The sequence below is a fragment of the Anomaloglossus baeobatrachus genome, chromosome 10 (genome assembly GCF_048569485.1).
Source record: "Anomaloglossus baeobatrachus isolate aAnoBae1 chromosome 10, aAnoBae1.hap1, whole genome shotgun sequence".
NCBI lineage: Eukaryota > Metazoa > Chordata > Amphibia > Anura > Aromobatidae > Anomaloglossus > Anomaloglossus baeobatrachus.
The window spans coordinates 38,073,489-38,194,081 of record NC_134362.1 but is presented as its reverse complement, the minus strand read 5'-3'; the positions used below and the strand labels follow the sequence as shown (position 1 = coordinate 38,194,081).

General features: G+C 48.8%; 1 protein-coding gene across 5 annotated transcripts; it reads left to right on the top strand.

The window, feature by feature from the left end:
* Positions 1-22,215: 22,215 nt before the first annotated feature.
* Positions 22,216-110,645, top strand: MEN1 (menin 1). 5 transcript variants are annotated; one of them, XM_075326175.1, is made up of 12 exons: positions 22,894-23,081; positions 25,022-25,111; positions 29,812-29,876; positions 39,647-40,430; positions 50,507-50,715; positions 87,908-88,036; positions 90,620-90,660; positions 98,773-98,860; positions 99,911-100,047; positions 100,878-100,983; positions 101,066-101,218; positions 110,000-110,645. In XM_075326175.1, the coding sequence occupies exons 3-12, from the start codon at positions 29,814-29,816 to the stop codon at positions 110,354-110,356; spliced, it is 2,067 nt and encodes a 688-aa protein (XP_075182290.1). In that variant the 5' UTR covers positions 22,894-23,081; positions 25,022-25,111; positions 29,812-29,813; the 3' UTR covers positions 110,357-110,645. The 5 variants fall into 5 exon arrangements, with proteins under 5 accessions (XP_075182293.1, XP_075182289.1, XP_075182291.1 ...); XM_075326178.1 differs by lacking the exons at positions 22,894-23,081; positions 25,022-25,111; positions 29,812-29,876 and adding exons at positions 22,216-22,248; positions 22,518-22,803; XM_075326176.1 differs by lacking the exons at positions 22,894-23,081; positions 25,022-25,111 and adding an exon at positions 22,720-22,803.
* Positions 110,646-120,593: the final 9,948 nt, after the last annotated feature.

The window sequence follows — 120,593 nt, the reverse complement described above, 5'->3', positions numbered from 1 at the left end:
ATTTTTTTCCTGGACTTTTATATATTGTTTACTGTAATTAATAATATTTTTATGGTGAGTTTTCTCTCTGTATATGGTCGTTTTGGGAGTTAACTTGCAGTTAAATATGTAATTTCTTTATACAGCTGGTGCTATCTGGCTTCACTCATTGTTTTAAGTAAAGGTTTACTAAATTATTATTTCTATGCTTGTTTTTTTTAATTTTCTCAGTAACCATTTTTATTTTTAATTAATGTAACACAATTAAAGGGGTTGTCCAGGAGGATGTATCATCTGACAGGTCATAAATTTAAGATCAGCGGTTCTCATCTTTGGCAAGTGTTTTGATATAAACAGTAAATGGACCCAAAACGCACAGCTCAGTTCACAGGGTAGTTGCTGTTGATGAGACTCTCGACAATGGCCATTATTTCCAACTGTGTTGTTAAAGCTCTGTTCACTTTATACATCCGTCTGCCAGCAGAGCTTAAAACAGCTGATAAGTGACGGTGCTCGGTGTAGGACACCACCAATGTGAGATTGATGACCTATGATAAGCCTAGTCAACCCCTTTAAATAATACTAAAATATTTGCTATAGATAACAATGATAAAAATATTGTTAATGATTTTAAGTGAGAAGAAAGTGTTCCTTTTAATCTTTGGGCATTCAAATAAAAACATCATTTTATATTGTCATGTTTCTTTATGCTCCAAATTGTTTTCTGCAGAGATTATATACTGGTATATAATATACTGTATATACATATACCTATACATACACACACACTTTGGCACCTCTCATTCATTCTCCATTATGAATGCTATATAATGTGTTTTGTTTCACTATTATAGTAGCCTGGTCATGAATAAATTGATCACCCATTCTGTGATCCACTATAAGAAAACCCTTTTAAAGATAGATGAACGTGTGTATGATCATTGTGTTCCTTTTCCTCATTCATGAACCCCCAAAATGGGAAAGTGTCTGAATGTGGTGCTGGTTCAGTATATGCCCTGACCCATTACTTAATGTCTATGGGGCATCAGAGCCTTTACCACTGATTTTAAAGAACCACTCCAGCATTTTTCTGTTTCACCGCTGGAGTTGTACTTCTAATTTATATTCCCTATCTTTACTCTCATACTTACCTGCTGTCGTCACCATCTTTTATCAACGCCGCTCTGGTCAGTCCCCGACAGACTGTTATCTGCTGGCTGCTCCAGTGTTTCATTGTGCGAGCTTTAAGGTCCAGTCACACTAAGCAACTTACCAGCGATCCCAACAACGATAGGGATCCCTGGTAAGTTGCTAGGAGGTTGCTGGTGAGATGTCACACTGCGACGCTCCAGCGATCCCACCAGCAACCTGACCTGGCAGGGATCGCTGGAGCGTCGCTACACAAGTTGCTGGTGAGCTCACCAGCAACCAGTGACCAGCCCCCAGCGCCGCGTGGAAGATGCTGCGCTTGGTAACTAAGGTAAATATCGGGTAACCAACCCGATATTTACCTTGGTTACCACCGCACGGAGCTACACGTGCAGAGAGCAGGGAGCAGCGCACACTGAGCGCTGGCTCCCTGCTCTCCTAGTTACAGCACACATCGGGTTAATTACCCGATGTGTGCTGCAGCTAAATGTGCACAGAGCAGGTAGCAGCGCACACTGAGCGCTGGCTCCTTGCTCTCCTAGTTACAGCACACATCGGGTTAATTACCCGATGTGTGCTGCAGCTACATGTGCACAGAGCAGGAGCCGGGACTGACAGTGAGAGCGGCGGAGGCTGGTAACAAAGGTAAATATCGGGTAACCAAGGACAGGGCTTCTTGGTTACCCGATGTTTACATTGGTTACCAGCCTCCGCAGAAGCCGGCTCCTGCTGCCTGCACATTTAGTTGTTGCTCTGTCGCTGTCACACACAGCGATCTGTGCTTCACAGCGGGACAGCAACAACTAAAAAATGGCCCAGGACATTCAGCAACAACCAACGACCTCACAGCAGGGGCCAGGTTGTTGCTGGATGTCACACACAGCAACATCGCTAGCAACGTCACAAAAGTTGTTCGTTAGCAGCGATGTTGCTAGCGATGTTGCTTAGTGTGACGGGGCCTTTAGGTCACTCTTCAATTCAAGTCTAAAGCAGGCTTTACACGCAACGACATCGCTAACGAGATGTCGTTGGGGTCACGGAATTCGTGACGCACATCTGGCCTCATTAGCGACGTCGTTGTGTGTGAAACGTACGTACGAACGACCACTAACGATCAAAATTACTCACCTCTCACCTAATCGTTGATCGTTGACACGACGTTCTAATCGCAAATATCGTTGCTGTTGCAGGACGCAGGTTGTTCGTCGTTCCTGCGGCAGCACACATCGCTACGTGTGACACCCAAGGAACGAGGAACAACAGCTTACCTGCGTCCTCCGGCAACGAGGTGGGCGTCACTTTCTTTCGGCTGCTCTCCGCCCCTCCGCTTCTATTGGACGGCTGCCGTGTGACGTCGCTGTGACGCCGCACGAACCGCCCCCTTAGAAAGGAGGTGGTTCACCGGCCACAGCGACATCGCTAGGCAGGTAAGTACGTGTGACGGGTCCTAGCGATGTTGTGCGCCATGGGCAGCGATTTGCCCGTGACGCACAACCGACAGGGCGGGTGCTTTCGGTAGCGATGTCGTTGCGTGTAAAGCAGCCTTATGAGAGCCTCGTTCATGCTCACATACACTTGCACTGACAGTTTGTTATGTAATTTCTGACTTCCAGCCAGTCAGAAGTTGCGGTCACAAGATGGCGCCGTGGAACCACAGCAACTATGATAAAAGCTGAAAATGTTTGAAGTTGGGTATAAGACCTGGGGCAGGGACCTTAGATTAAAAGAAACACTCAAGCGCTGAAAAAAAACCTGCCAAAGTGGTGCTTTAAAGTGGACCTTTCACTAGATTTTTTAATTTAGGGTACTCTCACACTGACATAAAAAGGACGAGTGCAAAGTGAGAAAAGAATCACATAGCACCAATGTTAGTTAATGAGGTAGAGCGGATCTGAAAGTTTTTCTTCAGGTCAAATCAGACTGATGAAAAAATTGCAGCTTGCTGCGAATGCATTTGTTTTTTGGCCATGACTCGTCAATGGGTGCGAGAGTATAAAACAGATGGCTCCCAGACCATCTTAGTAGCATCCAATTTTTATGGATACATTACCATTTTGTAGCATACAACATTGTAACTGGTCCTGTAAATGACCGAATAAAAGTTGCTGAAAACCCCCCAAAATGCATTGTATGTACGGATGTCATACAAGGAATAAAAAAACAACAACAAAAAAAAACGCACACTCACATAGCACTCGCATGACAAAAGGTTAGCCATACCCATACGTATAAAAATAACATAAGGAAATGACCTTTCTTCCCTACATTTGGTCTTATAGTGGTCATTACATTTAGATAACTTTGGTAAGTATCACACAAAAGAATAAAACTGTAACAAGAACTTATATATGGGTGTAACTTTATCAAGTGGGATTTTTTAAGTGGGCTATCAGAAATATACCAGAAATGTCCCAAACCGTGCATCCTTCTTGTATTTTTCCAAACTCACCATGCTTACCTATGTCCTTACAGTCTTTGCTCTACTAATCCTCACTCTCCTTTGCTAACCCCAAACCCCAGCACTCTCCAAACAAATAAATATCTCCCATTCCCTCCCCACCTGTCCTCAGCTGCTGACCTGCTCCTAAACCTCAGATCTCTCCTTATAACAATATAACACGCAGAACATGGCGGGCACTTCTGATCATGCACAGTATGAAGTCGGTTGCGTCTCCATGAGCGATTATTTTCTCGGCCCCAATCGGACCGAGAAAACAATCGCAGCATGCTGCGATTGTAATGCGAGACTCTTTCTCTCGTACCCATTCAAGTGTATGAGGCGAGAGAAAGATCGTACTGCACTCATGGTACACCGGTGTACCGCAAGTGCAGGGCGAGAATCGCAATAGCCGGCTACGGAGGAGAGAGGGAGATAAATCCCTCCCTCCCCTTCTCCATGCCGGCCCGCTGCTCCTCAGCGCTGGCCCACCCCCTGCATCTGAGGTCTGATCACATGATCGGACCTCAGTCGCAGTGATACTGGCATTACACTTGGCTCCCGCTGTGCTGCCAGCGTGAGTCGAGTGTCATGTGAGCATCACATTAGTCCCCGTGTGGCCCTGGCCTAACTCTGCTACCCGACTAATCCACCTCTCGCCTCAATACTACCCCACTTCTACCCTCTACAAATCCCTCCATTGGCTCGCAATCATCCACCGTATCCATTTAAACTACTAACACTGACCTACACAGCTGTCCATAATCTGTCTCCTCCATATATCTAAGAACTAATTTTCCACTACACTCCAACATGTAATCTCCAGTCCCCCAAAGATCATCTTCTCTCCTCCTCACTCACTCGTTCCTCATCCTATCTCCTCCAAGACTTCTCCCAAGCATCACCTGTCTTCTGGAATCCGCTGCCTCAACACGTCAGATTATCTGCTACACTTGCAAGCTTCAAACAGAACTTGAAAACTCATCTGTTCAGAAATGCCTATAATCTCCAATGACCCCACCACCTCACCCCAGTGCGGAGCTGCCACCTCACCACCGTGTCGGAACTGCCATCGCACCAACACCCCACCTACTGTCTCCTCCCCAATATCCTAGAAAATGTAAGCCCGCAAGAGCAGGGCCCTCTTCTCTCTGTACCAATCTGTCTATTGTATCTTGTATATGTATTCTGTACGTAACCCCCATCTCATGTTCAGCACCATGGAATCAATGGTGCTCTATAAATAAATATTAATAATAATAATAATAATATATGCAAATAAAAATAAATGAATGCATATACAGCATATCTGTGAAATAAAAAAAAAACAAAAGGTTTCTTAATAATTATTGTCATGATGAACTTGCATATAGAGATGATATCTTCCATCATTAAATTATTTGAAATTAGGATTCAAGAATTCTCTTATCTCATTATTGGTAAATACCAACTGTTTATCCTCCTTAATGGATAAACTACTGAGTCTTCTAATAATTCACTATATTTAGCTAAGAACAGTAAGTATCAAAAAGAGATCTTTCTTCACTGGACCTTAGAAAAGTTAAATATATACAGCTAACAATAATATAAGAAAAATAATACAATTTTCCAATTTAAAATTTTATTGATTTTCAAAAGAATACAGTATTAGAACACACATCCATGTTGTATCAATGATACTAATCAAAAGTCAATGCAACACCAAGCCTTCGCGGGCTTTGTAATATTCTATGGATGGCAGAAATGGTACATAGATAATCATTTAAGGCCTTAAATAATGATAAAACAACAAGAGGAGGTAAAGGCATAGAATCCAGAGAAGAAGGGGTAGTTCAGAAGAGGAGGAGACGAGATAAAAAGCAGAATGAGAGTAGGGTGAAGCGACCGGGACTGATACAATGTCTATTGAGCTAAGATTTGTTGAAAGTGTGGCGTAAGCTGTCTGAAAGAGAAAAAAAACCAGAGTGCCCCCCTTCCGGAGATTAAATTAGGTCCAGAAATTTTTTACTAGATAGGAAAGATTCCCACTGGAACCACTTAAGGCCCCGTCACACTAAGCAACATCGCTAGCAACATCGCTGTTAACGAACAACTTTTGTGACGTTGCTAGCGATGTTGCTGTGTGTGACATCCAACAACAACCTGGCCCCTGCTGTGAGGTCGTTGGTTGTTGCTGAATGTCCTGGGCCATTTTTTAGTTGTTGCTGTCCTGCTGTGAAGCACAGATCGCTGTGTGTGACAGCGACAGAGCAACAACTAAATGTGCAGGCAGCAGGAGCCGGCTTCTGCGGAGGCTGGTAACCACAGTAAACATCGGGTAACCAAGAAGCCCTGTCCTTGGTTACCCGATATTTACCTTTGTTACCAGCCTCCGCCGCTCTCACTGTCAGTGCCGGCTCCTGCTCTGTGCACATGTAGCTGCAGGACACATCGGGTTAATTAACCCGATGTGTGCTGTAGCTAGGAGAGCAGGGAGCCAGCGCTAAGCATTGTGCGCTGCTCCCTGCACATTTAGCTGCAGTACACATCGGGTAATTAACCCGATGTGTGCTGTAACTAGGAGAGCAGGGAGCCAGCGCTCAGTGTGCGCTGCTCCCTGCTCTCTGCACGTGTAGCTCCGTGCGCTGGTAACCAAGGTAAATATCGGGTTGGTTACCCGATATTTACCTTAGTTACCAAGCGCAGCATCTTCCACGCGGCGCTGAGGTCTGGTCACTGGTTGCTGGTGAGCTCACCAGCAACTCGTGTAGCGACGCTCCAGCGATCCCTGCCAGGTCAGGTTGCTGGTGGGATCGCTGGAGCGTCGCAGTGTGACATCTCACCAGCAACCTCCTAGCAACTTACCAGCGATCCCTATCGTTGTTGGGATCGCTGGTAAGTTGCTTAGTGTGACTGGACCTTTAGTGGCCGTCTCCACCGTTTGCCCACGTGACTGGGCCATCACCATTTCCATGCGGTGAATCACATTTACCTCAGTTACCCACTCGTCAAACGTCGGAGGGTTAGAATCTTTCCAGCGCCGAGGCATCACTGTCTTAGCGGCCTGGAGAAGGTGGCCCAAGATAGATTTCTTAAAAACCCTTTCCGCTATGCTACAGATATACAATAAAACTGCCTCCGGGCGACTGGGGACTACGATCCCTGTGGCCTCCTGTATGGCTGCCAGTACTTTGCTCCAAAAGGCCGACAGGCTCGGGCAGTCCCACCAGATGTGACACATGGTGCCACCTTGGGCTCCACATCGCCAGCAAGTGTCAGGTATTTCGGGGCACCATGCATGAAGGGACGCCGGAACCCTGTACCACCTGGAAAGTATTTTATAGCTGGTTTCTTGCATCCTAGTGGCAACCATGGACCTGTGGGTCAGGCAGAAACAACGCTCCCATTGATTCTCGGAAATCATTTGATTGAGCTCTGACTCCCATGCTTTACAAAAGCGAGGAGATGACACCTCTACTGCACTCGTCATAATCCTATACACTCTTGATATTGCATGGCGCGTATCAGAGGAACGAGTGCAAAGGTCTTCAAAGGGTGTTTGGGGCGGGGGTTGGGCCACGACAGTGTCTTGTGAGGTCAAGAAGTATTTGAGTTGGGCATATTCAAAATGGAATCGTAGTTTGAAATTACGGCTCTCTGTCATCTCCCGTAGTGGGAGGAGGGACCCCCCGGGGCCAACCGATTTAGTCTCAAAAGGATTCAATTTTGTGCTTCCCAGAAAATTGTTTGATGACGCTCCCGGTAAAAACTCCGGGTTATCGGTCAGTGGCATAAGGGGCCCTCTAGGTTGGATCAGGAGATTGCGTGATGACACAGAGTGGACCGTTTTCAATGTTTGTTTAGTACTATAGGACATCTCAATCTTATGCTTGGTGAGGAACGGCCAGGTCCAGGGCAGGGTCGGTAATGATAAGGGGCACATACTTTGTGCCAGGCTAACCCAAAGCTTAGAGCCAGAGTTATGCAAAAGGTCTAGGACCCTGGCGTGGGCGGCTGCCAGGTAGTACCTTCTGCAGTCAGGCAATCCCGTCCCCCCCGCACCCTTAGTCCTAGTTAAGATGCTACTCCCTATACGGGCACGCCTTCCAGACCAAACAAATCGACCGAATATGCGTTGCATCTTGGCCCAGTAGGTTGCTGGAACATAGACCGGAACCGTCTGTATCAAATACAACAATCTTGGCAGAGCCGTCATTCTAAGTGCACTGATCCTGCCAAACCATGAGAGAGTGCCCCTATGCCACAGAGCTAAATCCCCCTCGAGCCGTGCCAGGAAGCTTTGGTAGTTTAGTTGAAAGAGCCTGGACAGGTCAGAAGGGATTTTGATGCCTAAATATCCAATACTACCGTGAGGTGGCCATCTGAAGGGAAAGTTTGGTTTTATAACATTCACAGTTGATTGGGGTAAAGATATATTTAGGGCCTCTGATTTATCGAAATTGATTTTAAAATTAGACCACTTGCTAAAACGGTCTAGCACCGTCATTAAGGACGGGAGGGATGTGATGGGGTTACACAGATATAAAAGGAGATAGTCAGCGAAGGCAGCGCACTTATGCTCCCGATTGGCGATCTTGATGCCCTGTATGTCCGGGTTCGCCCGGATGGCCGACAACAAGTGCTCCATAACTAAGACATATAGTAGCGGTGACAGGGGACATCCCTGCCGGGTCCCGTTTCGAATGGAGAAGGGTCTCAACAGAGTGCCATTAATCTTAAGGTGGGCAGTCGGGGAATTATATAAAGCCATAATTTTAGACGAGAAAACCGGTCCCAGGCCTATATGTTCTAGGGTCTGAGAAAGCGACTGCCAGGAAACCCTGTCGAAAGCCTTCTCAGCATCCAAAGACAGCAACATCAAGGGGAGTTTCTTAGTGTGTGCGTGTTGGATTAAATCCAGAGTTTTTATGGTGTTGTCCCTTGCCTCTCTACCAGGGACAAACCCGACCTGATCCAAGTGGATCAAGTCAGGGAGCAGGGGGCCAAGTCTATTTGCCAAAAGCTTGGCATAGATTTTTAAATCTACATTAAGAAGCGATATCGGTCTAAAACTACTACACGCCGTGGGGTCTTTTCCGGCCTTACGGAGCAGCGAGATATGAGCCGTGGTGGACTGGGGCGGAAAGGGGACAGATTCTGAAATTGAATTAAAGGAAAGGAGCATAAGGGGCGCTAATTGTTCTGAAAAGGATTTATAAAATTTAGCGGGGAGCCCATCAGGGCCAGGACTCTTATTGCCAGGAGTGTCGCGAATCACTGCCAATAAATCCTCCAGTAGAAACGGGCTCTCCAAGTTATTGATTACAGAGCTATCGAGACATCTAAAAGGTGAGGGAATTGAAGGATACCCATCACCCGACCTGGGGGGCTCAGCAGGTATATTATATAACTTGGAATAATAGTTGTGGAAGGTGTTTGAGATGTCTGGGGTGGCGTAAAGTAATTCGTCGCGTGAGTTCTTAATGCAGGGAATGAGGGTATGGGCTCTCTCCTCCCACAACGCGTTTGCCAACAGTCTGCCGGGTTTATCCCCAAACTCATAAAACCTCCCCTTTTCCACCTGCATTAGACGTTGATATGAGGAATCAAGCAATTTTTTAACCTCGAACCTAGCTCGTAAGAGGGCTTGTAAATTTGTGGCCGATAAGGCTCGCTTGTGGATGAGCTCCAGTTCAGAGACCCTATGGAAGGCTTTTACTATATCCTGGGCCTTTTCTTTCTTGATTCGGGACCCGTGCTTAATAAAAATACCTCGTAGGACACATTTCAATGCTTCCCACTTATAAGTGGGGGCTGTGTCATCCGCCGAGTGGTCTTCCATGAACCTTGCAATAGAGGTCTGGATATCAGAAACACAAAGCTCATCCAGTAGCAACGACTCATTCAGCCGCCACGACCCTCTAGGGGTCGAAAGAGAGGGGATCTCAATCGTGCAATAAACCGGCGCATGATCTGACCACAATATGTTATCCATTCTCGTGTGTTGGATCCAGGGGAGCGCGCTATGTTGTATTAGTATGTAATCAAGACGACTATAGGAATCCTGGGTGTGGGAATAGAAACTATAGTCTCTATCCGATGGGTGCTGTATTCTCCAGGTGTCGAACAATTGAATGCGCAATAAAGCTTTTTTTAATACGTTTAATGATAGTGTATGCAATGCTAGATTTCCCCTTTGAGTTGTCTAAGGTAGGGTCTAGGGTGACATTAAGGTCACCACATAAAATCACCGTACCCTGTATCAGGGGAATCGCGACGTCGATCAAACGGGAAATAAAACTGTCCTGTCTTTGATTTGGGGCATATGCGTTAATTATTGTGAAGATGTGGGTCCCCACCCTCAGCGAAAGAATTATATATCTTCCAAGACTATCTGTCGTGCACTTTAGGATCTGATGTGGGAGGGATTTATGGATGGCTATCGCCACCCCTTTAGAGCGGGAGTCAGGGTTGTCCGAGGACATCCATGTCTGGTAATATTTATTTTTAAGAATAGGGGCATGTCCTTGTTTGAAGTGTGTCTCCTGGAGACACGCTATCCTCACCTTCCTTTTATGAAGATGATACAGTATCTGTGACCTTTTCTCCGGAACATTGAGGCCTCTGGTGTTGAAAGAAGCGATGGCTAGGTCCGCCATCTATAAAAGAATAGGATATTAGAAATATATAAGAGAAGGAATCGAACACGATCAGCCCAGCTGCTGGAGATAGAAAGAAAAGAAGACTTAAGGAATACAGAATGTAGCGGGTAAGAAAGGAAGAGAGAGAAGAGAACAAGAAGAACAGGCAAAAAAAGCCTAGCACAACAGACTAAATCTGAACAAACGTTCCTAGGGAACATATCCGCCTCATCTAGGCAGGACAGGGGATCCCAACCTATTTGGGGAGAAAGGATGTCAGACATAACCGAGCAGAGCTCCATATAAACTAAAAAACATTAAGGATAACCATAGACACCGGTAAAAGTGACAAATGCTTATGTAATACGGGCTATGAATAGACTGGGATGTAACGTGTGGAAGCCCAGAAACTCAAAATACTGTAAAAAGTATGTCATATAGACGTATTCAGCTATTAATTTCCTCCATATCGGTTACCGCGGACGGCCCGCCCTGCGGCCCCGTTCTCCTCTTGGAGGTAACCCCCTGCTGGACTCGGAAGGAGGAGTTGGTCTGGAAGAGGCAAGCCGTTCCCTGGGCACCCAGGGCTGGAGTAGAGTGGTTAGCCAGGCTGCAATAGAGATTGTAGGCAAATTCAGACTCTCAGTAAAAGCCGGGAGGTCCTCTGGGGAACGTAGAACCATCCATCGGGAATCTTTCTGTACCGAAAGGGAAAATGGAAATCCCCACCGGAACGGTAAACCCCTCTCTTTTAGGACATCAAGAAGGGGCTTAAGAGTCGCACGTTGGGCCAGAGTGTGCCGTGAGAGATCTGGCATTATGCGGATGGTAGAGCCATTGTATGACAGATTCTGTTTCCTCCTGGCTGCTTGTAGAATGGCCTCTTTTATAGCGAAAAAATGCACTCTGCATACAATATCTCTCGGGCGGGAGTCATTTGGATCTGGAGGGCGTAGAGCCCTATGGGCTCTATCAAGTTCAAGGGTAGCTCCCGGTGGCCTCTGTAGCAAATTGTTAAAAATGGCACGGAGAGCAGCGGGAATATCAGGAGCAGCAATAGATTCCGGGAGACCTCTAAGGCCAGTTTCACACATCCTTCTTTTTGCCGGTTTCGCGGATCCGGCGCGCTCCCGTACAGTGAATACAGTACAATGACAGCGCAACAAGCGCCAGCCACGTGCTGTCATGTGACCGGCGCATGTGACCCGGAAGTTACAGCGCTGTCATTGTACTGTATTCACTGTACGGGAGCGCGCCGGATCCGCGAAACCGGCAAAAAGAAGGATGTGTGAAACTGGCCTAACTCGTAGATTGTTCCGTCTGTTTCTGTTTTCTAAATCATCCACATGTTGTTGAAGGGCAAATAGTTGCTTGGATTGGTTTTCTACAGTCTCCTGGATAGATTGAATGGACATCTGGGAATATGATTGTTGCTCCGCCAGGGTGTCAACCCTGTGAGTAAGTGAGGAGAGATCCTGCCGCAGCTGGATAAATTCCTGCTTACACTCCGCCACTACTTGATTGGCCAATGCTGCGATGTCGTTCTTGGTGGGGATTGCTTGTAACAGTGCCTGCAGGTCTGCCAGGGATGCCGGGCGATCCTCTCCCCTCGAGGCGGCAGCGTGAGGTATAGTAGGGTATGCATAGAAAGAATCCTGCAAGGCTGGACCATATATTAGCGTTTGTGTGTTTTGGGGGTTCTTTATATCGTCCCATACTTGTGGCATAGATGCATGACAAATTGGTGGTGACCCCAGTACCCTGGGACCCCCATTCATGGGGATCAATGGGCCCATTTCCAGGTCCCCGCCTGCGGCAGTTGGGCTCTCAGCCCAGGAGGATCCGGTGGACCACTGATCTGGGGAGGGAGGGGGCACTTCCCTCTGGGGTATCCCCAGGACTCATTGGCAGCCACACAAAGTTCATGGGGCCCTCCTCTATTTCCAGGTCCCCCTGGGGGTCGTGTGGCTCCTGATAAGAGGCTGATGCCGCTACTCCCACCTCTGGCTCGGGCCCCGCTCCCCAGCTCTTCCTGAGACCCCTGTACCTGGGCCTTGTAGTTCAGCAGGCCACCAGTACCGGCTCCTGTTCCCCCCTCACCTCTGATCGCTGTGCCTGTGGGTGAGGACAGGGCTGCTGGTGCCTGCAGTGCAGCTTCTTCATGCAGCGCCTGTTTCTTCAGTGCTCGGGCCCGCAGCGGTGACTCATCTTCTGAGCCCGAGCACATGTGCGCCCCGCACCCGCACGCCACACTTCCCCCAGCTCCACTGGCGCCGTCTGCAGGCAGGATGGCAGGGCTCCCCGGCTCCGTCAGAGGCGCAGCGGAGGGCGAGGTGAGTAGAGCTGCGCTCGTGGTCGGCCCGGCCTCCAGCCCTGGTCCGCCTGCTAGCGTCTCCGGGTCGCGGCCGCCATCTTGGAATGGTGCCGCTGGCGGTACCGCGTTTTCCGTTGTGGTGGATCCGCCAGCTCCCGCCGCCGCCATGGGTCTTTTGGAGGGTCTTCCCGGATCGTGGGGGGTCTCTGCTGCCTCCTGTCTCTTTTGGGACTCCAGGCTTGTCGCCCCCTCGGGCACCGGGATAGTGCTTCCTTCAAGCCCTGCAGGCCGCAGTTCCCTTCCTGGCTGTGACAGGGTCCCAGGCTCCCTAGTACGGGTGAGGTAAGCCCCGATTTTGCCCTGGGATGCAGGGGGTTGCCCTGAGGTGCTGGGCTTTTTCTTCTTTGGAGCAGATTTGCCCATTATAGATAGCATACCGGCACTATAGGGGATTATTTAGAGGAGCTCCAGCAAGTAGCGTCCTCACTCGGCCATGTCCAGCTCCGCCTCCCCAAATAATACAATTATCGACAAAGACCAAAATAGTAAAAAAAATATATAAATCTTACCATAATACAATAAACTAAAGGGGTCTTTAAGTTTTATAGATGTGGTCCACAACAATTGCCGACATGTAACATAACAAAGTCAGTTACTACTCCCTTAATCTAGCATCGGCTCCGCTCTACTGCTTTAGGTTTTGGCTGCAGCAGTGATGTCACAACTTCAGTGCATATCACCACTGCAGCCAATCACTGAACTCAGTTTCTCGTGCTATCTATATAGGCAGAGCCACTGAGTGATTGTCTGCAGCACTGACGCACAGAGACTGAGGCAGCATTGGGGAGCCAGCAGTGGCTGTGATAGAGTCGCGTATGTTGGGACAATAGTGTTAATTTTTCATAGAATTTGTTATAAAACTCATCTTCTTAATAATTGAGACCTCACAAGTGGGCTTGATTCGACTAGTCTAACCCATGAGACAACCACTACGGATCCTTCATCATAGGAACACATACTGAACCAAATGGTATTATTGGTGAGAAGGCAACTATATGGGCTCTCAACATACTATATAGTGCTCTAACCATTATTATGAGATATACACCTCTGATTAAAGAGAACCTATCACCAGGTTTTTTCCATATAAAGTGCGGCCACCACCAGTAAGCCCTTATATACAGCATTCAAGAATGCTGTATACAAGTCCTCAAGCCGATCTGCATTACATATAAAAAGGCTTTTTATTATACTCACCTACGGGGTGGTGCGGTCTGATGGAACTCTCTGGTCTTGATCCGGCACTTATTCTCTTCTTGCTTTCTCTATATGAATAATGTGCATGCATATTACAATACTTTGCTATGTCCTCAGCAGCGTAGATAGACGTATGCGTGCACTGGAGTGCATCGAAGGACACCGCGTGTATGACGGACCAGACCCGCCCAAAGGGGAGTATAATAAAATGTCTTTTTATAGGTTATGCAGGTCGGCTTGGGGACTTATATACATCATTCTAGAATCTATATATATATAATTCCCTTATTCTGTCTGTCTGTCTGTCTTGCTCCAAAATTGTGTCCTTACGGTGACACAAAGCTGATTGGCCGCTGGGCTCGCCATGGCCCCGCCCCCCATGCACGGATTGGCCGCTCGCCTCGCCTCCGCCCCCCTTACGGATTGGTCGCTCGCCTCGGCCTGGCCCCGCCCTCCGCATGGATTGGCCACTCGCCCCGGCCCTCCGCACGCATCGCCAGACACAACCTTGCGCTGCTGGGATCGTGACGGAGCCGGTGAACGCTGGTAACCATTATACACATCGGGTAACTAAAGTCCCTTAGTTACCCGATGTGTATCATAGTTACCAGTGTACACCGGCTCCGTCACGATCCCAGCAGCGCCAGACATAACCTTGCGCTGCTGGGATCTTGACGGAGCCGGTGAACGCTGGTAACCATTATACACATCGGGTAACTAAGGTCCCTTAGTTACCCGATGTGTATCATAGTTACCAGTGTACACCGGCTCCGTCACGATCCCAGCAGCGCCAGACATAACCTTGCGCTGCTGGGATCTTGACGGAGCCGGTGAACGCTGGTAACTATGATACACATCGGGTAACTAAGGTCCCTTAGTTACCCGATGTGTATCATAGTTACCAGCGTACACCGGCTCCCGGTACACATGTGCAGGGAGCCGGCATTATACCCCTCTCCCCCCAGGACTACTCCTCCTATTATAGTCCTCCTATTATACTCCTCTCTGAGTATAATAGGAGAACTATTATAGCATGGGGGATGGAGCACGATGGGGTGCGCAGCATGGGGGATGTAGCACGATGGGGGGTGCGAAGCATGGGGGATGGAGCACGATGGGGAGTGCGCAGCATGGAGGATGGAGCACGATGGGGAGTGCGCAGCATGGGGGATGGAGCACGATGGGGGGTGCGCAGCATCGGGGATGGAGCACGATGGGGAATGCGCAGCATCGGAGATGGAGCACGATGGGGAATGCGCAGCATAGGGGATGGAGCACGATGGGAGGTGCACACCTCCCCCCAACACACACACACACACAACACACCACACACACACACTGGGAACCACAAACACCGCCATACACAGACACCCACACACACAGACAACGCCACACACACACAACACCCAACACACAAACACCGCGGCATACATAAATATACGCACATACCGCACAACACACACATTGCACAAAACATACCTCCCCCCAAAACACACCACACCCACACAAACCGCGCAACACACACACACACAATGCTACAGACACACAGCGCTCCACAAACAACGCAACACACGCAACACCGCTCTCACCCCCCGCCACACCCAGACAACACCCAGAACATGTTCAGCGCCCTACACAAACACTTGGTAACTACACACAACAACATATATATATATATAACAAAAATCATACATGAACTACACAATACGTAAATTCTAGAATACCCGATGCGTAGAATCGGGCCACCTTCTAGTACTGTATATAAGAGCCTACTGTTGTTGACCGCACTTTATATGGGAAAAACCTGTTGACCGGTTCCCTTTAACCCTTTCACGACCGGCCGATTTTTCGCTTTCCGTTTTTTTTTTTCGCCATTCTTTTTCTGAAAGACGTAACTTTTTTATTTTTCAGTCAATATGGTCATGTGAGGGCTCATTTTTTGCGGAACGAGCTGTACTTTTAAATGAAACCATCAGTTTTACCATATTGTGTACTAGAAAATGGCAAAAAAATTCCAAATGCTGAAAAATTGCAAAAAAAGTGCGATAGCACTATGGTTTTTGAGATATTTTATTCACTGTGTTCACTATATGGTAAAACTGATGTGTGGGTGTGATGCCTCAGGTCAGTGCGAGTTCGTAGACACCAAACATGTATAGGTTTACTTTTATATAAGGGGTTAAAAAAAAAATCGGAAGTTTGTCCGAAAAAAGTGGCGCACGTTTTACGCCATATTCCGTGACCCGTAGCGTTCTCATTTTTCGGGATCTTAGGCTCAATGACGGCTTATTTTTTGCGTCTCGAGCTGACGTTTTTAACGGTACCATTTTTGCGCAGATGCTACGTTTTGATCGCCTCTTATTGCATTTTGCGCAAAAGTTGTGGCGACAAAAAAACGTCGTTTTGGCGTTTGGAATTTTTTTGCCGCTACGCCGTTTACTGATCAGATTAATTGATTTTATATTTTGATAGATCGGGCGTTTCTGAACGCGGCGATACCAAATGTGTGTATATTTTTTATTTTTTTAACCCTTTAATTTTCAATGGGGCGAATGGGGGGTGATTTGAACTTTTAGGTTTTTTTGTTTTTTTTTAATTTTTTAAAACTTATTTTTTTACTTTTTTTTTTTATTTTACTAGTCCCCCTAGGGGGCTATTGCGATCAGCATTCCGATCGCTCTGCAGTATCTGCTGATCACAGCTGGAAGGCTGTAAACAGCAGATACGCTGTCTTTCTCTTTTGCTGTGCCCCGGGCACAGCGAAAGTGAAACCAATTCATGTGTAGTACAGGAGTCATCACATGACCCTGTACTACCATGACAACTATCGGGAGTCACGTGATCGCGTCACGTGACTTCCGGTTTCGGCGGTAAGTAAAACTTTACCGTGATTGCGCTTATAATGGCGCTGTCATGTATTGACAGCGCCATTATAAGGGGTTAATCGGCACGAGCAGATAACGATTCTGCTCGTGCCTAGCAGGCACACATCTCAGCTGTGAAAATCAGCTGAGATGTGTGCCGATCGCGGCATGCTGCCGCCGGAGGACCGCGGGCAGTAAGATTATGTCATTTAGGACGTAATTTTACGGCCCGCGGTCGTTAAGGGGTTAAAGGGAATGTCAACAGGTTTTTGGTACCTCAGCATGCATGATGTAGGCAGAGACACCCTGAATCTAACTATGTAGCACATAGTTTACTGGGTTCAGCAGTTCTGACACAATCAGACATTTTTAGATTTAACAATGAAGAGCTGAGAAAGGTAACCCCACCCCCACCAGGCTTTATATGTACAATGCCTATAGACAGTGAGCTGCTAAGCACAACAGGGGGAGTGCCATACTAGCTGACATAGTCTGGCAATGATAATGTTCTGAAGCTAAAACAAACATTACAGGTAAATAACAGCACACAGTGTGATAAGAAACGCATTCCTGAAACCATGCTATCTTCAGATTGCATAGCAAAAACCTGCTGACAGATTCCTTTTAACTCAGTAATATATTAATTTTTATCACTGTTGCATTCTCGTTTTTGGGATATAATCATCATTTTTCTACTAGGTGCTCTTTGATATCTATTTGTCACATGCATTTTGCTTAAAATTACTGCCTCTAAAACAGTTGTCCTCTTTCTATCATTAGTGCGAAGATACTTTTACAGGGGTCCTGTAATTTATGAACATAAACAAATAGCCAGCTCACCGTAGTCCGGGTCTGGAGTGTATCACATAGTCCGCACGAAAAGCTCAGGTAGGGAATGAGCAGAATCCAAGACAAGACTTAAATCCAGATCTCAGGCAGCAGGAATGGGTTAAAAAAAATCCTTTTTATTCTTACTTTAGAAATTCATGACAGATGGCATCCGACAAAAACAAGACATATGAACCAACGCGTTTCGACAGAAAAAATATCACTATGTCTTATTCATGGATACTAACAATGAATGGCAATACCCCTATATGGTATGCTAAATCCCAACATGCACCAGGTAACCTGTTGGAGTCCAAATTGGCTCCCACCAATACCTGACAGGTGCACCTGCGCACTGGAAAAAAAATCACTCATAGATAAATGCACATATAAAATAGCAACAATATAAGAGAAATATAATAAAAACAAATACACATGAAAAAACATTGCTATTTTACACAAATTAATTATATTGAACAATTAAGTCTTGGCGGATATTCAGACCCTTTGGAACCCTTGTATCAAGTTTGAAAATCCAAAAGGACTCACGATTAAGATTTTTCTTTGAAAATCTCCTATCTGACTTATTAACCTTTTCAATAGCTCTGAATTTGAGACCCGAAAGATCCCCTCCATGTTGTAAGGAAAAGTGCTTAGAAACCGCTGAAGAACCGCACACGTACGATTTACCAGCATCCAAAATGTGGCACCTTATGCGGTTCTTCAGCGGTCCGACTGTACAGCCGACTTATTGTTTGCGACATAAAGTACAGTCAATTAAATAAATACTACTACAATTGATAGGTCTCCTCAACTGATATTGCAAACCAGTAGGAAAAGAAAAAAAAGATATCAACCCTAGCAACAAACTGACATACCTTACAAGGAGAGTGGCCACATCGAAAAAAACCTTTATATGTGTGGCTCATACACATTAAATCAGGTATTGTTGATTTTTCTTCTTTTTTTTGGTCCTGAAGAAGAGGTCTTGAACCTTTAAATAGACCTATGGAATAAAATATGCATTAATAAATCAACAATTTTTTTCATCCTTTTTGGCGACAGTGCGTCTTTAACCCCTTCTCCTCTCCAGCAGTGAAGATTCATCCACTTAGGACTGCGGCAGCCGCCATTATCTGTATGCTATCTCGGGTGGTTGTGACCCACACAACCCCATAAGGTGAGTGTATAATATTACACACTGCTCTTTTAATATCTGGTAAGACCCTATTTGAGCTCTCTTTTCCCCAGTTTTTATTAATGAATTTTTAAAGTATGAATAAAAAGGATTTTTTAACCCATTCCTGCCTGCCCGAGATCCGCTGGATTTATCGTAATTCTTGTCTTGGATCCTGTAATTTATCTCCAGCAGCTGGCAGAGTTTTAGCATTGCATAGTCAGTTTTCATGTCAGGCACATAGTTACATAGTTACTTAGGTTGAAAAAAGACCTAGGTCCATCTAGTTCAACCTTCCTACACTTGTGTATTTATTGTGGTTTAGATCCTAGAAAGGTTTGCACTCCCCGTTGATCAATTTAGAATAAACAAAATAAAAAGGACCAACAAGGCTCTTTTTACAAATAGTAAAATAATAGCTCCCAACCAACCCAGATCCAGGTGGACGATTCTGGATTTTAGGGCAGGATTGCCAGCTGTCCAGAAATTCCAGTACAGTCCAGATGTGTCCGTAAAAAAATGGAGGCGTCCGTAATTTATTTCTTGCTGAAGAAACTTACACCAATTAATTTTACTGTAATTATTTTACAGTTCACAGTGAATTCAGATGTCGTCTTCATAACAGAATTATGGGCAGTAGACACGGTTCACGTCTATGCATGATGATTTAATTATGACTATCCAATGTGGCCATAAAAAATATTGACTTTCCGTGTTTTTTTTTTATAAACTGTCCAGAAAAAATAAATCTAAACTAGCCCCTATTTGTCCTAGGTTGTATCTATCTGTCCCTTTAAAGCGTGTTTGCGCAATGAGCACGCATTATTCCCTGCACATGTCTACTGATCTGATCAGCAGATGTGCAGCTAACAGGCGTAGGTCAATCGAAGACATACCAGCGCCATTCTCATACTCGCCCATAATCTCGCGCCTGGGCATTTAGCTCACCGGCGTGAGCGAGGACAGCTGTTTTCTGCTCTGCCCGCGATACGGCACAGCGAATTGCGCCTGCGCGAGCCGACCCAACTACACAGGTGCGAGATTTGAAAATGCGACGAGGAGGATGACGGAGGGCGTCATCAATCAAGAAAGGAGGACGGCGATCAGCAGCTGGAGGGGGGGAAAGGAGCTGAAAATGAGCCCGCCCATCTGGCCAACACAGTTAATTAGCATACCTAATGGCCAAGTACCGTGTTTTTCCAAAAATAAGCCCTCCCCCAAAAATAAGCCCTAGTCCCGGATCAATAATGATGTGTCCGTGCAGCTAAAAAAAAGGTTACAAATACTGCAGGACACTTCATTATAGACAGCGGCACCCGGCAATTACACTCACCTGATGCTGAGCGGCAGGACCTGCAGTGATCACACACCCGCACTCATCAGATCTCATACACACACGCACACACACACAAACACAATCAGATCTCACTCACACACCAGTCACACACAAACATCGGATCGCACACATAATCAGATCGCACACACAAACATCGTATCACACACACACATCGGATCGCACACACACTCACCTCATCCAGCGACACCGATGTCTTCTCGCCGGCAAAATCCTGAGAGGCAGTGCAGTGGAGTGCAACGAACAAGACCTGCGGCCGGAGACGTGACTTGCTCTCATCATTCCCTGCGGCCGTAAGCGCTGGATGTGATGTGTGCGATTGGCTGTGTGTCTGTGCGATCGTCTGTGATCGGCTGTGTGCCTGCGATCGGCTGTATCTGTGATCGACTGTGTGTGTCTGCTATCTGCTGTGTGTGTGATCAGCTGTATGTATCTGCGATCGGCTGTATCTGTGATTGACTGTGTGTGTCTGCTATCTGCTGTGTGTGAGATCAGCTGTATGCATCTGTGATCGGCTGTGTGTGCCTGCGATCGGCTGTGTGTATCTGTGATCAGCTGTTTGTGCCTACGATAGACTGTGTGTGTGATCCTCTGTGTGTGTGTCAGCTAGCAGCAGGGGAGAATGGCATGCAGCACCGACCGGAGATCACAGGGAGGACCTGGGAGCCACGCAGACGTGCTTCTTTGGGGGGTAAACTTACCCCCAACCGTGTTTCTCCAAGAATAAGACCTCCTCCAAAATAAGTCCTAGTGCTTTTTTTGGGGGCAAAAAAAATATAGGACAGTGTCTTATTTTTGGAAAAACACGGTATTATAAAATTATTTTTGGGGTCTGGAAGGGGAGTCAGGGCCAAGGTGCAGCTTCATAGAATGCAGCCCAGGAGCTGCAGAAGGGGATTCTTTTGGTTTAATAGGGAATAATCTGGTGACAGGTTCCCTTTAAGAAAAGTCCATTTTCTAGTGCGCACAGGGCCGAAGACACAAAAACTAAGCCCTCAAGCAGTCATAGAACCCAAAAAGTGAGAACGCTATGGGTCTTGATTTTTTTTTTCCCGTCACTTACATAAAGATAAAAACTATATGTATTTGGTATCTATGTACTCGTACTGACCTGGGGAATCATATTACCAGGTCACGTTTACCATTTAATGAACACGGTAAATAAAAAAAAAACAAATCAATTGTACTTTTTTTGCTATTTCACCGCCCTTGGAATTTTTGTTCCATTTTCCATGGGGCAGAATGAATGGTGTCATTCAAAAGTACAATTCGTCCATCAAAATAAAACATCATATAGCTGTATTGATGGAAAAATAATAAAAAAAGTTATGGCTCTTGGAAGAAGGGGGAAGAAACAATGACATGGTTGTCAACTTTAACCCCTTCCCCCTCCCTGTCAATTTAGAGTTGTCAACTTTAACCCCTTCCCCCTCCCTGTCAATTTAGAGTTGTCAACTTTAACCCCTTCCCCCTCCCTGTCAATTTAGAGTTGTCAACTTTAACCCCTTCCCCCTCCCTGTCAATTTAGAGTTGTCAACTTTAACCCCTTCCCCCTCCCTGTCAATTTAGAGTTGTCAACTTTAACCCCTTCCCCCTCCCTGTCAATTTAGAGTTGTCAACTTTAACCCCTTCCCCCTCCCTGTCAATTTAGAGTTGTCAACTTTAACCCCTTCCCCCTCCCTGTCAATTTAGAGTTGTCAACTTTAACCCCTTCCACCTCCCTGTCAATTTAGAGTTGTCAACTTTAACCCCTTCCCCCTCCCTGTCAATTTAGAGTTGTCAACTTTAACCCCTTCCCCCTCCCTGTCAATTTAGAGTTGTCAACTTTAACCCCTTCCCCCTCCCTGTCAATTTAGAGTTGTCAACTTTAACCCCTTCCCCCTCCCTGTCAATTTAGAGTTGTCAACTTTAACCCCTTCCCCCCCCCCCGCCGATTTTGTTATTTCTTCCCCTTCTTCCATGTCTCCTGTTATCCCCTCCTTTCATAGAGCCACTGACACTCTGAGCCTGCGCTCTTTTCCTCACAAGTCTTTCTAGGACTTGTGAGGTTTTATAATGGCGCCCGGGAGAAGTCACCACAGACAGAGCGCTTTTTATCTTTTACCTCAGGCGCTGGGGAAGGAACACACGACACAGCCGTCCCGCTCTGCGCTTCCCGCCCTTTTCTGCAGCCAATCAGAGCGCACCGTTCGAGTTGGCGGCAGCGTGCGCGAGCGCTTCCTGCAGGTGGAGCGCGCAGACCGGAAGTCGTCCCCTCATTGTGTGGAAGGTGAGTAGAGCGAGCGGAGCTCCGTCTGCGCCGTGGTCGGGGCGCGGGGATTGTCTGCCGCCTGTGAGGCTTGCAAGGCTCGGTGCATCACGTGAAGAGAATCTGTGTATGTGCTGAGAGAACCTGCTGTCTGTATATATGGTGCGCATGTAGTAAGATGCCATCAGGAACGCCCCCTGCTCGGGCTCTGTGGTGATCAGGGAAGGAAGGGGACACATGAGGTTGGTTTACCTCTAGCTGTGCCTGTTAGTAAGTATGGTTCATTACAGAAGCCTGTCAGAAGACGTGCAGCGGTCGGTTCTAGAGGCTGCCAGGAATGGTACACCGCAGTACGAGATCGCCAGGCTATATAACTGTAACCAAAGCACGGTATCGCGACTAGTGAAAAGGTACAAGCTTCTCTATCTGTCCGATCAAAGCGCCTGCCCGCAAACGAGGACCGAGCCGAGCAGCAAATCCAAGTCTGCGCCCGATGCCAAGAAGACGTCTGCCAGCGTCCCCAGCGAAATAAAGGAAGACCCCGTCTGTGCGTTCAAGGACAACGACACTGAGGATGTGAGTTGTATGGGTTTCGGTTTTTTATTAACTTTTTGCTGCATTTTTTTTTTCTAATGCTTTTCTCACCCTTCCTAGGTCCATCACTAACTCTGGTGTCTGTTATTGTCTGTCTGTTGACAGCGCTGCAGCCAATCACTGAGACCAGCGGCTCTACCTCAATGACTGCATGAGCCGGTCAGCTCTGTAATTGGCTGCAGTGTTGTTGACATAACGGCAGTGCTGCAAGAGAGTAAGACACCAAGAGCAGTGGAAACTGGCCGCTGGACCACGGGAGGGTGAGTAGAGCGTTGTTTTTGTTTATTTTTAAACTGCAGCCTGCTTATTGTGGTTTTCTGAAACCTGAAAACCTCCTTAAAGTGAACATGTCAGGTGCTATATGCACCCAGAACCACAAGCAGTTCTGGGTTCATATTGCTAATACCTGCAATACTCTCCCTGTATCTAGTAGCATAGATAAAGAGATCTTTAGAAAAAGTATTTCAAAAGATCCTTTATAATATGCTAATGAGGCCGGGGACTAGTCACAAGGGCGTTAGTTTTCTTGACTGGTTGGCCCCCTTAGAGCCATTTCGCCGATTTGCAGGATCCGGCACACTACAGTGCAGTACAGTACAATAGCATCGCGGCAAGCTGTCATGTGACCGGAACATGCCGTGATGCCATTGTACAGTATTACACTGTATTGGAATGTGCCGGATCCGGCGAAATGCCGGATGTGTGAAACGGATGCATGTTAGCAGTGCACCCCCCCCTGTGAGCCCATTAACATGCTATTGAATTCACAGTGTCAGAGGCATGGTCACTCTTAAGGCCCCGTCACACACAACGAGATCGCTAAAGACACAGCAGCGATCTCATTATGTGTGACACCTACCAGCGATCAGGCCCCTGCTGTGAGATCGCTAGTTGTTGCTGAATGGTTGGGCCAATTTTCGTCAAAGGCGATGTCCTGCTGGGCAGGACGCATCGCTGTGTGACAGGGTCCTAATGACAGCAGAGATCGTTATACAGGTCACTACTGCGATCTGTATCGTTACTGAGTCGTTGGTAAGGCCTGACTGTGTGACATCTCGCCAGCGACCTCCCAGCGACTTACTAGCGATCCTTATCAGGTCGCATCATTTTCGGGATCGCTGGTAAGTCGCTAAATGTGACGGGGGCTTTACTTCTGCTGCCACCGCTGGTTTTCGGCTGATTGTTCACGATCAGAACATCTCTGGACTTACGGTCATGCTCACTACACCAGTTTGAAGCTAATATGCATACTCGCGGCTTCATAGTACGCATGACTGGAAGTCCGGGACTTCAGATCATGCGTACTGAGCAGAAATCCAGTGTCGGGCGCAGTGGCCGCAGAGAGCGGTGAGATCGACCATGCCTTTGACGCTGTGCATGATAACATGCTAAGGCGACCGACTAGCCAAGGCAAGTAATGCCCTTTCGACTAGTCGCTGGTCTCATATTGTAAAGGAGCTTTAGGCCGGTTTCACACATCCGGCTTTTCGCCGGTTTGCCGGATCCGGCGCTCTCCCATACAGTGACTACAGTACAGTGACAGCGCAACAAGCGCCGGTCACATGCTGTCATGTGACCGGCGCATGTGACCCGGAAGTTACAGCGCTGTCACTGTACTGTATTGTCTGTACGGGAGAGCGCCGGATCCGGCAAACCGGCGAAAAGCCGGATGTGTGAAACCGGCCTTAGAAATACTTTTTGTAAAGATCTTTATCTATGCTACTAGATACAGGGATGGTTAGGCAGGGATTAGTAATATGCACCCAGAACTGCTCGTGGTTCTAGGTGCATATTGCACTTGACAGGTTCCCTTTAAATATCTGTTTACGTAGTTTGTGTTCACATCCCAGCCTCTGTGACAGTTGTTTTTACGGTGTAATGGCAGAAACTAGGCAGACCCTATTATGGTCATTGGTATCCAGCGTACGCAGTTTGTGTCCACAGATCTAACGCCTTCATAAATCCTGTTTTTTTTAAGTGTTTCTAACGATGGTGTGAACATTGCCGTAAATGATGTTTTGATACCGATGACTTTGTTGTGTTGCTTTTGCAATAATTTCATACTAGATGCAGGTGTCTAATTGGATTGTGGCTTTGTAAGGAGTACTTGTGTTTTTAATGGTGTTATACGTTTTAGCACAGTTCCTTATTATGGTCCTACGTAGGCAAAAATAAAATAACATTGGATGCTCTCCTCCAGGATCAGTGTATCTCTTCTATACTCCTGACTGGCTGCAGTGCTCACTTTTTGTTGGAGCAGAAGAAGCACTATCTGGTGCCAGTCTGGGAGGTGAGTGTTTGTTGTTTTGTTTTTTTTCAACTCCCTAAGTTGATAAAAATTTGAGAATAGTTGTGCATGATTTACTCATTTATCCTTAGATAACTTAGCAAAATGAGATTGGAGGGGACCAGTCACCTCCAGAAATAAGCGATTAGCTCCAAAGCTGCCGCATGTAAACACTGAACAGAGCTGCACTGTGCATCTCCATTCAGTGTGTAGTGGCCGCTGCTGAGTACGGAGGATCAACTACTATTCTTTTGATATATGTGGCACCTCACTGATCTGTGCTTGGGTAACCTATTAATATCGGGTGATATCATTATCAGATTAGTAAAGGTGTCAGGTAATGATGAGCGAACACTAAAGTGCTCATTACTCAAATAGAGTAGGTTTGATGCTCTGACTGGGCTCGACTTGAGTAACGAGTATTATGGAAGTCAATTATTGAAATCAAAAAGGTCCATGGACCCTCTGTTAGGGGTCTCGATACGGAAAATAGCCAGATATCCCTCCGGGAAGGACCTAGCCAGGGAGTATCCGGAAAAATTGATTTTACCCCCTCTGAGAGCTATTCAGAGACTGTAAGCGGCTCTCACTGGGATGCCGGCTGCCATCATTCACTGAAGGGAGCCAGCTTTGTGTCTGTTTACGAACGACACATCTGATCACCTGCGATACTTGGCTGATTGCCGATCGTACCTGATCACGCTCACTCAACAATTGTCAGGCTTAAAAAAAAAAAAAAAATCTACTAAACATTGAACAGTTGCCCAGTTCAGTGTTTTCAGCCAGCCTGGGCTAATCAGTGAGAGCACTGGGAGTCAGACTACCACCGATCTGATATTGATGACTTATGCTAAGGATAGGTTCAGTATCATGTGACTGTAAATGTCCTTTTAAACTGTCACAGTGTAAATGAATAAAACTGCTATACAGTGGTACCTTGCTTAGCGAGAACAATCCCTTCTGGGACTGTGCTTGTTAATAAAGTTACTCGTTCAGCAGAGCAAGATTTCCCATAGGAAATCATTGCAATGCTGACTTCATTCCACAATGTGTTAAATGTCCCATCCTGGTCCCCTATTCTATCATTCCACACATGCAGAAACGCACACAAACATGTACAAACACACACAAACTCACAGAAGCACACATGCACATATTATATGCTTACCTTACCTTCCGTTCCATCGCCGGTCTCCTGGTACTTGCTGTTCTCCGGTGCGGGCCGTGTATCAGATAACCATAACGATGAGGGCGGAACTTCCTGCCAGAGCGCTGACGTCAAAGGCAGAGCCGCTTGCCTCTGATTGGCCAGCGCGCTGCCTTTGACAAGCGGTGACAGGAACCAGGAAGTTCCTGCTTCGTTGCTATGGATGCCAATGCCTGGAGTGGAGCGGAGTGGCGCACTACAGGACCCAGGAGGCCGGCGATGAAACGGAAGGTACAGATATTATATGCTCACCTTACCTTCCATTCCACCGCCGGCCTCATAGTACTTGTAGTTCGCCACGATGTACCCGGGAACTACAAGAACCATGAGCCCGGCGGTGGAACGGAAGGTAAGGTGAGCATAATACTGTATGTGTGTGAGTGCGTGTATGTTTGTGTGTGTGTGCGTACATATGTGTGTTTGTGTGGACTGCAAGTGCGGGTTAGAGCGCGGTGGGTGGACGGAATCGGAAGTGTGTGAGGTGAGGATTTCGCTCGTACAGCAAAGCTTTCTCGCAAAGCGGGTTACAAATTTACAGAAAGCTTTGCTTGTTAAGCGACATTCTCGTTAAGTGGGTTACTCGTTAAGCGAGGTACCACTGTATCTGTTTTTGACAAGACCTTCTATATTCATACTTATGGGGAGTCGAAGATGGCTTTAGCTATGTTCCCTTTAATGGGGTATTCCCATCTTCATGATGTGATGACATATCTTAGGCTAGGTATTAACAACGTTTGCGGCCTTTGTCTGGTATACATGCTCAGGAGGAAGGTGCCCAACAATGGCCATTGTCAGGATGAATGCCGAAACCGCCATATAGACCCATTGTAAGGAAAGGTATACTGAATGAGTAGTCTCAGTACTTATAAAGTTAAAGGGAACCTGTCGCCAGTATCTCCTTCTACAGCTCCTGGGCTGAATTCTATGAAGGTGCGCCTTGTTCCCTGACTCCTCTTGCAGATCCCACAAATACCTTTTATAAAATCTTCCACTACATATGTAAATTAACCGATCTGGTTGGATGGGCTTTCTTTTTTTGGCCTCCTGTTCCTCCTGTCCTCCTTTGATGATTGACGTGGATGACGCCTCAGTCATCATCCACGTAGCTGGGCAAAATCGCGTGCCTGCACAGTCATTCCCGGCTCGCGCACTTCGTTATGCCCCATTGCGGGCAGAGCCAAAAACATAGGTGCGCTTGAATGAGCCAGTGAGATCTCGCACATGCGCAGAGAGCTCACCGACTCGCGCAAGCACACCTATGTTTTCGGCTATGCCCGCAATGGGGCAGAGCGAAGTGCGCCTTCGCGAGCCGGGATTGACTCTGCGCAGGTTCACAATTTTGCCCAGCTATGTAGATGATGATGATTGAGGCGTCATCCACGTCAATCATCAAAGGAGGACAGCGAAGAGCTGCAAAAGGAGGGACAGGAGGCCTAAAAAAAAAAAAAAAAAACGCCCTTCCGACCAGAACGGTTAATTTACATACGTGGCGGCAGATGTTATAAAGGTATTTGTGGGGATTGCAAGGGGAGTCAGGAAACAAGGTGCAGCTTCATAGAATGCAGCCCAGTAGCTGCAGAAAGTGATACTTTTGGTTCAATACTGAAAAATCTTGTGACAGGTTCCCTTTAAAGAAGCGCTCTCATTTTTGTTCTTTTCTAAACCAGTATAAGTGGATTATCACTGTCTTCCCTAGTTTCCAGCTCTGCTCCATTTGTTACTCGCGTCACTGCTATTTTGCAGCCACAAAAAACTCAGCAATGATACAGCACTCCCCAAATCCCATAGGATAATATGGGGAGTGTCTACTTGCGTAAACCCGCGGATTTATCTGGAAATTTAGAAAATCCACGGGTTTTCCGCAACAAAATCCGCAGTTACTTTCTCCCGTGGGCACATGGCCTAAAAAAGTAGCTTTTAACTTGCATAAAGCTCTTGAAAATACGCTGCAAAAAAAAACCCCTCAACGTGTGAACATAGCTTTAGGCTATGTGCGCACGCTGCATCTTTGTGGTGACCACAAAGATGCACGTTTTTGCACCCTCGGAATGCATTTTTTTTTTTGCCGAGTATTACTGCGTTTTTGCCCAGTGTGTTTTTTTTAAGTCAAATCTATTGACTGGAAGGGCTCAAAAACGCAGAAAGATTGACATACTGCATCTTTGTGGTCACCACAAAGATGAAACCAAAAAAAAGCTGCAACGTGCGGACAGAAAAACTGAAATTTCATACTTTGCTGGGAAAGGAAATGCAAGCAGTTTTGGGACCAAAACTGCTCCCAAAAAACGCAGCGTGCGCACAAGGCCTTACGGGAGTTTCTGTAGGTGCCCAGGAGCACTGATATACCCCGAAAAACTGAGACATCGGAACTGAATATTGATTGTAATGACTGGCCTATTTGCATAATGCTTCACTATATGTGATGGAAATATGCATTTATAGGCTTTAGATATGTTTACATGAAAGCTTGTTCATATTTAGTTATGGCTAATAGGTGGGACACTTTTTTTGCTGTTTTAGTAGTGACTGCTGCAGGCAATCACTGGTTACTTGCAGCGGTGAAGAGATTTGGTGTACATGGTATCATTGCTGCACAGAAATACAGAAATACAGAGTGGCAGGGGTCACCAGAGCATCGGGGCATTAAACAGGCAAATATTGTTTTTGTTTTTTCATACTAACCTATATATATTCCTAGTAGAGAATAACCTCAAAAAGAGCAATTTGACAAATTGTAAATTATACAAATGTTTTATGTCAATCAAATTCCGATTTTTATTTTTTTTTTGTATTATAAAATGTGTTGGGATGTTAGGCCAGAGTCACACTTGTGAGAAACTCGCGCAAGTCTCGCATCGCATCACCTAGCACGGCTGCACACTCTCCGGACAGGAGCACCTCAGCTGCATAGAAATACATGCAGCTGACACGCTCCTGTCCAGAGAGCGGGTGGCCATGCCAGGTGATAAGATGCAAGACTCACGCGAGTCTCTCGCAAGTGTGACTCTGGCCTTTAAAGGGAAATCTGTCAGCAGGTTTTTTTTCTCCCTCCTCTGTGTGCAGCATGATGTAGATGGAGATCCTGAATCCAATGATGTATCATTTGGATTACTTTGTGCAGCCGTTCTTACACAATCACAATTTTTAGCTTTAGCCATGTAGCAGAGTGCTGTCCCCGCTCACACCAGGTTCTCTTTAGAGATTGTACATTGACAGTGAGGTGTCAGAGGATGGGGCGTGCCAGACTGCAATGCTTATTGACTTTGTAGTCCAAGCAATAAGGGTCCTGCTGCTTAAACAAGCATCGCAATAAACAGATGGACTGTGACAAGACAGTCATCCCTGAATTCTGCTAACCCTTGCAGTATGCTGGCTTCAGTTCACATAGCAAAAACCTGCTGACCGATTCATAAATTGACAATGCCAATACTCCCATCAGTCAATGCTGCTGTTTTATCAGATAGCTGAAGCTAATTTCTTTTTCCTCTGCGTACAGTTATGGCTTTTGTTGTTCCTCGTGGTCCTCCCATCAGAGTTGCAAGTAGGCGGCAAGTGATACTAGTGAGTGTGCTTCTTGCGGTCAATGACCCATATACTTGTAGCAATCGATAAGGTGACCTTAGCAGAGTTAGACTGGGGTCCTATTTAGCATTGGATGCATGTCTGAGCTGCCTGCTAAGAAGCCACTAAAGTCAAAGTTCCATTATTAGAAATGAATTACAAATCGCTTGCCTATTGACAGCTGTATGATTTTAAAGAAACTGCATGGCCATTAAAGGGAACCTGAGAGCTCCCCCATGCCCCTCAAACCACGAGCATTAGAATCTAGTATATTAACTTATAAATATCCTACCCAATAAGCCCTTTATACTGGATAACACCATAACAAATGTGGTGAGAAAAAAAAAGTCCATATTAAATATGCAAATAAGATTTCTTTATCGTTCCTTTGGGAGACCCAGACCATGGGTGTTCAGCTTCTGCCTCCGGAGGACACACAAAGTACTACACTTAAAAGTGTAGCTCCTCCCTCTGAGCTTATACACCCCCTGGTAGCCAGTCCTAGCCAGTTTATTGCTTTGTGTCAGGAGGCATACATCCACACATGCATTCTCATCTGATTTGTTTGACTTTTGGAAAGAGTTTGAAGAAAAGCGGGTCCATGTCTGGACTCCCGGCATGTCCCTTCTCACCCCACTGTGTCGGCGGTGTTGTTAAGGTTGATTTACAAGTCTGAAGCCTTACATGCCGCGCTCCTTCACCATCCCTTCTGGGCTCTGGCTTGAAGTGGGAGCCAGCACGGTCTCCATGCCTGGCAGGAGTCCGGTCTCCATCCACAGCCCCTTGAGGATTCTGTTGGACCGGAGCACTCATCCCCAGGGACATGGCCCTGCGTCTCAGCAGCTAAGTACCTGAGACGTTTATCTTGGGGGTCCCGGTTCTTTATTGTATGGGGAGAGTATACTGTATGTGATTGTTTTTAACTTTTCCGGCGGGTTCTCCAGCTTTTGCCAGAGAACCGCGCCGATGGTGCCTGCTTGTCGGCCTTGCCGATTAAATTTAGGCCCCGGCTTCGCCGGAGGCCTAGTTTCGTTTTCCTGCCCTCGCATGTCACTCATGCAGAGGGACAGGTTCGGCTCCTCCCGGCGGCCGTTCTGTACAGGGGAGGGACACTCCCCACTGCTGGGGCGTCCCTCCTTCCCTGCAGGTCTCTATAGCCCTCCAGTTCCGCTCTTTTATAGGAACGCCCCATTTCTCAGGCAGAGTTCACTCTGCTCTGGGACATCCTGCATTCTGCATCTCTGCTGAGGTGCTGCGCACTGGGGGACCGGGCTTCGGGATCTGGAGGGCACACAACACCGCGCTCAGCGGTCTGGTAAGCCACAGCCGGTCTCCGGTTGTGGACCTCTGTATATTCTCCCTGGGGTTCATTCTCTGCAAAGCCCCCACTCCAGCAGCATGTCTCGCACAAGGAGCAAGGCTCCAAAGCTTTATGCTGCATGTAAGCTCCTGCTGCCGGAGCCGAGCATTTATCCACACTGTGATGGTTGCTCTAACTTGGCGGTGCCACAGCCTAGAGTCTCACCCCCAGTGGTCTCTCAGGCTGCTGCTGCTGCACCTGTGACTGAACCCCCGGCCTGGGTAGAGTCCTTTTCTAGGTCCATATCCCAGTCATTTGCTGAGTCCATGGGACTTTTGTCCAGGACTTTGAATATGCATCAGCCCCCCTCACAGGGTGCCTCTAATACTCTTGACAGAGGACTCCTATCCTCTGACCTCCGTCCATCGGAGCTCACGGAGGATTCATCATCTGATCCCAGACCCCGTCCTTCTAAGAGAATGCTTTCCTCCCCATCCCACGGCTCTGCCTCAAGAGCTGACTCTCAAGATGAGGAGGATGCCCTCACTGGGGGCTCGGAGGCTATGTATCCCATCGATTTCTCTGAGGGTGACTCGGACCTTAGTGATTTGATTGCTTCTATTAATTCTGTGCTGGATCTCAATCCGCCAGTGTCAGAGGAGCAACCCTCTCTGGCAGAAAAACATCAGTTTACCTCGCCTAAGAGAGTAAAGAGTGTGTTCTTTAACCACTCCAGTTTTCAGACCGCTGTGACCAAACCCAGGGCCTGCCCTGACAAACGCTTTCCAAAGCGTGGTTCTGATGACCGGTATCCATTTCCACCTGAGGTGGTCAAGGAGTGGTCTCACTCCCCAAAGGTAGACCCTCCGGTGTCTAGGCTCTCAGCCCGGACCGTTGTGTCGGTGGCTGACGGCACCTCACTTAAGGATTCCACTGACCGTCAGATTGACCTTCTGGACAAATCTGTGTATGAAGCTGCGGGGGCCGCGTTTTCCCCGACTTTTGCAGCAGTGTGGGCTCTCAAAGCCATCTCTGCTTCTCTAGAGGAGATGCATTCCCTCACCAAGGAATCTATGCCTGAGATGGTTACCTTAACTGCTCAGGCTTCAGCTTTTTCATCTTATGCCATGTCTGCCATGCTAGAGGCTGCTCACTGCACTGCGGTGGCTTCAGCTAATTCTCTTGTTATCCGCAGGATTTTGTGGCTTCGAGAGTGGAAGGCAGATGCTTCTTCCAAGACGTTTCTTGCTGGGCTCCCTTTTGCTGGTTCACGGCTGTTTGGTGAACAGCTGGATGAAATCATTAAAGAAGCTACTGGCGGGAAGAGTACTTCCATGCCACAAACCAAGACCAGGAAACCCGCCCAGGGTAGGAATCAATCGAGGTTTCGTTCCTTTCGTTCCTCCAACTGGTCATCCTCTAAGCCTTCCGCCTCGTCCGCTAACTCAGCCAAGGATCAGAATTCCAACTGCAAAAGCGCGTCCGCAGAAGACCGCAGGAGGTTCTGCCACTAAGGCAGCTTCCTCATGACTCTCGGCCCGCTCCAGCCACGTCCTTAGTCAGTGGCAGGCTCTCCCACTTTGGCGACGCTTGGTTAAAGCAAGTCTCCGATCAGTGGGTGAGAGACATCATATCTCACGGCAACAGGATAGAATTCTCTTCCAGCCCTCCAAACAGATTTTTTTCTCTCAACTCCCCCCTGCTCCAAGGCCGCCGCCTTCTCGCAGGCCGTGGCGTCCTTGCAGGCAAACGGAGTGAATGTCCCAGTTCCCGCTCAGGAACGGTTCAGAGGTTTTTACTCAAATCTCTTCCTAGTTCCAAAAAAGGACGGTACCTTCCGGCCCATCCTGGATCTCAAGCTTCTCAACAAGCATGTTCGGGTGCGGCATTTTCGCATGGAGTCCCTGCGATCAGTCATTGCCTTTATGACCCAAGGGGAGTTGCTGGCGTCCATCGACATCAGAGATGCCTATCTACATGTGCCATTCGCAGTGTCACATCAGCGTTGGTTACGTTTTGCGATAGGAGAGGATCATTTCCAATTCGTGGCTCTCCCCTTCGGGTTAGCCACGGCCCCTCGGGTATTCACCAAGGTCATGGCGGCAGTGATTGCGGTCCTGCACCTTCAGGGGTTGGCAGTGCTCCCTTACCTGGACGACCTTCTGGTCAAGGGTCCATCCAGCGCAGACTGTCAGCAGAGTGTTTCGCTCACTCTCGCCACCCTAGCCCAATTCGGGTGGATTGTCAATCTTCACAAATCCACTCTGACTCCGACCCAGAGTCTCACGTACCTAGGGATGCAGTTCGAGACTTTGCCGGCACTTGTGAAGTTGCCCTTAATCAAACAGCAGTCTCTCCGGCTAGCGGTGCGCTTTCTCCTGAGGCCCCGCCGTTATTCCCTCAGGCGCCTGATGCAGGTGCTGGGTCAAATGGTGGCTTCCATGGAGGCGGTTCCCTTTGCCCAGTTCCATCTGCGTCCTCTGCAGCTGGACATCCTCCGCTGTTGGGACAAGCGGCCTTCCTCCTTACAGAGGTTAGTGGCTCTGTCGCCACGGACCAGGAGCTCTCTTCAGTGGTGGCTTCGACCCCTCTCCCTGTCCCAAGGGCTCTCCTTCCTGGCTCCGTCCTGGGTGATTCTCACCACGGATGCCAGCCTATCCGGCTGGGGAGTGGTACATCTCCACCACAGAGCTCAGGGCACTTGGACTCCGTCCGAGTCAGCCCTTTCAATCAATGTGCTGGAAACCAGAGCTGTGCTTCTAGCTCTCCTAACCTGTTGGCGGGCAGGCACATTCGAGTCCAGTCAGACAACGCGACAGCGGTTGCCTACATCAATCACCAAGGCGGGACACGCAGCCGCCTGGCAGTGTTGGAGGTCCAACGCATCCTTCAATGGGCGGAGGACTCCAAGTCCACCATATCCGCAGTCCACATCCCTGGCGTAGAAAACTGGGAGGCAGATTATCTCAGCCGTCAATCCGTGGACGGTGGCAAATGGTCCCTGCACCCGGCAGTGTTTCAGTCAATCTGCCGCAAGTGGGGCACTCCGGACGTGGACCTAATGGCATCCCGTCACAACAACAAGCTTCCGGTTTATGTGGCTCGCTCCCACGATCCTCAGGCCTTTGCCGCGGACGCTCTGGTTCAAGACTGGTCCCAGTTTCGTCTGTCCTACGTGTTTCCCCCTCTAGCTCTCTTGCCCAGAGTCCTGCGCAAGATCAGAATGGAGGGCCGTCGAGTCATCCTCATTGCACCGGACTGGCCCAGGCGAGCTTGGTATCCGGACCTGCTCCAACTGTCTGTGGAGATGCCGTGGCATCTTCCGGACCGTCCAGACCTGCTCTCGCAAGGTCCGTTTTTCCGCCCGAATTCTGCGGCACTCAAATTGACGGCGTGGCTCTTGAGTCCTGGATTTTGACGGCTTCTGGTATTCCTCCTGAAGTCATCTCCACTATGACCCGGGCCCGTAAGTCTTCCTCCGTCAAGATCTATCACAGGACTTGGAAAATTTTCCTGTCCTGGTGTCGCTCTTCCGGCCATTCTCCTTGGCCATTCTCGTTGCCGACCCTTCTGTCTTTTTTACAGTCCGGTCTGCAGCTAGGACTGTCCCTTAACTCTCTCAAGGGACAAGTCTCAGCTCTATCAGTGCTGTTCCAGCGGCGTATCGCCCGGCTGGCTCAGGTCCGCACCTTCATGCAAGGTGCGTCTCACATCATTCCGCCTTATCGGCGGCCCTTGGATCCCTGGGACCTTAACTTGGTCCTCACGGTATTGCAGAAACCCCCCTTTGAGCCTCTTAGGGAGGTTTCTTTGTATCGTCTTTCTCAAAAGGTGGCCTTTCTAGTTGCCATAACTTCTCTCAGGAGAGTCTCTGATTTGGCTGCGCTCTCCTCGGAGTCACCTTTATTGGTTTTTCACCAAGACAAGGTAGTTCTCCGTCCGACCCCGGACTTTCTTCCTAAGGTGGTCTCTCCCTTCCACCTTAACCAGGATATTTCCTTGCCTTCCTTCTGTCCGGCCCCTGTTCATCGCTTTGAGAAAGCGCTGCATACTCTAGATCTGGTGCGCGCTCTCCGGATTTATGTGTGTCGCACCGCTGCGCTTAGGCGGTGCACCTCTCTTTTTGTGCTAACCACAGGGCGGCGCAAGGGTCTCTCTGCTCCTAAGCCGACCTTGGCCCGTTGGATTAGATCGACCATTTCGGACGCCTACCAGAGTACTCAGGTGCCTCCCCCGCCAGGGATCAAAGCACACTCGACCAGAGCTGTCGGTGCCTCTTGGGCTTCTAGGCACCAGGCTACGGCTCAACAAGTCTGTCAGGCTGCCACTTGGACTAGCCTGCATACCTTTTCGAAGCACTACCAAGTGCATGCTCATGCTTCGGCAGATGCGAGCTTGGGCAGACGCATCCTTCAGGCGGCTGTCGCCCACTTGTGAAGTTAGGCTCCGCCTACTTCTTAGTTTTTTTTGTTTATTCCCACCCAGGGACAGCTTTGGAACGTCCCATGGTCTGGGTCTCCCAAAGGAACGATAAAGAAAAAGAGAATTTTGTTACTTACCGTAAATTCTCTCTCTTATAGTTCCATATTGGGAAACCCAGCACCCTCCCTGTTGCCTGTTGGCAATTTTCTTGTTACGTGTGTTATCACCGGCTGTTGTCGTGGACAGAGTCTCCGGTTGTTCCGGTTCTTACTCGGTTCTACTTGTGGGTGGCTATTCTCCTTCAGCTTTTGCACTAAACTGGCTAGGACTGGCTACCAGGGGGTGTATAAGCTCAGAGGGAGGAGCTACACTTTTAAGTGTAGTACTTTGTGTGTCCTCCGGAGGCAGAAGCTAAACACCCATGGTCTGGGTCTCCCAATACGGAACTATAAGAAAAAGAATTTACGGTAAGTATCAAAATTCTCTTTTTTGACTTGTTGATGGGACATTTGTTTGCCCAGACTAGTTGTCCCACTCACGGTCTTATGGCGCCCACAGCGTCATTGATGTTTCTATGTAAAATTCTTATGTGCACACAACTTTATTTCCTACACATCGGTACTAGTGATGAACGAGCACCACTGGTACTCGTAACGAGCATTTTAACGCTTGGACAGGCTCAACTCGTTTACAAAGTATGAGTTAATGGGCAACGCAAGCATTTTCCCAGAAGATCTTTCGGAAAAATGCTCGAGTACCCCATAGACTTCAATTTGGTAAGATCAAGCAGCTTCTTTAATTCTGGACAAGCGCAGTGCACTTCTGAAGCTAGGGGGAGTACCACAGACTAGTGATTAGCGAGCACTACCATGCTCAGGTACTCGTAACTAGTGATGAGCGAGCACTACCATGCTCAGGTACTCGTAACTAGTGATTAGCGAGCACTACCATGCTCAGGTACTCGTAACTAGTGATTAGCGAGCACTACCATGCTCAGGTACTCGTAACTAGTGATGAGCGAGCACTACCATCCTCAGGTACTCGTAAGTAGTGCTGAGTGAGCACTACCATGCTGGGGTGCTAGGTACTCGTAACAAGCAGTTAATGCTCGGATGGGTGCAACTGAGTATCCAAGTATAATGGAAGTCAACGGGGAACTTGATCATTTTTTTTTTCCCAGGAAATCTGTGGGAAAAATGCTTGAGTTCCCCATTGACTTCCATTATACTTGTGCCCATCCGAACATTAACTGCCCAGTACGAGCACTCATCACTCATCACTAGTCGGTATGACTCCCGCACTGCTCTTGTCCGGAAGCAAAGGAGCTGCTTGATCTTTGCCTCCTCAGTGGACGTGGGACTTTTGCTTTGCTTCTGGACATGTTCAGTGTATGATAACATGGGTTGACTAGCCTAGGAAACAAGTGCCCCATCAACTAATCATAAGGTTATTTACATATGTATATTGGCGTTTAATAAATGTGTATTTATTGTTAATTTGTCATCCAGGACAAAGGGCTTGTTGGGCAGGGTACTCCTGATGGTTTCGGAGCATGCGGGACCTGTCGGGTTCTCTTTTACCAAAGTCTCATTTGCAGTTAAAGGGAGCCAAACATCAGGATTTACGTGTATAAGGTGCAGCCAGTGCAGTGCTGGCACTATCAGGCACGTTGTGTACATACCATTAGTGGGCAGCTCGGGTGTTTGGGCTGTGAAATTCAACTTTATAAAGTTTGAAAATTCATGCACTTTTTGATTGACGTGTGCACCTCTCTCCTAATGTCCGGGCAGGTTATGCACGTGTATCCCCGCCTCCTCCCCCCCCCCCCCCCCCAGCCACCGCCTGTTCCTCCCTCTCACTGGCTGTATGTAATTTCTAATCTTCAGTTACATGGCGTCGGATTTACTAGCGCTTGCGAATAGCGCTCATCTCAGGCGCCATGTTTCTGCCCACAGTATTATGGTGCATGAGAGGGCGGCACATGCGCCCTCACTTCTTCAGATCTGTTGTGACCGCGGGAGCGCGCGCAGTCACAACAGGACTGGAGACCAGCTGATCTTACCCCGATTAGCTACAGCAGACGTCTCCTACGATATAGTCTGCTGCAGCTAATCGGTAAGATCAGCTGTTCTCCAGTCCTGTTGTGACCGCGCGCGCTCCTGCGGTCAAAACAGATCTGAAGAAGCGAGGGCGCATGCGCCACCCTCTTATGCACCTGTGGGCTTCAGAAACACAGCGCCGGAGGTGGACTCTATGCGTAGGCGCTAACTGACGCCGTGTAACTGAAGATTAGAAATTTACATACGGCCAGTGAGAGGGAGGAGCGGGGGGGATACACGTGCATAACCTGCCCGGACATTAGCAGCGAGGTGCACACGTCAATCAAAAAGTGCATGAATTTTCAAACTTTATAAAGTTGAATTTCACAGCCCAAACACCCGAGCTGCCCACTAATGGTATGTACACACTGTGCCTGATAGTGCCAGTACTGCACTGGCTGCACCTTATACATGAAAATCCTGATGTTTGGTTCCCTTTATTTTCTGATGATGCAGAGCAATGCCACTGCACCTTTTAGGAAACTGGTTATTAGTAGCTACACCTCACCGACATGCTACACATGCCCTGAATGCTACATAGGCCCCCAGCCTGACCATATTTAAGATAAAGAAGTTTGATTCATGGGGCTGCCAGAATTTTGCTTTAGGCTTTTACACTTGCCATCTTGACGATTTTGGAGTTGGTTCTGCTTCCAAAATCCATTTAAAAAATTGCCTGAAAAGCTTTGATTAAGCTTTCTATAAAGTTCAATGGTTAAAATGTATCTGTAAATGCAAACTACTAACCACTATGCAAAAAATGATCTTCTTTAATTATTTTACAATGTTTTCCCCCTTGAGCTTGAATACGGCCTCTATAAGTTTATGTTCACAAGGGTCAAGAATTGTGCATGGAAAATCTGCAGCAAAGAACAAAACCACAATCTCGTCAACATGCTGCAGCATTTTTCTGGATGGAAATTGACTTGTGAAGTGGATACCCGTATGTGAATTTCTTATGGAAATGGCAAAGATTTGTTGGAAATTATTCCATTTGAATAAAACGGGGAATACATTTGGACTCAAATCTTAGCTTTGCAGATTACCTACAGATTTTTACAGTGTTACCGACAGGTGCTGGAACTCGAAACCAATATGGTACTGGCACATGAGGCATTTTCACTGTAGAAAATTCAGCTGAAGGTCATATGAAAAGTGATTAAGTCACTGTAATGTCTGCCATATAAACTGACATGCTGCAGAGTTCAGAACGGCAGCATATCAATTTATGCTGTGTACATTTTCATGCACAACGCCACTTATATTTATATACTGCAATTTTTTTTCATTTTTTTTTTTTTTCCATCCAGCAAATTCACTGCAAATATCCTGTGTGCACATACCCTTATAATCGCCATAGTAAACCCTGGCACTCTTGTAACGAAACTGGCGTCAAGGGTACAAAGAACTGCTAGAGACTGGATAAGTGTCGTCACAGGAGTGCCAAGGGGAACTAACACTAATCATTTTACTTTAAAAGGAATCTGTCAGCAGGTTTTTGCTGACCAACTTGAGAGTAGCTTAATGTATGGGCAGAGACCCTAATTCCACCAATATCACTAGGCTGCTTGGTTATACAGAGCGCATAAAGATGGAGGACGACTACATGGCAGCAGATTTACTTCTCTAGTGATAATTTCTTGATTAAAACTTATTGTATTACAACTGCAGCAACAACCTAGTAAGTGACACATTGGAATATGGGTCTCTGCCCCTTTATTGTGCGGCTCTCCGAATAGGTGGCAAAAACTCGGTGACAGATTCCTAACCTGTATGTGGTAGCATAGCGATATGATGTAACTAACTTAATCTTGGATTTTACCATCTTTCATTCTGCTTTTTTACTAATTGTATTGATTTTCAATTTTACTGAAATCCTAAATACATTTACAATTTAAAAAAATGTATTTTTTTTCCTCTTCCCTTTCCTTTTATCTTTATTCACACAGGCTGAGTCCAATAACATGGGTCTTTCGCCTACTCAAAAATCATTTTTCCCTCTTTGCTCTTTGGAGTCACTTCTTAACTTATTCCGATGGGAGCTGTCTCGTCCCGAGCCTGATCTCGCCCTGCTATCGCTTACTTTGGGTTTTGTTGAGCATTTTTTGGCAGTTAATCGTGTGGTTCCCACCAACTTGACCAACCTACAAGGAGCACCTGATTTATTGCCAAACACAGATGGAGAAGGAACAAAGGCAAAACGTGGGGATTCGTCAAACCAGAGCACCAGTGATGTTAAGCCTGATCAAGGAAAGAGAGGCACTAGGAATGAACTGGGAAGAAAAGGTGTCTCAAGGGCACAAGCAGCGAAAGAAAAACAGACCAGTAATAAAGAAAGCACTGGAAGGTCAACTAAGAAAGAAGTCAACAAGTCATCTGGGGTTAAGAAAGACAAGGATGTAGCAAATGAAGAGAGCAGTAGTACAGAAGAGGCATCAAGAATTGGACCTGGAAAGGAAGGCATTGGGAAAGCTGATGACGGTGACAAGCCAGAAGCCACCCAGCAAAGCGTTCCATATTTTCCTACTTTAGAACTAGCTGTTGTCCAGGCACTGTACGCTCGATTCACTGCCCAAACCAGAGGGGCAGTGGATTTGTCTTGCTATCCTCGTGAAAATGGTGCATCAGGTCGGGAGTTAATTCGTAGAGTATCTGATATAATCTGGAATGGCCTTAGTCGATCCTACTTCAAAGACCGAGCACATATTCAGTCACTCTTCAGCTTTGTTACAGGTGAGAATGAAGATGTGCTACTCCATACTTTATGTGGTTTTGATTAAATTGGTTCTATGCATCTATAATTTTATCACATCTCTCAGTAGACTGATGCTATAAAGAATATATAATGTGTTCAGCATAAATGAGTATCTCCTTTTTTTAAGTCAGATTTTAATCACCAGCTAACTGAATATACGGTCAACTTCCAAAATTTTGACAAGGCGGAGTTTCATAAAACTTTTTTTTTCCTTCAATCCATAACATGAAAATAAGGCTAATAGAACATTCATTACAAACTGTTTGCAAAAAGGAATATATCTCACATAAAATTACTACATTTAGTGTTTTATAAGAACTTCGTGATTTTTAGAGATGGCACCAAGTCTTCTAGACATGGAATAAATAAGTTGGCTACATATTGCAACATCAATTTTTCCATTCTTCAACAGTCACTTTTTAGAGGGTGGATGGAGAGTGATGTTCAACTTGTCTCTTAGAATTAACCATAGGAGTTAACATACTTGGCCATTTAAAGGGAACCTGTCAGCAGAAATTTCACCCAAAACCTAAAAGATTCCCCCTTTGCAGCTCCTGGGCTGCATTCTAGAAAGGTCCCTGTTATTATTGTGTCCCCTGTGAGACCAAAATAAAGACTTTATAAAGTGGTACCTTTTTGTATGCAGATTCTGTAAATGTGACACGGGGACGGGCTGCCTGATGGCCGTTATGCTGCTTCCTGCCGCTTTAGGCCATCCCCCATCGCTGATTTCCATAGCTGTGGACGCTGCCCAGTGCTCCACAGGTCCCCGCGCATGCCCAGTGCTCATCTCTCGTGGATGAGCACTGTGCCCAGTGTCACCGCTGGTGACGTGCTGTCTTGCTAAATTCTACTAAAAAGGGGGCTGAAAGCCCGTACTTACGAAGCGCTCACTGATATCCTAATCAGGCACGAATACTAATATTCTTTATAGCAAGATACTATTTATTTTAATAGCACATGAATATATATAGTCAATGGTACATAGGCATAAGAACTATAGTCATAGAAACTTATACAATAACAGAAATATGCATCAACATTACCGTTATGTTGTAGCAATCCTTTCACATCGGAGGGAACTCGAGTTAATGATAAGGAATCAATATGGCATCTTGCATCACAGGAACAGTGCGTACGTACACTTTAATGTCCTGGAAGGTTTCCCTACCATTAAGCGAGTCTGGTGTATTTTTATAGGAAAACATTGTAGGTTGTGTTTAAATGGTCACCAGCATGTGACAGCTGAGTCATGTTCATGTAACTTGACCACAAAATGCTGTGGGCACCGGCAGCTTCCTGCACATTTCCTGCACATCCTGCCAGTTGACAACTGTCCGACCACAGTTTAACCATAGTGTTAGTGAAATATTGCAATGAGCCGTAAATTTCATATGCAAGCTTCCTTAAACCTGTCTTTAAGCCAACCACAAGTTTCCGGCAAGTGGAACTGTAAATGTTACTTCCTTATTATCTAAAAACTGCTTCAAGACATGTATTCTTTGGTCATCATGTTGGCCTTCCAAAGAACATCTCTTTGATACTGAATTATTGATAGGTCAAATAATATCTGGGATCACTCCTATCTTTTGATTATGATCCCTATCTAATCACATTCAAACTTCAGTCATATCACATTGGTATCACACGTGCGCGCAGGCTTTAGATTATGGGCGGTGCTGTGATGTTTATTACCAAGCAACCGCCCATAATCAAGGGACCACGCTTTCCCCCTTGGCGTCCTTCGTTCTGCGCAAGCGCAGTGCTGCTGACCCCATGTCACCTCCTATCTATTTCCTGCCTCAGGGCAAGATGGGAAGGAGGTGACGTGGGGTCAGCAGCACTGCGCTTGCGCAGAACGAAGGACGCCGAGGGGGAAAGCGCGTTCCCTTGATTATGGGCGGTTGCTTGGTAATAAACATCACAGCACCTCCCATAATCTAAAGCCTGCGCGCACGTCACCAGCGGTGACACTGGGCACAGTGCTCATCCACGAGAGATGAGCACTGGGCATGCGCGGGGACCTGTGGAGCACTGGGCAGCGTCCACAGCTATGGAAATCAGCGATGGGGGATGGCCTAAAGTGGCAGGAGGCAGCATAACGGCCATCAGGCAGCCCGTCCCCGTGTCACATTTACAGAATCTGCATACAAAAAGGTACCACTTTATAAAGCCTTTATTTCTTTGTCGCTCCATTGGGAGACCCAGACAATTGGGGTGTATAGCTTCTGCCTCTGGAGGCCACACAAAGTATTACACTGAAAAGTGTAACCCCTCCCCTCTGCCTATACACCCTCCCGTGCATCACGGGCTCCTCAGTTTTATGCTTTGTGTGGAAGGAGGCACACATCCACTCATGCATTCCCATTTTAGTCAGCAGCTGCTGATTTTATCGGATGGAAGAAAAGAGGGCCCCCACAGGGCCCCCGGCATGCTCCCTTCTCACCCCACTACGTCGGCGGTGCTGTTAAGGTTGAGGTACCCATTGCGGGTACAGAGGCTGGAGCCACATGCCGTTTTCCTTCACCATCCCTTAGAGGCTCTGGGAGAAGTGGGATCCTGACCGGTCATCCATTCACTGGGACCGGGCTCCCTCCGCAGCCCCTGTGGGAATCTTCCGGACAGGAGTCTATGTATCCTCAGGGACAGGGCCCTGCATCTAAAGGTACTCTGTGTCCCCATGGGGACTGTGCATGGAGCGCTTGTTTCACAGACGCTGCAGCAGCTGCTGGTTTGTGAAGACCGGGACTTCCGCGCCGATCGAGCCTGTTTGTCGGCCGCGGTATTAAATTTAGTCCCCGGCTTCATTGCGGCCTAGTACCATAACTCCCGCCCCCGGGCCTGCCAGTCAGGGGTAAGGGCGGGACGGTCGACCTGACGTCGGCAGTGAGGGCTGGAGCATACTTTAGGTTTACTCCCCCCCCCCCCCCTCACTGATCACTGTGGGGCCCCAGATTCCCGCACTTTACTAGTCGCCGCCCACGGCTCCCTCCTCTCCTGAGAGCTCCGGCAGCCATTTTTACACACATTCTGCTGGTGGAGGATTTCAGGAACGAGCTCTGCAGCTCTGGGAGACCTAAGGCAGGGAATCTGGTGGACACACACTCCGCTTTGAGCGGTCGGTAAGCCACACCGGTCACCCGGTGCTGGTCCCCCTAGGGTGCCGGAGTATATATATATACCTTGTGGACGACATATATATATATCCTTGTGGACGACATGCTGTTGTCTCCTAGGAGAGTGATCACTGAGGGTATATAGCCAAAAGTAAACAACCCGGCCGAACAGAGAAAAAAATATATATATATATATATATATATATATATATATATATATATATATATATATATATATATATATATATATATATATATATATATATATATATATATATATATATATATATATATATATATATATATATATATAATATTTTTCTCTGTTCGGCCGGGTTGTTTACTTTTGGCTATATACCCTCAGTGATCACTCTCCTAGGAGACAACAGCATGTCGTCCACAAGGAGCAAGGGCGCTAAGGCAAAGGGTTTTTTTGCAACCTGTACCTCTTGTGGGGCTATGTTACCTGCGGGTTCCACCTACCCTCACTGTGAGCAATGCTCGACCCCTGTTGCACTTGCTCAGCCAGAGCCTCGGTCACTAGTGGGCCCCTCGGATCAGGCAGACCCTCCTGCTTCCACTGTCCAGGCGGCAGGGACAGAGTTTGCAGTTTTTGCTGAGAAACTCTGAGTCGCTTTCACAATCCATGGCTCAGTCTATGGACAAATGGTCTGCCAAGCTACTAGAAGCCTTGCAGTCCAGACCGGTCCTTACACAGGCCCCGGGCACTGTTGGATCATCGCCTCCAGGCCCCTCTCGGTCTGCGCCGCTGCGTGCTCCTGGGGTGGCCCCTAGGTCTCACGTGGAGGACTCCTGCACGGACCACAGTCCCAGACCGGCTAAGCGGGCTCGCTGGGAATCTTCCCCGACTTCCTCACGACTGCTCGGGGTCTCAGCTTGAGGACTCTCTGGAGGACGAGGCGGACGTCGCAGCTTGATACACCTGAGGGGGACGCCTTAGTAAATGATCTTATATCGTCCATTAACCAGGTGCTAGATCTTTCTCCCCCACCTCCACCTATAGAGGAGTCGGCTTCGCAGCAGGAGAAACACCAGTTTAGGTTTCCCAAACGTACACGGAGTGCATTTTTCGATCACTCTAACTTCAGAGATGCTGTCCAGAAGCACAGAGCATTTCCGGACAAGCGCTTTACTAAGCGCCTTAATGACACACGTTACCCCTTCCCCTCTGACGTAGTTAAGGGTTGGGCTCAATGTCCCAAGGTGGATCCTCCAGTCTCTAGACTGGCGGCTAGATCTGTAGTATCAGTTGCAGATGGCTCATCGCTCAAGGATGCCACTGACAGGCAGATAGAGCTCCTGGTGAAATCCATCTATGAAGCCACAGGCGCGTTTTTTGCCCCGGCCTTTGCAGCAGTGTGGGCACTCCAAGCTATCTCAGCTTGTCTGTCTGAGATTAATGCGGTCACACGTACCTCTGCTCCGCAAGTTGCGTCTTTGACTTCTCAGGCGTCGGCTTTTTCGTCCTACGCCACGAACGCCGTCCTGGACTCTGCTAGCCGTACAGCGGTAGCATCCGCTAATTCGGTGGCAGTCCGCAGGGCCATGTGGCTACGCGAATGGAAGGCAGACTCTGCTTCAAAGAAGTTCTTAACCGGTTTGCCTTTTTCTGGCGACCGATTGTTTGGCGAACGATTGGATGAAATTATTAAGGAATCCAAGGGAAAGGACTCGTCCTTACCCCAGTCCAAACCGAAGAGACCTCAGCAACGGAAAATACAACCGAGGTTTCGGTCCTTTCGGCCCTCAGCCAAGTCCCAATCCTCCTCGTCCAACAGGCCGGAGAAGGGCCAGAGGAACTCCTATGCGTGGCGGTCCAAGTCACGCCCCCAAAAAAACCGCCGGAGGCACTGCCTCCAAGGCGGCCTCCTCATGACTTTCGGCCTCCCCGAACCGCATCCTCGGTCGGTGGCAGGCTCTCCCGCTTTTGCGACGCCTGGTGGCCACATGTCCAAGACCGATGGGTGAGAGACATTCTGTCTCACGGTTACAGGATAGAGTTCAGCTCTCGTCCTCCGACTCGTTTCTTCAGAACATCTCCGCCCCCATCTCGGGCCGGCGCACTTTTTCAGGCTTTGGGCGTTCTGAAGACAGAAGGAGTGGTGATTCCCGTTCCCCCTCAGGAACATGGTCACGGCTTCTACTCCAACTTGTTCGTGGTGCCAAAGAAGGACGGATCATTCCGTCCCGTTCTGGACCTCAAACTGCTCAACAGGCATGTGAGCACCAGAATGTTTCGGATGGAATCTCTCCGCTCGGTCATCGCTTCGATGTCACAAGGAGACTTCCTAGCATCAATCGACATCAAGGATGCTTATCTCCATGTGCCGATCGCACCCGAACATCAACGCTTCCTGCGTTTCGCCATCGGGGACGAACACCTTCAGTTCGTGGCACTGCCTTTCGGCCTGGCGACAGCCCCACGGGTCTTCACCAAGGTCATGGCATCCGTTGTGGCGGTCCTACACTCTCGGGGACACTCGGTGATCCCTTACTTAGACGATCTCCTAGTCAGGGCACCCTCCCGGGTGGCGTGTCAACACAGCCTGACCGTCGCTCTGGCGACTCTCCAGCAGTTCGGGTGGCTCATCAACTTCCCAAAGTCCAAGTTGACACCGACCCAATCACTGACTTACCTCGGGATGGAGTTTCATACTCACTCAGCGGTAGTCAAGCTACCGCTGGGCAAACAGCTTTCGCTGCAGACAGGGGTGCAATCTCTTCTTCGGGGTCAGTCACACCCCTTGAGGCGCCTCATGCACTTCCTGGGGAAGATGGTGGCAGCAATGGAGGCAGTGCCCTTCGCGCAGTTCCATCTGCGCCCACTCCAATGGGACATTCTCCGCAAATGGGACAGGAGGTCGACGTCCCTCGACAGGAACGTCTCTCTTTCCCTTGCAACCAAGACGTCACTTCAGTGGTGGCTCCTTCCCAACTCTCTGTCGCAGGGAAAATCCTTCCTACCCCCAACCTGGGCTGTGGTCACGACGGACGCGAGCCTGTCAGGGTGGGGAGCTGTTTTTCTCCACCACAGGGCTCAGGGAACCTGGACTCCGATAGAGTCTTCCCTTCAGATCAATGTTCTGGAGATAAGGGCAGTGTATCTAGCCCTAAAGGCGTTCCATCGGTGGCTGGAGGGCAGGCAGATCCGCATACAGTCGGACAACGCCACGGCGGTCGCGTACATCACCCACCAGGGCGGCACGCGCAGCCGTCAAGCCTTCCAGGAAGTCCGACTGATTCTGCTGTGGGCGGAAGCCACAGCCTCCACCATCTCCGCAGTTCACATCCCGGGCGTAGAAAACTGGGAAGCAGATTTTCTCAGTCGTCAGGGCATGGATGCGGGGGAATGGTCTCTTCACCCAGACGTGTTTCGAGAGATCTGTCGCCGCTGGGGAACGCCGGACGTCGATCTCATGGAGTCACGGCACAACAACAAGGTCCCGGCCTTCATGGCACGGTCTCAAGATCACAGAGCTCTGGTGGCGGACGCGTTGGTTCAGGATTGGTCGCAGTTTCGACTCCCTTATGTGTTTCCTCCTCTGGCGATGTTGCCCAGAGTGTTACGCAAGATCAGATCCGACTGTCGTCGCGCCATTCTCGTCGCTCCAGATTGGTCGAGGTACCCGGATCTGTGGCATCTCACGGTGGGTCAGCCGTGGGCGCTTCCAGACCGCACAGACCTGCTGTCACAAGGGCCGTTTTTCCATCTGAATTCTGCGGCCCTCAACCTGACTGTATGGCCATTGAGTCCTTGCTCCTAGCGTCGTCGGGTTTATCTCAATTACCTCACTCCGAAGAGTGTCTGAGCTTGCAGCGCTGTCATGCAAATCCCCTTTCCTGGTTTTTCACCAGGATAAGGTGGTTCTGCGTCCTGTCCCGGAGTTTCTCCCTAAGGTGGTATCTCCTTTTCATCTCAATCAGGATATCTCCTTACCGTCATTTTGCCCTCATCCAGTTCACCAGTGTGAAAAGGATTTGCATTCATTAGATCTAGTGAGAGCACTCCGGCTCTACGTGTCTCGCACGGCGCCCCTGCGCCGTTCAGATGCGCTCTTTGTCCTTGTCGCTGGCCAGCGTAAGGGTTCGCAGGCTTCCAAGTCAACCTTGGCTCGGTGGATCAAGGAACCGATTCTTGAAGCCTACCGTTCTTCGGAGCTTCCTCTTCCTTCGGGCCTGAAAGCCCATTCTACCAGAGCCGTGGGTGCGTCCTGGGCATTGCGACACCGGGCTACGGCTCAGCAGGTGTCAGGCAGCTACCTGGTCTAGTCTGCACACCTTCACAAAACACTATCAAGTGCATACCTATGCTTCGGCAGATGCCAGTCTAGGTAGGCGAGTTCTTCAGGCGGCGGTTGCCCACCTGTAGGAAGGGGTCGTTTTTCGGCTCTCTTTTATTGAGGTATTCTTTTACCCACCCAGGGACTGCTTTTGGACGTCCCGATTGTCTGGGTCTCCCAATGGAGCGACAAAGAAGGGAATTTTGTTTACTTACCGTAAATTCCTTTTCTTCTAGCTCCTATTGGGAGACCCAGCACCCGCCCCTGTACCCTTCGGGCTGTTTGTTCTTTTGTGTACACATGTTGTTCATGTTGAATTGTTCTTTTGGTTATGGTTTCAATTCTCCGAACATCCTTCGGATTGAATTTACCCCAGACCAATTTATAAGTTTCCTCCTTCCTGCTTTTGCACCAAAACTGAGGAGCCCGTGATGCACGGGAGGGTGTATAGGCAGAGGGGAGGGGTTACACTTTTCAGTGTAATACTTTGTGTGGCCTCCGGAGGCAGAAGCTATACACCCCAATTGTCTGGGTCTCCCAATAGGAGCTAGAAGAAAAGGAATTTACGGTAAGTAAACAAAATTCCCTTCTTTGGTCTCACAGGGGGCACAATAATAACAGGGACCTTTTTAGAATGCAGCCCAGGAGATGCAGAGGGGGAATCTTTTAGGTTTTGGGCGAAATTTCTGCTGACCGGTTCTTTCTTTTCAGAAATGCAACATGTGTATTTGATCTTTATGTTAAAGTGCTCTTCTAACAAGGGCACAGAGTTATGGCAGCATCCCCTTTCACTTTAGAGCAGTACATCTGTGTTTATGGCCCTATAACCCCACATAAGGGCACTGCCACCATGTTTCACTGAAGGCACCATGCATTTAGAAAAATGCATGGTGTCTACAGTGAAACATGGTGGTGCCATTGTCCTTGTGTACTGGTGTCTCATTGGTATTATAAATACACAGATATACTGCTTCATATTGATGGAGAAGATGCTGCCGCCATCCCTCCATGCTCTTGATAGATGCGCACACATTTAACATGACATTGATCAAAACACACATCTGTTGCATTTCTGAAGATCAAGGTGACCATCCGATCACCTATCGGGAATTCTGAAGTTGTTGTAACTCTCCGTATTCCGTGTCTAAAAGAGGTCATTTTTGAAGAAAGGAAAAAAGATAATGTTGCAATATTTTGTCAACTCAGGCTGGTTTCACGCTTGCGTTTTGCATCAGTCACAATGCGTTGTGTGACGGATGTGACTGATGCCTTGTAAATAGTTGACAATAAAGGAAACTGATTATTGTGAAAAAAGCGTTTTCCGTTTGTGATTTTGTTTCTATGTCCTGTAGCGGGAAAAGGAGGGAGATGGAGATGCGCTTTTACACGATTTAGAACGACATGCTGGGCATGCTCAGTAGAACGTGACTGAATCCTGCACTGGAATCCGTCGCATGACGGAATCCAGCACCATAGACATTTATTATGCCTCTTGACTGATTCCGACGGAATCCTGCAGAGTGCGTTTTTTCACAGCAACAAAAAACGTTACATTCTGCGTTCCTCCCGCCCGACGGTCAGTCACTAAACGACTAATGCGCCGCGGGGCAGATGCAGCCCAAGACCTTTTAGTTGCAATCCGCCCTTAATAGAAGTCTATGAGGAATAAACGGATTCCTGCAAAATATTTTGCCGGTTACCGTAATTCAAGGTGGCGGATTGCAACTGATGCAAAACAACACAAGTGTGAAAGCAGCTTTACTCATTCCAAGCCCAGACGCTCTGGGGCTGTTCTTGAAAATCTTGGAGGTGATAGAAAATACTAGATGTAACTGGGGTTTTTTGTGAGCGTATTCATTTTTGCATCAACTAATTTAAATAAAGCTTAAGATATTATTTAATAATGGAGTATAATATTAATCTTCCATGTTATGGGTTAAAAAAAAAAGATGAAACTCAGTTTTATGAAAAGTTTTGAAATTGTTCTTGTGTTCAGTGACATTAAAATCTTAAAATTTCTTAGAGTGTAGTCATTTATGCTGAGCACTGTATACATCTGGAGAACTGTATGTAGGCCCACTGTTCAGTAGAGTGTGAAGACCAGGGTGCGCACATTCGTCCACCTGCCATACATGAACTGAAGTGATTTTACAACAGCATGGCATCTAGCTGTACTCTTGTTTCGTTTTGTTTTTTGCCGAGCATAAGTTAAGCTAGGAAAAAGGCTAGATTGTGAGTTGACCTGCTATTTTGGACAGACCCTTTTAAAATCATCCTTTACATATTTAAGGGGTTGTCCGTTCAAATGATATTGATGACTTATCCATTTGGGGAGAAGGGTGGGTGGGTAGGTCTGACACCAGTGACCTTCACTGATCAGCTGTTAGAACCTCTGGTGGGGACTGGAAGTGAACTCTTTGAACAGCGCTGCAATGCACAGCTCCATTGAGTGTGTAGCGGCTGCAGCCAGGTACCGCAGACCAGCTCTTATTCAAGGGCACAGTAGGTCCTCTTGCAGCTCCGTTCAATGCAGCTGTCAGAGCTGATTATAGCTGATCTAGGTGATATATATTAGTGCAATGGTATTTCAAATCACAAGGTCCCTAATACATTGTCATTCTTATCTGCCTTCCTTAGGTACAAAACTTGATTCCCCGGGTGTGGCATTTGCAGTTGTGGCTGCCTGTCAAGTACTAGGTCTTTCCGATGTACATCTAGCACTCTCTGAGGACCACGCGTGGGTGGTGTTTGGAAAAGATGGTGAAGAATCAGCTGAAGTAACCTGGCATGGGAAGGGAAATGAGGACAGAAGAGGACAATCTGTGAGCCCTGGTGTAGCAGAAAAGGTGAGTTTGTGTTTCTTACATTATGGTCAACACAAAAAAATAATCAACAAATGTACTATGTGTGTTTTATGGAGTTTGATGTGCTGATTCCAAAAATATGCTTAGCTTCTGAGAGAGAAGTTTTTTTGTTATTATTTCTGCATTTTCAGTGTATGCCCTGCTCCTCATGTGATATGCTCAAGTTGTTCAAATGGTCTTCGTGACTGGTTGAATATGAGGACATTGGCTATGCCATTTGCTGTTCCCATGATTTGGAGAGAACCCAAAAATCATAGAGAAGACTGCCACTTTTGTCTTGTCAAACTGAAGGGCTTTTCTACAAAGAACAAACATAAGATTAATTACCCTGAACGTGAATCTGCGATTAGGCCAGTTCCACATGATGGTACCTTGCCAGTTCCTGTACCACCATTGTCTGGATTGGATGAAAATGAAGTACAGGGTGGACCATTTATATCCAGTATCCATTGTTTCAGATGCTGCACATCTTGTATCGTCACAGCATAGACAATTGCCTTCAGATGAGCCCAAAGATAAAATTCTAAGGGGGTCAGCTCGGGAGACCTTGGTGGCCATTCAACTGGCCCACAATGACCAATCCACTTTCTAGGACACTGTTCATGTAGAAATGCTCGAACCTGACACCCATAATGTGGGGTTGCACAACGGATACTGGAAGCCTGTGCTAACATTTTTTCTGTGGTGTTGCTATCAGTATGTCAAGAGTGGGAGAAGAGGGTTGCATTGACAATCCAACACAATGGGCAGCACTTTAAACACATTTTATAAGTGGTCATAAAATTGTAAATAACGAACAAAGTTACGTTAAAACCAACCACACCATTGTTTTTCTTGTGAAATTCTCAATAAGTTTGAAGTTACATGACCCACTTCCCATTGGACATAATAGTTGGATCTAAAATGGCTGACTTCAAAATGGTCACCACCAATCTTGAAAAGTTTCCCCCCTCCCATATACTAATGAGCCACAAACAGGAAATTGATATTATCAACCATTCCCATTTTATTTAGGTGTATCCATATAAATGGCCCACCCTGTAGAATATGAAGACTGGAGCCCGAAGCTACTGGTGAAAACATGGATACCTCAAGTCAAGAGGAGTATGTACCTGATTGAGCAGCCAGAACACTTAACTCAACATTAATTAAATGATCTTATCAGAGACCTTTCATTGTCAAAAGATAAAGCTGAACTTTTGGCATCTAGGTTGAAATAGAAGAATCTCTTCTTCATGATGATGTCAAAATGTGTTATTACCGAAACAGAAGTAACACTATAACACAGTTTTTCACAGGTGATAGACCAATGGTGTACTGTAACAATGTGAATGGCCTCTTTGAAGAACTGAATCACTGTTGCAGATTGGTGATTGTTTATTGACTCACGTCAGAGAAGTTTGGAAGCAGCGTTGCTTCACAATGGAAATATGAAACCATCAATCCCTATTGCTCACTCATGTCATCTAAAGGAAAGTTATGAAAATCTGTCAGTTGTTTTGGATGCTATACAATATAAGCATCATCAATGGAATATCTGGAGATTGGAAAGTGATTGGTCTGCTAATGGGAATGCAAGGAGGGTTCACAAAATATTGTTTATTGTGTTGATGGGATAGTAGAAATACAGTAGAGCATTATGTTCCTCGTGATTGGGGACAGAGAAACCTCTATGCTCCAGGTAGAGACAATGTTCAGCAGAATCCTTTAGTTGATCCAACAAAAATCTTCCTTCCTCCACTACATATAAAGTTGGGATTGATTAAAAACTTTGTGAAAGCCAAAGACAAATTCACAAGGATTCCAGTACATTTCACAAAAATTCTCCAGCATTTCACCAGCAAAACTGAAGGAAGGGGGGGGTTATTTGTTGGTCCTCAGATCAGAGAGCTTATGAGAGATGATGTGTTTGAAGGGAACTCTAAATGATAAGGAATTAAGATCTTGGAAAAGCTTCAAGTGAATCTGTGAAAACGTTTTAGGAAAAAATAAATCTCCAGAATATGTTAAAGGTGTTGAGGAACTGCTAAATGCAGACCAGTATCTTGGATGTCGCATGTCTCTGATAATACACTTTTCTTCGGCGCTCCATTGGGAGACCCAGACGATTGGGTGTATAGCTACTGCCTCCGGAGGCCACACAAAGCATTACACTAAAAAGTGTAAGACCCCTCCCCTTCTGGCTATACACCCCCCGTGGGATCACGGGCTGCTCAGTTTTCAAGCTTTGTGTGCGAAGGAGGTCATACATCCACGCATAGCTCCACTGTTTAGTCAGCAGTAGCTGCTGACTATATCGGATGGAAGAAAAGAGAGCCCATATAGGGCCCCCAGCATGCTCCCTTCTCACCCCACTTGTGGTTTGTAAGGTTGAGGTACCCATTGCGGGTACGGAGGCGGGAGCCCACATGCTGTTTTCCTTCCCCATCCCCCTGAGGGGCTCTGAGGAAGTGGGATCTTACCGGCCTCCAAGCCCTGAGGCCGGGCTCCGTCCACAGACCCATTGAACCTGCTGGATAAGGAGCCGGGGTACCGTTCAGGGACAAGGCCCTGCAACATTCAGGTACTCTGTGTCCCCGTATGGACAGGCCGCGCACACTCCAGACTTGCTGGGTGTGCTAGTGCGCCGGGGACAGTAGCGCTGCGCGCTGGGGTTTGAGTCACTGCAGCTTAGCTGAGTGACTTTATGTGTTGGGAACTACCGCGCCGGCCGCTCCGGGAGCGGCGGCGCGGCTGGGACTTGTAGTGCGCCGGGGACTTAGCGCCGACCGTGCTTTTACGACGGCGGCGCTTATAAATCTAGTCCCCGGCTTTTGCGGCCTAGCTCCGCTTCGTTCCCGCCCCCTCCCTGTCAATCAGGCAAGGGGACAGGCGTTGTGCAATCGTCAGCGCCGAGGGCTGGAGCCTTATTTACATGCTCCAGCCCTCTCACTGGGCACAGTGGGACGCAGGTTTCCCGCTTTTTGTCTGAGCACACCCAGGGCCCGCCCCCCCTCCACAGAGACGCCGGCAGCCATTCCTGCATGCAGTCTGGCTGGGGAACGGACACAGGCTCTGGGAGACCCAGACAAGGGATTTCTGGCGACCACACACCCGCGTTAAGCGGGCGGTAAGCACCACATTCGTGCTGGCCCCACTAGTGCCACAGTGTTATTTGGTGTACTTTTTCCTGTACCAGATATAGCTATATATATTGCACTGTAAGGTCGCTTCTTGGCTTTATACCCTATATGCTCTGAGGAGACAACAACATGTCATCCACAAAACGCAAGGGGGCCAAGGCACAGGCTGTATACACTGCTTGTACAGCATGTGGGGCTAATCTACCGGCAGGCTCCAACGACCCCCATTGTGTGCAATGTTCGCTCCCGGTGGCCCAGGCAGAGACGCCTGTGAACCCTGCCCCGGTGACGGGGACAGAATTTGCAGTTTTTGCTGATAAAATGTCTGTGACTATGACAAAAATCCTGGAGACCTTGCAGTCCAGGCCAGTGGCTCAGACCAGGGACACTGCTGTATCTCTGCTCCCCGGTCCCCCTCAGTTGGAACTAATCCGTACTTCAAGGGGGTCCCAGGCATCACAGGCTGAAGGCTCTGACTCTGATGACAGTCCCAGGCAGCCTAAGCGAGCTCGCTGGGAGAGACCCTCCACGTCATCACGCTGGTCAGGGTCTCAGCGAGAAGGGTCTCTATATGATGAGACAGAGGGGGGTGATCAGGAGTCTAGTCCTGAGACCGCACTCAATCTGGATACGCCTGATGGTGACGCCATGGTAAATGACCTTATAGCGGCCATCAATAGGCTGTTGGATATTTCTCCCCCAGCCCCTTCAGCAGAGGAGGCAGCTGCCCAGCAGGAGAAATTCCATTTCCGGTATCCCAAGCGTAAATTGAGTACTTTTCTGGACCACTCTGACTTCAGAGAATCAGTCCAGAAACACCATGCTTATCCAGACAAGCGTTTCTCCAAACGTCTTAAGGATACACGTTATCCCTTTCCCCCTGACGTGGTCAAACGCTGGACCCAGTGTCCAAAGGTGGATCCCCCAATCTCCAGGCTTGCAGCTAGATCCATAGTTGCAGTGGAGGATGGGGCTTCACTTAAAGATGCCAATGACAGACAGATGGACCTTTGGTTGAAATCTGTCTATGAAGCTATCGGCGCGTCGTTTGCTCCAGCATTTGCGGCCGTGTGGGCGCTCCAAGCTATTTCAGCTGGTCTGGCACAGGTGGACTCTATCATACGTCCAGCAGTGCCGCAAGTGGCGTCCTTAACTACGCAAATGTCTGCGTTTGCGACCTACGCTATCAACGCGGTACTGGATTCTACGAGCCGTACCTCAATGGCGTCCGCCAACTCTGTGGTTTTGCGCAGAGCCTTGTGGTTAAAAGAATGGAAAGCAGATTCTGCTTCTAAAAAATGTTTAACCAGCTTGCCATTATCTGGAGACAGACTGTTTGGTGACCAATTGGTTGAAATCATTAAACAGTCCAAGGGTAAGGACTCTTCCTTACCCCAGCCCAGATCAAGCAAACCTCAACAGAGGAAGTGGCAGTCGAAGTTTCGGTCCTTTCGCGGCTCGGGCAAGCCCCAATTCTCCTCCTCCAAGGGGACTCAGAAAGAGCAAAGGAGCTCTGATTCCTGGCGGGCTCACTCACGCCCCAAGAAAACAACCGGAGGTACCGCTTCCAAGGCGGCTGCCTCATGACTTTCGGCCTCCTCCCTCCGCATCCTCGGTCGGCGGCAGGCTCTCCCGCTTTTGCGACATTTGGCTGCCACAGGTCAAGGACCGGTGGGTAACAGACATTTTGTCTCACGGGTACAGGATAGAGTTCAGTTCTCGTCCTCCGCCTCGGTTCTTCAGAACCTCACCACATCCCGACCGAGCGGATGCCCTTCTGCAGGCGGTGGGCTCACTAAGAGCAGAAGGAGTGGTGATCCCTGTTCCTCTTCAGGAACAAGGGCAAGGTTTTTACTCCAATCTCTTTGTAGTTCCAAAAAAGGACGGCTCGTTCCGTCCTGTTCTGGACCTAAAACTACTCAACAAGCATGTGAAAACCAGGCGGTTCCGGATGGAATCCCTCCGCTCCGTCATTGCCTCAATGTCCCAAGGAGATTTCCTGGCATCAATAGATCGTGATAGGAGACGACCATCTGCAGTTCGTAGCTCTGCCATTTGGTCTGGCGACAGCCCCACGGGTTTTCACCAAGGTCATGGCGGCACTGGTAGCAGTCTTGCACTCTCAGGGACACTCGGTGATCCCGTACTTGGACGATCTTCTTGTCAAAGCACCCTCTCAAGAGGCATGCCAACTCAGCCTGAATGTTGCGCTGGAAACTCTCCAGACTTTCGGGTGGATCATCAACTTTCCAAAGTCAAATCTGTCACCGACCCAATCACTAACGTATCTTGGCATGGAGTTTCATACTCTCTCAGCGATAGTGAAGCTTCCGCTGGACAAGCAGCGTGCACTACAGACAGGGGTGCAATCTCTCCTTCACGGTCAGTCGCACTCCTTAAGACGCCTCATGCACTTCCTAGGGAAGATGGTGGCGGCAATGGAGGCAGTCCCGTTTGCACAGTTTCATCTGCGCCCACTTCAATGGGACATTCTCCGCCAATGGGACGGGAAGTCAACATCCCTGGACAGGAAAGTCTCCCTTTCCCAGACGGCCAAGGATTCCCTGCAGTGGTGGCTTCTTCCCACCTCATTGTCACAGGGAAGATCCTTTCTACCCCCATCCTGGGCGGTGGTCACGACAGACGCGAGCCTGTCAGGGTGGGGAGCAGTTTTTCTCCACCACAGAGCTCAGGGTACGTGGACTCAGCAGGAGTCCACCCTTCAGATCAATGTTCTGGAAATCAGGGCAGTGTATCTTGCCCTACTAGCCTTCCAGCAGTGGCTGGAAGGAAAGCAGATCCGAATTCAGTCGGACAACTCCACAGCGGTGGCATACATCAACCACCAAGGAGGGACACGCAGTCGGCAAGCCTTCCAGGAAGTCCGGCGGATTCTGATGTGGGTGGAGGACAGAGCATCCACCATATCCGCAGTTCACATCCCGGGCGTAGAAAACTGGGAAGCAGACTTCCTCAGTCGCCAGGGCATGGATGCAGGGGAATGGTCCCTTCACCCGGACGTGTTTCAGGAAATCTGTCGCCGCTGGGGCGTGCCGGACGTCGACCTAATGGCGTCTCGGCACAACAACAAAGTTCCGGCCTTCATGGCGCGGTCTCGCGATCAAAGAGCTCTGGCGGCAGACGCCCTAGTGCAAGATTGGTCGCAGTTCCGGCTCCCTTATGTGTTTCCACCTCTGGCACTCTTGCCCAGAGTGCTACGCAAGATAAGATCCGATTGCAGCCGCGTCATACTCGTCGCCCCAGACTGGCCGAGGAGGTCGTGGTACCCGGATCTGTGGCATCTCACGGTCGACCAACCGTGGGCACTACCAGACCGGCCAGACTTACTGTCCCAAGGGCCGTTTTTCCATCTGAATTCTGCGGCCCTGAACCTGACTGTGTGGCTATTGAGTCCTGGATCCTAACGTCTTCAGGATTATCTCAAGGGGTTGTTGCCACCATGAGACAGGCTAGGAAGCCCACATCGGCTAAGATCTACCACAGAACGTGGAAGATATTCTTATCCTGGTGCTCTGCTCAGGGAGTGTCTCCCTGGCCATTTGCATTGCCTACTTTTCTTTCCTTCCTGCAATCTGGGTTAGAAAAGGGCTTGTCGCTCGGCTCCCTTAAAGGGCAAGTCTCGGCGCTATCCGTGTTTTTTCAGAAGCGTCTAGCACGGCTTCCTAAGGTGCGCACGTTCCTGCAGGGGGTTTGTCATATCGCACCCCCGTACAAGCGGCCGTTAGATCCATGGGATCTGAACAGGGTACTAGTTGCTCTCCAGAAGCCGCCCTTCGAGCCTCTAAGGGATGTTTCACTTTCTCGACTATCACAGAAAGTGGCCTTTCTGGTAGCGATCACGTCTCTTCGGAGAGTGTCTGAGCTAGCAGCGCTGTCATCTAAGGCTCCCTTCCTGGTATTTCACCAGGACAAGGTCGTGCTGCGCCCCATTCAGGAGTTTCTCCCTAAGGTGGTATCCTCGTTTCATCTTAATCAGGATATCTTCTTACCTTCCTTTTGTCCTCATCCGGTTCATCGGTATGAGAAGGATTTGCATTTGCTAGATCTCGTGAGAGCTCTCAGAATCTACATTTCCCGCACGGCGCCCCTGCGCCGCTCGGATGCACTCTTTGTCCTTGTCGCTGGTAAGCGCAAAGGGTCGCAGGCTTCCAAAGCCACCCTGGCTCGATGGATCAAAGAACCAATTCTTGAAGCCTACCGTTCTGCAGGGCTTCCGGTTCCATCTGGGCTGAAGGCCCACTCAACCAGAGCCGTGGGTGCGTCCTGGGCATTACGACACCAGGCTACGGCTCAACAAGTGTGCCAGGCAGCTACCTGGTCGAGTCTGCACACTTTCACCAAACATTATCAGGTGCATACCTATGCTTCGGCGGACGCCAGCCTAGGTAGAAGAGTCCTGCAGGCGGCAGTTGCCTCCCCGTAGGGGAGGGCTTTCTTTGCAGCTCTATCATGAGGTATTTCTTTACCCACCCAGGGACTGCTTTTGGACGTCCCAATCGTCTGGGTCTCCCAATGGAGCGCCGAAGAAGAAGGGAATTTTGTTACTTACCGTAAATTCCTTTTCTTCTAGCTCCTATTGGGAGACCCAGCACCCGCCCTGTTGTCCTTCGGGATTTTTGGTTTTGTTCGGGTACACATGTTGTTCATGTTGAACGGTTTTCAGTTCTCCGATGTTACTTCGGAGTGCATTTGTTTAAACCAGTTATTGGCTTTCCTCCTTCTTGCTTTAGCACTAAAACTGAGCAGCCCGTGATCCCACGGGGGGTGTATAGCCAGAAGGGGAGGGGCCTTACACTTTTTAGTGTAATGCTTTGTGTGGCCTCCGGAGGCAGTAGCTATACACCCAATCGTCTGGGTCTCCCAATAGGAGCTAGAAGAAAAGGAATTTACGGTAAGTAACAAAATTCCCTTCTTCTTTATCGTTCCTTTGGGAGACCCAGACCATGGGTGTTTAGCTTCTCCCTCTGGAGGACACACAAAGTACTACACTTAAAAGTGTAGCTCCTCCCTCTGAGCTTATACACCCCCTGGTAGCCAGTCCTAGCCAGTTTATTGCTTTGTGTCAGGAGGCATACATCCACACATGCATTCTCATCTGATTTGTTTGACTTTTGGAAAGAGTTTGAAGAAAAGCGGGTCCATGTCTGGACCCCCGGCATGTCCCTTCTCACCCCACTGTGTCGGCGGTGTTGTTAAGGTTGATTTACAAGGCTGCAGCCTTACATGCCGCGCTCCTTCACCATCCCTTCTGGCCTCTGGCTTGAAGTGGGAGCCAGCACGGTCTCCATGCCTGGCAGGAGTCCGGTCTCCATCCACAGCCTCTTGAGGATTCTGTTGGACCGGCGCACTCATCCCCAGGGACATGGCCCTGCGTCTCAGCAGCTAAGTACCTGAGACGTTTATGTTGGGGGTCCCGGTTCTTTATTGTAAGGGGAGAGTATGCTGTATGTGATTGTTTTAACTTTTCCGGCGGGTTCTCTAGCTTTTGCCTGAGAACTGCGCCAATGGTGCCTGCTTGTCGGCCTCGCCGCTTAAATTTAGGCCCCGGCTTCGCCGGAGGCCTAGTTTCATTTTCCTGCCCTCGCATGTCACTCATGCAGAGGGACAGGTTCGGCTCCTCCCGGCGGCCGTTCTACACAGGGGAGGGACACTCCCCACTGCTGGGGCGTCCCTCCTTCCCTGCAGGTCTCTATAGCCCTCCAGTTCCCGCTCTTTTATAGGAACGCCCCCTAGTTTCTCAGGCAGAGTTCACTCTGCTCTGGGACATCCTGCATTCTGCATCTCTGCTGAGGTGCTGCGCACTGGGGGACCGGGCTTCGGGATCTGGAGGGCACACAACACCGCGCTCAGCGGTCTGGTAAGCCACAACCGGTCTCCGGTTGTGGACCTTATTCTCCCTGGGGTTCATTCTCTGCAAAGCCCCCACTCCAGCAGCATGTCTCACACAAGGAGCAAGGCTCTAAAGCTTTATGCTGCATGCACTGCATGTAAGCTCCTGCTGCCTGAGCCGAGCATTTAAACACACTGTGATGGTTGCTCTAACTTGGCGGTGCCACAGCCTGGAGTCTCACCCCCAGTGGTCTCTCAGGCTGCTGCTGCACCTGTGACTGAACCCCCGGCCTGGGTAGAGTCCTTTTCTAGGTCCATATCCCAGTCATTTGCTGAGTCCATGGGACTTTTGTCCAGGACTTTGATAAATATGCATCAGCCTCCCTCACAGGGTGCCTCTAATACTCTTGACAGAGGACTCCTATCCTCTGACCTCCGTCCATCGGAGCTCACGGAGGATTCATCATCTGATCCCAGACCCCGTCCTTCTAAGAGAAGGCGCAGGGTTTCCTCCTCCTCCCCATCCCACGGCTCGGCTGACTCTCAAGATGAGGAGGATGCCCTCACTGGGGGCTCGGAGGCTATGCATCCCATCGATTTCTCTGAGGGTGACTCAGATCTTAGTGATTTGATTGCTTCTATTAATTCTGTGCTGGATCTCAATCCGCCAGTGTCAGAGGAGCAACTCTCTTTGGCAGAAAAACATCAGTTTACCTCGCCTAAGAGAGTGAAGAGTGTGTTCTTTAACCACTCCAGTTTTCAGACCGCTGTGACCAAGCCCAGGGCCTGCCCTGACAAACGCTTTCCAAAGCGTGGTTCTGATGACCGGTTTCCATTTCCACCTGAGGTGGTCAAGGAGTGGTCTCACTCCCCAAAGGTAGACCCTCCGGTGTCTAGGCTCTCAGCCCGGACCGTTGTGTCGGTGGCTGACGGCACCTCACTTAAGGATTCCACTGACCGTCAGATTGACCTTCTGGCCAAATCTGTGTATGAAGCTGCGGGGGGGCGCGTTTTCCCCGACTTTTGCAGCAGTGTGGGCTCTCAAAGCCATCTCTGCTTCTCTAGAGGAGATGCATTCCCTCACCAAGGAATCTATGCCTGAGATGGTTACCTTAACTGCTCAGGCTTCAGCTTTTTCATCTTATGCCATGTCTGCCATGCTAGAGGCTGCTCACCGCACTGCGGTGGCTTCAGCTAATTCTCTTGTTATCCGCAGGATTTTGTGGCTTCGAGAGTGGAAGGCAGATGCTTCTTCCAAGAAGTTTCTTGCTGGGCTCCCTTTTGCTGGTTCACGGCTGTTTGGTGAACAGCTGGATGAAATCATTAAAGAAGCTACTGGCGGGAAGAGCACTTCCATGCCACAAACCAAGACCAGGAAACCCGCCCAGGGTAGGAATCAATCGAGGTTTCGTTTCTTTCGTTCCTCCAACTGGTCATCCTCTAAGCCTTCCGCCTCGTCCGCTAACTCAGCCAAGGATCAGAAATCCAACTGGCGCCCAAAAGCGCGTCCGCAGAAGACCGCAGGAGGTTCTGCCACTAAGGCAGCTTCCTCATGACTCTCTGCCCGCTCCAGCCACGTCCTTAGTCGGTGGCAGGCTCTCCCACTTTGGCGACGCTTGGTTAAAGCAAGTCTCCGATCAGTGGGTGAGAGACATCATTTGTTTGTCGCTCCATTGGGAGACCCAGACAATTGGGTGTATAGCTATGCCTCCGGAGGCCACACAAAGTATTACACTAAAAGTGTAAAGCCCCTCCCCTTCTGCCTATACACCCCCCGTGCTCACGGGCTCCTCAGTTTTTATGCTTTGTGCGAAGGAGGCTGACATCCACGCATAGCTCCACAGCTTGGTCGGCAGCAGCTGCTGACCAGGTCGGATGGAAGAAAAGAGGGCCCATAACAGGGCCCCCAGCATGCTCCCTTCTCACCCCACTTTGTCGGCGGTGTTGTTAAGGTTGAGGTACCCATTGCGGGTACACAGGCAGGAGCCACATGCTGTTTTCCTTCCCCATCCCTTAGGGCTCTGGGTGAAGTGGGATCCAGGACCGGTCTCTAGGCACTGGGACCGTGCTCCCTCCGCAGCCCCTGGGAATCTGCAGGATAGGAGCTGAGTATTGTCAGGGACAAGGCCCTGCTACTATGAGGTACTCTGTGTCCCCGTGGGGACCGCGCATGGAGCGCTGGTGCCAGACACATTACAGCACTGCTGGGTGTGTTAGTGCGCCGGACATGGAGCGCTTGTGCCAGACACTTTCCAGCACGGCTGGGTGTGTTAGTGCGCCGGACATGCAGCGCTTGTGCCAGACACTTTCCAGCACTGCTGGGTGTGTTTGTGCGCCGGGGGACTACCGCGCGGCCGCGCTTATTGCCGGCCGCGCTTATAACTTTAGTCCCCGGCTTCTGCGGCCTAGTGTCGTTTATTCCCGCCCACAGGCCTGCCAGTCAGGGAAGGGGCGGGACGCTGCACGGATCGTCAGCGGAGGGCTGGAGCATACATTAGTATCCTCCTCCCCCCTCACTCAGTACAGTGGGGCACTGGATTCCCGCACTTTTCTTGGGCACTCCCACGATCTCCTCCTCCACACAGAACGCCGGCAGCCATTCCTGTCAGCGATTCAGACGCTGGAGAGGAGAGACAACACAGGGAGACCCAGGCAGGGAATCCGGTGACCACACATAACTGCTTTGAGCGGTCGGTAAGCAGCACCTATGGTGCTGGCCCCACTGAGTACCGAAGTGTGTGTGTGTATGTATGTATGTATGTATGTATGTATGTATGTATGTATGTATGTATGTATGTATGTATGTATGTATGTATGTATGTATGTATGTATGTATGTATGTATGTATATATGTATATATGTATATATATATATATATATATATATATATATATATATATATATATATATATATATATATATATATATATATATATATATATATATATATATATATATATATATATATATATATATATATAAAATATATATAAAATATATATAAAATATATATAAAATATATAGGCTTATAGGCTATACATTGCACTGTACGGTCGCTCTGTTGATTTTTGGCTATATACCCTCCTGGTTGTTCTCAGAGGAGACAACATGTCATCTGCAAAAAGCAAGGGTGCCAAAGCACAGGCGTACTTTGCAACTTGTACCTCATGTACAGCTGTACTACCGGCAGGTTCCACTGACCCTCATTGTGTGCAATGCTCGGCCCCTGTGGCACTTACTCAGCCGGAGCCTCTGCGACTGGCGGCCCAGGTGGATCCACCTGCTACCACTGTCCAGGTGACAGGGACGGAGTTTGCAGCCTTTGCTGACAAACTGTCTGAGACTATGGATAAATGGTCTGCTAAAATACTGGAAGCATTGCAGTCCAGACCGGTGATTCAGGCCCCGGGCTCTATCCAATCCTTGACCCCTGGTCCCCCTCATTTGGAACAGCAAAGTGCCCCTGGGGTATCCCATAGGTCCCAGGGTGAGGTCTCTGACACGGACCGCAGTCCCAGGCCGACCAAGCGGGGTCGCTGGGAAATTCCCTCCACCTCATCACACTGTTCAGGGTCCCAGCAGGGGGACTCTCTGGACGATGAAGCGGAGGTATCAGATCAGGATTCTGATCCTGAAGCCGCTCTCAACCTAGATACGCCTGAAGGTGACGCAGTAGTGAATGACCTTATAGCGACCATCAATCAGGTGTTGGATATTTCTCCCCCAGCTCCTACAATTGAGGAGTCTGCTTCTCAGGAGAAATTCCGTTTCAGGTTTCCAAAGCGTACATTAAATATGTTTCTGGATCACTCTGACTTCAGAGAGGCATTCCAGAAAAACCGAGACTGTCCAGACAAGCGTTTTTCCAAGCGTCTTAAGGACACACGTTATCCCTTCCCCCCCGAGGTTGTCAAGGGCTGGACTCAGTGTCCTAAGGTGGATCCTCCAATCTCCAGACTGGCGGCTAGATCCATAGTTGCAGTGGAAGATGGGGCTTCACTCAAAGATGCCACTGACAGACAGATGGAACTATGGTTGAAATCCATCTATGAAGCTATAGGCGCGTCTTTTGCCCCAGCATTCGCTGCCGTATGGGCACTCCAAGCTATTTCAGCTTGTCAGGCGCAGATTAATGCAAGTAACACGTACATCTACCCCGCAAGTGGTGTCCTTAACCAATCAGGCGTCGGCGTTTGCGTCCTACGCCATTAATGCTATCCTGGACTCTGCGAGCCGTACGGCGGTGGCATCCGCCAACTCGGTGGTACTCCGCAGGGCCATGTGGCTACGTGAATGGAAGGCAGACTCTGCTTCCAAAAAGTTCTTAACCGGTTTGCCATTGGCTGGCGACCGCTTGTTTGGTGAGCGATTGGATGAAATCATTAAACAATCCAAGGGAAAGGATTCATCCTTACCCCAGTCGAAACCAAACAGACCTCAACCACGGAAGGTACAATCGAGGTTTCGGTCCTTTCGGACCGCGGGCAGATCTCAATTTTCCTCGTCCAAAAGGCCTCAGAAAGATCAGAGGAACTCCGATGCATGGCGGTCTAAGTCACGTCCTAAGAAGACCGCCGGAGGAACCGCTCCCAAAGCGGCCTCCGCATGACTTTCGGCCTCCTCAAACCGCATCCTCGGTCGGTGGCAGGCTCTCCCGCTTTTGCGACGCCTGGCTGCCACAAGTAAAAGACCGATGGGTGAGAGACATTCTATCTCACGGTTACAGGATAGAGTTCAACTCTCGTCCTCCGACTCGTTTCTTCAGAACATCTCCACCCCCCGACAGAGCCGAGGCTCTTATGCAGGCGGTGGGCACCCTGAAGGAGGAAGGAGTGGTGATCCCGGTTCCTCTTCAGCAACGGGGTCACGGTTTTTACTCCAACTTGTTCGTGGTGCCAAAAAAGGACGGATCCTTCCGTCCCGTTCTGGACCTAAAGCTGCTCAACAAGCATGTGAAAACCAGGCGGTTCCGGATGGAATCGCTCCGCTCTGTCATCGCCTCCAATGTCCCAAGGAGATTTCCTGGCATCAATAGACATCAAAGATGCTTATCTCCACGTACCGATTGCACCAGAGCATCAGCGCTTCCTGCGCTTCGCCATAGGGGACGAACACCTTCAGTTCGTGGCACTACCTTTTGGCCTGGCAACAGCCCCACGGGTCTTCACCAAGGTCATGGCAACAGTGGTGGCAATCCTACACTCTCAGGGACACTCGGTGATCCCTTACTTAGACGATCTACTTGTCAAGGCACCCTCTCAAGGGGCATGCCAACACAGCCTGAACATTGCTCTGGAAACTCTCCAGAGTTTCGGGTGGATCATCAATTTTCCAAAGTCAAATCTGACACCGGCCCAATCACTGACATATCTTGGCATGGAGTTTCATACTCTCTCAGCGATAGTGAAGCTTCCGCTGAACAAACAGCGTTCACTACAGACAGGGGTGCAATCTCTCCTTCATGGTCAGTCACACCCCCTGAGGCGCCTCATGCACTTCCTAGGGAAGATGGTGGCAGCAATGGAGGCAGTTCCTTTTGCGCAGTTTCATCTGCGCCCACTTCAATGGGACATTCTCCGCAAATGGGACAGGAAGTCGACGTCCCTCGACAGGAACGCCTCCCTTTCTCGGGCAGCCAAAGCTTCCCTTCAGTGGTGGCTTCTTCCCACTTCTCTGTCGGAGGGGAAATCCTTCCTGCCCCCCCATCCTGGGCTGTGGTCACGACGGACGCGAGCCTGTCAGGGTGGGGAGCGGTCTTTCTCCACCACAGGGCTCAGGGGACTTGGACTCAGACAGAGTCCTCCCTTCAGATCAATGTTCTGGAGATAAGGGCAGTGTATCTTGCCCTAAAAGCGTTCCAGCCGTGGCTGGAAGGCAAACAGATCCGAATTCAGTCGGACAACTCCACAGCGGTGGCATACATCAACCACCAAGGCGGGACACGCAGTCGGCAAGCCTTCCAGGAAGTTCGGCGGATTCTGCAGTGGGTGGAAGCCACAGCCTCGACCATATCCGCAGTTCACATCCCGGGCGTAGAAAACTGGGAAGCAGACTTTCTCAGTCGCCAGGGCATAGATGCAGGGGAATGGTCCCTTCACCCGGACGTGTTTCAGGAGATCTGTTGCCGCTGGGGCATGCCGGATGTCGACCTAATGGCGTCCCGGCACAACTACAAGGTCCCGACGTTCATGGCACGGTCTCAAGATCACAGAGCTCTGGCGGCAGACGCCTTAGTTCAGGATTGGTCGCAGTTTCAACTCCCTTATGTGTTTCCTCCTCTGGCACTGTTGCCCAGAGTGTTACGCAAGATCAGGGCCGACTGCCGCCGCGCCATCCTCGTCACTGCAGACTGGCCGAGGTCGTGGTTCCCGGATCTGTGGCATCTCACGGTCGGCCAACCGTGGGTACTACCAGACCGACCAGACTTGCTGTCTCAAGGGCCGTTTTTCCATCTGAATTCTGCGGCCCTGCACCTGACTGTGTGGCCATTGAGTCCTGGATCCTAGCGTCTTCAGGATTATCTCAAGAGGTCATTGCCACCATGAGACAGGCTAGGAAACCAACGTCCGCCAAGATCTACCACAGGACGTGGAAAATATTCCTGTCGTGGTGCTCTGCTCAGGGTGTTTCTCCCTGGCCGTTTACCTTGCCCACTTTTCTGTCCTTCCTTCAATCCGGATTAGAAAAGGGTTTGTCACTAGGCTCCCTTAAGGGACAAGTCTCTGCGCTCTGTCTTTTTTCAGAAGCGCCTAGCCAGACTTCCACAGGTTCGCACGTTCCTGCAGGGGGTTTGTCACATCGTACCTCCTTACAAGCGTCCGTTAGAACCCTGGGATCTGAACAGGGTGCTGATGGTTCTTCAGAAACCACCGTTCGAGCCAATGAGGGATATCTCGCTCTCACGCCTTTCGCAGAAAGTGGTTTTCCTAGTAGCAGTCACTTCGCTTCGGAGAGTGTCTGAGCTAGCAGCGCTGTCATGCAAAGCCCCCTTCCTGGTGTTTCACCAGGACAAGGTGGTGCTGCGTCCGGTTCCGGAATTTCTCCCTAAGGTGGTATCCCCCTTTCATCTTAATCAGGATATCTCCTTACCCTCTTTTTGTCCTCATCCAGTTCACCAATGTGAAAAGGATTTGCACTTGTTAGATCTGGTGAGAGCACTCAGATTCTACATTTCTCGTACGGCGCCCCTGCGCCGCTCGGATGCACTCTTTGTCCTTGTCGCTGGCCAGCGTAAAGGGACACAAGCTTCCAAGTCAACCCTGGCTCGGTGGATCAAGGAACCAATTCTCGAGGCTTATCGTTCCTCCGGGCTTCCGGTTCCCTCAGGGCTGAAGGCCCATTCTACCAGGGCCGTGGGAGCGTCCTGGGCTTTGCGGCACCAGGCTACGGCTCAGCAGGTGTGTCAGGCGGCTACCTGGTCGAGCCTGCACACTTTCACGAAACACTATCAGGTGCATACCTATGCTTCGGCAGATGCCAGCCTAGGTAGGCGAGTCCTTCAGGCGGCGGTTGCCCACCTGTAGGACGGAGCCGGTTACGGCTCTATTATGAGGTATTATTTACCCACCCAGGGACTGCTTTTGGACAAAGAAGATGGAGCGACAAAGAAGAAGGGAATTTTGTTTACTTACCGTAAATTCCTTTTCTTCTAGCTCCAGTTGGGAGACCCAGCACCCGCCCCTGTTTTTTGTGTACACATGTTGTTCATGTTGAATGGTTTCAGTTCTCCGATATTCCTTCGGATTGAAGTTACTTTAAACCAATTATAATTTTTTCCTCCTTCTTGCTTTTGCACCAAAACTGAGGAGCCCGTGAGCACGGGGGGTGTATAGGCAGAAGGGGAGGGGCTTTACACTTTTAGTGTAATACTTTGTGTGGCCTCCGGAGGCATAGCTATACACCCAATTGTCTGGGTCTCCCAATTGGAGCTAGAAGAAAAGGAATTTACGGTAAGTAAACAAAATTCCCTTCATCTCACGGCAACAGGATAGAATTCTCTTCCAGCCCTCCAAACAGATTTTTTCTCTCAACTCCCACCTGCTCCAAGGCCGCCGCCTTCTCACAGGCCGTGGCATCCTTGCAGGCAAACAGAGTGATTGTCCCAGTTCCCGCTCAGGAACGGTTCAGAGGTTTTTACTCAAATCTCTTCCTAGTTCCAAAAAAGGACGGTACCTTCCGGCCCATCCTGGATCTCAAGCTTCTCAACAAGCATGTCCGGGTGCGGCATTTTCGCATGGAGTCTCTGCGATCAGTCATTGCCTCTATGACCCAAGGGGAGTTCCTGGCGTCCATCGACATCACAGATGCCTATCTACATGTGCCAATCGCAGTGTCACATCAGCGTTGGTTACGTTTTGCGATAGGAGAGGATCATTTCCAATTCGTGGCTCTCCCCTTCGGGTTAGCCACGGCCCCTCGGGTATTCACCAAGGTCATGGCGGCAGTGATTGCGGTCCTGCACCTCCAGGGGTTAGCAGTGCTTCCGTATCTGGACGACCTTCTGGTCAAGGGTACATCCAGCGCAGACTGGCAGCAGAGTGTTTCGCTCACTCTCGCCACCCTAGCCCAATTCGGGTAGATTGTCAATCTTCCCAAATCCACTCTGACTCCGACCCAGAGTCTCACGTACCTAGGGATGCAGTTCGAGACTTTGCCGGCACTTGTGAAGTTGCCCTTAGACATACAGCTGTCACTCCGGTTGGCGGTGCGCTCTCTCCTGAGGCCCCGCCGTTATTCCCTCAGGCGTCTGATGCAGGTGCTGGGTCAAATGGTGGCCTCCATGGAGGCAGTTCCCTTTGCCCAGTTCCATCTGCGTCCTCTGCAGCTGGACATTCTCCGCTGTTGGGACAAGCAGCCTTCCTCCTTACAGAGGTTAGTGGCTCTGTCGCCACGGACCAGGAGCTCTCTTCAGTGGTGGCTTCGACCCCTCTCCCTGTCCCAAGGGCGCTCCTTCCTGACTCCGTCCTGGGTGATTCTCACCACGGATGCCAGCCTATCCGGCTGGGGAGCGGTACATCTCCACCACAGAGCACAGGGCACTTGGACTCCGTCCGAGTCAGCCCTTTCAATCAATGTGCTGGAAACCAGAGCTGTGCTTCTAGCTCTCCTAGCCTTTCACCACCTGTTGGCGGGCAGGCACATTCGAGTCCAGTCAGACAACGCGACAGCGGTTGCCTACATCAATCACCAAGGCGGGACACGCAGCCGCCTGGCAATGTTGGAGGTCCAACGCATCCTTCAATGGGCGGAGGACTCCAAGTCCACCATATCCGCAGTCCACATCCCTGGCGTAGAAAACTGGGAGGCAGATTATCTCAGCCGTCAATCCGTGGACGGTGGCGAGTGGTCCCTGCACCCGGCAGTGTTTCAGTCAATCTGCCGCAAATGGGGCACTCTGGACGTAGACCTAATGGCATCCCGTCACAACAACAAGGTTCCGGTTTACGTGGCTCGCTCCCACGATCCTCAGGCCTTCGCCGCGGACGCTCTGGTTCAAGACTGTCTGTCCTACGTGTTTCCCCCTCTAGCTCTCTTGCCCAGAGTCCTGCGCAAGATCAGAATGGAGGGCCGTCGAGTCATCCTCATTGCACCGGACTGGCCCAGGCGAGCTTGGTATCCGGACCTGCTCCAACTGTCCGTGGAGATGCCGTGGCATCTTCCGGACCATCCAGACCTGCTCTCGCAAGGTCCGTTTTTCCGCCCGAATTCTGCGGCACTCAAATTGACAGCGTGGCTCTTGAGTCCTGGATTTTGACGGCTTCTGGTATTCCTCCTGAAGTCATCTCCACTATGACTCGGGCCCGTAAGTCTTCCTCCGTCAAGATCTATCACAGGACTTGGAAAATTTTCCTGTCCTGGTGTCGCTCTTCCGGCCATTCTCCTTGGCCATTCTCGTTGCCGACCCTTCTGTCTTTTTTACAGTCCGGTCTGCAGCTAGGACTGTCCCTCAACTCTCTCAAGGGACAAGTCTCAGCTCTATCAGTGCTGTTCCAGCGGCATCTCGCCCGGCTGGCTCAGGTCCGCACCTTCATGCAAGGTGCGTCTCACATCATTCCGCCTTATCGGCGGCCCTTGGATCCCTGGGACCTTAACTTGGTCCTCACGGTATTGCAGAAACACCCTTTCGAGCCTCTTAGGGAGGTTTCTTTGTATCGTCTTTTCTCAAAAGGTGGCCTTTCTAGTTGCCATAATTTCTCTCAGGAGAGTCTCTGATTTTGGCTGCACTCTCCTCGGAGTCACCTTTATTGGTTTTTCACCAAGACAAGGTAGTTCTCCGTCCGACCCCGGACTTTCTTCCTAAGGTGGTCTCTCCCTTCCACCTTAACCAGGATATTTCCTTGCCTTCCTTCTGTCCGGCCCCTGTTCATCGCTTTGAGAAAGCGCTGCATACTCTAGATCTGGTGCGTGCTCTCCGGATTTATGTGTCTCGCACCGCTGCGCTTAGGCGGTGCACCTCTCTTTTTGTGCTAACCACAGGGCGGCGCAAGGGTCTCTCTGCTTCTAAGCCGACCTTGGCCCGTTGGATTAGATCGACCATTTCGGACGCCTACCAGAGTACTCAGGTGCCTCCCCTGCCGGGGATCAAAGCACACTCGACCAGAGCTGTCGGTGCCTCTTGGGCTTTTAGGCACCAGGCTACGGCTCAACAAGTCTGTCAGGCTGCCACTTGGACTAGCCTGCATACCTTTTCGAAGCACTACCAAGTGCATGCTCATGCTTCGGCAGATGCGAGCTTGGGCAGACGCATCCTTCAGGCGGCTGTCGCCCACTTGTGAAGTTAGGCTCCACCTACTTCTTAGTTTTTTCTGTTTATTCCCACCCAGGGACAGCTTTGGAACGTCCCATGGTCTGGGTCTCCCAAAGGAACGATAAAGAAAAAGAGAATTTTGTTACTTACCGTAAATTCTTTTTCTTATAGTTCCGTATTGGGAGACCCAGCACCCTCCCTGTTGCCTGTTGGCAATTTTCTTGTTCCGTGTGTTATCACCGGCTGTTGTCGTGGACAGAGTCTCCGGTTGTTCCGGTTCTTACTCTGTTCTACTTGTGGGTGGCTATTCTCCTTCAGCTTTTGCACTAAACTGGCTAGGACTGGCTACCAGGGGGTGTATAAGCTCAGAGGGAGGAGCTACACTTTTAAGTGTAGTACTTTGTGTGTCCTCCGGAGGCAGAAGCTAAACACCCATGGTCTGGGTCTCCCAATACGGAACTATAAGAAAAAGAATTTACGGTAAGTAACAAAATTCCCTTTTTTTGCATTCACATTTGGATTTCTTCCCTCAAAATCTTGGATGTAAGCGATGAACAAGGAGAGCGGTGGTCACCAGGACATTAAAGTAATGGAGCACCGCTACCAGGGTTTTTGGAATGACTCAAAGATGGCTGATTACTGTTGGATGTTATATAGGGACAACCCTGAAAAATTGTATCAATGACAGTCTAATGTCAGCACTTTTAATTTCTGCTCATATTTTGGTTTCTATTTTGCATGTGAAATTATTTTGGTTTATTATAAACTCATTTGTAAGGTGAAGCGTTTTTTTCTGATATGTAGTTTTCTTAATGTCGCCAGTATTATTTCCTATACCTTTTATAAAAATGATGCTGCTCCATGGAAACTATATGTGCTACAGAAAAACTATATAAGTTTTTGTAATCCGGACAAAAAGATGATTCGGAAAAGTACAAAGTCACCTGCCATGATTACAAACAATATTTTATTGTAGACCTGTTATTGGGGTGCGTGACCACGATCAGTTTTCACAGCGTTTTGGACGCAGCATGCTTCAGCTGCCTTCAAAACTCTAGGATATACAGTACAAGGACAGTGGATGGGATTTCTAGAAATCCCGTGCCCACTGTGCTTGTTTTTTTGTTTGTTTGTTTTTTTGTTTGTTTGTTTTTTTGCGCAGCACACACTGACCTATGGTGTGGCTTTCCGTGCTGCAGCATGCCAATTGTTTTCAGAGTCTCAAGCGTCCTACGCAGGGAAAACAGAAGAGAGAGACTGCAACATCCCGAGCCTGGATCATGGCACGGGCCGCTGCGGTTTCCTGCAGAGGAGACTCGTGACCCTGCAGGTCAGGACTCGCCACGTCCAGAATGCTGCAGGTCCTGATCGTGGGGAAGTACCTTTAACCCCTTAACGACCGCGGGCCGTAAAATTACGTCCTAGCGGTCATAACGTTACTGCCCGCGGTCTGCCGCCGGCAGCATGCTGCGATCGGCGCACATCTCAGCTGATTTTCACAGCTGAGATGTGTGCCTGCTAGGCACGAGAAGAATCGTTATCTGCTCGTGCCGTTTAACCCCTTAAATGGCGCTGTCAATGTGTGACAGCGCCATTATAAGCGCGATCGCGTTAAACTTTTACTTACCGCCCGATACCGGAAGTCAAGTGAGAGATCACGTGACTTCCGGTAGTTGTCATGGTAGCACAGGGTCATGTGATGACTCCTGTACTACACATGAATTGCTTTCACTTTCGCTGTGCCCGCGGCACAGTGAAAAAGAAAGTGAGTGTATCTGCTGTTTACAGCTATGTAGCTGTAATCAGCAGATAGTGCAGAGCGATCGGACTGCTGATTGCAATAGCCCCCTAGGGGGACTAGTAAAATAAAAAAAAAGTTTAAAAAAGTCTTAAAAAATTTAAAAAAAAAACCTAAAAGTTCAAATCACCCCTCATTCGCCCCATTGAAAATTAAAGGGTTAAAAAAATATACACACATTTGGTATCGCCGCGTTCAGAAACGACCGATCTATCAAAATATAAAATCAATTAATCTGATCAGTATACGGCGTAGCGGCAAAAAAATTCCAAACGCCAAAATGAAGTTTTTTTGTCGCCACAACTTTTGCGCAAAATGCAATAAAAGGCGATGAAAACGTAGCATCTGCGCAAAAATGGTACCATTAAAGAAGTTGTCCAGTTACCAAAACTGTTTTTTTTTTTTTTTTGATAAATCTTGCTATTATGTGCCTCTAAACACATCTATCACGTTATTTTACCAATATTATCTTTTATCATGGTCTAGCATAACATCTTCATTTCTGGCTCCAGCTCTGATGGAGTTAATCTCTCTCTTAACTTCCTGTGTTCAGTTACTACAACTTCCATAATCCTTTGCAGTAACTAGCAATCTATCTCCCAACCCATTCTGACTGTTCCCTCCCCTCAGATCTCCACCACAACAGTTCCCTCCCCTCCTTCCTGTGTGCACTGCCTAATCATGGTAATAGAGCTTTTATCCTTTGGTCTTTCTGTGCTGCATGTCACTATCTGTCTCCACTATGGGACTTGTAGTGCAGGTGACCGGATGCTACATGTCACTAACTGCCCCACTCTGTGATTTCTGCTGCATAGTACCAACTGTATACACTCTCACCTGCACTACAAGTCCCATAGTGGAGACAGTGACATGCTCTGCTCTGACACATAGTGTGCTGCATGTCACTGTCTCCACTGTGGGACTTGTTGTGCAGGTGAGAGTGTATACAGTTGGTACTATGCAGCAGAAATCACAGAGAGGGGCAGTTAGTGACATGTATCATCCGGTCACCTGCACTACAAGTCCCATAGTGGAGACAATTAGTGACATGCAGCAAACTATGTGTCAGAGCAGAGCATGTCACTGTCTCCACTCTGGAACTTGTAGTGCAGGTGACAGAGTGGAACAGATTGGTCCCATGCAGCTGTGCTGCTGGTGGGAGTATATGATCACACTGCCGACACCGCCCGTTCTCCTGACAGCTGAGCAGAGCGGGCGGGTGGACAGTGTGATCAGATACTTGCGTGACAGGGGGGATTTCAGTGGAGGAAACCCCCCCTGTACTCCACACTGGAGCCCGTACCTGCCACAGCTGAATGCTGGTAAGCGCGCGCTCTGCCTTCACCGCTCCACAGTAAAGTTCTCCGGCTCCTCCCCTCGATGCTGTGCTGTGACGTGCGGTAGTCACCGCCCACAGCCCTGTCACTCAATCTGAGTGGTGCCGGCCTCCTGTGACGTACCCGTCTTGTTTGAGAGCCCGGAAATGCCGGGACGTCAGAGGATGCCGGCGGCCACAGCTCCAGGCGGTCATGTGACAGGCACTGAGCGTGCAGCATAGCGCCGCTCAGTGCCAGAAATGGAAATAGAGGCTATTGAAGAAGATGCAGACAATAATAAGTGAAAATCATTGGGGGAAAAAAAAAAATGGGTGGACCACCCCTTTAAAAACGTCAGCTCGAGACGCAAAAAATAAGCAGTCACTGAGCCATAGATCCGGAAAAATGAGAGCGCTACGGGTCACGGAATATGGCGTAAAACGTGCGCCACTTTTTTCTGGCAAACTTCCGTTTGGGTTTTTCTTTGTCGCTCCATTGGGAGACCCAGACAATTGGGTGTATAGCTTCTGCCTCCGGAGGCCACACAAAGTATTACACTTTAAAAAGTGTAACCCCTCCCCTCTGCCTATACACCCCCCCGTGCATCACGGGCTCCTCAGTTTTATGCTTTGTGTTGAAGGAGGCACACATGCACTCATGCTCCCATTTTTAGTCAGCAGCAGCTGCTGATTATATCGGATGGAAGAAAAGAGGGCCCTAACAGGGCTCCCGGCATGCTCCCTTCTCACCCCACTAAGTCGGCGGTGTTGTTAAGGTTGAGGTACCCATTGCGGGTACACAGGCCGGAGCCACATGCCGTTTTCCTTCCCCATCCCTTAGGGGCTCTGGGAGAAGTGGGATCCTATCCGGTCATCCAGGCACTGGGACCGGGCTCCCTCCGCAGCCCCTGTGGGATTCTGTCGGACAGGAGACTGAGTATCATCAGGGACAGGGCCCTGCATCTACAGGTACTCTGTGTCCCCTTGGGGACGGTGCATGGAACACCTTGACCTCAGACGCTGCAGCGACTGCGCTGTTGGTATGAGACCGGGACTACCGCGCCGACCGCGCCTGCTTGCCGGCCGCGGTTTTTAACTTTAGTGCCCGGCTTTTGCGGCCTAGTGCCTTAAACTCCCGCCCCCGGGCCTGCCAGTCAGGGGGAAGGGCGGGACGGTCGGTCTGACGCCGACAGTGAGGGCTGGAGCACACTTGGCTGTCCTCCGCCCCCCTCACTATTCACTCTGGGGCACCAGATTCCCGCACTTTTGTAGTTACGCCCACGGCTCCCTCCTCCCCTGTGAACGCCGATGGCCATGTTTTAAGCACATTCTGCCGGTGGAGGACTTCTGGCAGCGCCTCTGGGAGACCCGAGGCAGGGAATCTGGTGGCCACACACTGCTTGAGCGGTCGGTAAGCCAGGTGGCTTCTTCCCACCGGTGCTGGGCCCCCTAGAGTGCTGAACTGTATATGTGTGTGTATATATATGTGTGTGTATATATATATATATATATATATATATATATATATATATATATATATATATATATATATATATATATATATATATATATATATATATATATATATATATATTATATATATATATATATATATATATATATATATATATATATATATATATTTTGTATTTGTATACATTTTCTCGGTTCGGCTGTACTGTTAGCTTGTGGCTATATATCCCTCAGTGATCACTCTCCTGGGAGACTACAGCATGTCGTTCATAAGGAGCAAGGGTGCCAAGACACAGGGTTATTTTGCAACCTGTACCTCTTGTGCGGCTATGCTACCTGCAGGTTCCACCTACCCTCACTGTGAGCAATGCTCGGGCCATGTGGCACTGTGATACCAATGTGATATGACTGAAGTTTGAATGACTATTAGATAGGGATCATAATCATAAGATAGGAGTGATCCCAGATATTATTTGATCCATCAATAATTCAGTATCAAAGAAGATGTCCTTTGGATAATATTTCACTAATGCCAAGGAATACATGTCTTGAAGCAGTTTTAGATAATAAGGAAGTAACATTTACAGTTCCACTTACAGAAACTTGTGGTTAGCTTAAAGACAGTTTTAAGGATGAAATTTACGGCTCATTGCAATATTTCACTAATACTGGTCAAACTGTGGTCAGCCAGTTGTCAACTGACAGGATGTGCTGGAAATGTGCAGGAAGCTGCCGTTACCTACAACATTTTGTGGTCAAGTTACATGAACATGACTCAGCTGTCATATGCTGGTGACCATTTAGACACAACCTACAATATTTTCCTATAAAATATACACCGAACTCGCTTAAGGTAGGGAAATACCTTCCAGGACATTGAAGTGTACGTACGCACTGTTCCTGTGATGCCATGCCAAGATGCCATGTTGATTCCTTATCTTAACTCGAGTTCCCTCCGATGTGAAAGGATTGCTACAACATAACGGTAATGTTGATGCATATTTCTGTTATTGTATAAGTTTCTATGACTATAAGATTCTAAATGCCTATGTACCATTGATTATATTCATGTGCTATTAAAATAAATAGTATCTTGCTATAAAGAATATTAGTATTCGTGCCTGATTAGGATATCAGTGAGCGCTTCGTAAGTACGGGCTTTCAGCCCCCTTTTTAGTAGAATTTAGCAAGACATAAATTGGCGTAGTCGGCAGGATTACTTCTATTAGAAGTAATTTAACAAATTTTTGTAATTTAGAAGTTAAAAACATATATTTGGCAAATTTCCAGATATTTTTTCAATCTTTTTGCATATAGTGTCAAAATGTTCAGAAAACATAAGGATAATGTTAAGGAGGTTGTTGTGGAGATCCCCACCTGGACTGAGGCTCCCTACAATCTAATAGCACATGAATTGGTCAGTTGTGGATTGGCAGAACAATGGCAGGACAAGCTTAAGGGTTGTGAAGCTACTGATGTTGTGAATGTACCCAGTAGTGCCCCTGTGAAAGCAGGTGATGTAGTGTCTTTAGCACGGCACAAACAATGGCAGGATAAGCTTATGGGTAGTGAAGCTACTGAAGTTGTGAATGTATTCGGTAGTGTCCCTGTGAAAACAGGTGATGTAGTGTCTTTAGCACGGCACAAACAATGGCAGGATAAGCTTAAGGGTAGTGAAGCTACTGATGTTGTGAATGTATTCGGTAGTGTCCCTGTGAAAACAGGTGATGTAGTGTCTTTAGCACGGCACAAACAATGGCAGGATAAGCTTAAGGGTAGTGAAGCTACTGATGTTGTGAATGTATTCGGTAGTGTCCCTGTGAAAGCAGGTGATGTAGTGTCTTTAGCACGGCACAAACAATGGCAGGACAAGCTTATGGGTAGTGAAGCTACTGATGTTGTGAATGTATTCGGTAGTATCCCTGTGAAAGCAGGTGATGTAGTGTCTTTAGGACGGCGCATCTGGATTTTGGCAAGTGCATATAGTGTAATGCATGAGCGTAATCTAAAGATGCAGAAGAAAAGTTCCCAGATGGAACAAAAGATGATAGAATTAGGTGGCCTGAAAACAGTTATGGAATGTAATACCAGACTGTTGAAGGATAAATTGGAACATTATCAGAATGTGGCAGAAAAAGCTGCCATAAAAATTGCTCAAAATAAGTACAAGAAAAGAAGAGGAAAGGTAAATAAAACCAAAGTACATAAAAGTATCGCCTCAGCTTCTATAAACTGGGATCCCGATACTTGGGATGGGGATGTGTGGGATTCATCTTCATCATCTGATGAGGAGGATTACCATAAAGGGAAGATTCAGGCTAACCCAGTAAGGAGGCGCCTAGAGAGGGCAGAGAATGAGATCATCCGGGAACATGTCCGGGATGGTCAGGGAAATCTGCAATATGACGAAGATGGTAATGCCATCACAAATGAGAGAACGATTCCTCAGGTAAAAAATCGAGTAACCATTGAAGGTTACTCTCAGGGAGAAGTTGATAGCATTTTAACACAGTTTAGACAAAAACCAGGAGAAGGAGAAATTCCCTGGTTGGTCAGAGTGCACGATCTCGGAAAAGGTGGAGTGCACTTTGACGCCGGAGACGTGGCAAAATTTGTCACCATGTCTCGGGACCCAGTAATTCAGAGATCAATAAAAAATTATTTTGTTGATCATAATGAGCATGGTACTCAAAACTTAATCATGATCTTAGCCCATGCTTTTCTGGACAAATATCCATCAGAAGCAGACTTTCCTATCAATGATAAACCTTGGTATACCTTAAAAGATGGTATGGAAAGGCTGAAGGAAGAAGCAATGAGGAATGCTCTTCCTCTTTTGGGAATGGATGATGATTATCTCCAGTACCCATTGACAGCCAGCATAAGAAATAGGCTGGTTAAACATGCTCCTCCAGCATACAACTCAGTTATTTTAACCTTAACTGTAGCGCTGACTGGAGAATCAATCGGTGTAGTTCTAGGGAGGATGAGGGAGTTACAGGATATGGGACAGTGGGATAAATCGTCCCCTGGAGGCCATCTTGGTAACAGTAAGCCAAACAATCCTGATTGTAAAGAGAAATCAGTAGGGAAGGCCCCACGAGTGTCTCGCAAAGACATGTTCCAGGCTTTGCTTAAAGCCGGGATCAATAAGGAAACGATTGATGGAAAGGAGACAGGAGAATTATGGAAGTTGTACAAACAGAAAGTTCTATCCACAAAGAAAGTGACCACTACAAATGTGGAAGGGGGTTCAAAAACCCCCAAGGTAAAGAAATCAGAAGGAAAAGGGGAAAAACCCCCAAAGAAAGTGTCTTGGGAAGATTTTCAGTCAGTTTATCCATTGGAAGAACTGGCTGCAGCCGTGGCCACAAAGGTCACGGAAGGAAGGGCTAATACACAGACTGAAGTCTGTGTAAATGAAAGTTCAGAAGGAAGTGATTTACCATAGGTAGCCAGCCAAGCCCCCCTATTGATAAAAAGGGACGAACGTCCCTACGTCAATCTTAGCATACATGTTCAAAGAGTCCCAGCTTTGATTGACACGGGGGCGGAGGCTACTTTAATTCATGGAAACCCAGAAAAAATAAAAGGACCTCGAGTAAAAATTGCTGGACTAGGTGGTCAAGTGATCACCAGGGTTCAGACACAGGTAGCTTTGAAGATAGGTAATTTACCTATCAAGCAGTATACGGTGCTGGTAGTACCTATACCAGAATATATTTTGGGAATTGATATCCTAAAATGGATGACTCTTAATCTAACCGAAGGAAAATTCTCCTTTGGGGTTATGTCTTGTCATAAGGAAATGCAGATCTCACATTATATCAATGATATAATGATACAAGGACAAGATGAGCAAAGTGTGAAAGATCAATTGACAAAACTGGTTGCTCATATGTGGAGTAAAGGATGGGAAATCAGTGATGCCAAGGTTCAAGGACCGTCTCAGGTGGTAACATTTCTAGGGATTCAGTGGAACAAGGGGCACAGAGAGATCTTGCCCAATGCCAGACAGAAAATTATTAATTTTCCGGTCCCTAAATCCAAACAGGAGACTCAGTCTTATATTGGATTGTTTGATTTTTGGAGACAACATATCCCTCATTTGGGACAAATGTTGGCTCATTTGTACAAAGTAACGAGTAAAAAATATGAGTTCCAATGGGGAGAGGAACAGCAAAATGTGTTTGAGATGGTCAGGGAAGTGTGGCAAGACATTGAAGGGATTATTCAATCTACCAAGACCACTGTATTTCATGTCGATGCTCATGTCCCTACTAACTCACTTGAACGTTTGTTTAATTCAGAAGCAGATAAAGCAGCAGCCATCAGACAAATCAGTCCAACAGTTGACAAGGCAAGTTACAGCTGTTTGGGCACACCAGAAAGAGCCACGCCTTATTCAGCAGGTTTAGACCTCAGTACATTGGAAACTGTCGTGGTACCCCCAGGTAAGGTAAAACCAATTTCAACAGGATTGGGTTGCCATATACCAAAGGATCATTATGGTCAAATAGCCACTTGTTCTAGTTTAGTGTTAAAAGGAGCCATAGTGGTGGGAGGGGTAATAGATGCAGATTATCAGGGAGAAATCAAGGTACTGATGCTAAATTTGGGAAATGAACCTTTGATATTGATGAAACACCAGAAGGTGGCTCAGATGTTAATAATTCCAATAAACTTGTCTGAAATAAGAGAAGGAACTGCCCCGGCAGAATTAACAATACGGGGTATTAAAGGTTTTGGATCCTCTAATATTAAAAATGTAGGAGCAAAAATATGGATTCAAAACCTCCAAGGACCGCCCTCAGAGGCAGCGGTAATAGCGGTCGGAAAAGATCGTACTCTCCTGATAATGAGACCAGGAGTGGAGAAGTGGGAATATGTCCCACAAGAAAAATGTTATTTACGAGAATAATAGTGTATCTTTATTTGCAGAAGGTGTTGTAAATAAGCGGAATCCATGGTATCGGTTACTGGGAAGAGCTCGATAGTGATGAGATGGAGAAATTCCTGTGTTTGATGTTTGCCTCTCTGGTCGTTGGATGGACAAGTCTACATCAGGAGGAGCCTGTGGCGAATGAATTTCTGATGCACCATCACATTTTCAACACACAGATTGCTGGATCTGTACACATTCTCCGGTTACAGCCACCAGTATCCCTTATCTGGATGTCCCGGTATCGATGGAGGAAATCTTAAAGTAGAAAAGTTGTTCTGATCATCTTGCTGATAAAGACACTCGAACTGTTCGTCTATAGAATACTACAGTACCCATTTCCATAGTGGGATGGATCAATCTTCCATGGTGGCAAGGCAATTTGAATGCAACAGTCACCAATTTGCAATATCTGGCTTTCAAGGGAAGAATTTAGGTACCAAGAAATAAGACTGGACTGACTAACCTGGGATTCATCCCTATGGGAAATATAAAAATAAGTTTTGGGACAGCTATAAATACTGTAGATGCTTTTAAACCCAGCTTAGTGGAAAAGACAATTCATGATATGTTATGGCCTTATGCCAATATGTTCATAAATCGGACTAGTGAAACTTCTAGTAACATATCGGGAAATGTAATGTGTAATGATTCCTTTGAATATCGAGCAAATGCCAAAACACATGATATTCAAGGGAGCTTGTCAGATAATATTGCTTTTAGTTTTAATATACTGTACAAAAGTAGTGAAAGTGATTATATTTGTGATTCAACGTTTATCTAAACAAAGACAAAATTTGTGGCAAACAATATTTCTTGGTCATGGTATGGTATATTCCGAGTGATCTTCTTCTAGTGGAATACTGATGATGGAAAATAATCCCTGGGATCAAGGACCGATTGTGATACCAATGTGATATGACTGAAGTTTGAATGACTATTAGATAGGGATCATAATCATAAGATAGGAGTGATCCCAGATATTATTTGATCCATCAATAATTCAGTATCAAAGAAGATGTCCTTTGGATAATATTTCACTAATGCCAAGGAATACATGTCTTGAAGCAGTTTTAGATAATAAGGAAGTAACATTTACAGTTCCACTTACAGGAAACTTGTGGTTAGCTTAAAGACAGTTTTAAGGATGAAATTTACGGCTCATTGCAATATTTCACTAATACTGGTCAAACTGTGGTCAGCCAGTTGTCAACTGACAGGATGTGCTGGAAATGTGCAGGAAGCTGCCGTTACCTACAACATTTTGTGGTCAAGTTACATGAACATGACTCAGCTGTCATATGCTGGTGACCATTTAGACACAACCTACAATATTTTCCTATAAAATATACACCGAACTCGCTTAAGGTAGGGAAATACCTTCCAGGACATTGAAGTGTACGTACGCACTGTTCCTGTGATGCCATGCCAAGATGCCATGTTGATTCCTTATCTTAACTCGAGTTCCCTCCGATGTGAAAGGATTGCTACAACATAACGGTAATGTTGATGCATATTTCTGTTATTGTATAAGTTTCTATGACTATAAGATTCTAAATGCCTATGTACCATTGATTATATTCATGTGCTATTAAAATAAATAGTATCTTGCTATAAAGAATATTAGTATTCGTGCCTGATTAGGATATCAGTGAGCGCTTCGTAAGTACGGGCTTTCAGCCCCCTTTTTAGTAGAATTTAGCAAGACAGGCACTCGCTCAGCCGGAGCCTGGGGCACTGGTGGGACCCTCGGCCCAGGTAGAACCGCCGGCTTCCCCTGTCCAGGCGGCAGGGACAGAGTTTGCAGCTTTTGCTGAGAAACTCTCTGAGTCACTTTCACAATCCATGGCTCAGTCTATGGACAAATGGTCTGCTAAGGTACTAGAAGCTTTGCAGCCCAGACCGGCCCTTACACAGGCCCCGGGCACTGCGGGATCGCCCCCAGGCCCCTCTCGGTCTGCGACGAAGCGTGCTCCTGGGGTGGCCTCTAGTTATTACGTGGAGGACTCCGGCACGGACCGCAGTCCCAGACCGGCTAAGCGGGCTCGATTTGAATCTTCCCCGACTTCATCACGCTGTTCGGGGTCTCAGCTTGAGGACTCTCTAGAGGATGAGGCGGAGGTCGCACCCCAGGACTCTGACCCTGACGTTGCTCTCAATCTTGATACACCTGAAGGGGACGCCATAGTAATTGACCTTATAGCGTCTATCAACCAGGTGCTAGATCTTTCTCCCCCAGCTCTACCTATAGAGGAGTCGGCAGCACAGCAGGAGAAACACCAATTTAGGTTTCCCAAACGTACTCGGAGTTTTTTCTTCGATCACTCGAACTTCAAAGATGCTGTCCAGAAGCACAGGGCTTTCCCGGACAAGCGCTTTACTAAACGCCTTAATGACACACATTACCCCTTCCCCTCTGACGTAGTTAAGGGTTGGGCTCAATGTCCCAAGGTGGATCCTCCAGTCTCTAGACTGGCGGCTAGATCCGTAGTAGCAGTGGCTGACGGTTCAACGCTCAAGGATGCCACGGACAGGCAGATAGAGCTCCTAATGAAATCCATCTATGAAGCCATAGGCGCGTTCTTTGCCCCAGCCTTTGCAGCCGTGTGGGCACTCCAGGCTATCTCAGCTTGTCTGTCTGAGATTAATGCGGTCACCCGTACCTCTGCTCCGCAAGTAGCGTCTTTAACGTCTCAGGCGTCGGTATTTTCATCCTACGCCATGAATGCTGTCCTGGACTCGGCTAGCCGTACAGCGGTAGCATCCGCCAATTCGGTGGCAGTCCGCAGGGCCATGTGGCTACGCGAATGGAAGGCAGACTCTGCTTCCAAGAAGTTCTTGACCGGTTTGCCCTTTTCTGGCGACCGATTGTTTGGCGAACAATTGGATGAAATTATTAAGCAATCCAAGGGAAAGGACTCGTCCTTACCCCAGCCCAAACCAAAGAGACCTCCGCAACGAAAAATTCAAGCGAGGTTTCGGTCCTTTCGGCCCTCAGCCAGGTCCCAATCCTCATCGTCCAACAGGCCACAGAAGAGCCAGAGAAACTCTTCTGCATGGCGGTCTAAGTCACGTCCTCCAAAGACCGCCGGAGGCACCGTCTCCAAGGCGGCCTCCTCATGACTTTCGGCCTCCCCAAACCGCATCCTCGGTCGGTGGCAGGCTCTCCCGCTTTTGCGACGCCTGGTGGCCACATGTCCAAGACCGATGGGTGAGGGACATTCTGTCTCACGGTTACAGGATAGAGTTCAGCTCTCGTCCTCCGACTCGTTTTTTCAGAACATCTCCGCCCCCCGAGCGAACCGTTGCACTTTTTCAGGCGGTGGACACTCTGAAGACAGAAGGAGTTGTGATCCCAGTTCCCCTTCAGGAACGGGGTCGCGGCTTTTACTCGAACCTGTTCGTGGTACCAAAAAAGGACGGTTCATTCCGTCCCGTTTTGGACCTCAAATTGCTCAACAGACATGTGAGAACCAGGCGGTTTCGCATGGAATCCCTCCGCTCTGTCATCGCTTCGATGTCCCAAGGAGACTTCCTGGCATCAATCGACATCAGGGATGCCTATCTCCACGTGCCGATCGCTCCAGAGCATCAACGCTTCCTGCGTTTCGCCATTGGGGACGAACACCTTCAGTTTGTGGCACTGCCTTTCGGCCTGGCGACAGCCCCACGGGTCTTCACTAAGGTCATGGCATCCGTGGTGGCGGTCCTACATTCTCAGGGCCACTCAGTGATCCCTTACTTAGACGATCTCCTAGTCAAGGCACCCTCCCGGGTGGCATGTCAACACAGTCTGACCGTGGCTCTGGAGACGCTCCAGAGGTTCGGGTGGATCATCAATTTCCCAAAGTCAAAATTGACTCCGACCCAATCACTGACTTACCTCGGGATGGAGTTTCATACTCTCTCAGCGATAGTCAAGCTACCGCTGGACAAACAGCGTTCGCTGCAAACAGGGGTGCAATCTCTCCTTCGGGCCCAGTCACACCCCTTGAGGCGCCTCATGCACTTCCTGGGGAAGATGGTGGCAGCAATGGATGCAGTTCCCTTTGCGCAGTTTCATCTGCGTCCACTCCAATGGGACATTCTCAGCAAATGGGACAAGAGGTCGACATCCTTAGACAGGAACGTCTCTCTTTCTCTGGCAGCCAAGACCTCTCTTCAGTGGTGGCTTCTTCCCACTTCCCTGTCGAAGGGAAAAATCTTTCCTGCCCCCATCCTGGGCTGTGGTCACGACGGACGCGAGTCTGTCAGGGTGGGGAGCGGTTTTTCTCCACCACAAGGCTCAGGGAACCTGGTCTCCGACAGAGTCCTCCCTTCAGATCAATGTTCTGGAAATAAGGGCAGTGTATCTAGCCCTAAAAGCGTTCCATTGGTGGCTGGAGGGCAGGCAGATCCGCATACAGTCGGACAACGCCACGGCGGTCGCGTACATCAACCACCAGGGCGGCACTCGCAGTCGTCAAGCCTTCCAAGAAGTTCGGCGGATTCTGCTGTGGGCGGAGGCCACAGCCTCCACCATCTCCGCGGTTCACATCCCAGGCGTAGAAAACTGGGAAGCAGACTTTCTCAGTCGCCAGGGCATGGACGCAGGGGAATGGTCTCTTCACCCGGACGTGTTTCAAGAGATCTGTTGCCGCTGGGGAACGCCGGACGTCGATCTAATGGCGTCTCGGCACAACAACAAAGTCCCGGCATTCATGGCACGGTCTCAAGATCACAGAGCTCTGGCGGCGGACGCCTTAGTTCAGGATTGGTCGCAGTTTCGACTGCCTTATGTATTCCCTCCTCTGGCAATGCTGCCCAGAGTGTTGCGCAAGATCAGGTCCGACTGCCGCCGCGCCATCCTCGTCGCTCCAGACTGGCCGAGGAGGTCGTGGTACCCGGACTTGTGGCACCTCACGGTGGGTCAACCGTGGGTGCTCCCAGACCGACCAGACTTGCTGTCTCAAGGGCCATTTTTCCATCTGAATTCTGCGGCCCTCAACCTGACTGTGTGGCCATTGAGTCCTGGCTCCTAGCGTCCTCAGGGTTATCTCAAGAGGTCATTGCCACTATGAGACAGGCCAGGAAACCAACGTCAGCCAAGATCTATCACAGGGCTTGGAGGATCTTCTTAGCCTGGTGCTCTGATAAGGGGTTTACCCCCTGGCCGTTTTGCCTTACCCACGTTTCTTTCCTTCCTTCAATCTGGAATGGACAAGGGTTTGTCTCTCGGCTCTCTCAAGGGACAAGTCTCGGCGCTTTCCGTGTTCTTTCAAAAGCGTCTAGCCAGGCTTCCGCAGGTCCGCACGTTCCTGCAGGGAGCTTGCCACATAGTTCCACCTTACAAGCGTCCACTGGAACCCTGAGATCTCAACAGGGTTCTACGGGCTCTTCAGAAACCACCTTTCGAGCCGCTGAAGGATGTCTCTCTATCACGTCTTTCGCAGAAGGTGGCATTTCTAGTGGCAGTCACATCACTCCGAAGAGTGTCAGAGCTTGCAGCGCTGTCATGCAAAGCCCCCTTCCTGGTATTTCACCAGGATAAGGTGGTTCTGCGTCCGGTCCCGGACTTTCTCCCCAAAGTGGTGTCCCCTTTTCATCTCAATCAGGATATTTCCTTACCTTCATTTTGCCCTCATCCAATTCACCAATGTGAAAAGGATTTGCATTTGTTAGATCTAGTGAGAGCACTCTGGATCTACGTGTCTCGCACGACGCCACTGCGCCGTTCTGATGCGCTCTTTGTCCTTGTCGCTGGCCAGCGTAAGGGGTCGCAGGCTTCCAAGTCAACCTTGGCTCGGTGGATCAAGGAACCGATTTTTGAAGCCTACCGTTCTTCTGGGCTTCCGATTCCTTCAGGGCTGAAAGCCCATTCTACCAGAGCCGTGGGTGCGTCCTGGGCATTGCGGCACCGGGCTACGGCTCAGCAGGTGTGTCAGGCAGCTACCTGATCTAGTCTGCACACTTTCACGAAACACTATCAAGTGCATGCCTATGCTTCGGCAGATGCCAGTCTAGGTAGGCTAGTCCTTCAGGCGGCGGTTGCCCACCTGTAAGAGGAGGGCCGTTGTTGGCTCTTTTTCTCAGGGTATTCTTTTACCCACCCAGGGACTGCTTTTGGACGTCCCAATTGTCTGGGTCTCCCAATGGAGCGACAAAGAAGAAGGGAATTTTGTTTACTTACCGTAAATTCCTTTTCTTCTAGCTCCTATTGGGAGACCCAGCACCCGCCCCTGTTCCCTTCGGGCTGTTGTTCTTTTGTGTACACATGTTGTTCATGTTGAATTGTTCTTTTGGTTCATGGTTTTCAGTTCTCCGAACATCCTTCGGATTGAATTTACCTTAGACCAATTTATAAGTATCCTCCTTCCTGCTTTTGCACCAAAACTGAGGAGCCCGTGATGCACGGGGGGGTGTATAGCAGAGGGGAGGGGTTACACTTTTTAAAGTGTAATACTTTGTGTGGCCTCCGGAGGCAGAAGCTATACACCCAATTGTCTGGGTCTCCCAATAGGAGCTAGAAGAAAAGGAATTTACGGTAAGTAAACAAAATTCCCTTCTTTTTTAACCCCTTATTTAAAAGTAAACCTATACATGTTTGGTGTCTACGAACTCTCACTGACCTGAGGCATCACACCCACACATCAGTTTTACCATTATAGTGAACACAGTAAATAAAATATCTCAAAAACAATAGTGCTATCGCACTTCTTTTGCAATTTTTCTGCATTTGGAATTTTTTTGCTGTTTTCCAGTACACTATATGGTAAAACTGATGGTTTCATTTAAAAGTACAGCTCGTTCCGCAAAAAATGAGCCCTCACATGACCATATTGACTGAAAAATAAAAAAGTTACGCCTCTGAGAAAAAGAATGGCGAAACAAAAAAATGGAAAGCTAAAAATCGGCCGGTCGTGAAGGGGTTAAAGGCCCCTTTCACAGTAGGAGATTTTGGGCGAATGATGACTCGCCTCACTCCCACCATATACAGGAACTTATTCATGCATTCCTGTGTCTATTGTGAAAGCTGCTGCCAGAAGAGTGGTATCTCCCTGGGGAGGAGAAGGATTGGTTATTGGAAATCCAATGTTACAATCCTTCTCTGGACCTAATCTGTCAGGGGACAGTTAGGCAGCCCCCATTCATATTAGATATTTGCGCGTTCTTCCGAATTTAGTTGGCGCCAAAAGCATTTGGGTACGGTTTGACAGATTTTCAGAATTTTTTTTTTTCCACAAATTTAACAATAACAAACAAAAAAAAACCCCTATACATGATTGGTTATATACGATTTCATACTGACCTGTGAAATAATATGGCCAGGTTAGTTTTGCCATGTAGTGAACATGGGAAATAATAAAAAAAAAAAAATGTGAAATTGCACTTTTCTTCTTTTGTTTTTGCAATTACACTGCCCTCTTTCCCGTTTTGCCGTGCATATTATGGTAAAATTAATGGATTCTTTCAAAAGTACAACTCTTCCCGCAAAAAATAAGCCCTCATGCAGCTGACGGAAAAATAAAAAAATTTTATGGCTCTTTGAAGAAGGGAAGGAAGAAAAACAAGAAACTGAAAATCATGGGATGGGGTGGGGAAGGGGTTGATTACGGTAGATAAAAGTTGGCTAAACCTGATTATTTTCAGCGGGCTTGACTGAGCATCTAAAAGGTATAGGGATCCTTCAACAATTCTCCTCTACATATGTTGTAAAGGGAGACCTAACGACGAGCGCCTATGCCTTACTCCACTCTCCCCATTGTAAACTCATGCACACTTGTCCTTATGGCTACTAAAGAGGGAAAGAGCTGCAGCAGAACGAGCATTTGGCCGATGGGTGTCTAAAGTCTGTGGCACTTTTAACTTGAGACCACATGTGGTAAAACTCAACTGTTTGTAAATCTAATCTATATAATCTTTTTTTTTATCCTTTTGTACTTACTAGAGCTGGTTGTATCTAAATGGCAGATACCTGCGCTGTGACCGTCGCATGGAAGTTGCTTTTATGGTGTGTGCTATTAACTGTTCCATAGATGCCCACACAGACAGCCTGGAATTGCTGCAATTACAGCAGGTAAATCATTTTACAAATTGTGTGTAATAAGTCCTATTTTAAAAGGGTTATAACTAGAGTCCAACCTAGTCCTGCAAATCGATTTGCACCATCAGCCACATCTGTAATCTCCGTGGTTTGCAGCGGCTGTTGCAACGTAGCTCTGCATTGTAGTTCTCTCCTTTTGATGGAGCAACTGGATGATGGGTTATTCTATCACGGTGTTTCAGAGTGATCTGCCATAAGAATACACATGCGCTGCTTTTCCATTCTGACTGCAACAAGTACCCCCTGGAGGGCTATAACGCATCCACTAAAGAGCTATTCACTGGAGATGTGATGAGTCTAAGGGGTGCTTCGCACATAGCGAGATCACTACCGAAATCGCTGCTACGTCACGGTTTTGGTGACGTAACAGTGACCTCATTAGCGATCTCGCTGTGTGTGACACTGAGCAGCGATCTGGCCCCTGCTGTGAGATCGCTGCTCGTTACACACAGCCCTGGTTCGTTTTCTTCAAAGGCGCTCTCCCGCTGTGACGCACACATCGCTGTGTGTGACAGCGAGAGAGCGACGAAATGAAGCGAGCAGGGAGCAGGAGCCGGCATCTGGCAGCTGCGGTAAGCTGTAACCAGGGTAAACATCAGGTAACCAAGGGAAGCCCTTTCCCTGATTACCCGATATTTACCTTCGTTACCAGCCTCCGCCGCTCTCGCTGCCAGTGCCGGCTCCCTGCTCTCTGCACATGTAGCTGCAGTACACATCGGATTAATTAACCCGATGTGTACTGTAGCTAGGAGAGCAAGGAGCCAGTGCTAAGCAGTGTGCGCTGCTCCCTGCTCTCTGCACATGTAGCGACGTTATGATCACTGCTGCGTCGCTGTGTTTGACAGCTAAGCAGCGATCATAACAGCGACTTACAAGGTCGCTGTTACGTCACAGAAAATGGTGACGTAACAGCGGCGACGTTGTCGCTGTCGCTATGTGTGAACCCAGCCTAATTGCTGAGGTCCCAAGCTCCCCATTCCTGTTTTTGTTTGTTTTTTTTTTGTTTTTTTTTTTTTTATAGCACGACTGCAGTGATAACGTTAAAAATGGTGCTGAAGTTGAGCACATGTAGTGCATCTCTATTCAGTGCCTATGGGACAGACACAAACAATATTTTTGGCTGTCATAGTGTAGACATTCCTACCCCAGTGATCAGAAATTTAGGATGTGACACTCCAAAAGTACATTCTAATGTATTTTGTATATAAACGTGGTATTGCCAAAACTATAATGACCTGTAAAACAAAATTACCAACCAGGTCAATTTAGTTTTGTTTTTTTTTTTTGTTTTTTTTTTTCCAAATTCCCCATTTTTTATTTTATTTTTTTTTTTAAAGTAACTGACTGTATAGTAACATTGTATGCCATTTTAAAACTAGTGCCACATAAAAAAACAAAGCTATTTGTCGACAAACTTAGAAAAGGTACCGTATTTTTAGAATTCTAAGACGCACGTTTCCTCTCAAAAATTTGGGATGAAAATGAGGGGTGCATCTTATAACCCAAATGTAGCTTACCAGGAGGTGGTGTAGAGTGCTAGCAGGAGGCAGGGGCAATGCTGGAGGCTGCTGGCGGCTACTGTGCTGGGGAGCAGTGAGGCAGGGGCCATCCGTAGGTCGGCGGTGCGGCTTCAAATAATGGCACCCGGAGTTGACTCGAGCTCATCTGTGCATGCACCGCATCCATCTCACCAGCGGACTTAAGGAAAATTACGCCCAGAGGTGGCGCATTTGCAGATGAGAACTCAGCTTGTCATTGATCCGCTAGCTCAATCTGCGCACGCACCGACTCTAGGCGCAATTTTTTTTTTTTTTTTAAGCCCACCCCTGCACCACCTTACCGCCTGCAGCACAGCAGCCCCTTGCAGTTTCTGGATCTTACCTGCCAAAGGCCGCCTGCAGCGAGTATATAGGACACCCGCTGCACCATTGTGCAGCTCCGCCCCTGCCTCCTGTGACCCCTGCTCCTCCACCGCTGAAACCCACCCCGGTAAGACACCACTGGGTTATAAAACAGACACCACCACCCCCCTATTTTTTTTTTTTTTTTTTTTCTCTAAATTTGCTGTGCGTCTTATAATCCGAAAAATACAGTATTTCTTGGTATTAGGCCAGGGTCATATGACCATAGATTGTCTCATCTGAGAAAATCTGTTTGATTATGCTAATGACACTCAGATACAGCTCTGATCCAAGTTTGAACTGCGTGTTAACTTAGAATGATCTGATTGTCTCCAGTGAAACAATCTGAGTGCACTGCGAAAAGCCAAAGTTCTATCTTCTGCATTGTGTGAGTTCGTATGAAGTCCTATTACCTCCACACACCCATAGACTTAAATGGGTGCGTATCATCCTATTTGTGCTGCAGATTGTCAGTAGAAAAAAAAAAAAATCATTCAAAGGTGTAGTGCTGATGAAAATCCATTAGTCCAAGTGCTATTCAATAAAAAAAAAAACCTCGGATAGCGCTCGTCCGATGTATCCCTTAAGGTGATGAATGCTGCAGGATGAAGTTTGCGTATTGTTCACGGTTTTTAATATGCATTTTACATTCTAGAGCTTACTTTGGTTGCTGTATGATGGAGGACACCTAAACAAGTAAGTTCCATTGAGGAAGAATTAGCGCCTGTGTGTGAAATATTTAAAAGGATATCCTGAGCTTTTTAAAGTGAACTCCTCACGTTGAAAATGGAATCCAGTATGCTGGCAGAAAGAACTGAGCAAATTGCTGTTTTTGTAAGAAAAGATTTAATAAAGCTAGTAAGTTATTCAGTTAGATCTCTGTTCATTCTGGGCTTGGGAAACGAGTGGCTGGTCCTACTCAATAATACACGTCCTTAAGTCCATTAGAGATGCAAGCAAATGTAGACTCCATTATTATTTTTACATGGCGGGATTCAAGTGAATTGAGTATATATGGCTAGTCTGAATGTGACCGCAAAACTCATGCTTGTGGTCACATGACTGCCCAACAGCGCAGAATACTCATAGCATATGCACTGCGAGTATAAACAAATCTGCAGTTAAATAGTGACTAACTAGACTTGTACCCTAAGGCTGGACAATCCATATATATATATATATATATATATATATATATATATATATATATATATATATATATATATATAACCATGTGTTTCGTTTTATAAGACGCACCCCAAATTTACAGAGAAAAAAAAAGGCTTATACTCCGGGTTTTTGCTGGCAGCGGAAGCTGCGGTGGCTGTGTGGAGCAAGCTGATGCGACGGGTGTTGCAGATGCTCTGTCAGCAGTCCGTGCTCCAAAGAAATGGTGCCCAGAGCAACACGTGCACAGATAGAGCTCTTAGCCGAGAGCTCCATCTGCACACGCGCTGACTTCGGGCGCCACCATTTGAAGAAAGAATATCTGGTACAGCCACTGCATCTTCCGCTGCCACCGCAGCTGGCCGGCTGCCTGCCCGCACAGTGAGTTAGACGGCTGCCTGCACAGACAGCACCCCGTGCCAATTCTCCACCTTTTGGTAACCTATGTTAGGATTTTAAAACACACTCCTCATTTCTTTGTCGCTCCATTGGGAGACCCAGACAATTGGGTGTATAGCTTCTGCCTCCGGAGGCCACACAAAGTATTACACTTTAAAAAGTGTAACCCCTCCCCTCTGCCTATACACCCTCCCGTGCATCACGGGCTCCTCAGTTTTATGCTTTGTGTTGAAGGAGGCACACATTCACTCAAGCTCCCATTTTAGTCAGCAGCAGCTGCTGATTGTATCGGATGGAAGAAAAGAGGGCCCTAACAGGGCCCCCGGCATGCTCCCTTCTCACCCCACTAAGTCGGCGGTGCTGTTAAGGTTGAGGTACCCATTGCGGGTACAAAGGCTGGAGCCACATGCCGTTTTTCCTTCCCCATCCCTTAGAGGCTCTGGGAGAAGTGGGATCCTAACCGGTCACCATTCACTGGGACCGGGCTCCCTCCGCAGCCCCTGGGGGAATCTGACGGACAGGAGACTGAGTATCATCAGGGACAGGCCCTGCATCTATAAGGTACTCTGTGTCCCCTTGGGGACGGTGCATGGAGCGCCTGTGTTACAGACGCTGCAGCGGCTGCTGTTTTTTTGTGACGACCGGGACTACCGCGCCGACCGCGCCTGTTTGCCGGCCGCGTTATTAAATTTAGTCCCCGGCTTCTGCGGCCTAGTACCATAACTCCCGACCCCGGGCCTGCCAGTCAGGGGTAAGGGCGGGACGGTCGACTGGACGTCGGCAGTGAGGGCTGGAGCATACTTAAGTGTTCTCCTCCCCCCTCACTGAGCACTGTGGGGCACCAGATTCCCGCACTTTATTAGTCACGCCCGCCCACGGCTCCCTCCTCCCCTGAGAGCTCTGGCAGCCATATTTACAATCACTTCTGCCAGTGGAGGATTTCAGAACGAGCTCTACAGCTCTGGGAGGCCCAGGCAGGGAATCTGGTGGACACACAACCGCTTTGGGCGGTCGGTAAGCCACACCGGTTACCCGGTGCTGGCCCCCCTTGGGTGCCGAAGTGTGTGTATATATATATATATATATATATTTGTATACATTTTCTCTGTTCGGCCGCATTGTTTTGCTTTTGGCTATATACCCTCAGTGATCACTCTCAGAGGGGACTACAGCATGTCGTCCGCAAAGAGCAAGGGTGCCAAGGCACAGGCTTATTTTGCAACCTGTACCTCTTGTGCGGCTATGTTACCTGCAGGTTCCACCTACCCTCACTGTGTGCAATGCTCGGCCCCTGTGGCACTCACTCAGCCGGAGCCTCGGGCACTGGTGGGACCCTCGGCTCAGGTAGAACCGCCGGCTTCCACTGTCCAGGTGGCAGGGACAGAGTTTGCAGTTTTGGCTGAGAAACTCTGAGTCGCTTTCACAATCCATGGCTCAGTCTATGGACAGATGGTCTGCTAAGATACTAGAAGCCTTGCAGTCCAGATCGGTCACACAGGCCCCGGGCACTGTGAGTTCATCGCCCCCAGGCCCCTCTCGGTCGGTGCAGCAGAGTGCTCCTGGGGTGACACCTAGGTCCCACGGGGAGGACTCCGACACGGACCGCAGTCCCAGACCGGCTAAGCGGGCTCGCTGGGAACCTTCCCCGGCTTCATCACGCTGTTCGGGGTCTCAGCATGAGGACTCTCTGGAGGATGAGGCGGAGGTCGCAGCTCAGGGCTCTGATCCTGACGTTGCTCTCAATCTTGATACACCTGAAGGGGACGCCATAGTAAATGACCTTATAGCGTCCATCAACCAGGTGCTAGATCTTTCTCCCCCAACTCCACCTATAGAGGAGTCGGCTTCAGAGCAGGAGAAACACCAGTTTAGGTTTCCCAAACGTACACGGAGTGCGTTTTTCGATCACTCTAACTTCAGAGATGCTGTCCAGAAGCACAGAGCATTTCCGGACAAGCGCTTTACTAAGCGCCTTAATGACACACGTTACCCCTTCCCCCCTGACGTAGTTAAGGGTTGGGCTCAGTGTCCCAAGGTGGATCCTCCAGTCTCTAGACTGGCGGCTAGATCCGTAGTAGCAGTGGCAGATGGTTCATCGCTCAAGGATGCCACTGACAGGCAAATAGAGCTCCTGATGAAATCCATCTATGAAGCCATAGGCGCGTCTTTTGCTCCGGCCTTTGCAGCCGTGTGGGCACTCCAAGCTATCTCAGCTTGTCTGTCTGAGATTAATGCAGTCACACGTACCTCTGCTCCGCAAGTTGTGTCTTTGACTTCTCAGGCATCGGCCTTTTCGTCCTACGCCATGAACGCCGTCCTGGACTCAGCGAGCCGTACAGCGGTAGCGTCCGCCAATTCGGTGGCAGTCCGCAGGGCCATGTGGCTACGCGAATGGAAGGCAGACTCTGCTTCCAAGAAGTTCTTAACCGGTTTGCCATTTTCTGGCGACCGTTTGTTTGGCGAGCAATTGGATGAAATTATTAAACAATCCAAGGGAAAGGACTCGTCCTTACCCCAGTCCAAACCAAACAAACCTCAGCAACGAAAAATTCAATCGAGGTTTCGGTCCTTTCGGCCCTCAGCCAGGTCCCAATCCTCCACGTCCAACAGGTCAGAGAAGGGCCAGAGGAACTCTTCTGCATGGCGGTCTAAGTCACGTCCTCCAAAGACCGCCGGAGGAACCGCCTCCAAGGCGGCCTCCTCATGACTTTCGGCCTCCCCAAACCGCATCCTCGGTCGGTGGCAGGCTCTCCCGCTTTTGCGACGCCTGGTGGCCACATGTCCAAGACCGATGGGTGAGAGACATTCTGTCGCACGGTTACAGGATAGAGCTCAGCTCTCGTCCTTCGACTCGTTTCTTCAGAACATCTCCGCCCCCCGAGCGAGCCGATGCACTTTTTCAGGCGGTGAACACTCTGAAGGCAGAAGGAGTTGTGATTCCCGTTCCCATTCAAGAACGTGGTCGCGGTTTTTACTCCAACTTGTTCGTGGTGCCAAAAAAGGACGGATCATTCCGCCCCGTTCTGGACCTCAAACTGTTCAAGAGACACGTGAGAACCAGACGGTTCCGGATGGAATCTCTCCGTTCTGTCATCGCCTCGATGTCCCAAGGAGACTTCCTAGCCTCAATCGACATCAGGGATGCTTATCTCCATGTGCCGATTGCACCAGAGCATCAACGCTTCCTGCGTTTCGCCATCGGGGACGAACACCTTCAGTTTGTGGCACTGCCTTTCGGCCTGGCGACAGCCCCACGGGTCTTCACCAAGGTCATGGCATCCGTGGTGGCGGTCCTACACTCTCAGGGCCACTCGGTGATCCCTTACTTAGACGATCTCCTAGTCAAGGCACCCTCCCGGGTGGCATGTCAACACAGCCTGACCATTGCTCTGGAGACTCTCCAGAGGTTCGGGTGGATCATCAATTTCCCAAAGTCAAAATTGACACCGACCCAATCACTGACTTACCTCGGGATGGAGTTTCATACTCTCTCAGCGATAGTGAAGCTTCCGCTGGACAAACAGCGTTCGCTGCAGACAGGGGTGCACTCTCTCCTTCGGACCCAGTCACACCCCTTGAGGCGCCTCATGCACTTCCTAGGGAAGATGGTGGCAGCAATAGAGACAGTGCCCTTCGCGCAGTTCCATCTGCGCCCACTCCAATGGGACATTCTCCGCAAATGGGACAGGAGGTCGACGTCCCTAGACAGGAACGTCTCTTTCACTGGCAGCCGAAACCTCTCTTCAGTGGTGGCTTCTTCCCACTTCCTTGTCGAAGGGAAAATCATTCCTGCCCCCATCCTGGGCTGTGGTCACGACGGACGCGAGTCTGTCAGGGTGGGGAGCGGTCTTCCTCCACCACAGGGCTCAGGGAACCTGGACTCCGACAGAGTCCTCCCTTCAGATCAATGTTCTGGAGATAAGGGCAGTGTATCTAGCCCTAAAGGCGTTCCAGCGGTGGCTGGAGGGCAGACAGATCCGCATACAGTCGGACAACGCCACGGCGGTCGCGTACATCAACCACCAGGGCGGCACTCGCAGTCGTCAGGCCTTCCAAGAAGTTCGGCAGATTCTGCTGTGGGCGGAAGCCACAGCCTCCACCATCTCCGCAGTTCACATCCCGGGCGTAGAAAACTGGGAAGCAGACTTTCTCAGTCGCCAGGGCATGGACGCAGGGGAATGGTCTCTTCACCCGGACGTGTTTCAAGAGATCTGTTGCCGCTGGGGAACGCCGGACGTCGACCTCATGGCGTCTCGGCACAACAACAAAGTCCCGGCATTCATGGCACGGTCTCAAGATCACAGAGCTCTGGCGGCGGACGCATTAGTTCAGGATTGGTCGCAGTTTCGACTGCCTTATGTATTTCCTCCACTGGCACTGCTGCCCAGAGTGTTGCGCAAGATCAGGTCCGACTGCCGCCGCGCCATCCTCGTCGCTCCAGACTGGCCGAGGAGGTCGTGGTACCCGGATCTGTGGCACCTCACGGTGGGTCAACCGTGGGCACTCCCAGACCGACCAGACTTGCTGTCTCAAGGGCCATTTTTCCATCTGAATTCTGCGGCCCTCAACCTGACTGTGTGGCCATTGAGTCCTGGCTCCTAGCGTCCTCAGGGTTATCTCAAGATGTCATTGCCACTATGAGACAAGCCAGGAAACCAACGTCCGCCAAGATCTATCACAGGGCTTGGAGGATCTTCTTATCCTGGTGCTCTGATCGGGGTTTTACCCCCTGGCCGTTTGCCTTACCCACTTTCCTTGCTTTCCTTCAATCCGGAATGGACAAGGGTTTGTCTCTCGGCTCTCTCAAGGGACAAGTATCGGCGCTTTCCGTGGTTTTTTTTCAAAAGCGTCTAGCCAGGCTTCCGCAGGTCCGCACGTTCCTGCAGGGAGTTTGCCACATAGTCCCACCTTACAAGCGTCCGCTGGAACCCTGGGATCTTAACAGGGTGCTAACGGCTCTTCAGAAACCACCTTTCGAGCCGATGCGGGATGTCTCTCTATCACGCCTTTCGCAGAAGGTGGCCTTCCTAGTGGCAGTCACATCACTTCGGAGAGTGTCTGAGCTAGCAGCGCTGTCATGCAAAGCCCCCTTCCTGGTGTTTCACCAGGATAAGGTGGTTCTGCGTCCGGTCCCGGAATTTCTCCCTAAGGTGGTATCCCCTTTTCATCTCAATCAGGATATCTCCTTACCTTCCTTTTGCCCTCATCCAATGTGAAAAGGATTTGCACTTGTTAGATCTCGTGAGAGCACTCCGGCTCTACATTTCTCGCACGGCGCCCCTGCGCCGTTCGGATGCGCTCTTTGTCCTTGTCGCTGGCCAGCGTAAGGGGTCGCAGGCTTCCAAGTCAACCTTGGCTCGGTGGATCAAGGAACCGATTCTTGAAGCCTACCGTTCTTCTGGGCTTCCGATTCCTTCAGGGCTGAAGGCCCATTCTACCAGAGCCGTGGGTGCATCCTGGGCATTGCGGCACCAGGCTACGGCTCAGCAGGTGTGTCAGGCGGCTACCTGGTCGAGTCTGCACACTTTCACGAAACACTATCAGGTGCATGCCTATGCTTCGGCAGATGCCAGCCTAGGTAGGCGAGTCCTTCAGGCGGCGGTCGCCCACCTGTAAGAGGGGGCCGTTTTTCGGCTCTTTTTATCGAGGTATTCTTTTACCCACCCAGGGACTGCTTTTGGACGTCCCAATTGTCTGGGTCTCCCAATGGAGCGACAAAGAAGAAGGGAATTTTGTTTACTTACCGTAAATTCCTTTTCTTCTAGCTCCTATTGGGAGACCCAGCACCCGCCCCTGTTCCCTTCGGGCTGTTGTTCTTTTGTGTACACATGTTGTTCATGTTGAATTGTTCTTTTGGTTCATGGTTTCAGTTCTCCGAACATCCTTCGGATTGAATTTACCTTAGACCAATTTATAAGTTTCCTCCTTCCTGCTTTTGCACCAAAACTGAGGAGCCCGTGATGCACGGGGGGGTGTATAGGCAGAGGGGAGGGGTTACACTTTTTAAAGTGTAATACTTTGTGTGGCATCCGGAGGCAGAAGCTATACACCCAATTGTCTGGGTCTCCCAATAGGAGCTAGAAGAAAAGGAATTTACGGTAAGTAAACAAAATTCCCTTCTTTCCTCCCAAATTTTTGGGAGGAAAAGTGCATCTTATAATCTGAAAAATACTGCAATCTTTCTGTAAAACTAACATACCACACATAGAGCAACATGTTCATAAGATATGGTGTATAGTAAGTGGTCTTTGCAGAAAGGATGATCCATGCCTCTAGGTTATATCAATCCTCCTTCAGTGGGGTCCGATTGCTGCTACCCACACCAGTCACTATCACAGAGTGGCAGCATTGCTGTAAGAAGCGATCTGCTAGTACATCTGATGACACTGCTTGACTTTGTGCAGGCCACGTGGACTGCTTGCCATGCTGCTTACATGCTGAACCACTATACATTGGAACTTGTCAGATTATTTTTTTATGTCTAGAAATGAGCGTCATGGGGGAAAATGATAACTTGTTTGCCAAATGGAGGCAGTTAAAGGAACTACCTATGCATGTAACACAGATTCTGTGGTGGAAAATAAGTCTTATGCTCCAGCAATCTTAGAAGTAGTAAATGGCAAGATACCCCTTACAGAGGTTTGCTGCATTCGTTTTCATAAATTTTGGTGTAAGAGCCTGCACCAAAACTAGCTATTATATTGCTATTCTAAAATAAATGGTCTCCCAGAAATTTTTTTAAAGGGTTAGTCTTTGTTTTAGAAGTTATGCCTAAGCTATAGGATAAGGGATAAGTTGCTGATAAGTGGGGGTTTAGCCACTGGCATAGCCACTGATCCAGAGAGCAGGGCTTTTTAAGAGATTTATGTGAATTGAGAGAAGGTATTGTGGATTTGATGCCTCTGTCACTCCAGCTCTATTTCCCGCCTAGCGCTGCCTCCTCCTGTGTTCGTGAAGTCATACAGCATAGACTTAGACTAGAGACTGTCGGTTAAAGGAGCCATCAGACAAGCAGCAAGAAGCACTAGGTGGGATTAGAGCTGGAGTGACAGAGGCTTAAAATATTCAATGGCTCTTCAGTTTCATATCCGTTCAAATCCTGACTTCTTAGTAGAGGAACGGACTGGCCATGTAAAGGTATTGCTGGACTTGTCTTTTGAAAGGGATAAATATGCATATAAATAGTTTAAGAGGTGTAAACACACTGACCGATTACTTTTTAAAGATCTTCTCTCCTCTTAGGTACCCAATGGCCCTGGGTAATTTGGCAGACCTTGAAGACCTAGCTTTAACTTCTGGACGCCCAAAGCCACTTGAGCTCTATCACAAGGTGAGCGTTAACTGGTTTTGGTTTTATTTTCTTAACAAATATCTGTTAAGAAAAAAAAAAGAAGTTGTCGTTAAGGGGAGTCATCAGAAACTATTGTTTAAGCTAAGTTTGTGTGTTTTTACACTTTAATTTGTATCTATGAAAAGAAAAAAAATTCCGATCAGTAAAAGCCTCTATAAACCCTAAAGCCTGACTCCTGATATCTGCAGGATAAGTAGACAGTCTCCTGAATCTCACTTTAACAGAAATTGGGGAAAAGGATTGGCATGCTAGAAGTCGAAGTGACAGCTTATGGTCACTCTCGATATACCGTATTTATTTGTTTTATAAGACGCTCGCCAAACTTAGAGAGAAAAGAAGGGAAATAAATGGGGTCCGTCTTCTAATCCAGTGGTGTCTTACCGGGGGAAAGGGGGTGGAGTGGGGGTCACAAGGCAGGGGCGGTTGTGGAGCAAATGGTCACAGGATGCAGGGGTGTTTGTGGAGCAGGGAGGTGGGTCTTCCAGATGCTTGGCAGCGCTGTGAGGCAGAGAAAACATTCAGGAAATGTCAGCGGTGCGGGCTTCAAAGAAATGGCGCCTGGAGTCGGTGGATACGCAGATTGAGTTAACAGCTTAATGACAAGCCGAGATGTAATCTACGCACGCGCCACCTCTGGGCATCATTTTCCTTAAGTCTGATGCTGGGACATCAAGGGCCGGAGGTGGCACACGCGCAAATGAGATCTTGAGCAGAAAGATCCATGCGCTAATTCTGGGCGCTATTTGAAGCCCAGACTGCTGACGTCGTCAGGATGGCCCCTGCCTCACCATCCGCCCCACACAGCAGGGCCAGCAGCACAGCACACACAGCCTGCAGCATCGCCCTTGCCTCCTGTCCCCATTCTCCACCATCCTACGGTAAACTACATTCGGATTATAAGATGCACCCCTCATTTTAATCCCAATATTTTGGGAGGGAAAATGCGTCTTATAGTCCGAAAAATACGGTACCACATAATCATGAGATGTTTGAATTTGATTCTGAAATGTCTTTCCTCTACTTCTCCAGGCTATACAGTCTTCGCGAGTAAATTATGAAAATCAACATTTGTATCCTCACATTTACTTAGCTGCTTATCATTGTCGGAAAAAGAATGTGCGGGAAGCATTGAAAGCTTGGGCTGAGACGGCTGTAGTTATTAAAGAGTGAGTTTTGGTTTTGTTTTTTTTTTTTTGTAATTTAATTAAAAAAAATCACTTTCTGCCCTGATGCTGAGGTTGACAACTATTGGCTTTTGAACACCTATACTGTAACTCTACCTTTTGATTTCATACTGAATATACCAAAGCGCTATCTGCCGGATGTGTAGACTGTGAGCCCTCGCGGGCAGGGTGCTCTCTCCTCCTGTAGACTGTGAGCCCTCGCGGGCAGGGTGCTCTCTCCTCCTGTAGACCTGTGAGCCCTCGCGGGCAGGTTGCTCTCTCCTCCTGTAGACCTGTGAGCCCTCGCGGGCAGGTTGCTCTCTTCTACTGTAGACTGTGAGCCCTCGCGGGCAGGGTCCTCTCTCCTCCTGTAGATCGTGAGCCCTCGCGGGCAGGGTGCTCTCTCCTCCTGTAGACTGAGCCCTCGCGGGCAGGGTGCTCTCTTCTACTGTAGACTGAGCCCTCGCGGGCAGGGTCCTCTCCTCCTGTAGATTGTGAGCACTCGCGGGCAGGGTCCTTGCTCCTCCTGTACCAGTCTGTTTTGTACAGTTAATGATTGTTGTACTAGTTTTTATGTATACTCTTTCACTTGTAAAGCGCCATGGAATAAATGGCGCTATAATAATAATGTGAGTCATGGTGTGTTCCCTCGGATTACATTTTCTAGAACTTCTTTTAGGGGAGAATAATTGTCATAAGACTCAGCACAGAGCATCACACGGTGGCACAAAGTGCCTACAACTTAGTGACGCAGAGCCACATGCAATCCATCAATCATCTTTACAGTGCTCATGAGACGTCGATTATTTTATACTTTGCTTTTTTTTTTCTAGGTATAATTATTGCCGTGAAGATGAAGAGATCTACAAAGACGTCTTCGACATTGCTAATGATTTGTTGCCAAACTTATTAAAGGAGGAAGCAACATCTGACAATCCAGTGAGTTGATTTGCACATTTTAGGATTTTTGTTTTTTGAGAAGAGAATATTTATTCTTTTGACTCTTTTGTCTAATTCTCAGGCTGGATCTGCACTTCAGGATCCTTCATGCTTTGCAAATCTTCTCCGTTTTTATGATGGCATATGTAAATGGGAAGAAGATAGCCCCACTCCCGTGCTCCATGTGGGGTGGGCAACATTCCTTGTCCAATCACTGGGCAGATTTGATGGACTGGTAAGTGGTGCTGAATAAGACAATATCTACAAACTTAAAGGGAATCGGTCCGCTTCCCCGTGTCTTTATTTCATTCTTAATTTTTCTTCATACAAGACAGTTTTGGGGGATTTTTCTTTGTGTTTTCCCTAAAATAGTTTTTTCAGAAGTTGGCCAGTGATCTGCTAAATAGTTGGAGACACATCGTATTGGCGTTGCTTTCCCTTAACTAATTGTCTAATCAATTATGTTCTTACAACACTGTGTTGTCGTGATTGGCAAGATCGGAGTGTTGTCACTGCTGGGGGCGCTGGCTCTTTACTTCCCTGATAATGTGTGTTTAAGCCGGGTGTACTTACCCTGACTTAATTGCCGCACTGTGCAAGCCCATTGAGGCAGTGGTGACCTAAAACACAACCAGCTATGAGATTTTTATTAACACATCAATAAAAATATACCAATTACACAGAAAAATAAAAGAATCGCACTTCTTTTCTTTGTCGCTCCATTGGGAGACCCAGACAATTGGAGACCCAGACAATTGGGGTGTATAGCTTCTGCCTCCGGAGGCCACACAAAGTATTACACTTTAAAAAGTGTAACCCCTCCCCTCTGCTATACACCCTCCCGTGCATCACGGGCTCATCAGTTTTTATGCTTTGTGTTGAAGGAGGCACACATGCACACAATGCTCCACATTTTAGTCAGCAGCAGCTGCTGATTATATCAGATGGAAGAAAAGAGGGCCCCTAACAGGGCCCCCGGCATGCTCCCTTCTCACCCCACTGAGTCGGCGGTGTTGTTAAGGTTGAGGTACCCATTGCGGGTACACAGGCAGGAGCCACATGCCGTTTTCCTTCCCCATCCCTTAGGGGCTCTGGGAGAAGTGGGATCCTATCCGGTCATCCAGCCACTGGGACCGGGCTCCCTCCGCAGCCCCTGGGGGAATCTGTCGGACAGGAGACGGAGTATCGTCAGGGACATGGCCCTGCATCTACAGGTACTCTGTGTCCCCGTTGGGACGGTGCATGAAGCACCTTGGCCTCAGACGCAGCTGCGACTGCGGTGTGGATTTTTTGTCTGGGACTACCGCGCCGACCGTGCCTGTTTGCCGGCCGCGGTTTTTACTTTAGTCCCCGGCTTTTGCGGCCTAGTGTGTTAAACTCCCGCCCCTGACCCTGCCAGTCAGGGAGAAAGGCGGGACGGTCGGTATGATGCCGACAGTGAGGGCTGGAGCACACTTCGCTGTCCTCCGCCCCCCTCACTGATCACTATGGGCCACCAGGTTCCCGCACTTTTGCGGTTCCGCCCACGGCTCTCTCCTCCCCCGGAACGCCGGCAGCCATTGTTATATTTCTGCCGGTGGAGGATCTCAGAATCTGCTCCACTGCTCTGGGAGAGGGGGATCCTAACCGGTCGCCATGCACTGGGACCGGGCTCCATCCGCAGCCCCTGGGGGATTCTGACGGACAGGAGACTGGACATCATCAGGGACAGAGCCCTGCATCATAAGGTACTCTGTGTCCCCTGAGGGACGGTGCATGCAGCATCTGTGTTACAAATGCCGCAGCGGTTGCTGAGTGGTTTGTGAGACTGGGACTACCGCACCGACCGCGCCATGTTTGCCGGCCGCGTTTTTAAATTTAGTCCCCGGCTCTTGCGGCCTAGTACCATATACTCCCGTTCTCGGGCCTGCCAGTCAATGGTAACGAAGGGACGGCCCGACTGGACGTCGGCAGGGAGGGCTGGAGCATACGTTGGTATCCTCCTTCCCCCTCACTGAGCACTGTGGGGCACCAGTTTTCAGGTGCTGACCCCCCTTGGTGCCGCAGTGTATATATATATGTTCATTTATATGGTATATGATCTCACTGTTCGGCAGCATTATTTGCTTTTGGCTGTATACCCTCACTGATTACTCTGCGGACGACATGCTGTTGTCTGCTCTTAAAGAGTAAGGGTGCCAAGGCACTGGCTTATTTTACAACCTGTACCTCTTGTGCGGCTATATTACAGGCAGGTTCCACATACCCTCATTGTGTACAATGCTTGCCCCCGAGGGCACTCACTCAGCCGGAGCCTCCGGCACTGGTGGGACCCTCGGCCAGGTGGTACCGCCGGTTTCCACTGCACAGATGACAGGGACAGAGTTTGCATGTTGGAATCAGCAAATCTCTGAGTAGCTTTCACATTCCAGGACTCAGTCTATGGACAGAGGGTCTGCTAAGATACTGGAAGCCTTGCAGTCCAGACCGATAACACAGGGCCAGGGAGCTGTGAGTTCATCGCTCCCGGGTCCCTCTGGGTCGGTACAACAAGGGGCTCCTGGGGTAACACCCAGATCCCACGGTGAGAACTCCGTCACGGACCGCGGCCTCTGATAGGCTAAGCGGGCCCGCTGGGAACCTTCCCCGACTTCATCAGGAGTGCGTGTTTCGATCACTCTAACTCCAGAGGGGCCGTCCAGAAGCACAGAACTTTACGGACAAGCGCTTACTAAGCGCCTTATTGACACGCGTTACCCTTTTCCCCCCTGACGTTGTTAAGGGTTGGGCTCAGTGTCACAGGGTGGATCCTCCAGTCTCTAGGCTGGCGGCTAGATCCGTGGTATTAGTGGCAGATGTCCATCTCTCACGAATTCCACTGACAGGCAAATAAAGCTTATGATGAAATCCTTCTATGAAGCCATTGTCGCATCTTTTGCTCCAGCCTTCGCAGCCGTGAGGGCACTCCAAGCTATCTCAGCTTCTCTGGCTGAGATTATTGCGGTTGCACATACCTCTGCCCCGCAGGTTGTGTCCTTCACTTCTCAGGTGTAGGTTTTTTCGTTCTACGCCATGAACGCCGTTCCTGGACTCTGCGAGCCGTACAGCGGTAGCATCCACCAATTCGGTGGCAGTCTGCAGGGCCATGTGGCTACGTGAATGGAAGGCAGGCTCTGCTTCCAAGAAGTTCGTAACCGGTTTGCCATTTTCTGGCGACCGTTTGTTTGGCGAGCAATTGGATGAAGTTACTAGACAGTCCAAGGGAAAGGTCTCGTCCTTGCCCCAGTCCAAAGGTTTCGGTCATTTCGGTCCTCAGCAAAGTTCCGTTCCTCCACGTCCAACAGGTCAGAGGAGGGCTAGAGGAACTCTTCTGCATGGCGGTCTAAGTCACAAGGCGGCTTCCTCATGACTTCGGCCTCACCAAGACCGCGTCCTCGGTCGGTGGCAGGCTCTCCCGCTTTTGCGACGCCTGGTGGCCACATGTCCAAGACCGATGGGTGAGAGACATTCTGTCTCACGGTTACAGGATAGAGCTCTGCTCTCGTCCTCCGACTCGTTTCTTCAAAACATCTCCGCCCCCCGAGCGAGCCGATGCACGATGTCACAAGGAGACTTCCTAGCATCAATTGACATCAAGGATGCTTATCTCCATGTGCCGATCGCACCCGAGCTTCAATGCTTTCTGCGTTTCGCCATCAGGGACGAACACCTTCAGTTCGTGACACTGCCATTCGGCCTGGCGACAGCCCCACGGGTCTTCACCAAGGTCATGGCAGCAGTGGTGGCGGTCCTACACAGGGCCACTCGGTGATCACTTACCTAGACGATCTTCTAGTCAAGACACCCTCCTGGGTGGCATGTCAACACAACCTGACCATTGCTCTGGAGACTCTCCAGGGGTTCGGGTGGATCATCAAATTTCCAAGGTCAAAACTGACACCGACCCAATCACTGACTTGCCTCGAGATGGAGTTTCATACTCTCTCAGCGATAGTGAAGCTTCCGCTGCATAGTCAGCGTTCACTACAGACAGGGGTGTAATCTCTCCTTCGGGCCCAGTCACCCCTTGAGGCGCCTCATGCACTTTCTAAGGAAGATGGTGGCAGCAAGGGAGGCAGTTCCCTTGCGCAGTTTCGTCTGCGTCCGATTCTATCGGACACCGCAAATGGGACAGGAGGTCGACGTCCCTAGACAAGAACGTCTCTCTTTCACTTGCAGCAAAACCTCTCTTCAGTGGTGTCTTCTTTCCACTTCCTGGGCGAAGGAAAAATCCTTCCGGCCCCCAGCCGGGGCTGTGGTCACGACGGACGCGAGTCTGTCAGGGTGGGGAGCGGTCTTCCTCCACCACTCGGCTCAGGGAACCTGGACTCCGACAGAGTCCTCCCTTCAGATCAATGTTCTGGAGATAAGGGCAGTGGATCTAGCCCTAAAGGTGTTCCAGCGGTGGCTGGAGGGCAGGCAGATCCGAATTCAGTCGGACAACGCCACGGCGGTTGCGTACATCAACCACCAGGGCGGCACACGCAGTCGTCAAGCCTTCCGAGCAGTTCGGCGGTTTCGGCTGTGGGCGGAAGCCACAGCCTCCACCATCTCCGCAGTTCACATCCCGGGCGTAGAAAACTGGGAAGCAGATTTTCTCAGTCGCCAGGGCATGGACGCAGGGGAATGGTCTCTTCACCCGGACGTGTTTCTAGAGATCTGTTGCCGCTGGGGAACGCCGGACGTCGATCTAATGGCGTCTCGGCACAACAACAAAGTCCCGGCATTCATGGCTCGGTCCAAGGATCACAGAGCTCTGGCGGCAGACGCGCTAGTTCATAACTGGTCGCAGTTTCGACTGCCTTATGTATTTCCTCCTCTGGCATTACTGCCCAGAGTGTTACGCAAGATCAGGTCAGACTGTCGCCGCGCCATCCTAGTCGCTCCAGACTGGCCGAGGTGATCGTGGTACCCGGATCTGTGGCATCTCACGGTGGGTCAACCGTGGACACTCCCAGACCGACCAGACTTGCTGCCTCAAGGGCCATATTTCCTTCTGAATTCTGCGGCTCTAAACCTGACTGTGTGGCCATTGAGTCCTGGCTCCTAGCGTCCTCAGGGATTTCTCCAGATGTCATTGCCACCATGAGACAGGCCAGGAAACCAACGTCCGCCAAGATCTATCACAGGACTTGGAGGATCTTCTTATCCTGGTGCTCTGATCAGGGTTTTACTCCCTGGCCGTTTGCCTTGCCCACTTTTCTTTCTTTCCTTCAATCCGGAATGGACAAGGGCTTGTCTCTCGGCTCTCTCAAGGGACAAGTATCGGCGCTTTCCGGTTCCACCTTACAAGCGTCCGTTAACGCCCTCGGATCTTAACAGGGTGCTGACGACTCTTCAGAAGCCACTTTTCGAGCCGATGCGGGATCTCTCTATCTCGCCTTTCGCAAAGGGTGGCCTTCCTAGTGGCAGTCACATCACTCAGAAGAGTGTCTCAGCTAGCAGCGCTGTCATGCAAAGCCCCCTTCCTGGTGTTTCACCAGGATAGGGTGGTTCTACGTCCGGTCCCGGACTTTCTCCCTAAGGTATCCCCGTTTCATCTCAATCAGGATATCGTCTTACCCTCTTTGGGTCCTCATCCAGATCACCAATGTGAAAAGGATTTGCATTTCTTAGATCTGGTGAGAGCACTCCGGCTCTACATTTCTCGCACGGCGCCCCTGCGCCGGTCTGATGCGCTCTTGTCCTTATCGCGGGCCAGAGTAAGGGATTTCAGGTTTTCAAGTCAACCTTGGCTCGGTGAATCAAGGAACCGATTCTCGAAGCCTACCGTTCTTTTAGGCTTCCGATTCCTGCAGGGCTGAAGGCCCATTCTACCAGAGCCGTCGGTGTCCTGGGCATTGCGACACCAGGCTACGGCTCGGCAGGTGTGTCAGGCGGCTACCTGGTCGAGTCTGCACACTTTCACGAAACACTATCAGGTGCATGCCGATGATTCGGCAGATGCCAGCCTAGGTAGGCGACTCCTTCAGGCGGCAGTTGCCCACCTGTAAGAGGGGGCCGTTTTTCGGCTCTTTTTATCGAGGTATTCTTTTACCCACCCAGGGATTGCTTTTGGACATCCCAATTGTCTGGGTCTCCCAATGGAGCGACAAAGAAGAAGGGAATTTTGTTTACTTACCGTAAATTCCTTTTCTTCTAGCTCCTATTGGGAGACCCAGCACCCGCCCCTGTTCCCTTCGGGCTGTTGTTCTTTTGTGTACACATGTTGTTCATGTTGAATTGTTCTTTTGGTTCATGGTTTCAGTTCTCCGAACATCCTTCGGATTGAATTTACCTTAGACCAATTTATAAGTTTCCTCCTTCCTGCTTTGGCACCAAAACTGATGAGCCCGTGATGCACGGGAGGGTGTATAGCAGAGGGGAGGGGTTACACTTTTTAAAGTGTAATACTTTGTGTGGCCTCCGGAGGCAGAAGCTATACACCCCAATTGTCTGGGTCTCCAATTGTCTGGGTCTCCCAATAGGAGCTAGAAGAAAAGGAATTTACGGTAAGTAAACAAAATTCCCTTCTTTGTGACCCCCCCCTACCGGAGAAGCCGACACGAAACGCGCGTCGGGGTCCCTTGGAGCTACACCTTCTTTTGCTGGCAAGGTGGTACAATGGGTATGTGTCCTTTTAGCTTTTTGTCTTGCGGCCTTATAGCAAGTTTATGTATTTTTAAAAGGGCAGTGTTCTCTTTTTTTCATCTGTGCTGCTATTTACTTGTTGCTGCTATTGCACCTCAGCACTTTAAACGTGATAGATCCTGCCCTTGCGCTTTAGCACTTTATTAACTTTAGTTATATACGTTTTCCTCTTCAACATCATATCTAGTGCTGCTATATTTATGTGGACACTGTTTTGCCCACCCCTATACATGCGTTTTTGCACATTGCCAGCAAGTGGGTGCTAACTCCTGTATTTTGTATCCTTACCAGCACCTACTGTTTTCTTTATTTTTCTGTGTAATTGGTATATTTTTATTAATGTGTTAATAAAAATGTATAATCTTTTCATCAAGGTGGTATATTGACTAATTTCTATGGTCTTTCTTATATAATTGCTGAGTCTCCACCAGTTATTGGTACTTATTTTGTCCATTGGTGGGGTTATGGTGGTCCCTTGGTGGCCATCATAGACATTCCCCATATTACTGTTTTCAGATGTTGATGACAGCTATGAGATTTGCAGTCTTGTGTCACCATTGCCTCTATACGCATGCACAATGCAGCAATGAAGCCGGGGTATCTGCACTTGGCTTCAGTGCGCATTGTCAGGGAGACAAAGAATTGCAAAGAACCGTCTGAATCTACTCTTTTTGTAAAGAATGTCATTTTTCACCAAAAGGGGTGATAATGTTATTAGTTTGGGGAAAACTATACCCTTACGACTAGATACTCTAGATTTAGCATATTAGTGGCCAACTTCTAAAAACTCTTTAAGGGTAATATACAATGAAAGAAGCAACCAAAATGGGCTTTAATTAAATATCAGTGGAATATAGATGCAGAAATGGGGAAGCTATCAAAGACCTGTGAAAGGACATTTGTCACGTAAAAAAACAAAACGTTATTAATCTGGAGGTGAATAGTGTTCCTAACCTGCCTGACACCTATACTTCAAACCCCACTGCAAGGAGGAAAAGAACTTTCTCTATCGCCTTCATTGGGGGACACAGGACCATGTGCTGTGTCCCCCAATGAAGACTCAGAGAAAGAGAGTTTACGGTGAGTACACAAAAATCCTTCTTTAATCCTCCTGGCAGCATTGGGTTTCAGTCATTGGGGTAGTGCCTCAAATGCAAGAGTTTATAGTCCATGCCCCTTCCATGATGACCCAGTTTGATAGGTCAGGGCTGTACATGATTACCATATTTGTCATATTTTAAGACGCACCGAATGGTGAGGCAACTACTGCGGTTGTGGGAGGTGAAGACTTCAAAGAAATGGCGCCCGGAGTCAGTGCAGATTGAGCTCTAGGCTCAATGGCAAGTTGAGATCTCATCTGCGCAAGAGCCACCTCCGGGCACCATTTTCTTGAAGTTCGCTGGAGGGAGATCAATGGGCCGGAGGCGGCTCCGGCACAGATGACAGATTGAGCCAAGAGCTCCATCTGTGCACTCGCCGACTCCAGGCGACATTATTTCAAGTCCACACCGCCTGACCTGCAGCGCCAGTCCAGCCGCCGCAGACTCCACACCAGCCCCTGCATAGCCACTGCAGCATTCCCTCGGTCTCTTGTGACCACTCTCCACCACCCCGGTAAGCTACATTCGGATTAGAAGACGCACCCCTCACTTTCTTCCCAAATTTTTGGGAGGAAAAGTGCGTCTTATAATTCGAAAAATAAGGTAATACGTTTGTACTCTGCTGAAGATGGTGCAGGTAATAATTGTGATTAAAAAGAACAGACAGCGGGGGGCTGGAAGCCAAATGACTGCGTAGGATGGCTCTGGAATGCATTAAAGTTGTGACTAAGTAAATTCAGAAAACTTAATTTCTAAGAGACTTTCTAACGATACAATGAGCAGTGTTCCCAGAAAATCCAAGGTTCTTGGAGCTGTGAAAAATAACAAACTGATACTCTATCTGCACCTCCTGGATTCTAATGTAAGGTCTGTGCCAACATTGGAAATGTGAACACACCACTCCTTCTCCAGAGTCTGGGTCCCTATGATCTGTGACTGGCTGCAGCGGTCACGTGGCTTGAGTACTGCATAAGCGGATGTTTTTGTGATGTGTGTTTCAAGGTCCTCTGCCCGCTGCAGCCAGTGAGAGACTGCAGCGCTGCTGTTATGTTGATGTCTCCCCTTCCCTGCTGGTGCAGATCATAGTGTGGCTGTGTTGGATGTAGATATACAAACACTTTAAATACTCACCTTTCTGCAAATAAAGGCAAACTAATTCCCATCTATTAATGGTTACACACAGCAAAACACACTTGTGAATGTATCCAAACAATTTGTGAAGATTCTCTTCTGTAAAATTAGTGTAAATATGCTGTTCTCATTTTTAGGTGAGGCAGCAGGTAACTCTCGTAAACTCTGATTCTGGCAATGAAGATGAAGACTCTGATGACAACAGAAGAAGGCCTGCACGCAGAGAGTCAAGGCCTGGAGACCCTGTTCAGCCTCTGCAGCGGCCACCTCCGGAACAGAAAGAGGACGCAGAGGGTACACCCGAACTTACACTCAGTTTCCAGAGCCAGAAAATGAAAGGAATGAAAGAGCTTTTAGTTGCTGCAAAAGTAAACTCTAGTGCTATAAAGCTTCAACTCACTGCTCAGTCACAAGTGCAGCCAAAGAGAGCAAGAGGCCCAGGGGCGAGAGACTACAACATAGGGTATCTGAAGAGGCAGCGCAAAACTGTGTAAAAAAAAAAAAATGCTGAATGTGGTAATTTTTTATATTTAGAAACTTTATTTTTATATGTACAAGTTATGTATTTAAGACCAAGCACATTAAATTGAATATGAATTGGACTATTTCACTTACATATACCATGTAATGACCTACATAAAGAACCGTTTAGCCGGATGTTGTATCACTTTCAAGATACTTGTTACCTGCATGCTCCTTATCCTGTGATGAATTTGGAGCCCATATTTTAAAGGGAACCTCTCACCAGTTTTAAGGGCCTATAAGCTGTGGCCACCACCAGTGGGCTCTTATATACAACATTCTAACATGCTGTATATAACAGCCCAGGCCGCTGTGTAGAATGTAAATAATCACTATATAATACTTAACGGTCGCACAGTTGGCCATATGGGCATCTATGGTGCCGCCACCACCTCTTTCGGCCATCTTCGTTCTCCTTCTGAAGCCTGTGTGCATGACGCGTCCTACATCATCCACACTCGCCGGTCCTGCGCATGCGCACTACAATACTTTGATCTGCCCTGAGCAGGACAAATCAAAGTGCGCCTGCGGAAGACCTCCATGCCGGCGAGTGTATGACGTAGGACGAGTCATGCACCCGGCTTCAGAAGGACAAAGTTGGCCGAAAGAGGAGGCACCGGAGAACGAAGATGCCCATTTGACCCAACTCCACCGCAGCGACCGTATAGGTAAGTATTGTAAACTGTTATTTACGTTCTACACAGCGGCCTGGGCTGTTATATACAGCATGTTAGAATGCTGTATATAAGAGCCCACTGGTGGTGGCCGCAGATTATAGGTCCCAAAACTGGTGACCGGTTCCCTTTAATTTAAAAAGTACCATAAATATTTAGGTTCCTGCAATACCTGTTTTTTATGTCACTTTGTTCATGATTAACTTTTGCCTTCTCGGGCCTAATGACCTTATGGGGGGTTTGTGTGTGGTCAGCAGCTTCCATTTTTTATCTTACAACTTAGTTAAATATAAAATGTGAGCTTTGGTAGATGTATTAGTAGTAGCCAATGCAAATGCCAGGATTGGTGGTACTTGGGCTTTAGCACAGGGGGAGGTTACTGATCCTTGTTTCTTGTAGAGTCTTCTGGTGTACCAGACAGGCCATTCTTTGGGAAAGGCTTGTGTTAGTCCACCTCAAGTCTGATATTTGTTGAGCTTTTTTTGTGGCTTTAAATTTAAAATTAGTTAGTTTTCACATCATAGAGGATATTTCTGTCCTAATGATATCTTATTTACTGTCTGAATATTCTCACAAAATCATGGTAGGAATGTAGCTGTAGCGCACACAGTCTGCTTCCTTTTGAAACTGTCCAAGGCTGGAGTTAGATCTAGTCTCAGCAGGTAAACCCTTTAGCTGCTGGGGTCAATAGTGACTGCTGTATCTGAGGTGTTATAACCCTTTCACAACTGAGGATGAACCGGTACATCCTAATTCATAAAGGGGTGATCGCCGCCGGCTGCTGCAGTGAGCCGGTGGCGAACACTGCACATGTCTGCTGATTTTGAACAGCAAACATATGTGCTGCGCAGGTGGATCTGCGTTTCACCCGCGCCTGTTACAGCTTAAATTGAACTGTCAAAATGTTAACTCACAGCGAGGAATGCACCTTTCCCTGCCGCCACTGCGATCACGGGGAAGCCAATGGTCTGCTGTCAGAGCTATGCGGCTCTGATCAGCAGAAATAAATCCGCGATCAGACTGCTGATCCCTGTAGTACTTTAGGGGGACTAGTAAAATAAATAAAAAAAATGTAATAAAAAAAAAAGTTCAAAAAAATACACACATTTGGTATCACCGTGTTCAGAAATGCTCGATCTATCAAAATATAAAATCAGTTACTCTGGTAAATTGTGTAGCAGCAAAATAAATCCAAACATCAAAACTACGTGGGTTTTTTTTGGTCATTGCAAAACGCAATAACAGGCGATCAAAATGTAGCATCTGCAAAAAAATTGTGCTATGTAAAAACGTCAGCTCAAGACGCAAAAAATAAGCAATCACTGAGCCCTATATCTCGAAAAATGAGAATACTATGGGTCGTGGAAAATGGTGCGAATAGTGCGCCACTTTTTTTTTTTTTTTGACAAACGTCTGAAATTTTTAATATTTTTAGATTAAAATAAACCTATACATGTTTGGTATCTATGACCTTGTACCGACCTGAGGCATCGCACCCACTCATGACTTTTACCATATAGTGAACACTGTGAATAAAATATCCCTAAAACCATTTTGTAATCACACTTGCAATTTTTCCGCACTGAGAATTTTTTTTGCCAGTTTCCAGTACACTATATGGTAAAACTCATGATTTAATTTAAAAGTACAACTCATTCTGCAAAAAACAAGCCCTCGTATGGCAAGATTGACAGAAAAATAAAAAATGACTGCTCTCTGAAGAAGGGGAGAGAAAAAACCCAGAAACTCGCTTGGGGGTGAAGGGATTAACAGAGGTAACTGACTCCCTGTCTGAGCATTGTCACCCTACAAAGCAACTACAGGATTACTTATAGGTTACCATAGCACTTAGGAGCTTCAAAAAGATCTAAAGGCCTGCCAATCCTTCCCATTCCCAAAACATTGCCTATTACGTTACTTGTCAAGCTTCTTTTGGCGGTAATTAATGGCACAATTATGGATCACATAATTTATTGATTTGGTTTTTGTCCATTTTTTTTCTTTTCTAGTGGAAATTCACTATTGGTCATTGTATTTTTTTTTTTTTTTTCTTTTTCACATGTTTCCTGAAGGGGAAAAACAAATTTTGCTCGTTGGTGTAAATGCAAAGATACTGAATGGTGTTTCATTTTAGTATTTTATCTGCCTGTAATTCTGTCAATTTAGAAATGTTTTTACTTCCACAAAAGTTTTATGTTGCCTCCTGAGAGCCATTACTTTTGTATTATATTAATGCACATGTCCTCCGTCGATCTACACGCGAAGGGTTAACATTTTATGAAATTGTGGTGATTAAAGTCATAATATTTTGAAAAGGGTGTTGAGCAGGAAGTGATGTACCAGCTTGTGGCACTGAGGACACACACATTGCAACAGGGCACTAAATCTCAAAGACGTTCCTCACGCTGGTAAGAAAGGAAAGACCCAAAATGATACAGACTGTTCCAAAAATGGGAAAACATTTCTTAGGCATTGTGCGCACAACCGGATTTTGCCGCGGATTTTTTGCGGTTTTGCTGCATGTTTCGCTGCAGAAAATGTTCATAACATCTCTGCAGTGAATCACCAGCAAAACCTATGGGCAAAAAAAATCCTGTGCGCACTATGCGGAATTTGACAGCTGCATGTTTTGCTGTGGGATTCCCGCAGCAAAAACAATTGCATGTTAATTCTTTTCCGCACATCGCTGCGGGATTTCACTCCATTGACTCCAATGTTAATCGTGAAATCCCGCAGGGAATAACGCAGGCAGCAAATTCTGTGTGGTTCACTGCGTTTTCCTGCGTTATTCCCTGCGGTATTTCGCGGTTTACCTCCGGTAATATACATCGCCTGTCTGCGGTTTTGCAGGGAAGTTATGTCATTACAGGAAGAGGAAGCCGTGCAGAGAGTAAACACACACATCACAGACAGACACACACATCACAGACATAGATCACAGACACATAGAACACACATAGAAAGAAAACGGAAATATAGGAAAAAAAACACGTGTGCGCCGCTGCATATTCACCGTCCAGCCGAGGTAAGCACACAGCGGCGGCCCGGTATTCTCAGGCTGGGGAGGGAGAGGGGCAGGGTTAATGTCCCCCGCCTCACTCCCCCTCCGGCAGCTGAGAATATCAGCCACAGCTGCCCCGGCACTGTCGCATGCATTATGCGGCAGCACCGGCATGTCCCCGGCTCTTCCTGCAGCCGTGTAGCAGTGGCAGCAGGCTAATACAAGGGGTTAATGGTGGTGGATCACCGCCATTAACTCCAGGCTTGATCATGGCAGTGTCTATGTGACAGCTGACATGATCAACCCGTAAGTAAAGTGAATAAAACACAAACACCGAAAAATCCTTTATTTTAAATAAAACAAACAAGCCTCGTTCACCATTTTATTAACCCCTCCCGTACCAAAGCTCCGGCGTAATCCACAGCTCCGACGTCCTGCGCTGCTTACATCCAGCCGCGACTGTCACAGACACAGCGCTGAATGAATGCAGCGAGACAGCAGAGGTAATTACCGGTCATTTCCCACGGCCGGTAATGTGAACTCACTGCCGACCGTGGGAAATGTAGCGATCTGTCCTCTATCTATCTATCCCTCTATCTATTCTTCTGTCTGTCTATCTACTATCTCAGAATTAAATGACTTTTTTTTTTTTTCTTTTCAATGTGCTTTATTGCATTGAATGCAATAAAGCACATCCTAACCCGCACGCGGCAATACCGCGAACAATACCGCGGTGAAACCGCGGCAAACCGCATGCGGTTTTCGGGTGCGGTTTGCCGCGGTTTTTTACCGCGGGTGCGGTAATCTTTGAGAGCATGCGGAATTTTCTGAAGAAAATTCCATTTCCCAGTGCGCACATAGCCTTAATGTAAAACTGACCTGTGCAAAGAAGGGAATTTTGTTTACTTACCGTAAATTCCTTTTCTTCTAGCTCCTATTGGGAGACCCAGACAATTGGGTGTATAGCTTCTGCCTCCGGAGGCCACACAAAGCACTACACTTTAAAAAGTGTAACCCCTCCCCTCTGCCTATACACCCTCCCGTGGCTCACGGGCTCCTCAGTTTTGGTGCAAAAGCAGGAAGGAGAAAACTTATAAATTGGTCTAGGGTAAATTCAATCCGAAGGATGTTCGGAGAACTGAAAACCATGAACCAAAAGAACAATTCAACATGAACAACATGTGTACACAAAAGAACAACCAGCCCGAAGGGAACAGGGGCGGGTGCTGGGTCTCCCAATAGGAGCTAGAAGAAAAGGAATTTACGGTAAGTAAACAAAATTCTCTTCTTCTTTGTCGCTCCATTGGGAGACCCAGACAATTGGGACGTCCAAGAGCAGTCCCTGGGTGGGTAAAAGAATACCTCAATAAAAAGAGCCGAAACGGCCCCCTCTTACAGGTGGGCAACCGCCGCCTGAAGGACTCGCCTACCTAGACTGGCGTCTGCCGAAGCATAGGTATGCACTTGATAGTGTTTCGTGAAAGTGTGCAGACTAGACCACGTAGCTGCCTGACACCTGCTGAGCTGTAGCCCGGTGCCGCAATGCCCAGGACGCACCCACGGCTCTGGTAGAATGGGCTTTCAGCCCTGAAGGAAGCGGAAGCCCAGAAGAACGGTAGGCTTCGAGAATCGGTTCCTTGATCCACCGAGCCAAGGTTGACTTGGAAGCCTGCGAACCCTTACGCTGGCCAGCGACAAGGACAAAGAGCGCATCTGAACGACGCAGGGGCGCCGTGCGAGACACGTAGAGCCGGAGTGCTCTCACCAGATCCAAAGAGTGCAAATCCTTTTCACATTGGTGAATTGGATTGGGGCAAAATGAAGGCAAGAAGATATCCTGATTGAGATGAAAAGGAGATACCACCTTAGGGAGAAATTCCGGGACCGGACGCAGAACCACCTTATCCTGGTGAAACACCAGGAAGGGGGCTTTGCATGACAGCGCTGCAAGCTCAGACACTCTCCAGAGTGATGTAACTTCCACTAGAAAGGCCACCTTCTGTGAAAGACGTGATAAAGAGACATCCCGCAGCGGCTCGAAAGGTGGTTTCTGAAGAGCCGTTAGCACCCTGTTAAGATCCCAGGGTTCCAGCGGACGCTTGTAAGGTGGGACTATGTGGCAAACTCCCTGCAGGAACGTGTGGACCTGCGGAAGTCTGGCTAGACGCTTTTGAAAAAATACGGAGAGCGCCGATACTTGGCCCTTGAGAGAGCCGAGTGACAAACCCTTGTCCATTCCGGATTGAAGGAATGAAAGAAAAGTGGGTAAGGCAAACGGCCATGGAGGAAAACCGTTATCAGAGCACCAGGATAAGAAGATTTGCCAAGACCTGTAATAGATCTTGGTGGACGTTGGCTTCCTGGCCTGTCTCATGGTGGCAATGACCTCCTGAGATAACCCTGAAGACGCTAGGAGCCAGGACTCAATGGCCACACAGTCAGGTTGAGGGCCACAGAATTCAGATGGAAAAATGGGCCTTGTGACAGCAAGTCTGGGCGGTCTGGAAGCGCCCACGGTTGACCCACCGTGAGATGCCACAGATCCGGGTACCACGACCGCCTCGGCCAGTCTGGAGCGACGAGAATGGCGCGACGGCAGTCGGACCTGATCTTGCGTAACACTCTGGGCAGCATCGCCAGAGGAGGAAACACATAAGGCAGTCGAAACTGCGACCAATCTTGAACTAACGCGTCCGCCGCCAGAGCTCTGTGATCCTGAGACCGTGCCATGAATGCCGGGACTTTGTTGTTGTGCCGTGACGCCATAAGATCGACGTCCGGCGTTCCCCAGCGGCGACAGATCTCTCGAAACACTTCTGGGTGCAGAGACCATTCCCCCGCATCCATGCCCTGACGGGTGAGAAAATCTGCTTCCCAGTTTTCTACGCCCGGGATGTAAACTGCGGAGATGGTGGAGGCTGTGGCTTCCACCCACTGCAGAATCCGCCGGACTTCCTGGAAGGCTTGACGACTGCGAGTGCCGCCTTGGTGGTTGATGTATGCGACGGCAGTGGCGTTGTCCGACTGGATACGGATCTGCCTGCCCTCCAGCCACCGATGGAAAGCCAATAGGGCTAGATACACTGCCCTTATCTCCAGAACATTGATCTGAAGGGAAGACTCTATCGGAGTCCAGGTTCCCTGAGCCCTGTGGTGGAGAAAAACCGCTCCCCACCCTGACAGGCTCGCGTCCGTGGTGACCACAGCCCAGGTTGGGGGTAGGAAGGATTTTCCCTGCGACAGAGAATTGGGAAGGAGCCACCACTGAAGTGACGTCTTGGTTGCAAGGGAAAGAGAGACGTTCCTGTCGAGGGAAGCCGACCTCCTGTCCCATTTGCGGAGAATGTCCCATTGGACAGGCCGTAGATGGAATTGCGCGAACTGCACTGCCTCCATCGCTGCCACCATCTTCCCCAGGAAGTGCATGAGGCGCCTTAAGGGATCACAACTCCTTCTGTCTTCAGAGCGTCCACTGCCTGAAAAAGTGCGTCGGCCTGAGCGGGGGGCGGAGAGGTTCTGAAGAAACGAGCCGCAGGACGAGAGCTGAACTCTATTCTGTAACCGTGAGACAGAATGTCTCTCACCCATCGGTCTTGAACCTGTGGCCACCAGGCGTCGCCAAAGCGGGAGAGCCTGCCACCGACCGAGGATGCGGCTAGGGGATGCCGAGAGTCATGAGGAGGCCGCCTTGGAGGCAGTGCCTCCTGCGGCCTTTTGGGGGCGTGACTTGGACCGCCACGCATAGGAGTTCCTCTGGCCTTTCTCCGGCCTGCTGGACGAAGAGGATTGGGGCTTGGCGGAGGGACGAAAGGACCGAAACCTCGATTGTTTTTTCCGTTGCTGAGGTCTCTTAGGTTTGGACTGGGGTAAGGAGGAGTCCTTTCCCTTGGATTCCTTAATAATCTCATCCAATCGTTCGCCAAACAATCGTTCTCCAGAAAACGGCAAACCGGTTAAGAACCTCTTGGAGGCCGAGTCTGCCTTCCATTCGCGCAGCCACATGGCCCTGCGGACTGCCACAGAGTTAGCGGATGCCACAGCTGTACGGCTAGCAGAGTCTAGGACTGCGTTCATGGCGTAGGAAGAAAAAGCTGACGCTTGAGAAGTCAAAGACGCAACTTGCGGAGCAGAATTACGTGTGACAGCATTAATCTCAGCCAGACAAGCTGAGATAGCTTGGAGTGCCCACACGGCTGCAAAGGCCGGGGCAAAAGACGCGCCCGTGGCCTCATAGATGGACTTCACCAGGAGCTCTATCTGCCTGTCAGTGGCATCCTTTAGCGATGAGCCATCTGCAACCGATACCACAGATCTAGCCGCCAATCTAGAGACTGGAGGATCCACCTTGGGACATTGAGCCCAACCCTTAACGACTTCAGAGGGGAAGGGGTAACGCGTGTCAGTGAGGCGCTTAGTAAAGCACTTGTCCGGAACCGCTCTGGGCTTCTGGACAGCGTCTCTGAAGTTAGAGTGATCGAAAAACGCACTACGTGTACGTTTGGGGAACCGAAACTGGTGTTTCTCCTGCTGAGACGCCGACTCCTCTACAGTAGGAGGCGGGGAAGAGAGATCCAACACCTGGTTGATGGACGAGATAAGATCATTCACTAAGGCGTCCCCTTCAGGTGTATCAAGGTTAAGGGCGACGTCAGGGTCAGAGCCCTGAGCTGCGACGTCCGCCTCGTCCTCCAGAGAGTCCTCAAGCTGGGAACCCGAGCAGCGTGAAGAAGTCGGGGAAGATTCCCAGCGAGCCCGCTTAGCCGGTCTAGGACTGTGGTCCGGGCAGGAGTCCTCCACGTGGGACCTAGGGCCCGACCTGGGAGCGCGCTGCGGCGCGGACCGAGAGGGGCCTGGAAGCGACGATCCAACAGGGGCCGGGGCCTGTGAAAGGACCGGTCTGTACTGCAAAGCTTCTAGCAGCTTGGCAGACCATTTGTCCATAGACTGAGCCATGGATTGTGAAAGTGACTCAGAGTTTCTCAGCAAAAGAGGCGAACTCTGTCCCTGCCGCCTGGACAGGGGGAGCAGGGGGGTCTACATGAGCCGAGGGGCTCACTAGTGACCAAGGCTCCGGCTGAGCAAGCGAAACAGGGGTCGAGCATTGCTCACAGTGAGGGTAGGTGGAACCCGCAGGTAACATAGCCCCACAAGAGGTACAGGCCGCAAAAAAAAACCTGTGCCTTAACAGCTTTGCTCCTTGTGGACGACATGCTGTTGTCTCCTAGGAGAATGATCACTGAGGGTATATGGGCAAAAAAGGGTATACAGCCCGACCGAACAGAAATATATATATAAATACGTATCTATTCCGGCACCCTAGGGGGGACCAGCACCGGGTGACCGGTGTGGCTTACCGACCGCTAACAAGCGGGGTGTGTGTGTCCTCCAGATTCCCTGCCTTAGGTCCCCCGGAGCTGCAGAGCTGTTCCTGAGAATCCTCCACCGGCAGAATGCCCAAAAAATGGCTGCCGGAGCTCTCAGGGGAGGAGTGGAGCCGTGGGCGGCGCCAGAAAAGTGCGGGAATCTGGGGTCCCCACAGTGATCAGTGAGGGGGGAGGAAACATGCAGGATGCTCCAGCCCTCACATCCGACGTCAGGTCGGCAGTCCCGCCCTTACCCCTGACAGGCAGGCCCGGGGGCGGGATTTTTGCGACTAGGCCGCGATGAAGCCGGGGACTAAATTTGAGACTGCGCACGACAAGCAGGCACGGTCGGCGCGGAAGTCCGCCGGCCTTCTCAATTCAGCAGCTGCCGCAGCGTCGGGGAAGAAGGTGCGCTCCTGCACAGACCCCAATGGGGACACAGAGTACCTTAGAGTTGCAGGGCCCAGTCCCTGAGGTTGAATAGACTCCGGTCCGGCAGATTCCCACAGGGGCTGCGGAGGGAGCACGGTCCCAGTAAATGGATGACCGCTCAGGATCCCACTTCTCCCAGAGCCGCTAAGGGATGGTGAAGGAGACGGCATGAGGCTCCGGCCTTTGTACCCGCAATGGGTACCTCAACCTTAACAACACCGCCGACGTAGTGGGGTGAGAAGGGAACATGCCGGGGGCCCCGTGGGGGCCCTCTTTTCTTCCAACCGACATAACTAATATGAGAATGCATGAGTGGATGTGTGCCTCCTTCCACACAAAGCATAAAACTGAGGAGCCCGTGATCCACGGGAGGGTGTATAGGCAGAGGGGAGGGGTTACACTTTTTAAAGTGTAGTGCTTTGTGTGGCCTCCGGAGGCAGAAGCTATACATTCAATTGTCTGGGTCTCCCAATGGAGCGACAAAGAAAAAAGGATTGTTAGCATTTACCTTACGGTGTCCCTGAAATTGTAGTATTTAAGTGAAACTCCTTTTTCTCTACTTTTCTGCACTCTGCACAATTGAAATACCAACTACTCCTCAAATTACAATACAAAAGGCGCAATCCATTTGCTTGACTTTACAACATGGAGACATTCTCCCCCAACACACACACTCCCTTCTACACAATCAAGCCAACTGTCCTGCGATGTTCAGCTCTGCTGGCACTGTGGCGCCAGA

Bases quoted from the DNA above. Each gene is read 5' to 3' on its own strand.
- MEN1 (XM_075326174.1), top strand. From the start codon at position 22,504: ATGGTTCATTACAGAAGCCTGTCAGAAGACGTGCAGCGGTCGGTTCTA. The intron at 98,861-99,910 runs GTGAGCGTTAAC...CTACTTCTCCAG, and splicing joins CACTTGAGCTCTATCACAAG to GCTATACAGTCTTCGCGAGT. The intron at 101,219-109,999 runs GTAAGTGGTGCT...TCTCATTTTTAG, and splicing joins TGGGCAGATTTGATGGACTG to GTGAGGCAGCAGGTAACTCT.